Consider the following 128,354-nt stretch of genomic DNA (forward strand, 5'->3'; position numbering starts at 1 on the left):
AATAACCTGTTTCCACACCATTCTAGCAGCTGCAGCTGCCTATGGAGAAATGCTCTGAGATGAAGGACTACTCAGCCTCACTTGCCTTTCTATCCACCAGCAGCAGGGTTTCCAGCTTTGCTTCCATGGATTCACACAGTGGGAAGACAGCCACAAAGCACAGTACAGATTAAGGTCAAATATCTCTAGACAAGAAATATTTTAAAATAAATCTACAAAAAAAATGGACAGTTTAATGCTCAAGGGAGATAAATTTGGGGGATTCTTTTTAAAAATTTTTTAAAAGTATTTATTTATTTATTTATTTTATTTAGCTGTGTTGGGTCTTAGTTGCGGCGCACAGGATCTTCACTGTGGCGTGCGGGCTCCAGGGCGCGCCGGCAGGCTTCTCTCTAGTTGTAGTGCATGGGCTCCAGAGCGCACAGCCTCAGTAGTTGCGGCGCGCAGGCTTAGTTGCCCCGTGGCACGTGGGATATTAGTTCCTCTACCAGGGATCAAACCCACATCCCCTGCATTGGAAGGCATATTCTTAACCACTGGACCACCAGGGAAGTCCCTAGGGGATTCTGAAGAGTAAGTTTGCATGACCTTGTCTGGCACCCAGCTTCATGAGGCAGAGAACTTGAATTCATTCAATTCTTCTGCCAGTGAAGAGACAAAGGAACAGGTGAGATCCAGCACAGGTAAATCACAGGCATCCATGGGAGGCTAAGAGCTCTGAGGGATAAGCAGATGTTAGACAGGAAATAAAAAGAAGGCAAAGTGGGGCAGGCGATGGAGGGGAGGTGAATGCAAAAGCAGAGCCTTGAAAAATGCTCGTGTCTCTGAAAGTCTGCGTGAAGTTCCGTGTGGTAGACCTTGTGAAAAGGCACCCTGACAAATCTTGGAGAGGATTGGAGAAGAGTAAAAGCAGAGGCAGGAAGATCACCTAGAAGACTGTTGAAATGTTTAAGGAGAGAAAAGATGAGGATGTGACTCAAGGCCTGAGCAATGGGGACAGAGAGGAGATGAATTTGAAAGGTATGAGGAGAGAGAACCAGCAGGACTCAATAAGTAATCAGAAGAAGGAAGGTCAAGGATGATGGCCAAATCCTGCCAAACATCTGAGTGCATCCGTAGGAACAACGTTGCCAGACAAGTCTCCAGAAACCAACAAGGACTTGGTATTAGTTTGTATTTTAGATTGAAAACTGTCTGCATCTTTCCCAGGTTACAATCCCATGGGGATCCACGATGTTTATATTTACACTTTATGTTTACCTAGGCTGAGCTCTGTAGTTACATAATCAGAGAAGGAAATCCCACAATCAATTCCAGGACTCTTTAGACATGACCTTTTGTAAATAGCCAGAGCTAGGTTTGCAGTCAAACCCAGAGGCATTTATGAATAAATACTGACCCCCAGTGTCTAGGTGCAGAAATAAAGATTAAAAATAAAGATAAAACACCAAGACTCTTAGGAGAGTACCTGGAATTCCAGCTACAAATAATGCTCCCTGCAATCCAATTCAGAATCCTGGGGTGCTTCAGAAACAAAAATACTGACTAGTATTTTACTATACCGATGGCTAGTGGCTGCCAGGAGAACTCTAGTGAATGTTCTATAGAATAAGTGTCAGAATGGATTTGGTCTCAATCATGGGTGTGTAACTATGTGATGGTCTTGGCCCTCTCTGCTCCAAGGTCCAGGTTTAACTACTCCAAAGAGTCTTCTCACTAAAAGAGTAGATTTTTATGCAATTAATTTGACTGATACAAACTCCAGCTGCGTCTTATTCCCCACCTAGGTCAGCATTACATCAAATGAAGTTTCCTCTCAAGTGGATGCAGGATAGTGTGGTTGGTGGATGTGCCCTTTTCAGTATGTGTGTGGCTAGAGTGAATTCATAAGAAATTCTTGAGTAAACTCTCTGCAGCAAGATAGCTCCTTCTGGACTTCCCTGGTGGCACAGTGGTTAAGAATCTGCCTGCCAATGCAGGGGACACGGGTTTGAGCCCTGGTCCGGGAAGATCCCACATGCTGCGGAGCAACTAAGCCCATGCGCCACAACTACTGAGCCTGCGCTCTAGAGCCCATGACCCACAACTACTGAAGCCCGCACGCCTAGAGCCCGTGCTCTGCAACGAGAAGCCACCGCAATGAGAAGCCTGCATACTGCAACTGAAGTGTAGCCCCGCTCGCCGCAGCTAGAGAAAGCCTGCGCACAGCAACGAAGACCCAACATAGCCAAAAATAAATAAATAAATTTATAAAAAGAAAAAAAAATAGCTCCTTCAGCTGCAGTTGCTGTCAAATGGCATATGTCTTTTGCAGACTGGAAATGGGGCACTGGCTGTTTGGAGTCAAGCTTATGTCACTTTCTGGTCTATGCTGAAGTTTTTAAGAACTTGGCTTTGCAGAGAATTAAATGAAGCTGTCTTGAAAAGGTAGAGTTTCCTTCATGAAAACACGATCGTTTTCGTGAACGTTGTTTTTAAAGTAAGAATAGACTTCAGGCTTAAGTGGTCAACCACAACATAAATAAAAGGCCAATCTTTAGTGCCAACAGAACCTATTTGACTTCTGCTTTGGGCAATGAGAAGCATTCATTACAGGCTATTGACCCTCAGCAGTCTTAGCAGAAGGAAGCATGGAGCAGCAGTAGAAATCATGGCTGCTTTGAGGTCACATGGATTCAAGCTGGGCGATGGCACTGAGCTGAGTGACACAGGGGACATGGGAGGTGGCCGCTGCAGGGAGCTAAAATCGAAGGAAACGGAGGCCCAGAGATTAAGTAGAGTTTAGGAGCCAAACGGTGGCATTAAGAAGGTATGCCATCCTAAAGTACTAAAAGATTAAAGTAGAAGGTTTTGTATCAGGAGAAATTCTATTTGTTCAGCTACAAGGTGATCGCAATCATAATCCTATTTTTGACTTGTATTAGCAGAGAAGCTAATTGTCTGATACATAACTGTAGCACTAGACCTAGTAGAAAAAAATGAGTGTACAACTTGTTTCTTGACAATACAGACTAAAGAAATTTTTCCTTTACTAACAAAAACTGAGATTTCAAGAATAAAATGTATAGAAACCAGGCACCTTTATCCAGTCACTGCATATAGCGAAACATGTTTTAGTGACTGTACTTAATACAAGGTTGTTTTAGTTGCTTCTTTGTCAATATTTATTTATTTGGGGGGGGGTTTATCTTGGAAAATGTCAAACCTACAGAAAAGCTGGAAGAATAGTACATTATTAACTCTTTCCTCATCAATTATAACATTTACTATATTTGCTTTCTGCGTCTCTTTAAATATATAGGAGCAATTGTGTTGGCTCAAACATTTTAATGTGAGCTGCAGACATAATGACACCTCATCCTTAAATTTTTCAGGCCCCCAAAATATCCTCTATAACTTTTAATTAAAGTATCGAATTAAGGTTCAAATGTTAAAACCCTAGTCCCCGGTGTGATGGTATTTGGAGGTGGGGTCTTTGGCAGGTGCGCAGATTTAGATGAGGTCGTGAGGGTGGATCCTTCATGATGAGAACAGTGTCCTTATAAGAGGAAGTGACCAGAGCCCCCTCCCTCTCTACCACGTGAGGACACAGCGAGAAGGAGTCTTTCTGAGCACCAGAAAGAGGGTCCTTATCAGACGCTAAATCTGCCAGTACCTGGATCTTGGACTTCCCAGCCTCCAGAACTGTGAGAAATGTTTGTTACTTAAGCCACCCAGTCTGTGGTTGTTTTGTCACAACAGCCTGAACAGACTGAGACAAATGTTCTATAACCCATTATTGTTATTCTTTTCTTTCATCTCAAACGGTCCCAGATTTGGCATTTGAAGCCAATTTTTGTGTCCCACCAGTCTTTGGGCATTTTTTTCTTTTCTGACTCAAGATGTTCTAAGCTCACCTTATACTTTATCTGCCTCCAACCTGGAATCAACGATTTTCCCAAACATGCCTGGGTCTGTGGAACAGTATTTAGAAAACAAGATCAAGGGAACTACATGTGCTCATTATTACTAGGTCATGGCTTCTAGGCCCTTTCAGAGCACAGAGCCAGAGCTGGGGTTGGGGGGTGGGGGAAAGGTGGGGTGGCGTTGGGAAGAAAGAGAGAGGAAAATGCACACACATTCCTACAGGTATCTCCAGCTCAAAACTAGTAACACGGGGGTCTTCTTTATCTTCCTCCACTTTCTATCTCCCTTCTCCCATTGTGAGTAACCTAATTTACAATAACATCAACAAATTTGCTCAATTTTTTAAATCTATGAGATTCAGAATTACATCCTAAAAACACTCTCCGGAACATTTTCATCTTTAAACACTTGAATTTAACATCAGCGGTACCATATCATCCCAAATTATCCCGCAGAAGTCACACAGAGCAGACTAACAGCTCTTTAAACAGCAACAAGAGATAATGCACCTATATATAGGACTCGAATTGGACAACTTAGCAATGGCTGTTTCTTGAGAGGACCAAAGAGGACAAATTTAGAACAGATTACTGTGGCTTCTGCTTTAATTGGTTGAAGACTATTTGAGGTGTTTTCCTTTTCAAAATTTATCCTGTTTGATGTTTGGCATTTGTTTCAAAGCAATCCAGTGGACAGTGTGAGAAGATACACATACTGATTAATGAGGTGGTAGTGGCTGATTGGTGAGTGTTCTTTGTGTTATTTATACTCTCAGCTCTTGTGGATGTTTAAAATTTTTTATAATAAAAAGATTTTTAAAAATATATTCCTGTCAGAGTAAGCATAAGCTTAAATGGCTAGCCCCAACTCAAATAAACGGCAAATAAGATGTGGCTCTATTATGTGAAAACAGGAAGTACTGATGACAATCTAGCTTATCTTTAAAAAATTGTCTAAGGAACTTTCATTTTTTTTGGACTTAAGTTCCGTGTCTTAAAGCCTAGTCTACGTAGCTAGGTTATCCTCCAATAAATAAAACTTCACCAATTGTGGAAAAAGATTGACTTAAATTCTGCCTATCATTTTGCCAAATAGCTTTGTCACTAGAGGGAGATTGTATGATTAAAATATTCTTATAGTATGGATGTTTCACATTCCCCTTGGGATCAAAGTCCCCTCACAGACCGATGTGGAAACCATCAGGCTACAGCATAACATGGCATCTGCCACAGCCAGATCTTCTGAGAGCCCAGGCATGATTTAATACAACGAATAGTGTTACATAAGTGAGCCCCAAACTTGCAAAATCCAACCATGCAGAAGACAAAAACAGGAGAAACGGTCAGGGTCTGCAATGTTGAGGCAATTTGAACATATGAAAGACTTTCCAGGTAAGAGGAAAGCTGAACTTTGAAAAGAGGCTTGCCACTTTATGTAAAAGCATAAGAATAATTAAAAATGACGCTGGGGATGATGAATCTTCTGTCTAGTAAAGCCGGTTCCCCTACCTCATTTTGTCATAAACACAACGGAGCTAGAAAAATAAAAAACTATAACTACATAGTAGGAATGGGGGGAAATGTACATGACCTCTGACTTCTCTTTCCTGAGACTGTCATCATGATCAGGAGGATTTCTGCTTCTGGCCACCAAGTTGGCCAACTGCTGTCCGATGGGGATTGGCTTTAACCAGCTCACACACTAACCAAAAGCAAGCATTTTCACAACAAACCTATAGAGCCTGGGGAGGCTTCCCAGGCCAGAAGACAAATAACCACTGCCATTAATGCGCACATGGAGGGACTGCATTTGAATAAAAGTGGTCATGACCCAAGATGAGAAATAGTCTGCAAACTTGGAGCAAAAGAATCTGGCTGAGCTTGGAAATAGCCAGATCATGTTAAGAAATTTGCCTCGTACATCTTATCAAGGAAACATACACGACATTATGTACTCTAACCGAAGATGCTTTGTTAATTCAGTGCTCAAATTAGTACTGGATGATGCAAGAACTTCCATTTTCTGAGGCAGAATTTCTGTTCTTTCAGAAAAACAAAGTCTGAGTGTACTGGGATACACTACTCATCTGAGATATTTAAAAATTAAAACTCTAGGAGTAGCATCTTGCTATGGCTCTTTATCTCACCACACTGGACCTGCATGAAACAATCATTACAGCCTGGGCAAAAGACACATGTCTAACTGGCTCCAGGGCAAGGCCAACCTGGCAGCAGGATGGGCTGCCCTCTCCAAGGACCAAATTTCTGGATAAGCTGTCTATCAATTTTTAAATTAAAAAAAATCCCCATTTTTTGGTCCTAGCTTGACGTGGTACAGAAGGATGCCAAGATGAGGATGCAGGTTAGGCAGATTTCAAGATACCTACTTCAAAAATTCTGGATCCCTTGTAAGCCATGCAAAGAAAACAGATTCACTAGGTGGTCTCAAGGTTGAAGTGCTGGAGTCGTTAAAAATAATTTTACATCAAGTTTTCATAAATATCTCTTCATTTATTTCAGCCAAGATCTCAAAAACCAAATTGTACCAGAAAGTGTCAGCAAAAATGATCCCTCTCTTAGGAAGTCTGTAAGATTCCAAAGCGACTGGGTGTGAGCACAGCTCTGTGTGCAGGAGCACATCATGCCGCCGGGCGTCCACTGGAGGTGGATATCTAGATGCAGGACAAGGGAAGAATCCAGCTCTAGGCTCTTGAGCTGTGTTAAGACATGGTCACTTCTTGGGCTGGAAAATTCAGACGCCAATTCCAGAGATGAAGCTGTTCAAAAATGGTCTGAGTTGAAGCTTAGCCATAGGTTTGGAATTCTAGGAAGATCTGGTAGTTGTATTCTTGGCCCTGATCTCTGAATTATAAACAGTGTTATTTGGTTAGGCAACAGAACTGTGAAAAGAAGGACTACGGCAGAAAAGCCAGTAGCTGGTCAGGAACGTCAAGCACCCACATTCCATGTCCTCATGCATCACAGATGCAGCCAGCTGTGAGCAAGCCAGGTTCATTTCTTCTTTTCAGCCATCTTCATCAGCTGACGCTCTAAGTCTTGATTTAAGGATCAGTAGAGACCAAGAGTAGCAAGGGTTTTAGAATTAGTTTCCTTCTAATGACAGTTTTACTATAAAATGGATACAAATAAACCAACCCACCAATGGAAAACCATGAAAAACTGGTGATATCTGTAACAGCTTTTATAGTTGTAAATTGTTTACATGACTTTATCACTGAAATATATGTCACTTGCTCTGAAATAAGGCAGTAGCTTAAAGAAATGATCACTTACCTATCTCCAGCATCTAAAAACATTCTATATCATTAAGATTGATAAGCAGTCAATTCTGTCTGTGGCCTACCCTGAATACTATAGACTACGTACCATAATGTTTTGCCCTCAGCAGATAAAGAACAAATGTATGTGACAAGTGCGAATATACCATTTCCCCTGTTCAAGTGAATAAAATTACACCCACTATATTCTACCTTCCCCTGACCCGACCTTCAATTTTCAGAGAATTAGGCATGTCTATGTATTGAAATAAGTACAACTCTTTGTGTTATAGGAAGATAAGAGCAGAGAATAATTCAGCAGCCTATACTTAATATTTATGAATCATATGGAAATTCTTGGGAGGTACCATTTTCAGTCACAGAACTTATTTTTATATTAATTTTAAAGACCCCAAAATTAAAGTTTAAAAAGCAAAAATAAAACAAAAAGAGAACACGAACAGCTATAGCTGTCTATATGCTGCTAATTCTAGCAGCCAGAGAGGAATTCCACCAAATGTCATGAGGCAAAGGGCCTTGGTGTTTGTTGTTGGCTGTCTTGGAGGAATCCATCCGTGACTCTCCCATTTAATGGGCCTCTAGTCTTAACCTATCAAAGCATCCCTTTCCCTAGAGGAAAAGACTAGTAATAAATACTTAAGTATAGTGTGTTATCTAATGCCCTTTATTATCATCCTAGAAAGTCTCAGTAAATATAAATGTGAACTACTTATTGGAGTAAGTAGTGCCTGTCAGTGGTCACTCTATACTGATTTATTGAATGAGGAATACCTTGAACTTGACCTCCACTTGTTGCTCCCCCATCTCGGAAACTTATGACATTGATTAAGCCCCACTGGTGACTAACTTAGTGACTAATTCAAACGGGGCCGGCAGGGGCTAACGCATAAGGCTTATGACATTAGCACTCAGGCATCCTAAAGCCTTTATCTGGGCCAACATAAGTTACCTAGTTACTTATACAAACTCTACCCCACAGCCTAGATCTGGGAAAATCAGGAAAAATCAGCAGGGGAGAAAAAAAAAAAAAAAGCGAGATCAGCACCCACAACACACCGCATACCACTCCTTCTGCAGCTATCCCTAGCTAGCGCGTGGGAAAGATTTTATTTGTCAGCGCGTTTCACTTTTCCTTGATCCTCTACTTTCTTAATGGCTGCTTGGATAGCCTCTTGGTTGCCCAGGAACTGGTGAGGTCCAACGGCATGCAGGTTCTCGTCCAGTTCCAGGAGAATGGGGACTCCAGTAGGAAGAGTAATGTTGATAATGTCTTCATCTGAGATACCTGGAGATTAAGAGAGGGAGGAGCAAGGCGTTAAAGACAACCCAGGAGGAAGCTGTGTTTACTTATTTAACTACACATTCACTTAGTCCCATATTAACTGCATGTTTGGAACCACACCAGGTACTGTGAGGGATTCCAGCTATAGTTGCTGGAAGCCAAGGGCATCCCAGAAGTTTTATTTATTTATTTACTTATTTATTTGGTTGTGCCAGGTCTTAGTTGCGGCAGGTGGGCTCCTTAGTTGCGGCATGCGAACTCTTAGTTGCAGCATGTGGGATCTAGCTCCCTGACCAGGGATCAAACCCTAGGCCCCCTGCATTGGGAGCGCAGAGTCTTATACACTGCGCCACCAAGGAAGTCCCTCAGAAGTTTTTTTTTTAAAAAAAAAAAGCTAAGACAGAAATTCAAATTACATTAAATCTTGGGACAGTAAATACCTTTTGGGGCAAATTGTTCCTGGTTGTTTCCTATCTAAATCTTAAAGGAATGAAAATTATTCTCTCCATGCTCACATGCGTGTTACTGGTTCTCCACAGAAATCAATCTTGAAAAATCTGAACGTGAACTAGGGGGGTTTTCCGTTGTCCCCAGGCTGGCTAAAATTAACCTCAAAATCTAGTTCAATTGATTAGAAAGTGGCTGGTTTTCCAACACTGAGTGAGCATGGGATGCCCTGGGCTAGACCCAGTCGAGGAGGAGCCCTCCCCTAGGTGCTCAGGAAACACAATCAAGAGGAATCAAAAGAAGGTTGATCGACATGCCTTGTAAACAGGTCTCGTTCCCCTGCTGTCCCTTAACAGCCCAACTGCTCGGACAGCAAGGTGTGTGTAATGGACAAATCACCTTCAATTCTTTTTTTATTTTATTTTTAAAAAATTTTATTTATTTATTTATTTACTTACTTACTTATTTATTTTCGGCGTGCTGCGCGTCCTGCGGGATCTTAGTTCCCTGACCAGGGATTGAACCCACGCCCGAGGCAGTGAAAGCGTGGAGTCCTAACCACTGGACCACCAGGCAATTCCCTCAGTTCTTTTTTTTTTAAACCTTGGGTTTATTTATTTATTTACGGCTGTGTTGGGTCTTCGTTTCTGTGCGAGGGCTTTGCGGAGCGCGGGCATCTCATTATCGCGGCCTCTCTTGTTGCGGAGCACAGGCTTCAGACGCGCAGGCTCAGTAATTGTGGCTCACGGTCCCAGTTGCTCCGCGGCATGTGGGATCCTCCCAGACCAGGGCTCGAACCCGTGTCCCCTGCATTGGCAGGCAGACTCTCAATCACTGCGCCACCAGGGAAGCCCCCCTCAGTTCTTTTTTAAATAGCCTGAATCAGGGAATTCCCTGGTGGTCCAGTGGTTAGGACTCCGCGCTCTCACTGCCAAGGGCCCAGGTTCGATCCCTGGTCAGGGAGCTAAGATCCCACATGCCGTACAGTGTGCTCCCACAAAATTTTTTTTAATAAATAGATAACCTGAATCATAGGTTGTTCAATTTTGACCAGAAGAGCTGGAGTTGTAGCAAGGGTGGTAGCAGCAGTGGTCGTGATAAGTTTCTATCATTATGAGTGTTTTTAAAAAACAATAAACAGCTAACATGTACTGAGTACATTCCACATGCCAGGTACTCTTCTAAGCACTTTATGTGTATTAACTTACTTAATCACCGTTGCAATCCTAGGAAGATATGCACCATTATTTTTCCATGTAACAATTTCTGACACAGAGAGGTTAAGCAAACAACTCAAGGTCACACAGGCAGTAAAACAGCAAAGCCTAGATTTAAACCCAGGTGTCTGTAACTAATACACAATATCTTTCAAGTTTCTCTGAGTTCAAAATGGGCAAAGAGAAGAGAGGAGGCCTAAAGAGATGGAGTTAAGCTAATTAAAAGGTGACTGAAAGTATTCAAATTATCTACTTTAAAAACATACCTTTATTATATAGACTTCTAACTTCTAACCATATGCTTCTATTCTTTATTAATAGAAACGACCCATGGTAGAACAAGTTCTGAGGGGAGTGCAAGGGTCCATCTTGGAAGGTGAGAATGGCAGAATAAGTTAGTAGCAGTTAGTTATCAATGCACTTTGTCATTTTAACTTTGGTCATAACTATGAGCACCAGTCACAGAATCATAGCACTGGATCTCAACTGCTGGGGTGGTTCTTTATTAGAATTTCATTTCTAGGTCCAGAAGAGCTGCCTAAGAACTCTTACGCACAAACTGTATACTCAAACAGCTATGAAACAATGGAGAGGATCACAACTTGGAAGTCGGTCTATTCTAAGTACACATCCCATCTCCTCCTCTGCTAGTCCCCTTCCAAATACTAACTAGCATAATATATAACTTTAGGCGAGTAACCTCTCTGGGCCTCCACTGCCTCTGTCTAATTAAAAAAAGAAACACACACTCTTCTCTACCACTATTACAAACCGTGTGGGGCAGGAGGAATGGACTTAAAAGAGAACATACATGAGAAAGTATAGCCCAACAAGTGTTTCTTCTTTCTCTACTACGAATTCTCTTCTAGGTAGAAGACTTAAAGGGTAGGCTACTAAAACACTACTTTGCCCTGCCAAGCCCCCATCCCCACACTGCAACCCTACACAAGATTACCATCCCAAACTAAAGCTGGCAAGAACAGATAAATTCAGACCAGACAGCCAGCTGTTTAGCTGGGAGATGACTGCCTTGGATTCTAAAAGCCCTCAGGCTCTCTCAGGTCAGATCTGTCAGCTGGACGCATAGCAGCTGCCACCCGCATCCCCTGGAGATAGCCAGAGCGGAATGCAACAGCACGTGGTTTAGAGCCAGGTGACTGCTAAGGATATAGAGAAACTGAAATCCTAATACACTGTAAAATTAAGAGTATAAAATCCTGTGGAATCTTTGGATAACAGTCTGGCAATTCCTCAAACAGGTAAGCACAGAATTACCATGGGACACTGCAATTTCACTCCTAGGTATATATACCCAAGAGAAATGAAAACACATGTCCACACAAAAACCTGTACACGAACCCTCCCAGCAGCATTATTCATAATAGACAGAAGACGGAAACAGTCTAATGTCCATCAACTGATGAATGGGTAAATTAAATGTGGTAGATCCACGCAATGGAATATTATTTGGCAATAAAAAGGAAAGAAGTGCTGATGCATGCTAAACATTGACAACCCTTGAAAACATTATGCTAAGTGAAAGAAGCCAGTCACAGAGTACATATTGTATGAGTCCATTTATATGAAATGTCCAGAATAGGCAAATCTATAGTGACATAAATAGATCTGGGGTTGCTTAGGGCCAGAGGGAACGGGAGGACTGGGCAGTGATAGCTAGGTATGGAGTTTCTTTTGAGGGTAACGAAAATGTTCTGAAATTGACTGTGGTGATAGATGGGTAACTCTGTGAATATACAACTCTGTGAAAATACAGCTCTGTGAAAAGCCACTGAACTGTACACTTTAAATGGGTGAACTGTGTGTCATGTGAATTATACCTCAAGAAAGCTGTTTAAAAAACTACTAAACAGATCCAGAGACGTTAAATAAAACTCTTCGAGTCACCAGACTGTTAAGGTAGTAAAATTAGACCTTTTTTTTAAATTCCCAAATTCCAGGACCTCAACTCTGGTCATCTGACTTGTCTATGGCTATTTCCACCGCAGCCTAAGGAGAGAGGAGAATGTGTTCATGCTCTGCCCTTGTGAAGGGCTGGGTGCTAACTGGACACCAGCACCAAGTGTTCTCATGTTTTCAAGACTAGTAAAGGGATCAACAGATTTGTCTGATCCCCTTGAAATAGCTAACACACTGGGATCATGATGGGCCAGGTTGAGGGTTTGCAGTCTGTGACCTCAGAAAAAAGTTCTGGGTCTTTGGCAGGGGGCGAGGGGCACACATGGAACTCATCTGACCATGGCCTCAGATCTAACCAGATCTAACAAGCCCTTTCTTTAAGAGCACCACTCTCAAGCTCATGCCTATGGCTTAGATAAAAACCCACTTTTGTGTGGGACCAAATGGAAGAGCCAACTAACAAAGGCCACGAGAACTATAATGTTTCACCTATAAAGAAAGGAAGGCTCAACAAAAATAGAAATGTTTCCAATAAATAAAGTTGACATTCCACTTTAATGACTACTCAAGCCATTCACACAGCAGACTAATTACTTCCAAATATTTAAAATACTTAGACTGGTTAATAATCAGTCAATGAGACTTAAGCGACTGGCTTTTTAAAATAGCAAATGAGGAAAAACCACAATGAAGCCATTACTCATTACTCAGTTTTGGCATAAGCCACATTCTTTGTCCTAAGAGAGTTAAGCAAGCAGAACTCCTAAGGCTAGAAAAATGCATCTGCATTGGATTAAGCCAAACTGAATCAATACTATATTATGTAATATCGTATTACAAATTCATTAACTGGAACATCGTATGAAAGTTAAAACGCATGGCCAGATATCACATCCTCTAATAACGGCTTAGATTGTTTTATACAGCATCCAAGAACGTTCTGAAGGGAAACATCTAATCCTGCATCAACCCATCTCTATCACTGCCCCTTCACCAACCCCCAACCATTGTCTTTAATTCTTGAATCTTCCTGTAGGAGCGTCTGGGAGTTAACTGCTATCCATTTAAATGATTGGGATATTTTAAGTAAGAAATAATGAAAGTTTGGTGGTAAGTCAAAGGAGTAGCTCAAAGCCAAAACAGGAAGAAATTCAAACAACTTCATCTTCTGCATACAGGACTAACTTCAGAAAGTCAAATCTGTACCTTCGATGACTCCCCTGAGTCACTGCAGCAGGAACAGGAACCACAGACAGTAACTAAGGTCACTGCACATATATACAGCACTCCCACTCGCCTTCTGTTAGAAGCGGCTGAGCAAATGCTCACTTCTCCCACCGGGATTATAAGGGACCATGTTTTATACATCCTTGTGTCACCCATGCTTTCAGAACAGTGCCTTATATGCTGCAAGACTTTAGTAAATGTTTGTTCTACTGTAAGGAATTCTATCATGTGTTGCTGCTAGGATCCAGAAATGATTTAGCTTTATGATCCAATATTACAACTATATGTATTATATGAATCTGCTTCTTACATACAAATAAAGGCTATTAGGAATAAAATGTTAACTAGAAGCTCTAATGCCTAAAGCCTATACGTGAAAGCACTCTGAGGACTTTCTCGGAGGTACAGTACCGGCTACGTTTCAGAAGGAAATCAAAAGGGAGATGTATGCTCCTCAAAAGTAAGGACTTTGTATGTCCAATTCCAGGTGCTGTATCCCTGTACCAAGAATAGTACAGTACCTGATTTAATGGACCCTTGGCATATAGATGAAATGAATGAATCTGAACTCTCTGAGCTTTCAAATTAAATCTAGTCCTTTACTGTTGAAGCCTTGGTTAAAGATTGTGTTTCCTTTATTACCTTATTAAGAAAAAAAGTCAAATTAAATTTGTCTTCTATATATATTTTCTTTGGTTTTCTCCAAACTGTGTGCTCAAAATCTTTGAATATCAGGAAACAGGAGGAAAGATGTTCAGGGAGACAGATCTATTACAGGACAAGAGGAAACCCCAATTCCATAATGCTTATTTTTGAGGATGACAGAGAGAGAGGAAAACAGCTCCGATCAAATCATTCAGCTGTGAGGTTCCACCCATGCCCCGCTTCCCTTTCCCAATTGAGTTAGTCACAATCCAAATCCCACTGATGGGTGATCTGTGATAAGAGTACTGTATTCTTCTATTGCCAAAATAAGAGCTGACAGAAGAGATTCTGAATTCCATATACGGCTTACCTATTTTTAATTATAATTCTTTTAGGTTTGAATGCTATCCATGTACAACTTAAAGATTGGCTGGACAGCAATCAGAGAAGACAAAGAAATAGAAGGAATCCAAATCGGAAAAGAAGAAGTAAAGCTGTCACTGTTTGCAGATGACATGATACTATACATAGAGAATCCTAAAGATGCTACCAGAAAACTACTAGAGCTAATCAATGAATTTGGTAAAGTAGCAGGATACAAAATTAATGCACACAAATCTCTTGCATTTCTATACACTAATGACGAAAAATCTGAAAGTGAAATTAAGAAAACACTCCCGTTTACCATTGCAACAAAAAGAATAAAATATCTAGGAATATACCTACCTAAGGAGACAAAAGACCTGTATGCAGAAAATTATAAGACACTGATGAAAGAAATTAAAGATGATACAAATAGATGGAGAGATATACCATGTTCCTGGATTGGAAGAATCAACATTGTGAAAATGACTCTACTACCCAAAGCAATCTACAGATTCAATGCAATCCCTATCAAACTACCACTGGCATTTTTCACAGAACTAGAACAAAAAATTTCACAATTTGTATGGAAACACAAAAGACCCCGAATAGCCAAAGCAATCTTGAGAACAAAAAATGGAGCTGGGGGAATCAGGCTCCCTGACTTCAGACTATACTACAAAGCTACAGTAATCAAGACAGTTTGGTACTGGCACAAAAACAGAAATATAGATCAATGGAACAGGATAGAAAGCCCAGAGATAAACCCACGCACATATGGTCACCTTACCTTTGATAAAGGAGGCAAGCATATACAGTGGAGAAAAGACAGCCTCTTCAATAAGTGGTGCTGGGAAAATTGGACAGATACATGTAAAAGTATGAAATTAGAACACTCCCTGACACCATGCACAAAAATAAACTCAAAATGGATTAAAGACCTAAGTGTAAGGCTAGACACTATCAAACTCTTAGAGGAAAACATAGGAAGAACACTCTGACATACATCACAGCAAGATTCTTTTTGACCCAGCTCCCAGAGAAATGGAAATAAGAACACAAATAAACAAATGGGACCTAATGAAACTTAAAAGATTTTGCACAGCAAAAGAAAACATAAACAAGACGAAAAGACAACCCTCAGAATGGGAGAAAATATTTGCAAATTAAGCAACTGACAAAGGATTAATCTCCAAATTTACAAGCAGCTCATGCAACTCAATATCAAAAAAACAAACAACCCAATCCAAAAATGGGCAGAAGACCTAAACAGACATTTCTCCAAAGAAGATATACAGATTGCCTACAGACACATGAAAGAATGCTCAACATCATTAATCATTAGAGAAATGCAAATCAAAACTACAATGAGATATCATCTCACACCGGTCAGAATGGCCATCATCAAAAAATCTAGAAACAATAAATCCTGGAGAGGGTGTGGAGGAAAGGGAACACTCTTGCACTGTTGGTGGGAATGTAAATTGATACAGCCACTATGGAGAACAGTATGGAGGCTCCTTAAAAAACTACAAATAGAACTACCATGCAACCCAGCAATCCCACTTCTGGGCATATACCCTGAGAAAACCATAGTTCAAAAAGAGTCATGTACCAAAATGTTCATTGCAGCTCTATTTACAATAGCCAGGACATGGAAGCAACCTAAATGTCCATCGACAGATGAATGGATAAAGAAGATGTGGCACATATATACAATGGAATATTACTCAGCCATAAAAAGAAATGAAATGGAGGTATTTGTAATGAGGTGGATGGAGTTAGAGTCTGTCATACAGAGTGAAGTAAGTCAGAAAGAGAAAAACAAATACAGTATGCTAACACATATATACGGAATCTAAGGAAAAAAAAAAAAAAAGGCCATGAAGAACCTAGTGGCAAGACGGGAATAAAGACACAGACCTACTAGAGAATGGACTTGAGGATATGGGGAGGGGGTGGGGTGAGATGTGACAGGGTGAGAGAGTGTCATGGACATATATACACTACCAAATGTAAAACAGATAGCTAGTGGGAAGCAGCCGCATAGCACAGGGAGATCAGCTCGGTGCTTTGTGACCACCTAGAGGGGTGGGATGGGGAGGGTGGGAGGGAGGGAGATGCAAGAGGGAAGAGATATGGGAACATATGTATATGTATAACTGATTTACCTTGTTATAAAGCAGAAACTAACACACCATTGTAAAGCAATTATACTTCAATAAAGATGTTTAAATAAATAAATAAATAAATAAATAATAGTCAACCCATCAAAAAAAAAAAAAAGATTGGCTGGGGAACAATTGGAAATGGGTTATTTGAATCATGTAACATGATGACAGTATAACGGCCTCTAATTTAGAATAAGGCAGAGAGAAGAATCCATTCTACATCTAATTTTATAGTTAAGTGGCCTACAACTTTTAAAAATGAAGGTTTCTATAAATCAATTATACTTATAATAAGAGAAAGCTTAGCCACACCACTAGATAAGCATTTGCTTCACAGAAGAGAGGCCTGACTGCTACTTCAGAAAATATCCCACTACAAAATGCCAAAGGTGACTGACTGGTCAGTCCCCATCCCCACAGCAAGTCCCAGCTGACCTTTCCTCCTTGAATCTCTAATTTTACCTCATCACTTCTTTGCCTTGTTATATGTGCAGCTGCACACAGTTCTTCAGGGGTCAAGTCTGTCTTGCATGCCACTCTTACTCCAAACTTGAAACTGCCTATTCCTTTCTTGAACCCAGACTAAACAATCCACTCCTGCTGGCAAGATGCAGACTACATCCAGTGCTTCAGTTCAGTACCTGGCTTCTCCTTCAATGTGGGCCGGCAGGAAACAAACAGGAAGTGACTACGCCAACCGCAGAGAAAGAAACACACGCCTGTCTGGAGCACTAAGGAACACGGTGTTGTTAGACACTAAGCCTGGGTTAGGAGTGTTTGTGGTGGTGCTTGGTGAGAGGTGGGCCCTGCTGTAATCCGGACTTGTTAGGCAATTATTTCTGCTGCCACAAATCAGTAAAGCAGTCCCTTAAGCAGGAATCTTCTCACTATATAATATTTCATATGTCTGTTTTAAGTCTTCTTTCTTCTGAAGGGATTAAGAACTACTGTCAAGTTAAAAGTAAAGCATTCCATGGGACTACACCAAACTAAAAAGCTTTGGCACAGACAAGGAAGCTATCAACAAACCAAAAGGCAGTATTCTGAATGGGAGAAGATATTTGCAAACGATATATCCGATAAGGGGTTCACATCCAAAATATACAAGGAACTAATATACCTCAACATCAAAAAACCAAACAACCTGATTAAAAAATGTGCAGAGGACCTGAATAGATATTTTCCAAGGAGGAAATGCAGATGGCCAACAGACACATAAAAAGATGCTCAACAGTACTAATCATCAGGGAAATGCAAATTAAAACCACAATGATATATCACCTCACACCTGTCAGAACGGCTATCATCAAAAAGACAACAAATAACAACTGTTGGCAAGAATGTGCAGAAAAGGGAACCCTGTGCAATGCTGGTAGGATTGTAAATTGGTGCAGCCATTATAGAAAGCAGTATGGATGTTCTTCAAAAAATTAAAAATAGAACTACCATATTATCTAGCAATTTCACTTCTGGATATTTATCCAAAGAAAACAAAAACACGAATTCAAAAAGATACATGGAATTCTCTGGTGGTCCACTGGTTAGGACTCTGCACTTTCACTGTCAAGGGCGTGGGTTCAGTCCCTGGTCAGGGAACTAAGGTCCCACAAACCATATGGCGCAGCCAAGAAAAAAAATTTTTTTTTCCAAAAGATACACACACACCAATGTTCACTGCAGCATTATTTATAATAGCCAAGATATGGAAGCAACCTAAGTGTTCATTGATGAATGGATAAAGAAGATGTGGTGTATATATACAATAAAATATTACTCAGCCATTAAAAAAAAGAAAGCTTGCCATTTGTGACAACATGGATGGATCTAGAGGGTATTATGCTAAGTGAAATCAGAGAAAGGCAAATACCATATGATCTCACTTATATGTGGAATCTAAAAAACAAAACAAACAAACAAAATAAAATGCAAACAGTCAACAATTGCTCAAATGAAATTTAAAAAACATGACTTAGCTACATTAAATAGCCGAGTAAAACAAAGTATTGAACAAAGTAAAAATACTGAACCATAGCTTTCCAGTGAGTTCAGAGACTTGTTCTAGTTCCTACAAGAAACACGATACATATGTAAAATGCCTAGAACTGCATTTAGCACACAGTGTGCACTCAAAAAAGGGCCACCTGGTATAGCTATACTAGGGAGTGTCATTCACAGACCACAATGTTAGGGTAACAGCAATAATAATGTAAGACTCAATTAGTTGCATGAAATTATGTTTTTATGGTTTATTTGCCAAAGATACTCTTGACTCATCTTCTCACAACATACTATTCCAAACAGAATAGATCAACGGAAGGGCTACTTCTTAGAAAAAATTTAAAACAAAACAGCCCAGGCGGTAATTGTGTGTGGAGACTCAGTGAACTGGGTTTAGGCGGAGTTCATGACTCCAACTACTTATCGTGATCATGGCTAAGCCATCTGAGGTCTGTCTGGGTTTCATTTTCCTTCAACAGCATCTGTCTTCTTTCCCACAAATGGAAGAAGTGTCAGGCAGGACTTGACTGACTATAGGGTAAAATCATAGCACCAAATATTTGAAAAACAAAATAACATCTAAGGAACTAAAAATACTCTCCACTGTTGAGGTACATACAATCTAGAGTAAATGAATAACTCTACTATACTCTTCGTCAAAGGTCTTAAGGCACTTGGAGACTTCAGGGTAGACCAATTTCTTAATTAGCTATGTGACTGGGTCATCATTCTTCCTACTTCAAAGTTACCATAAAGTATTTTTATGATAGGACAGTATGCTGTCATTGATGCTATGAGTTACCACACTCCTCCCCAGCAGAAGGTAAGATGCTTGAAGTCTGTCAAGCATTTTAAGGACAATATGGGGAAAAATTGCCCACTTCCTTGAAAGATCCTGTTTATACGGGAGAATCTTACATAAACATATCTAGAAAACATGACTAGGAATCAGATCAGTCTACAACCACATGCATTTTTACTTTTGTGATCAATGCAAAGAATTTAGCAACTTTCATATTTATAGGGAATATGCAATCTGGTCACACCCATTTCAAAGATTCATTCTTAATACAGATGAAAGCTAACTTCCTTATAACGTGACCATATAATCCTCCAAGCTGGGCACTTTTGAAAGTGAAAGGAGATGCTGTTAATAATTTCAGTGGGATAACAGGTATTAACCAGAAAATAGGGGGGTGTGTAGTCATATAAATTCACTGTTAAAATAAATTGGCAATTAAGATGTTACACTTTATGACTTTTTTAACACAATAAACACATACACACAAATAAATTAGCCAGTAATCTTTCCTATAAAACAAAAATCTATATTTTCCCCTTAAAGTAAGGGAGATTCACTTAATATTTGGAGTCTTGGAAAGTCAGTATCCAAATTCAATAGGATGTTTTCTTTTAGGTTGAAAATTTGTCAAGTACCACAGGAAGCCTTCATACATGAACTCTTGAAAGTTAGACATGCGAGCAGAAGCAAGAAGAACTAAAATCTTCCAGCCTGTGGAACAGAAACCACATTCACAGAGAGATAGACAAGACAAAAAGGCAGAGGGCTATGTTCCAGATGAAGGAACAATATAAAACCCCAGAGAAACAACTAAATGAAATGGAGATAAGCAACCTTCCAGAAAAAGAATTCAGAATAATGATAGTGAGGATGATCCAGAACCCCGGAAAAAGAACGGAGGCAAAGATTGAGAAGATGAAAGAAATGTTTAACAAAGATCTAGAAGAATTAAAGAACAAACAAACAGAGGTGAACAATACAATAACTGAAATGAAAACTACACTAGAAGGAATCAATAGCAGAATAACTGAGGCAGAAGAACGGATAAGTGACCTGGAAGACAGAATGGTGGAATTCACTGCTGTGGAACAGAATAAAGAAAAAAGAATGAAAAGAAATGAAGACAGCCTAAGAGACCTCTGGGAAAACATTAAACGCAACAACATTCGCATTATAGGGGTCCCAGAAGGAGAAGAGAGAGAGAAAGGACCCGAGAAAATATTTGAAGAGATTATAGCCGAAAACTTCCCTAACGTGGGAAAGGAAATAGCAACCTAAGTCGAGGAAGTGCAGAGAGTCCCATACATGATAAACCCAAGGAGAAACACGCTGAGACACATAGTAATCAAATTGGCAAAAATTAAAGACAAAGAAAAATTATTGAAAGCAGCAAGGGAAAAACGACAAATAACATACAAGGGAACTCCCATAAGGTTAACAGCTGATTTCTCAGCAGAAACTCAACAAGCCAGAAGGGAGTGGCATGATATACTTAAAGTGATGAAAGGGAAGAACCTACAACCAAGATTACTGTACCTGGCAAGGATCTCATTCAGATTCGATGGAGAAATCAAAAGCTTTACAGACAAGCAAAAGCTAAGAGAATTTGGCACCACCAAACCAGCTCTACAACAAATGCTAAAGGAACTTCTCTAAGTGGGAAACACAAGAGAAGAAAACGACCTACAAAAACAAACCCAAAACAATTAAGAAAATGCTCATAGGAACATACATATTGATAATTACCTTAAACGTGAATGGATTAAATGCTCCAACCAAAAGACACAGGCTTGCTGAATGGATGCAAAAACAAGACCCATATATATGCTGTCTACAAGAGACCCACTTCAGACCTAGGGACACATACAGACTGAAAGTGAGGGGATGGAAAAAGATATTCCATGCAAATGGAAATCAAAAGAAAGCTGGAGTAGCTATACTCATATCAGATAAAATAGACTTTAAAATAAAGAATGTTACAAGAGACAAGGAAGGACACTACACAATGATCAAGGGATCAATCCAAGAAGAAGATATAACAATTATAAATATGTATGCACCCAATATAGGAGCACCTCAATACATAAGGAAACTGCTAACAGCTATAAAAGAGGAAATCAACAGTAACACAATAATAGTGGGGGACTTTAACACCTCACTTACACCAATGGACAGATCATCCAAAATGAAAAGAAACAAGGAAACAGAAGCTTTAAATGACACAATAGGCCAGACAGATTTAATTGATATTTATAGGACATTCCATCCAAAAACAGCAGATTACACTTCTCAAGTGTGCACGGAACATTCGTCAGGATAGATCACATCTTGGGTCACAAATCAAGCCTCAGTAAATTTAAGAAAACTGAAGTCATATCAAGCGTCTTTTCTGACCACAATGCTATGAGAGTAGAAATCAATTACAGGGGAAAAAAACGGAAAATACACAAACACATGGAGGCTAAACAATACATCACTAAATAACCAAGAGATCACTGAAGAAATCAAAGAGGAAATCAAAAAATACCTAGAGACAAATGACAATGAAAACATGACGATCCAAAACCTCTGGGATGCAGCAAAAGCAGTTCTAAAAGGGAAGTTTATAGCTATACAAGCCTACCTCAAGAAACAAGAAAAATCTCAAATGAACAATCTAACCTTACACCTAAAGGAACTAGAGAAAGAAGAACAAACAAAACCCAAAGTTAGCAGAAGGAAAGAAATCATAAAGATCAGAACAGAAATAAATGAAATAGAAACAAAGAAAACAATAGCAAAGACTAATAAAACTAAAAGCTGGTTCTTTGAGAAGATAAACAAAATTGATAAACCATTAGCCAGACTCATCAAGAAAAAGAGGGAGAGGACTCAAATCAATAAAATTAGAAATAAAAAAGGAGAAGTTACAACAGACACCGCAAAACTACAAAGCATCCTAAGAGACTACTACAAGCAACTCTATGCCAATAAAATGGACAACCTGGAAGAAATGGACAAATTCTTAGAAAGGTATAACCTTCCAAGACTGAACCAGGAAGAAATAGAAAACACGAACAGACCAATAACAAGTAATGAAATTGAAACTGTGATTTAAAATATTCCAACAAACAAAAGTCCAGGGCCAGATGGCTTCACAGGTGAATTCTATCAAACATTTAGAGAAGAGCTAACACCCATCCTTCTCAAACTCTTCCAAAACATTGCAGAGGAAGGAACACTCCCAAACTCATTCTAAGAGGCCACCATCACCCTGATACCAAAACCAGACAAAGATACTACAAAAAAAGAAAATTACAGACCAATATCACTGATGAATATAGATGCAAAAATCCTCAACAAAATACTAGCAAACAGAATCCAACAACACAATAAAAGGATCATACACCGTGATCAAGTGGGATTTATCCCAGAGATGCAAGGATTCTTCAATATATGAAAATCAATCAATGTGATACACCACATTAACAAATTGAAGAATAAAAACCATATGATCATCTCAATAGATGCAGAGAAAGCTTTTGACAAAATTCAACACCCATTTATGATAAAAATTCTCCAGAAAGTGGGCATAGAGGGAACCTACTTCAACATAATAAAGGCCATATACGACAAACCCACAGCAAACATCAAAGCATTTCCTCTAAGATCAGGAACAAGACTAGGATGTCCACTCTCACCACTATTATTCAACATAGTTTTGGAAGTCCTAGCCACGGCCATCAGAGAAGAAAAAGAAATAAAAGGAATACAAATTGGAAAAGAAGAAATAAAACTGTCACTCTTTGCAGATGACAAGATACTATACATAGAGAATCCTAAAGATGCCACCAGAAAACTACTACAGCTCATCAATGAATTTGGTAAAGTTGCAGGATACAAAATTAATGCACAGAAATCTCTTGCATTCCTATACACTAATGATGAAAAATCTGAAAGAGAAATTAAGGAAACACTCCCATTTACCAATGCAACAAAAAGAATAAAATACCTAGGAATAAACCTACCTAGGGAGAAAAAAGATCTGTACGCAGAAAACTATAAGACACTGATGAAAGAAATTAAAGATGATACCAACAGATGGAGAGATATACCATGTTCTTGGATTGGAAGAATCAATATTGTGAAAATGACTATACTACCCAAAGCAACCTACAGATTCAATGCAATCACTATCAAATTACCAATGGCATTTTTTACAGAACTAGGACAAATCATTTTTAAATTTGTATGGAGACACAAAAGACCCCAAATAGCCAAAGCAGTCTTGAGGGAAAAAAACGGAGCTGGAGGAATCAGACTCCCTGACTTCAGACTATACTACAGAGCTACAGTAATCAAGACAATATGGTACTGGCACAAAAACAGAAATATAGATCAATGGAACAGGATAGAAAGCCCAGAGATAAACCCACGCACCTATGGTCAACTAATCTATGACAAAGGAGGCAAGGATATACAATGGAGAAAAGACAGTCTCTTCAATAAGTGGTGCTGGGAAAACTGGACAGCTACATATAAAAGAATGAAATTAGAACACTCCCTGACACCATGCACAAAAATAAACTCAAAATGGATTAGAGACCTAAATGTAAGACTGGGCACTATAAAACTCTTAGAGGAAAACATAGGAAGAACACTCTTTGACATAAATCACAGCAAGAGATTTTTCGATCCACCTCCTAGAGTAATGGAAATAAAAACAAAAATAAACAAATGGGACCTAGTGAAACTTCAAAGCTTTTGCACAGCAAAGGAAACCATAAAGAAGACGAAAAGACAACCCTCAGAATGGGAGAAAATATTTGCAAAGGAATCATCGGACAAAGGATTAATCTCCAAAATATATAAACAGCTCATTCAGCTCAATATTAAAAAAACAAACAACCCAATCCAAAAATGGGCAGAAGACCTAAATAGACATTTCTCTGAAGAAGACATACAGATGGCCAAGAAGCACATGAAAAGCTGCTCAACATCACTAATTATTAGAGAAATGCAAATCAAAACTACAATGAGGTATCATCTCACACCAGTTAGAAAGGGCATCATCAGAAAATCTACAAACAACAAATGCTGGAGAGGGTGTGGAGAAAAGGGAGCCCTCTTGCACTGTTGGTGGGAATGTAAATTGATACAGCCACTATGGAGAACAGTATGGAGGTTCCTTAAAGAACTAAAAATAGAATTACCATATGACCCAGCAATCCCACTACTGGGCATATACCCAGAGAAAACCATAAATCAAAAAGACACTTGCACCCCAATGTTCATTGCAGCACTATTTACAATAGCCAGGTCATGGAAGCAACCTAAATGCCCATCAACAGACGAATGGATAAAGAAGATGTGGTACATATATACAATGGAATATTACTCAGCCATTAAAAGGAACGAAATTGGATCATTTGTTGAGCCGTGGATGGATCTAGAGACTGTCATACAGAGTGAAGTAAGTCAGAAAGAGAGAAACAAATATTGTATATTAACGCATATATGTGGAACCTAGAAAAATGGTACAGATCAACCGGTTTGCAGGGCAGAAATAGAGACACAGATGTAGCGAACAAACGTATGGACACCAAGGGGGGAAAGCGGTGGGGGGTGGCGGTGGTGGTGTGCTGAATTGGGAGATTGGGATTGACATGTATACACTGATGTGTGTAAAATGGATGACTAATAAGAAAAAAAATAAATAAAAAATAAACATTAAAAAAAGAAAAAGACATGCAAGAGAAGAGGACAGATGTTAGTATTCTTATTCCAGTGAGCATATACATCTACAATAAATTTTAAAAGGGCTGAAATCTCACTAAATTAACAGAAATGATGGGAGAAATAACATACACTATTTCTTCTGATCTTTGGGAAAGTGACTTATGCTTAATTCTTAGAGCTGTGACATAGAATAGTTGGATCTTATTTTTCAGTACACACTGCAAGAGAATTCTATTAGTGGAGATTGGCCTTTAAAGGACCCCTAAAACAAAAGATGACAACTAATGTATGATGTGATCCTAAAATCTAGTCCAGTCTATATCAGGCACATGAAGTAATTCTTCCATGTGAGGCATGGAAGTTACTACAGGGAATCTTAGCAACATCAAAGAATTTGATGAATCTTAACAACAGTACCACCAGGGGGTACTATAGGCCAAAAGGGAACAAAGTTGTTCTCCTCCCCAGGATGGCTGAGCTGAGACTACAAACCACTCTTATGTCTTCCTATGGACAAACCGCAATCCTCACTCCACTTCATTTGCTTCCCCAGCTACTGGCTTGTGCCTAGTGGTATATTCTGGCTTTTCTGCCAGTTTTTTTTCCTGAATGTCTGCCATCCTCCCTGGCCACCAGCCCTACCATTTCTATTCCCTGTCTCCCTCCCATTCACTTCCCTTCTCCTCTCCTTCAGGCATCTGCCAGCCTCACACCTTTCTCTACACACACTTCCTACTCTTCATACAATTTACCTCTTCCAGTATGAACACCACTGTTTTAAATCAATTATCCCCCAAATAAAAACATTTTCTATATAGCCTATTTATAGTGATAGGGATAGGAGTTATAATTTAAGGTTGCTTCTATTTCATTAATCTCTGAAAGTTAATTTAGTTCTGTACATCCAAATTAAAAAAAAAAAAAAAAAAAGACCTTCAGAAGAAAAGTTAAATGAAGCCTGAGGACAAATGCCTGCTTATTTCTCAGTAATCCCTGTAAATACATTTCTGCCCCAGTGGTCAAAGCTGTGTTTTAATTCTTTTCTTTATTCTATACTCCACATCCATGCATATCTCCTTTGTTATCTGTCACTTCCACGTATTTGCCCTAAACTATTGCTTTCTAGGCCAATGTCAAATCCTTTCATCTTTAAATCTCATTGGTTAAATTATTTTGCAGCTTTAATGAGATAATTCACATACCATACAATTCACCCACTTAATGTATACAATGGCTTTTAGCATATTCAGAGTTGTACAACCATCACCACAATCAACTTTAGAACATTTTCGCCACCCCAATGAGAAACCCTGCACATATTAGCAGTCACTCTTCAATCCACCCTCTTCCTCTCCACACCAGTCCTAGGAAACAAATCATCTATTTTCTGTCTATATAGATTTGCCTATTCTGGAGATTTTATACAAATATAATCCTACAATACGTGATCCTTTGTGACTGGCTTCTTTCTTTCTTTCTTTTTTTTAAACAGGGCAGACTTTTTTTTTTTCTTTTTTAAATAAATTTATTTACTTATTTATTTTTGGTTGCATTGCGTCCTCGTTGCTGTGCGCGGGGCTTTCTCTAGTTGCAGCGAGCGGGGGCTACTCTTCGTTACAGTGTGCGGGCTTCTCATTGTGGTGGCTTCTCTTGTTGTGGAGCATGGGCTCTAGGTGTGCGGGCTTCAGTAGTTGTGGCTCGTGGGCTCTAGAGCGCAGGCTCAGCAGTTGTGGCGCACAGGCTTAAGTGCTCCACAGCATGTGGGATCTTCCCTGACCAGGGAGCGAACCCGTGTCCCCTGCATTGGCAGGCAGATTCTTAACCACTGCGCTACCAGAGAAGTCCTGGCTTCTTTCACGTAATCATGATTTCAAGATTCATCCATGTTATAGCATGTGTCAGTACTTCATTTTTTTAAAATGCAGAATAATATTTAATTGTATGGACATACCGCATTTAACTTATTTAATCACTTGTTGATGGGCATTTGGGTTGCTTCCACATTGTGGCTATTATAAGTAATACCGCTTTGAAGGTTTGTGTACAAGTTTTTGTGTGGACATATGTTTTCACTTCTCTTAGGTATTGTTATGAGTTGAACTGCATTCCCCCCAAAAAGATATACTGAAGTTAACCTCCAGTACCTCAGAACGTGACCTTTCTTGGAAATAGGTCTTTAGAGAGGTCATCAAGTTAAAATGAGGTCATTGGGGTAGGCCCTAGTCCAATATTATTGGTGTCCTTATAAATGGGAAAATTTGGACAAGAAGAAGAGACACACAGGGAGAACACCAAGTGAAGACGGAGGGTTGCACTGATGCATCTACAAACCAAGGAACGTTACAGATTTCTGGACTTCCCTCGCAGTCCAGTGGTTAAGCACGGTCCAGTGGTTCTACTGCAGGGGGAACAGGTTCGATCGCCAGTCAGGGAACTAAGATCCCACATGCTGCACAGCGCGGCCAAAAAAAAAAAAACCATTTCTAGCAAACACCAGAAACTACAAGAGGCAAGAAAGGATTCTCTCCGAGAGTCATTAGAGCAGGACCCTGCCAATACTTTGATTTAGGACTTCCAGCTCCCAGAACTGTGAGACAATTATTATCTGTTTTTCTAAGCCACCCAGTTTTGGGTACTTTGTTACAGTAGCACTAGGAAATGAATACAGGTATGTACCTAGGAGTGGACCTGCTGGCTCATATGGTACCTCTATGTGTCACCATCAAGAAGCTGCCAGATTGTTTTCCCAAGCAGCTATACCATTTGGTTGTTTTTCAATAAACTATTAATGGTTTCAAAACCTCCCTCAAATATAGACAGTCAGCTTTTCTATGTGTTACCTTGCCCTCGACAGGTAATCTTCCCTGCACCCCTACAATGGTGGCAGTCTTCTTCACCACCATTTGTTAAACCTTCCTATTTTTTTCAAAAATAACAGTAACAAATGGTTAAGTTACCAACACACTAATGGAAGGGGGTATCTAGAATACACTATGGTCGGGGCTGCAGAATAATCTTAGTGCTCTAAACCTGAAGATGGGTAAATGGTGCTAACCAGCAGGAAACTGTCTTTAAAAGGAGGATTTCCTAGCTGAGATGGGAAAGAAAAGAGGATCCTGAAGGAGATGATAGCCTTTTCTTAAGGGAAGGGAATCTGGCCACAAAGAGATCTAAGTCCCATCTCTGGAAAAAAGGAATTGGCATGGAGAGAGAGAATACATCTTCTGGCAGAAACTTTGAAATTCTGAATTTCAGTTTGTTGTTGTCCTAAGAGGAGCTTCAACTCTTCTTCAAACAATAAAGTACTATAATAAATCCAGTAATGATGAAGTTATATATAGATATTTAATCAGATACATGACTATTCTGAACAAGGAAGAATAATACCCTTTATATAGTTGAGTAAATAAGATATATACACATACACAAACAGATCAAGTGCCATGTCTGGCCAATGACGTTTTAAATAGCCAATAAAGCCTGTTAGATTTTAGATCTCTGCACAATGAATGGAGGTCAGGTATATGAGTAATGACTTGGCTCTTGGCCATGTTATAAAAATTAGGGGGGAAAAAAACACATGCTAAAAGGTTTACATTAAAATCTTATAAAGATCAGTTCATTTTGTTAACAATAACCTATTTTCACTTATTTCATGTGCAAGGTCAACTTTTTCATTTTTCACAGCCTCGTATAGAACAGTAAAGCAGGATGAAGAGGGAATGTTGGAGAAATGCATTCTAATGCCAGTGAGCTGACTGTTGACAGTGACGATAGACAGGAAAGCACCAGACAGAGCAGATCACTCAAAATGCACAACCGTCCGCGATTATTTAGTGAAGGGAGAGAGTGGAGGGAGAAACCCCCTGAAGGTGTCACTGTGCAATCACTGGTGCCCAAAACTGGTGAGCTCAAGTCCTCAGAGGAGTTCATTTAGTTCATGTCACTTAAGAGGAAGGTAACAACACAGTGCTTTCTAGAACATAACATCAAGGAGTTAAAATAAAATTAAGGCTACTAATTATCTCCAATAAGCCATCCTTTTATATTCCTTCTCCTGAACTTTCTCCCAGTCGATGACTAAGCCTGGTCTGGAAAGAGAAGACTGGAACAAAACAATTATTCAGGAAACCTAGGCCTGAAAACACAGCAATGATTGTTTAAAGTTGGAAGAACGGGAGCAAAACTGAAGTCTATATGATTTTACTTATCTTGAAAGACTCAAAAGAAAAAAAAATTTACCTTGCATACCATTTCTACAAAAATTTCTTCCCTCCCTAGCCTCCTCTTACCTTGTTACAACAAAAGCCACAGAATCTTTTAGATCAGTGGTTCTCAAGCACTTGGAGAAGCCCAAGCATCAGTATCAGCAGCACCTGAAAATTCCTTAGAAATGCAAATTACTGGGCCACACCCCAGGCCTACAGACTGAGAAACTACAAGGGTGCGGCCAGAAACCAGTGGTGGTCCCAGCGCTCCCTCCCTCCAGGTGATTCTGATGCTTGCTGACGTTAGAGAATCACGGCTTCAGATAACACGAATGTAAAAGGCCCAGGATTTTTTGACTGACAGAACAAAAGGTTCCTGAAAAGACTGAAAGGACAAAAGGTAATAGGGAAGGAAAGTCTATTACGGAAACTGTGCATTATTAGCTTAGAAACCAGTTCCTTTCTAGATTAAGGCCCAGTAGCAACCTTCAGTAAGTAGTAGTATAAAGATGGTACCTTCCAGATGTTTCAGGAGTGCCCGGCTGCTATTTCCATGAGCAGATATCAGAATGGTTTTACCGCTTAATACTTCAGGAGCAATCCTTTCATTCCAATAAGGAAGGAGTCTCTCCAGAACATCCTTTAAGCTCTCGGATCGTGGCAGCTGATCCAAAGGAATGTCGCACACTTTATATCTCCGGTCGTTGTAGATCTCGTGGTAGTAAGGATGGGACTCCTCTATGGGCGGTGGGGTCACACTGTAGCTCCTTCTCCACAGCCTCACTTGCTCCTCGCCGTGATTCAAAGCCATTTGCTCCCTGTTGAGACTGATCAAGGCTCCATAGTGACGCTCATTGAGACGCCAGGAGCTTTCCACGGGAACCCACTCCTGCCCCAGCTCTTCCAGGATCAGCCAGGCTGTGTGGATGGATCGGTTCAGGATGGATGTGAACACAAGATCAAACTCAAAGTTTAGCGCTTTGAGTTGCTTCCCACAGTTCCGAGCTTCTTCCATTCCTTCACTGTTAAGTTTCTGATCCACCCAGCTACAAAAACGGTTCTCTTTATTCCAAGCACCCTCTCCATGTCTTAACATAATCAGTTTGTACTTGGACATACTGATGGCTGAGCTTCTCTAGTGCTTTCTAATGGGCCAGTGTTCAGTGACAGCAATACATCTAGAAAGAGAAGAAACAAAAAATATAAGTTATATTCTTCATTCAACTAACTACCTGGGGGTGGGAGCACAACTTTTCAACAGCCAGTTTCTAAAACACACTGGAATGATTCCTTGAACAGTTTTGACATCAGACATCCGGCAACTCATACATACTATGTATGGCACATACAGGCAGAGTCTACAGATAATTAATTACAGGGAACCTAGTTAGTTGACAAATTTTCTGATGGCTGGGTAGTAAGTTAATTGTATGGCATAAAACAACAGAACACTTCATTCTATTGGCATGCTACATTTCCACCAGATAAAAAGGCAGTTTCTGCTTACAGAAGACATGATTTAATAGAATGAGTTGTAGGTGTCTAAAAGGATGACTTGTAGTTGGGAACTCCCAGGTCTGAGAAGCTGACTCGAGATTGAAGGCACCCTTCTCATTTTGTTTTCCCTCTGGTGGAGAAATAATTTACCATTCTCGTCGTATTATTGAAGTTATTAAACATGTTAATTCAATAAACCACCACATTCATCTGGTATGTAAATCATTGATTGGTGGCAACTAGTTCTTCAATGCCACAGGCTACACCACATACAAGAAAATCTAAGGTTCAACATTTAAACATTAAAATGATTTAAATCAACATTATCACCCAATATGGTACTCACCTAAATAATCTTTCACCTGCCTCAAGATAGAGTTTTTGGCAGGAATAAATCGGATGCAAAACAAGCTATCAAGTTAAGCAGCTGAGAGATGCTGCCTGTAGAAACAGATTACCAGGAGCAGGTCTGTAGGAGTGAGAGGAAGCACACTGATAAGGAGGCCTCCCTCTCCTTCTCCCAACCCTTCAGCTGTCCTACACATGCCAGCCACATCTCAGCAGGTGAAGACTCTAGTAAAGTGGGACAGGCAACCCTAAAGTGTTTCTGAACTTCCTAAGTGAAGCTGCCGGCCCAAAGATCTGCTGGGCCCACTCTGTCCCCTGGAGACTCTTCGGGCTGGCTGCATCAGCCTGCCTCGCTCTCCTTGCAGTGGACAGATCTACACTGACAAACGCTGCTCAGTTTACTTGCCCAGCACTTTCCACCACCAGCCCAGCACTTTCCACACTGGAGAGTAGAGATTATATGAACATCAGGGCCTGGTCTTCTGCCATTCTTGGCAACTTCTATTAACTGGAGATTTTCTGTCCCACTTAAACTGTGATTCACCCACAGTTATATAACAATCAATGACAAAGTTAATTGGAATCTAGATCTAATTTCTTCCTTTCTTTAGTAATTCCTAGAGATTCTCAAGGGGGAAAATGTCTTTAAAACAAAGCTTCCAATTTCAGTGGAGGGCCAACAGAGGACCCAAGGGAGGAAGCAGATTGAGGTGATTTGCAAGTGGTTGAAAGGCCACAATGGCTAGGTTTATGACTTCCCTTTCTCATCAGGCATCAATAAAATTTGATGCTTTATTTAGTGCATGTGGAGTGGGGAAGCATCAGGTCACTGGAAGAACCTGGGCTAAGGACTCAGGTGAAGGTACCTTGCAGAGCTAAGACTTTCCAGAGGGAAAGCAATGTCTCTATTCTCAGCCCAGATGGGCATCGGGTGGCAGAAGAACAGAGAATGGGATGAAAGACAACTGGGCAGTGTTTGGCTAGGTGATTACCGGTGCCCGGAAGAGGAATACTCATGAAACTAATGAAGCTCAAGCTTCAGGGCCCCTCACTTGAACAAACTCCTTCTAAGGCACTGGGAGAGACCAAATAATGAATTCACATGGATGAGAATGTGTGTGTGTGTGTGTGTGTGTGTGTGTGTGTGTGTGTGTGTGTGTGTAATCAGCAAAAGAAAGACACTTTTGTATTGCTTTTTTTTTTTAAAGGGCCCACCCCAATCCACTAAGTACTAGAAGTTTCAGGCCCATCAAAAACTGGATCCACGCCCACGCAACATTTACTGTTTTGTTTTTGGTGGTGGTTGAGGAGGGGGATGGAGAAAAGAGAAGCTATCAATTGTTCTCTACCTCAGCCCTTACTGTGTCTTGTCAAACAAGAAGCTCCTTAGGCTGATGAAGCTACTTTCCCTTCAAATGAAGAAGGTGTGATGGACAAATATTATAGGCAGAGGCACTTCTCCATCATCTTTTGATTATAAACTATATGGAGGGAACAAAAAAAATGTAGCAATAATATCATGAACACTGAGGCAACTATCACCAAGCTCTGCAGTATTTTAATCTGCTCTATTTGCTTACTTTAAAAAATAAAACAATTTCTGCTTCTTCCCCTCAAAATATATATATTGGAGCAGAGAAATAGTGCTACAGCCACAAGAACTCTACAAATACACACCTGCGCCTTACTCCGGTGTACAGAGGACGAATACAGGATAAGGTACCAAACTGGAGCATCTACCTCAGGTCAAGAGAAAGTCCCTTCCCTCTCTCTTCCTTGCTATCAACTGATCTTTGCCATTTAATTAACTACTGAATATTCACAAAGGAGCTGTTGAGGTTTACAGTTTGCATTCTTTACGATTTAATCATTGTGGGAGCCGGTATGTCAAGTGTCAACAAACACAACACTGCAGTCAGTTTCATTTAAAGTTTCAGGCAGATCTGTGAGGAGCAGTGCTTCGGGGCTGCAAGGTGGTAGGAAGAGTGCTGAACTGCAGGGAACACACGCACTTCTCTGATGGACGCAACTCGTGTGCCTGGACAAAGCATTTGTATAATCTGGTCTCGCTGAGCTAAGGGTACCATTCTAGAACTTTTCTGGAAAACAAGGAGAAGCTGGCGCTGCTGAAAACAAAGACTGGAGAGAACGCAAGACTCAGACCAGAGAGAACCTGTGGATTCTGTTTTGTTTTTAGGGTAAATGTCTTTTTTTTTAATGTGATCATTTCAGCTCTTAGAAGCTCAAATGAAAAATGAAGGGAGTAGCTGCTACGTAGCTCCAGCCCATTTCTCTGTGAGGCTGAGGAACTGGGGTCCTCAATCTTCCAATTCTCAAAAGAACTGGAAATGTGAATTTTATGTGATATCCGATACAAATACTAGCAACTAATTTGAATACATTTAAAAAATGTGAGCTAAACAAGACATTTCTGAGGGTAGATTGAGTCTGCTAGTGTATGACTGTTACTTAAAGAGAAACCTCCTCCAGGCCACAGGTGAATGAGGACCACCCCCCCAGCCCCACCCTCCTGCCCCCTGGAGCTAGTCAGACCCCAAGCCTCCAGGCTCTAACCCCAGCCTTCCCCTGTGGTTGTCCAGCACACTCTTTCAAAGGACAGACCCTCTAATCCCTACATGTGCCAGGCTTCCTTGTCCCTGACCCTCTCTTCACCAAAACTTCGCCAGTGCCCTGCAGAGTCCCAGCTCTGTAATCAAACTCCTACTCAACTTTGGACTCTTCTGGAATGTTTCCTCTAGCTCTCAACTTTAACCAAGCTGAAAATGAACTGAACACCAAACTATTCCCAGGTGTCTGCTTCTCTCTTCAGCAGGGGTGTTGGTGCCTCGTATCCTGGGGCAGGGGCTGCTGACGAGCAGGGTCCCGCTCCCGACTTCTCAATAGTACTTCCTGTCCAAATGCCTCCATCCCCACCATCTTTTGGGCAGGTGGGGGGAGCTTTGATTCTGAGCCTTGCAATAGTCAGCTGTAGCTCTCTTGCCCTCACGTATTAGCTACAAACTTCCTGAAAACTGAGTACCCTATTTAAAACCCTCAAATTACTTCCTGTTGATCTTAGGACAAAGCTCAAAATCCTTAATGTGACTTGCAAGGCTTTGGTTTTCTTTTATTTCCTTGAACATGCCATGTTCTTTCTGGCCTCAGGACCTCTGCACACACTGTCTCCTACACAGAACCCTCACCCAACACCCCCTCCCCTCCACCGCCGCTTCAGTCCCTCCCTGCTTTGGGGACCTGCTAGTTATCCTTTCGATCAGCTGTGTCCAATCAAAATGTAATGCAAGCCACATATAATTGGCTTTTTTAAATTGGTAATTTTAAATTTTCTAAAAGCCGTACTAAGCAGCAAAAATAGGTGAAATTCTAATAATACATTTTATTTAACCCTTTAGGTTCAAAAGATTATCATTCTAACATATGATCTATATAAAATTCTCAATGAGGTATTTTACTTTCTTTTTTTCTTAGTAAGTCTTTGAAACCTGATGTGTATTTTATACTTAAAGCACATCTCAATTTGGACTAACCACATTTCAAGGGCTCCACAGCCATACATGACCAGTGGCTACTGTATTGACTAGTGTAGCTTTAGCGCTTAGCTTAAATGTTATTTCCTCTAGGCTAGTCGTCCTCAAACTTTAATGTGCATCAGAATCACCATGAGAACTGGTTCAAACAGGCTGCTGGGCCCCACTTCCAGAGCCTGAATGAGGAGGTCTGGGGTGGGCCTGAGAATCTGTATTTCTAACAAGCTTCCAGGTGATGCTGAGGCTGCTGGTCTGAGGACAATGCTTTTAGAGCCTCTGCAGACTTCTCTGCGCTTCTTTCCCACCCACTGGGAAGCGGTGAGGTGCCTCCACAGCCCCCTGCTTTAGGACACTGGGTGCCGTTGTGATGGGTCACTTGTGACAGATCACTTGTTCCACATCTGTGTGCCCTGTTAGACTGTAAGCTGCATCAAGGTTGGTCTGACTCACTGCCCCATCTCTAGAACCCAGCATGACACCTGACACATACTAGGTACTTAGTAGGTGTGTTGACTGAATCAAAGTTAGGCAAAAAGGATTAGCTTGTGCCAATAAGGCTAAGGCCTGACATTTTTAGGGGTAACTACCAAAGCAAAAACAGTCAGGCCCGAGACGTTAGGAGGCTTTAACTCAAGAATTCCAATGTATTTGATGGCAAAGGCAGAGCCAAGAATAATCATCCATTATATTTTTCTTTTGTTACAGTTTAGTATGTTCATGAACGGCCATAATAATCTCCACAGAGAATAGAGAGACACTGATTGACTTGTCCAAAAACACACAGCCACTAAATGGAATTGGAGCTGCGATCCAGGTCTGTGCCTGACACCCGCACTCTTTCTACCTCACCACGGAAGATTTGTGAGTCTGGGTGTGAGCATCTAGGCTCACTAGGCTTCCCTTCACAGGAGCATCTCCAATCACAGCTTGTCTCCCCAACCCAGGCAGACATTTCATGAAATACTCACAAACAAGGTGAGTATAAAGGAGGGCTCGGCGTATGACTGCTCTTGAGAAGAACCTCAAATCACAAGGTCAAGTCAGGCAATAGTCACCCCCAACTTATAATAAGGTGCCACGCTAAGAATTAAAAACTATCCTTTTTAAAAATCAAGCTTTGTTTTTTTTGTGTTGCTTTTGGTAAAGCTCACCACGCTGGAGTTGGTTCTTAAAGGTCCTCATTTATCCGTTGGCAAGGGTTACTGGCACTTGAATTAAGCACTAATTTTAGTCAATGATTTACTTCATACTCCCAAAGGGCCACACGGGTCACTAAATTACCATACCCCAGGGTTCCTTCCTTTTTAAAGTATGGTGTGGCTCAAAGAAAAAAATTTACCAAACAAACATATCTTTTACATGACTCTGCATCTCATCTTCCTGCTGCTTCCTCTTGGCTGTTTTTCCCTTCCTTCTGGCCATTACTTTTTCAGTCCTCTGACACCTAACTTATACCTTGCCCACTCTACTGAAATGCTCTCTCAAAAGACTGCTGATGAGTTACTTCTTACTAAGTGAAGACCATCTTCACGCAGGACTCACACTGCTTTGACCCCTCTGAAGCTGACTACTTCTATCAAGGGAAGAAAAAATCTTCTAAGATTTTGGTGCTGCATTTCTCCCAGCTCTTCTATTGTTACGTCCCGGTGTTGAATCTATATTTTCGTTTTTTTTTCAATTTAATTTAATTAATTTATTTTTTATACAGCCGGGTTTTTAAAAATTAATTAATTAATTTATTTATTTATTTATTTTTGGCTGCATTGGGTCTTCGTTGCTGCACACGGGCTTTTCTCTAGTTGGGGCGAGCGGGGGCTACTCTTTGTTGTGGTGCACAGGCTTCTCATTGCGATGGCTTCTTCTGTTGTGGAGCACGGGCTCTAGGCGCACGGGCCTCAGTAGTTGTGGCTCACGGGCTCCAGGGCGCAGGCTCAGTAGTTGTGGTGCACGGGCCTAGGTTGCTCCGCGGCATGTGGGATCTTCCCAGACCAGGGCTCAAACCCATGTCTCCTGCATTGGCAGGTGGATTCCCAACCACTGCGCCATCAGGGAAGCCCCAGCAGGCTCTTATTAGTTATCTATTTTATACATATTAGTGTATATATGTCAATCCCAATCTCCCAGTTCATCCCACCAACACCACCACCCCCCCGCCCAGCCCCACCACTTTCCCCACTTGGTGTCCATACGTTTGTTCTCTACATCTGTGTCTCTATTTCTGCCTTGCAAACCGGTTCATCTGTACCATTTTTCTAGATTCCACATATATGCGTTAATATACGATATTTTTTTTCTTTCTTACTGAATCTGTATTTTCTGCCCGCCAGCAACAGTACTATGACAATGAAGACAGCATATGACACCATAACCGCTACCTTTCTCAGAGTGCTCACTGTGTGCTTGGGACTACTTAAATCCTCAACCACCATTCTGCAGAGAAGTTACTATGATTACTCCAGTTTTACAGATGCAGAAACCTAAGAGGTGAGGTTAACTTGCCCAAGATGACAAAGATTGTACTGGCAGAACTGGATTTCAATCTCAGGCAGGCTGGACCCCAAAGCCTATACATGTGCCTTGAACCACTCCGCTCCACTGCCATACTGGCACCCAAGGCTCTGTCCTCAGTCCTTGGAAACCCAACTTTTCTCACTACTTAAATTACGTTAAAATGGATGATTTATACATTGACATTCCCAAATACTCATCACTCTACCATGTCTGGTCAATTAACTCATTCTTCAAACTGTTACAAACTCCATTTGAACATGGCATAATGCTAGGCCTGTGAGGAATATAGAATCCAACATGAATGATGTCTCCAAGCGACTAATGGGGGAAAGGATACGTGTGTGTATCACTAAAGCAGAAAGTAAACCACAACATGAGAAACCAGTTCATGTATAAGGGAGATGGGAAAGGAGAGATTTTTTTTCTTGAATAATGCTTCATGGACATGGCACTATTTAAGTTGGATTTGAAAAGATGTTTAAGATTCAGATTTATAGAAAAAAGAAAAGGAATTCCAGGATGATTAAGATTCAGATTTATAGAAAAAAGAAAAGGAATTCCAGCCTAAGGGAACAGTGAGTAGAGGGCAAGGGAATGGGTGTTTATGGAGAAATGGTGAGCCATTCCAACTGGTTTGCCTAGAACAGTCTTGCTTTAGGCCTGTTTCCCCAACATACTTATTATAGGGCCCCTTTCACACTTGAAGGTCCCATCTGGAAAATTGTATGATCACCTTAAACTAAGTATAGGGTATAACAAGGAAGTAGGAGGAGACTAGTCTAGAAAGATAAGACTGAATAGTGGCCCCAAAAAGGGCCTTGTGCCAAAGAACGCAGGTTCTTCTGTAAGTACTGGGACATCATTAAAGGGTTAATAATGTGTATTTTAGGAGGATCAGGCAGCACCTACAAGTAAGAGAGATGGGAAAACCAGGGATTTGAATACTTGTGAGGCTTTTGCAACCATTCTGGTAACATTTAACGAAGACCTGGACAAGCATAATGGCTGTTGAAAAGGGGTAAAGGCGATGATGTGAAAAACACTCCAGCTTAGCTCAGGTGGGGGCAACTTTTTCTGTAAAAGGCCAAAGAGTAAATTTTTTAGGCTTTGTGGGCTATGTGGTCTGTTACAATTACTCAATTCTGCTGAAAGCAGCCATAAACAATGCACGTATGAACAAATAAGGCTGTGTTCCAATAAACATACTGGAACTCTTTTTGTCTTTTACATATGGACAAAGAAATTAGAATCTCATATAAATTTCATGCATGTGAAATATTGTTATACTTTGATTTATTTCAACCATTAAAAACCATTCATAGTTTGTGGGCTGTACAAAAGCACGTAGTAGGCCAGAAGGCCTTAGTTTGCCAAACCCTGGCCTAGCTAGGATTACTCAGATCTACTAATCACATCAGCATTTGAACCTTTAAGCATCCTGTCATGGGATAATCCCAACATTATTAAATCACCTGCTTTCAGTCTTGACCAGAACTGCAAGTGCCTTGAATAATGGAATCCCATTCATAACTGTTTTTATCCCTCACAGAAGACAGTACTGAGCACATTTAAATCAGTCTGAGTAGTTTATTTTGCTTCATCGAATTATTTAATAATGGGTTCAAGATAGAACAAGAGGGAAAAAATTATTCATCTTGTTAACCAACTTCAAAAATATAATCTGTCATTTTGACATGCATTACTTTTATTAGACATCTTTATAAATGCTTCACACTTCAGGTGAATGTATACCTGCTCAGGAATGGGTGCTATGGAATTGCCTTGGCAAAAGAGAAACAAACAGGCGATTCGAAGAAAACACAATTTGCAGGTGACTCATATTTTCAAAGACCTTTTGAAATATATATACATATATGCATTTTTCCCCACCTAAATTGGCTACAGGGTAAAAAATATCCTTTCCATAAATGTCACCGTAAAATCGAGTTATGTTTCAAGATTAGCATCCTTTTGGCAAGGTAGGGATGGAGAGGGTGGGTAGGTAGGTAGGAGACTGGTACACATCAGGCCCTTGCATTTCCTGAGGTTACTTCTACAATACTTCCAGAATCTCTAGGCAGTATCAACAAATGTAGCTAATAATCTTGCTGCTGCCTCCTACTGCTGCTCCTCATTAAACCATATAATTTCACGTACCTCTCCCTCACCCACCATAACTGAGTCTCGTCCTCTCTCCCAAACCAATGCTCCTAGGACAGTGCTTCCTCCTTCCCTCAGGTGTTTGAAAAGTAATAATGTCTAATACTCCAGTATGGCAACTCATGAACAGGTGGGGAAAATTATAGGATAAAGTCCAGTCTAAACACTTAGTTTGTTTTCTGTTTCCAAAATTGAGTAAGAAACTTGGTCAATGATATAATGTTGAAGTAATATAAAATAAGGCATGCAGAGCCAGAGTTGCTTTGAGCCAAAGCTTACCCTTAAATATTAAATATTCAAATCCTACCCTTGACCACTTGGATGTTTTCCCTGGTCCAAATCCTCACTACATACCTTTGAACAACTCTTAACCTCCACTGCATTAGGGATCTAACTCTATAAAGATAGGCTGGCTAGATTTGAGGATAGGAAAAAGGTTAACCGTGTTTCTGATAGATTAAAAAGGAACAGTTCTTAAGGGAAATGAAATCTGGAGCTCAGTTCCTTAGGGTCTTAAAATATGCCTTTCCCCAAGCCCAGCTCAATACGAAAACATGACTATATCCAAAAGTACCTATTGTTCCATCATCTATTACTTTTCCTAAAGCTTTATGGTAACGTTTCCATTTGTATTTTGCATTATAAGAACAACTCTTTACCAGGAGCAAACGCTATTACTTACAGGTGTTTTCCAGACACTATTACCCTGTCATTCTCCAACTTTATACCTATTAACCACTTGTTACAAAGGTAACAAACCATAGCAGGTAGACTCCTCTTCACAGGAAAGGGACACACATGTGTAATGACATATGTGTGTGCTTGGGGCATGTGGCCTGTTCCAGCCTGCGTGGCATCACCGATGTGCACAACACCCACTCATGACACCTCCTTCCTATCTAATTACTATTCTCAAGGGGCTATGAAGACTAAATGAGATTATGGTGAAGTGGTCTACCAAAGAGTGTGAGGTATTCTGGGTTGAATGGAGCAGACTTTGACTAACACATGAAGACTGACACAGACCTCAGGCCCTTGAGAGTGATCCTGCCTTGCTGATGGTATGAGCAGAAGCAAAAGCTGGGAATAAAGCAAAATGAGGGTGGCGGTAAGGAGAAAAGGTTAAATTAGACAGTGGAGGTAGGAATGCAATCAAATGTTGTGTGTGTGTTTCAGGAAAGAGGCGTTGACAGTAAGATACAGTCCTAGAAGCATACCAAATACTAAGCAATATTCTACAATCCAAATGCTTCAGGGAAGTGGCTAACATTTATTTTACATTTTATAAACTATATTTTATCCATATTTGTGGCCAAGTTTCAGTTAAAGAGTTTTGTTATTAAGTGATACTTTTAGTCCTATTTCCCCATATAAATATCCCTTCACACCAGATTTCATTCCAAGGATGTTCAAGTGACCTAACAGTTCAGACACTGGCGTGTCCTCTGTGCTCTAGGCACCGGACACACAAAGATGAAGGCACAGCTGAATTTAGATGTCATTACTTAAAATGAAATGTGCCACTTAATTTCAACCAACCATAGAAGGCAAAAGAGGAAGAGAGACTGAAAGATCTACCCGGACACCAACAGTGGTTGCCTCTGAGTGATGGAATAAAGGATGACATTTTCTGCCACATTATACTTCTGTACAATGTTCATTCTGGACAGCGGCCAAATTTTCTACAATGATCCACTTGGTTTGGTTTAAATATGGACACAAAAGAACAGGTACTACCCTTGTAGCTGGGAACTTTTATTTGCTAACAGACTGGTTAGGAATTTACTGCAATGAGATTTTGCTGATGTACTTGTGGTGGAAAACGTCTAAGGATCTTTAGTTTAAAACAGACTTTGAACACAGGCATGGACCTTGGAAATAATCCAATGCGACTTCCACTTTTTAAAGATGAGAAAATTAAGAGCCAGAGAACTGAAATGATTTAAGATCACACAAATAGCTTCAAGACTAAAACCCAGGTGTCTTGACTGCCAACTCAGAGCTTCTTCCACGACACCATTTGTTTGAATTATGCTTCTCTCAACCCCACCACAATTGAGTAGCATCTGTGGTGTGCGAGGTGCTACAGGAACACAAAGATGGATCAAACCTAGTCCCCTGGCTTCAGGGAAGACAGTTTTAAAATAAAAGACAAAATGGCATGTGTTCTGCTTTCATTATAGAAAACCCTAGTAGCTACTGGTGAAAGACAGCATTTGATTTTTTTCCCCAAAAGTGTGCATTCAGTCAGTTAACATTCTGGTACCACTCACAAGCTATAAAGCCTCCATAATTTGGAAGGGAGGTGGTAGGGGAATGAGAGTTATAATAAGTTAACTAACAACCAATTATCCTTAAAACGTAACTGTGAACTTCACTTCCATTACACATTTCTATTGTTCTTCTCCAGTAATACGGCCCCCATCCCTTTGAAAGGAGAAGAAATACTTACTTTTTCATTTGTAGTGGTTCGAAGAACCTGTGATTTAGCTCCAGACTAGAACTCTCCATGAAACCATTGCAGATATTCACCTTTCTCCTTTCATGACGTTCAAGTTTTTTCTATCTACTGAGACTTTTAGGGCCAGGTCTGCCATGGCCCTCAGTATAGTGGCACAGCCCTGAAAACACACCGAGCTCCCTTCCAGTAGGAACCCTACTATTGACGGGGCTCTGTCACCCCGTGCCTCAGACGTCCAGGGGAGTTGAGTTCATCACTCCCTTCAACCCCTGTTTATTCTTGCCGTCAAGGTACCTCCACCAAGCGGAATTCTCCTTTCGGCTGTCAGACCAGAGAGGCTTATTCTGACAAAGGGACAGCTGAGCGGGACCTGGGGGATAAGTGAGGGTCGGAGCTTGAGGGGTCGACGCGCGAGTGCCAGACTCCCATCAAAGACTGAACCCGGGGAGGAAAGGAACTGGCCCTCCCGCACGCCAAAATAAACCACCACATCATTGAGAAATGGAAACGTTCGCAACAGCAATATTCCAAAACAAAACCACTCACCTGCAGAAAGACCACCAGCAGCAGCCGCTCCTCGGAACCGCCGAGCAGCCAGTGCCTCCCAAGACTCATCACTGCAGCCGGCATCGACTCTCTTTTCTAGCCCCGGAGCCAGAAGGGGCAGGCCCTATGGCTCTGACTATTGGAGGGTCAAGCTGTCACTCATTCACAGCCCCACCCTACTCCCAGGAACAGGTCGAGGGCTTTTCCGTTTTTCAAATCCCCGGCGTAGAAAGTAAGGCTCTGAATGGCTCGTTGAGGAGACGAGCACACTTCCGGGCCAGTGAGGAGCTAGCTTTGACGCTAGCGGGCGGGCTTCTGCCTAGGGAAGTAGAAAAACAAAGCCGTGAACGTCGCCACGGCAATTGGAAAACTTGAGGAGGTCTTAAGCGGTCGAGGTGCTAGAAAGTGTTTGGCGTCGTGAAGGAAATACCTGCCAATGTAGAGAAGGGTCGACGGGATCTTGGAATTGATGAGGTGATACCTTCCTTTACTCTTGGGAAACTGCAGTCTGCGGATGAAAGTGGGCACTCCTCGCGGAGGAAAGCTCCTGCTTTCCTCTTGGTTTTAAGTCCTAAACGGTGATTAAAGCAAAAGCCTTTAAAGTGCCCGATTTATGGGCAGTAAGTCGTCCTCACTCTCTCCTAGTGTTGATACTTTTATAGGGATTTCCCCCTAGGCAATCCCCTGACATTATTTTGGTTGGGGGAAGAACAGTGAACATGGAAGGCACTAAAAGCTTATAGGACAGACGAAGAGAGGATGGAGTGATATGAGAATGATAAATTGGGGGGCCACAGTTACTGAACAAGAGAAATCTATGAAAATACTCGAAGCTCGGCACAGGGCCTTGTAAGCTTCTTCAAGTAGGATTGAACTACCACACAAGCCTTTGAAGCATAAAGTGTCAGAACCTTTGGGTGGGCGTGAAAATAGTAAGGATTGGTTTGTTTGCCTGACCACATGGGTGGGAAATTCTGCTTCTTGATTTCTAAAAGCTGTCCTACCTAGTGTTTAGTATCCTCTTTTGAGTTTTTCCTATTTCATCCTCATAACAAGTCCAGTAGATACGTGATGGCCAAGCAGGTCCTCAGAATAATTAAACATAAATTTGAAAAGCTAATTTCCACGTTTTAAACCCTGTGACACATTATGTATTGAATTCGTTAAGATGTAAGCATTGGTAGTTAGTTTTGTATCTCCTTTATCCTTCTTAGAGCATAACAATTCCTCCTAGGGTGTCAAAGAACAGATCCTTACTTCTGGGAGAGCACAAATCCAAGGCCGGACAGATCCCAGCAGGTGATAGGTACCATCTAGGGATAGTCAAATTAAACTTGTACGGGATTAACTAGAGGTCAGCAACTGGAGGAGGTGGCTTCCGGGCTTGACTCCCAAGAATGCAGCTTCCAAATCCTATACTCTTACCCACTTCCTCTTCCTTTTCTCTGTACCAGGTGAGGACAGAGTGAGGGGAAACCTTTTCTGCTAGTGTAACATCAAAGCTTCCTACTTAGAGTGCCCACCATCCATACTCTGGAGGATAAAGACAGGATAAAGACAAGTGTCAGTCTTATAGCATTTAGCGATACTTATCTGGACTTAAGGGCTCACTGGATTTTGTTTTACTGTTATGTATACCTGTGGAATGCTGGTTTGTCACATGGAACATTAACAACATCAAACATCACCTGCCTTTTAGAATCTCCTTGTACAGGTGAGGAATCTGAAATTTAAGAAGTTTATTCAGAATTACTTAGCTGGTTGGGGGCAGAGCCTGGGCAAGGATCCAAGGTTGCTAATTCATAATTCTGGGGAAAATGCTTCCTCTCCTGCTGCCTCTTGCTCCCCCCTAGCACACACACACAAAAGCAATATTTTTTTAAATCAAGATTACTAATTTAATAGTAATTTATTAGTAATTTTATGGAAAATTTATTTCCATTAAGACCGGTCATGAAAATTTACTTCTGATGTAGCAAACAGTATAGATAGTATGAAAATAACTCAGGGTCCCAGTTCACTACTTCAAACAGCTTTTGGTGTAGTCCCACTTTCATCCAAATAAGAAATGAAAATGCAGTAAATTATTATAGCCATGTTGTCTTTCTTTCTGTTATGTGAGTGTATCAAAAAGTCAATATTAACACATATAGTACTTTAAGGATTAGTAGCAGATTGTCTTATTCAGGACCTGAATAAAATACAATTTTATGAGAGCCTACATACTGGGCCTAAATTTCACAGCCATTTACACAGGGCCTTTGCAGGTAGGGTTGAGCTGGTCCACCATGCATCAAAACATCATCCAGAGACCTAGGCTATTCTGCCTTGGCTCTCTCCTTCCCTCCAGCAAACTCCAGAAAGTAGTTGATCCTATATTCCCTTTACAGATTGTCTCCTTAACAATCTTATCATCATGATCTGGTTGTTTGCTGCTAGTATCTTGTCTCCCACCATACGCTACCTTCTTTCAGGGTCAGATTAGAATCTGCTCCCCGTAATCTAGTGTAACAGGCCCAAAGTGTTTGGCTCCCACCATTGACCTATTCAGTACACGACCCCTCTACTGAAACCAAAAACTGGAAATGCCCTTTGGGATCAGCCATGTAGAACCTTAGAAGAGACTTTGAAGCCATCTGTCCCTTCATTTTACAAGTTAAAACAGAATGCTCATCTCACAGAGTAGTGCAAAGAATAACTGAGGTCATTTTGAAATAGTTTTGCAATCTCTGAAGCACCTTACGTCTGCTACTTCCTTGCACTGGGAACTTAGGCACGTTGTCTGACCTCAGCCTGTGTCTTTATCTGTGAAATAGGGATAATACCCAAGTGGCCATTGTGAAAATTAAATGAGATAATGCGGATGTACACAAGGAAAGTGTTCAGTAAATGGTAGTTATTCTTAACAGCTACAGTAATGATAAATGTAAAGTGTTTTAACTACTTACACGTACTCTTGTTTTAAGAACTCAGGAAAGTCTGGGCTTTGTGCTTTCCTCCCCTTTCCCTGCTCTCTACTCACATGGAGACCTGGCCTCCTGCAGAGGCTATAGGACAGAAATTTCCTTAGTTATCTTGCTGCCACCCAGAGAGGTGACTGTCAAGATGTGAATGCCAAAGAGAGTACAGATGCACTGCGGGGCTGGGAGCCTCTGGTATTGGGAAGTCTGAACTATATGAAATTTCCCTACTGTACAACGTGGAGCATCATGGGGTGAACGAAGTTGTCATAATTTCTCCCTGTGGAGTTGTTTTTCAAATGCTATATCAGATGTATGTATTATACTTTATATTAAAAATATTATGTTTATTGCATAAGGCTTAGAAAAGAAAAAATTTTAAACACCCACATTCCTACCACTTAGAATTTATTGTTAATTTTTATTTCCTTCTATTTTTTCCCTATAAATCAATTATTTTAAAAAGACGGGAATCCATAGTATATATACTGGTTCATGGCAATATTTACTTAATTCATTATGAACATCTCCTCATGTCATTTAATATTCTTCTTTGATTACAATTCCATCAGGTGACTGTGCCTTTGGGTATTATGTCTCACAATTCAACCAGTTTCCTACTCTTGGGCGTTGAGGTTGTTTCAGTTTCTTTCAAAGATTCAGGGACGTAAATGGGCTGCTGCTTTCCTTAAATGACAGGGTGCTCTGGGAATGTCTGTTGAACCAAAGGTACTGGCTGCTGGCCTTCTCCGCAGAGAGGCTGATAAAGTCGCCAGGCATTCTTTTCTCTGTGCCCTGGAATTGCAGAGCTAAGAAAGCTGAAGCCAGGGAAGCCTGAAAGCTCCTGTAGGGTAGCCCCTTCACCCCTGCTCCCCACAGTTTCCTGCTCTTCAACCTGAAGAAAAGGTATTGAGGTGAAAGAAATTGAGGAAGGGGTTAGAAATCAGGGCTCAATTAATAAAACCTCACAAAACTCCTGGGATATGTGTCTCCAATTTACAGATGAGGAAACTAAGACACAGAGACAATCTGTACAAACCTGCACAGCTAATTAGAGAGTCCGAGTTTGACTTGGTTCTGAAATTTGAACTCTCCCCACCATGCTTCCTACTTCTTCTAAAAACCGATGGCTATAACTTCATTCTTCTTTTTTTTTTTTTCTGTGAGAAATTTGTTGTCAGTCTCCTAAGGTTTATTGGTTATCTGCTCCCTTAAAAAAAAATTCCCTCCTGACTGTCCAAGGATTTCTTCTGCCTGTGGATTTCCCAAGTTGGCTCCCTCTTTGCCAAAATAATATATCCTCATTCTTTGATGAAGAATCAGACAACGTAGCTTTTGTTCCCCCTCCCCCCACATTTGCTAGTTTTCTTACCAAAGTGTCCTCACTGTATGCGTTGGAAGGTCAAACTCATAAAAGGATAGCTGCATAAAATTAACAATGTTACACATAGTTCCTTAGCTTTTGGGATTTATAAAGTATGACTATATATAGAGCAATAAGTCTGTTTTTCTGGTTTGGTTATAACCTGGTTCTAAAGGAAGTTCTAAAAGAGGCTTTACAAAATTGTTTAGAGCCATGCAGCATCATTAAAATGGGTGTGTAACCTACCAATATGACACTTTGAAGGCAGTAACACATATTTGGAAGTGTAATTTCTGGAATGTTTTGTTCAAGGCTCTCTATATAATCTAATCAGAATCAGTTTCAATCAAGAAGATATCTTTTCTCTCTCTCTCTTTTTTTTTTAGTATTTATTTATTTATTTATTTATTTATTTATTTGGCTGTGCTGGGTCTTAGTTGCAGCACATGGGATCTTTGTTGCGGCACGCGGGCTTCTCTCTAGTTGTGGTACGGGGGCTCCAGAGCGTGAAGTCTCAGTAGTTAGTTGTCCCGGGCATGTGGGATCTTAGTTCCCCAACCAGGGATCGAACCCGTGTCCCCTACACTGGAAGGCAGATTCTTAACCACTGGACCACCAGGGAAGTCCCAAGAAGATACCTTTTTTCCATCTTCCCTGCCCCACCCCCCATACTATACCAGCACCCTAGCCCAAACTACCATCACCTCTTGCATGGATTTTCTCAGTAGCTTCCTAACAAATCTTCCTGAATCCACCTGTGCTCTCTTTTAGCCAGGCAGTGTGATCTTTGTGATCATGGTACAGCTAATCCCCTCCTTCCCCCAGCTTGAAACACTGCAATAGCTTCCCACTGCCCCTGGGACTGGCCTTCTTTCCTCTTCCCTATGGCCATTAGACCTTGGCACAAGCATTTTCCCTACCTAGAATGCTCTTCCTTTCCAGGTAGTTAAAGCGCAGAATAAGAACCCAATTTTCCTAATTCCCAGGCTGAATCTCTAAGGTAAGTGTGTTCCTGGGGATTAGTTGTTGTCCAGCAGGGGGAAACATGATTTGGAGGTTCAAAGGAAATTCAGTAACGCAGGGGATAAGACTGTGGGCTTTGGGGCCAGTCCGCCTGGGTTCCAGTCCAGTACTAACCATATGATCTTGGGCAAATTTTTTTTTTTAACACCCTTGCCTTATTTCTTCTGTTGTATAATGGGCCATGGTAAGGTTATCTACCTCATAAAGCTATATTGCTTAAATAAGTTAACACATGGAAAGAGCTCAGTAAATTTTAACTTTAATAGTCTCAACAATAGATTAAGGGTCCAATATAATTTCTTATGTAGAGAGTAAAATCAACCTTGTTAATTTTCTCTTGTTTTCTTCTGGAGAAAAACAGATACAGCAAGCAACTGGGAGGCCCTCCTAGGGCAGCGAAAGGCTGGTCCTAGCAGATAAGGCTTCAGGGGCTGCACTATGTAGGGAAAGACGTATGATTACGTAGTCAAAACAGGTGCCAGGCCACAAATGCTAGTGAGCTGAGATAACATGAAGCCTAAAGGGTTTAAAAAATACACAAGGAAAAATAAATTAAAGAAATCTAAAATAGTATTAAAAAAATCACAACAGCGGACAAAAGATAATCTGTTTACAGATGAAATCATTTTCAGCTTCTAAACTAAGCCCTGTCCTATAAAATATCTTTTCCATGTATAATAAACATTTTGGAGGCTACCTGATGTCCCAGAATTTTTTTACCAGAATGTTCTATGGTAGCTTTGAGATCTGTCATTTCTAGCTACTTCTAGGTACTATTTTGTACCTAGTAGAGAGAAGCTACTTTACCTATACACTGTTACTCCAGCTTGAGTTAGACAAAGTTCTTTATATTCCCCATTTAAATCCTTACAGAATCCTTATTAAATAAATTTAGAAAATAGTTTGACTGCCTTCACTTATTAGTGAGTTTTCAAGTAAAGAATAATGAGAATACAGAATTTGTTACCAGTTTGGTAACCATCAGTGACTTACGGCCACTGGAGTATCGGTCTCTTTATGCCAGTTGAGTCTCCTAACTAGTCTCTGCCATCATCTCTCTGTGAGGTCAGATAAGAGGAACAGGTAAGTCTCCTGTCGGTAGCCACAGGATATAAAAATTAGCAAGAAAGGCTATTCTCACACGTGGTGTTCTGTAGACTATTATTAGACTTACGAGTAATGGCGGAGGCTCTAACACTTGATGGTTCTTGGAGAGATGATGGGCTGAAACTCCAGTTGTTGTGATCCATGATTATTCAGTGACAGCTGAAGCAGAGAACTGCAATGCCAAATGACCTACATTTCTTCACCTTCGAAACTTTAAGCAATTATATAAAGGCCAGGCATCTATAGCTTGCTAAAACTTCCCTACTGTTGAAAATTATTTTTAGGACCATTAGGAAAGAACCTATGTTCTCAGATTCAAAGTCAGTTATATTAGGCAAAATATTAATAACAGAACAACTTTTAACAAAATATTATGGTAAATATTTCATTTTTTATCCAAAACTGGTAACTGTTGCTTCATATATATATATATATATATATATATATATATATATATATATATATATATATATATTCCTCTTTGCCTTAACACATATATTTCTTTATGCTTTGTTGCTTCTCTACCTTCTCTAAAATGGGTGAGAAAGAAGAACAAAAAAAGGAAAAGGAAGAAGGAGAAAATAAGTAAAACCTTCAGAAATGCACAGGTCTGGTCCCAACCAGCAAATCAATCCAAAAAGTAACCAATTATTCATTGAATATTGCCTAATATTTAAGAAATTGTATTAAGAAGTTCTTAAACTTCCTAATTTTGAAATTTTGAAGGAAGAGAATTAACAATATTATTAATGCCTACCATAAGCTCTGCCAGGAGCAAGAGTTATTGAGATAAATGAAACATGATCTTTGTCCTCAAGGAGCATGGCCCAGTAAGAGAGAAACCAACTCATGAACTATGAATCACGGTCCAACAAATACATGTGCAAGTGCAATCAGTGAGGACTCACAGGGTGTTTTGTTTGGATGGGGGAGGGGGAGTTCTTAAGTGTGTGTGGGGAGGGGCTGGGGGTGAGAAGAGTTGGCAGGGATGTGAGAATTATAGATACATAATGGAAGAGGTAAAGTCTGAGCAATGTTAAGAAATGAGTAGACTTCCAGCCAGAATCCAAAACTGGATTGTGGTGATAGTTGCACAATTGTATTAAACTCGTTGAAACTCATTTGGATTATATGCTAAAAATGGGTAAATTTTATGGTATATAAATTATATCTCAAACTGTTGTTTTTTTCTTAAGAACACTGGCTTTAGAAACAGAAACACAGATTCCTGCAATTGGCTTGTTTCAGAGAGAAAGTGCATGAATGATCTTATCTGTAATGCCACTGCCCTTGCCCGATAGACCTCAGGGTCTAGTGCTGCCTGTCTGGATGGATAGTCAGTCTGTCTAGGTCTGGGGATGGTATTAAGAAGCTTATTGTTGCCTCATACTTGACCTACATTATCCAACAACTTTATCAGGCATACAGCTGATATTCTACTTCCTACCTTTATGACACCTATTTCTTTCCATACTTAGTTACCAATTTTACAGCCTTGGACTGGTGAAAAATTTATGTTGAACTAAATTTAGACTGATAGAAAAGTTGCCGGAATAGTACAGAGTTTCATGAATCCTTCACCCAGCTTCCCCTAATGTTAACATCTGACATAAGCATACTACAGTCGTCAGAATCAGGAAATTAACATTGGTACAGTACTACTAGCTAAACTGAAGACCTTATACAAATTTTGCCACTAATCTCCCACTAATGTCCCTTTTCTATTCCAAGATCTTATCTAGGATCTCACATTGCGTTTAGTTGTTAGTTATCCTTGGTGCCCTGAGGTCTGCAATAGCTCCTCAGTCTTTCCTTGTCCTTCATGACCTTGATATTCTTGAAGAGTGTAGATGATTTTGCCAAATGTCTCTCAGTTTGAGTTTGCCTAATGTTTTTTCACGATTGAACTCAGGTTCTGCAGTTTAGGTGAGAATACCATGAAATATTGTGTTCTCTTCACTGCATCGTATCACAGGGTTCATGATTTTGATATGTTTTATTATTGGTGGTATTAACCCTGATCACTTGGTTAACGTGGTTTCTGCCAAGTTTCTCCACCATAAAATTACATCTTTCCCTTTGTAATTAATACGTATGTTGGGGGAGATCTTTTGAAGTCATGAAACTTAGTTTCTCCTCAAACTTTTACCCACTAATTTTATCATCTGTTGATGCAATTTGTCTACAACAGTTATTATTGTGGTATTTCATGGTGATTTTATATTTTTCTCTTTTCTTTTACATTTATTAATTCAAGTTCTACCATAAGGAAGAGTTGTCCCATCTCTACCATTTATTTATTTCATTTATTATTTTTATCAGTGTGGACTCATTTATTTATGGATTATAATCTAATACTATAATTATATGTTTTGCTGCTCAAATTGTTCCAGCTCTGGCACTTAGGAGTTACTTTGCCCCTGTGTTTTGTTTTGTTTTTGGAGCATGTTCTTACTTTCTGGCAAAAGATGTTCAAGGCTCATCTTATATATTACCTGCCTTGGCCCTGGAATCAACTATTTCCCCAAGGAACTCTGGTTCCTTTTATTAGAGAGTGGTGTTTAGAATCCAAGATCTGAGCACAAGGTGTGAAATGGGCTAAGATTTCTCACAATTCCAGGTTGATGAAAATGGGGACTAATGGGAATTCATACGCTTATGGGAATTGGTACAATCAGTTTGGAAAACAATTTGGCATTAGCCACTAAAGCGTAGGTAGGAACATTCCATGAGTCAGTAGTTTCACTGGAAGAACTCTTGCACATGTGCAACTGGAATTGTATGCAGTTTTGTTTAGAATAACACATAACTGAAAACAACCCAAACGCCCATCAGGAGGAGAACAGATGAATAAAGTGCAGTATATTCATACAATGGAATATTCTAAAGCAGTGAAAATGAGCTACAGCTATACACATCAACAGGAATGAATCTCAGATGCATATTAGCCAAAAAGAATACAGACAGTATGATTCCATTTACAGAAAGTTCATCAATATGCAGAATAAAGCAATATAGATATTTGTAGGGATGCATAAGTGATAAGATGATAAAACTGGAAAGAAAAGGTAATGATAACTATAAAATCCAGGATAGTGATTACAGTAGGGGGTGGAATGCATGGGGCTTCAGAAGTATTGGTAGTATCATATTTTTTAAGCTGAATGGTGGGTTAATGGGCATTCATTTTATTTAGATCAGACATATGTATATGTGAAATATTGCATAATGAAGAAAGAGGGGGAGGAGCTGGGGGAAGGGAAAGAAGAGAAAAGAAGAAAAGAAGGGAGGGAAGGAAATAAAAAGGGAAGGACAGAGGAAGGGAAAGAAAGAAACAAAAGAGCATTCCTGTACATGATGTCTTAAGATCTGGGTGGTAGTTCAGATTCTGACACCAAATATCTCTTTGGCTTTGAATGAGTCACTAAACTTTCCAGAGCCTCAATTTTCACACCGGTTAAATAGGTAAAATGTACTTTGTCCTGTGTACTTCACAGTGTTATTTTGAGGAAAAAATGAAATATGTATAGAATAGTACTTCAAAGAAGTAATAACGTATTCTAAAATATAAAAGAAAAAGAGTTAATACCTCAAATTACCTTGCTTCCTAATGCCAGAAACCTAGTGTATCTCGATATTTATATATAATTTTATATTCAATCACTAACGTATATCCTGCCCACTCCTTGCTGAACTAACATATCAGGAGGAAAACATATTTTTCTTATGCCTTTCAAGAAGGTTGGTTAGCTCTTCTGACAAAATTCACGAAGAGTGGCTTAACCCGAGCATTTCTGAGGTCTCAGGCTGCAGAACTTAAGGGCATTTCTCACTTGGGAAGGGCAATGTTGATGTGCTCTCCGGTGGTCAGAGGAGAAAGCACGTGTGATGAAGGGGTTGGCGATTGGCCTCATTTTCAACAAATACAATAATAATCAATATAAGATAAGGGCTACTATGCCTTACTATGGGCCAGACTTTGTTCTAACTTCTTCATTTTCATTATCTCATTTAATTCTCATAACAACCCTGAGAGATATGTCACATTATCTCCACTTTACAGATGGGAATATAGACTCCGAGAGTTGAAGTAAATGACCCAAGGTCACCAAGTGAGTGACGAGGGCAGATTGCCTCCTCAGGGCCACCTGTAGCCAAAGCCCACTCTCGACATCTAACCCAAATGTCTGTTGATAAACTGAGTTCTCCTTAGAGATCTTAACATCTCACGGGTATAATCTCTGCGCTAATATGACTTCTCATCACCAGCCAACTTCACAAAGAAATCTGTGATTTTATTAGATATTACTAATTTTTTTAAAATTCCAGCTGTACTGGTAGCACACCAATGGGAGCCTCATGGGGAATACTAAACAGCTTGAATTATTTGTGCTAGGAAGGATCTTCCTGTTGTAGTTGAAGGACCCCTAAGGGAAAAAGAAAAAACAACAGGAAAGATCACCAAATGTCTAATTTACAGACTCAATCTGTATACTTTAGTTTTCTCACTGTCCCTGCTGTTTGCTTGGAATAACCCTCTTCACCTGTTTTGACTGGACCCCCTGGCTGCTTCTTCAGCCTCTGATTTCTGCTATAATGACTGGTTCCTGACCTTCTGCTTTTTTTAATCTTCTATTCTATTAATAAAATTCATTGGTTGATCACTTTATAGATATTCTAGTATTTAACTATCTTTTAATTTCTGAAGTAAAGCATATTTGGGCGCACTGTGGTTTACAAATATGCCATTAGAATCAGTTGTTATATATTTTATTTATAATTTTTAGTTTATATTTTTTAAGAGGCTGTTCTACAGTTTTGAATGATTCTTGGCAAGATTTTGGTCCCGAGGTTATTCTAACCTTGTAAGATGAATTGGGAAAATGCCTTCTTTTCTGATGCTTTGGAATAATGTGAATATCACAGATATTACTTGCACTCTGAATGTTTTTTCTTTTTAAAAAAAAAAATTAATTTATTTATTTGGCTGTGTCGGGTCTTAGTTGCGGCATGTGGGATCTTTTAGTTAAGGCATGTGGGATCTAGTTCCCCGACCAGGGATAGAACCAGGGCCCCCTGCATTGGAAGTGCAAAGTCTTAGCCACTGGACCACCAGGGAAGTCCCCTGAGTGTTTGATAGCATTCTTTTGATTAATCATTCTAGCTTGGAACTTTTTAGAGGGTAGACATTTTTACATACTTTTTACCCCTTCAATCCCACCTCTCACCCCTGGTGCAACCCAGTCTACTGAGGTTTTCTTTTTCTTCTTAAGTCAATTTTTGTAATTTGTGTTTCCTATGTAATCATCCATTTCTTTCAAGTTTACAGCACCAACATTTTATGTAGTGTTCTCTTAGAACATTCTTTTTGACTGTACTTATAACCCTTTTGTTATTCAAGTTGGTATCATTTCACTTTGGCTGCAGTTACCTCCTGACTAGTCCCCCCATATCCACTCTAACCACACTCTCTCTGTGTGTATCTGCCCCATCTTTTATCATTCCCTGCTATATCCATCAGTGGCCCAATGGGACTATTTAAGTAGTAAAACAGGGGTAGTTTCTTTCTAGATGATCTGTTACAAATCCTGGCTGTGAGCTGTGGGACAGTCTTATCTCTATTCTTGGACATCCAGAGTTGTCATTATGTTACTTACATCTCTAGCTCTCCTCACCTATATATACATACACCTGTCCTTCATGGGTCCTTGCTCAACTCAGCGCAGCTGCATCTATCCTATACATCCTCCCCACCCTGCCTGCATAACTCATTTGTGTTACTGGGGAAGGAAATTAAGATGCCCTGTACATGTTCTCTTGGATTCCTAGTATTGTGTAAAACAACTGAGCACCTAATGGTCAAATGAGAGTTCATAGTGCTAAAAGCAAACCCTCGACCATGTGGCAGCCTTTTACTAAAGAATCGCTAAGGAAACTCCAGTTCAGTTCTACTCAGTCTCACCATGAAGGGAGGTAGAAAATAGACAAAGACAGTGTACACTGAGTCTTCACCTCTTCAAAACTTCCCCCAAATCAGCTAAGCATATCCATCTTTTAGAATTTTAGGTCCCAGCCTGACTGCCTCACACATGTACAGCTCTTTCTTTCCCTCTTCACCTCTTTGCTATTTATGTCTCTGTCTGAGACACCTTGATTCTTATGCACAAATCAGCTCTTTCCTGATCTCTAACTGAAGTTCTATTTCTTGCTTACTCCTGGGCAGTATCCTTAACCACTGAGATCAGGAGTTGAACTATTACCAAAAAATTTTTTTAAAAATTTGGCCTTACGGTGCAAACTATTTTTTTAAAATATACAATAGAGTATTTATATTCATAGAAAATATGTGCTTCTTTCAGCAAACAAGGTTATGTATGAAGTCACCAGTTCTGTAAAAGGAAAAGAAGAAAAACAACTAGTTCAAAGAGAGGATTTTCCCCCTTCTTTTTGGTATGCAGTGCCACACACTTGAACAATTCATATTGACTCAATTCAATGATACAGTGTGGTATAATACACAAGCATGGCCTGGAGTCAGGAGATTTGGGGTCTACCCCCACGATCTGCTATACTAGCTGTGTGACCTCAGGATAAATTGCTTAAAACTGTTATCCAAGTTATTTGTCTGTAAATTTAAGATGTTAAACTACATAACCTTTAAAGATCTTTTTAATATAGCAGTCTTGGATCCCACAGAGTACATAAGTACTTATCCTATGTTGGGGCCCTGCGTAGCATGGGAGAAATATAGTCTTTATTCTCAAGAAGCATATCATTTCATGAAAATGTGACTTATTTTAAGTAGTCAGTTATAAGATGACATTTTTCTTTTTTGCTCTTTAGGGTGAATTTGGTTCAAGCCATTTTAGCCCCATTTATAACTAACTTTTCTCCATCTGTTCTGCTATCTCTCTTTCTAGCCCCCAGAAAAAGACACATGATGCAATCATGGTCCAAGAAACCAAATCCTGTTATTCAGCACATCTACATGGCTTATTATTTGTTTCTCACTTCTTTTTTCTTCCCAAGTTACAACCTTCAACTGATATAGATTAAAATTTTTCTAATGCTTTTCACAGCTGAGATTATGATGGACTAGACAGAATGACTCTCCCACTACTAGATGACTAGAACCTGGATAAGTTTCAAGCATAGTTTTTTTTAAAAGGAACTCCTTTCTTTATTTATTTATTTATTTATTTATTTATTTATTTATTTATTTATTTATTTATTTATTTTTGGGTGTGTTGGGTCTTCGTTTCTGTGCGAGGGCTTTCTCCAGTTGCGGCGAGCAGGGGCCACTCTTCATCGCGGTGCGCGGGCCTCTCACTATCGCGGCCTCTCTTGTTGCGGAGCACAGGCTCCAGACGCGCAGGCTCAGTAGTTGTGGCTCACGGGCCTAGCCGCTCTGCGGCATGTGGGATCTTCCCAGACCAGGGCTCGAACCCGTGTCCCCCGCATTGGCAGGCAGATTCTCAACCACTGCGCCACCAGGGAAGCCCTCAAGCATAGTTTTAATACATCACTGACATACAAGAAATAAGTGGTATCCACATGTGCCAAAAATGGAAAATGAAAACAACTAAATTTGGAATGATGAGCAGTTTAAACAAATGAAAAGGCTAGGATTGCCTTGAGGGAAAAATGTCAATACCAGCACTGGGATTAGAAAATTAAGCCTTGGGATTTCTGCAAAGTGGAGAAATAGAGACACAGATGTAGAGAACAAACGTATGGACACCAACGGGGGAAAGTTGCGGGGGGCGGGGGGGATGGTGGTGGGTTGAATTGAGAGATTGGGATTGACACACATACACTAACATGTATAAAATGGATAACTAATAACCTGCTGTATAAAAAAATAAATTAAATAAAATTCAAAAATGGCAGATTTCAAAAAAATAAATTAGAACCTTTATAAATAAAATATAATTATTGAAATTAATAACTCAGTGGATGAAGTAAACAGCAGAATATATGCAGGTGAAGAGAGAATTAAATCTGAAGGAAATGCTCAGACTATAATGCATAAAGACAAGGCAGTAAATTTGAAAGAGAGGTCAGCTACATGGAAGATATAATGAGAAAATATAACACATCTAATTGGAGTTCCAGAAGGAGAAAATAGGAAAAAAAAGGCAATATTTGAAGACACAAAGGCTGAGAATTTCCCAAAACTGATGAAAGGACATGAATCCACAGATAAGAGTCCAAGACAGAATAGATGCATAAAAAGAAAGTCATACCCAGATATATTTTAGTAAAACCAAAGAATATCAAAGACAGAGAAGATCTTAAAAACAGGCAGAAGAAAAAGGTAGATAATTTACAAAGGACAACAAGTAGATATCAGGTTCTCAATAGCAGCTATGGAATCCACAACACAGTAGAATGATAGCTTCAAAGTTCTGAAGAGAAAATAACCATCAACCTAGATTTGTAGGTTTAGCAAAACTTTTTTTCAAGGACAAGGGAAACAAAGACATAGACTGACATAGATTGAATTTACCTCCAAGAAACCTTCCCTAAAGGAACTTTTAAAAGAATGCACTTTAGAAAGAAGAAAAATGATTCTAAAATCAAGTTCAGGATACCCACATGCAAAAGAATGAAGTTGGACCCTTATCTTACACCACATACAAAAATTAACTCAAAATGGATCAAAGACCTAAATGTGAGAGTTAAAACCATAACACCTTTGGAAGAAAACATAGGGGTAAATCTTCATAATCTTGGAGTTGGCAATGGTTTCTTAGATATGACACCAAGCGCACAAGCAACAAAAGAGAAAATATACTGGACTTCATCAAAATTAAAAAATTTTGTGCATCAAAGGACATTATCAAGAAAGTGAAAAGACAACCACAGAGTGGGAGCTATTATTTGCAAATTATATAAATGATGTGTCTAGTATCCAGAATTTATAAAGAACTTGTACAACTCAACAACAAAAAGACAATCAAAAAGTGAGCAAATGAGTTGAATAGATATTTTTCTAAAGAGGATGTGCAAATGGCCAACAAGCACATGAAAAGATATTCAGCATCATTAGTCATTAGGGAAATGCAAATCAAAACTGCAATGAGATACCACTTCATGCCCAGTAGAATGGCTATGATTATTTTTTAAATAAAAATAAATATCACAGGGACTCCCCTGGTGGCGCAGTGGTTAAGAATCCACCTGCCAATGCAGGAGACACGGGTTTGATCCCTGGTCCAGGAAGATCCTACATGCCGTGGAGCAACTAAGCCCATGCGCCACAGCTACTGAGCCCTCGAGCCCGCGTGCTGCAACTAGTGAGCCTGTGCGCCGCAACTACTGAGCCCATGCACTGCAACTACTGAAGCCCGCACACTCTAGGACCCACGTGCCACAACTACTGAGCCCGCGTGCTGCAACTGCTGAAGTCTGCACACCTAGAGTCCATGCTCTGCAACAAGAGAAGCCACCGTGATTAGAAGCCCGTGCACCACAGAGTAGCCCCTGCTAGCTGCAACTAGAAGAAGCCCGCATGCAGCAACGAAGACCCAAAGCAGCCAAAAGTAAATGAATAAATAAACATCACAGATATAGAAAACAAACTTATGGTTATCAGGGGGAAAGCGGGGAGGGATAAATTGGGAGATTGGGATTGACATATACACACTACTATATATAAAATAGATAATTAATAAGGACCTACTGTATAGTACAGGAAACTCTACTTAATACTCTGTAATGACCTATATGGGAAAAGAATCTTTAAAAGGGTGGATATATGTATATATATATAACTGATTCACTTTGTTGTACACCTGAAACTAACACAACATTGTAAATCAACTAGACTCCAATAAAAATTAAAAAAAAAAAACAAGTATTGGTGAGGATGTGGATACATTGGAACCCTTGTACATTGCTGGTGGAAATTTTAAATGGTGCAGCCACTGTGGAAAAATGGTAGTTCTTCAAAAAGTTAAACGAAGAATTACCATATGACCCAGCAATTCCATTCCTAGGTATGTAACCCCCAAAACTGAAGACAGCTATTCAAACAGATAATTGGACACAAATGTTCATAACAACATTATTCACAATAGCCAAAAGGTAAAAACAACCCAAATGTCCATCAATGGATGATGGATAAATAGATCTGGTATATCCATACAATAAAACATTATTCACAAAAAAGGAATTAAGTACTGATGCTTGCTGCAAAATGGATGAATCTCAAACACATGCTAAGTGAAAGAAGGCAGACACAAAAGGTCACATATTGTATGATTGCATTTGAAATGTCCAGAGTAGGCAAATCCATAGAGACAGCAGGTTACTGGTTGCCAGAGGCTGGGGAGAGGAAGGAATGGAGAGTAACTGCTTAACTGGCATGGATTTTCCTTTTGGGGTAGTGAAAATGTTCTGGAACCAGATAGTGATGATGGTTGCACATCATTGTGAATGTACTAAATGCCACTGAATTGTACACTGTAAAATGGCTAAAACTGTGAATTTTATGTGAGTTTCACTGTAGTAAAAAAAGTTCACAGATGTAATTAGCAAACGTGGGTAAATCCAGACATTGTATATTGTGATAAATGATTATTTGTGTTACTCTAAAAATGAGATAAAAATAGTACCCAACACAACATGTGAGTTGAGAAAGGGGTAATCAGTTAAAGCATTTTAAAGTCCTTATGAGACCCTGTGAGAGCCATTGACTTTCAAGTGCTTTTGACTGTAATCCAGTTAGAAAATTGCCACCCAGTGCACACACATACATATATGACTGAAACAAAAATTTCATAAAATAATGCTTGCTGTGTTATATGCCAATATTTTCTAATCTAATTAATTTCATTTTTTAAAATGCTGATTGTGTCCCACTTAAGTTGATTTCATGACCCACTAAATGGATTATAACCCACCACTTGAAAAAACTAGTGTAAAGAGCATGTGGTGACACCCAAGTAAAGATATGGGTAAGAAGAGAAAATAAAGAGAAGAAAGGGTCTTGAGCAGTTCAGTATTGACTCTAATAACTGTATCCACAAGCATCTGCAAGTGGTGAATTGGCAGTATTTTTCAAAATCTTTTGAAGATATCACCCTGTTCCAGTATTGGAATCTCCATGGGGCAAAATATTTCTACTAGTGCACTGGGAAACTTTTGAACAGTTGTGTATTTGTATAGTATTCCGTGAATTGCCAAGATAAAGTTATCTTGAGTTATTCAGTATGGATGTAGCTAATGGAAAGCATTTCATATCCATGCACATTGCCAAATAGTCTACTTCAATTTCAGGCAATCAGAAGGTCTGAGTGGCGGTCTTACACCTTGTTACCTTGGACAAGTCACTTCATTTCTGCTGGTTTCAGCTCCCTTATCTGTAAATTTTTTCCTAAAAAAGAAATCTGTAATTCACTCTAAGTCTACAGAAACCCCTGACTTCACACACTTACACATATACACACAAATGCATTGCATTGAGATTAAGGAAATTTAATGTAAACTCTATGAACCACCCATGGCATTGGCAGTAATCTGTTTTAAAACAGAAAATGATGAGAAGTGATGATATATTAAGCATATTTTTTTCACATCTTTATTGGAGTATAATTGCTTTACAATGGTGTGTTAGTTTCTGCTTTATAACAAAGTGAATCAGCTATACATATACATATATCCCCATATCTCCTCCCTCTTGCGTCTCCCTCCCACCCTCCCTATCCCACCCCTCTAGGTGGTCACAAAGCACCGAGATGATCTCCCTGTGCTATGTGGCTGCTTCCCACTAGCTATCTATTTTACATTTGGTAGTGTGTATATGTCAATGCTACTCTCTCACTTCGTCCCAGCTTACCCTTACCCATCCCTGTGTCCTCAAGTCCATTCTCTACATCTGCGTCTTTATTCCTGTCCTGCCCCTAGGTTCTTCAGAACCTTTTTTTTTTTTTTTTAGATTCCATATATATGCATTAGCATATGGTATTTGTTTTTATCTTTCTGACTTACTTCACCGTGTATGACAGACTCTAGGTCCATCCACCTCACTACAAATAACTCAATTTCATTTCTTTTTATGTCTGAGTAATATTCCATTGTATATATGGGCCACATCTTCTTTATCCATTCATCTGTCGATGGACACTTAGGTTGCTTCCATGTTCTGGCTATTGTAAATAGAGGTGCAGTGAACATTGTGGTACATGACTCTTTTTGAATAATGGTTTTCTCAGGGTATATGCCCAGTAGTGGGATTGCTGGATCATATGGTAGTTCTATTTTTAGTTTTTTAAGGAACCTCCATACTGTTCTCCATAGTGGCTGTATCAATTTACATTCCCACCAACAGTGCAAGAGGGTTCCCTTTTCTCCACACCCTCTCCAGCATTTACTGTTTGTAGATTTTTTGATGATGGCCATTCTGACTGGTGTGAGGTGATACCTCATTGTAGTTTTGATTTGCATTTCTCTAATGATTAGTGATGTTGAGCATCCTTTCATGTGTTTGTTGGCAATCTGTGTATCTTCTTTGGAGAAATGTCTATTTAGGTCTTCTGCCCATTTTTGGATCGGGTTGTTTGTTTTTTTGATATTGAGTTGCATGAGCTGCTTGTAAATTTGGAGATTAATCCTTTGTCAGTTGCTTCATTTGCAAATATTTTCTCCCATTCTGAGGGTTGTCTTTTCGTCTTGTTTATGTTTTCTTTTGCTGTGCAAAATCTTTTAAGTTTCATTAGGTCCCATTTGTTTATTTTTGTTTTTATTTCCATTTCTCTAAGAGGTGGGTCAAAAAGGATTTTGCTGTGATTTATGTCATAGAGTGTTCTGCCTATGTTTTCCTCTAAGAGTTTTATAGTGTCTGGCCTTACATTTAGGTCTTTAATCCATTTTGAGTTTATTTTTGTGTATGGTGTTAGGGAGTGTTCCAATTTCATTCTTTTACATGTAGCTGTCCAGTTTTCCCAGCACCACTTATTGAAGAGGCTGTCTTTTCTCCACTGTATATGCTTGCCTCCTTTATCAAAGATAAGGTGACCATATGTGCGTGGGTCTATCTCTGGGCTTGCTATGCTGTTCCATTGATCTGTGTTTCTGTTTTTGTGCCAGTACCATACTGTCTTGATTTCTGTAGCTTTGTAGTATAGTCTGAAGTCAAGGAGCCTGATTCCTCCAGCTTGGTGCTTTGTGATGACCTAGAGGGGTGGGATATATATCCCAATATATCCTTTGGGATAGAGAGGGTGGGAGGGAGGCTCAAGAGGGAGGGGATATGGGAATATATGTATGCATATAGCTGATTCACTTTGTTGTACAGCAAAAACTAACACAACATTGTAGAGCAATTATACTCCAATAAAGATGTATAAAAAATTTACAGCATGAGAAAGAAATATTATTTTCTTGGAATATAGGCACGAAGTTCCCATTGACGAGAAAGGCACTGCATTGTGTTGCTGGCTGTGCTCTGTAAAGCTCCTCCTCTGACCTGTTTCCAATGTCTTCTATGAAGACAAGCAGAAATTTTCTCAAGCCTCTCTTAGCCTGACCTTCAGTGACTGCCTGGGGGTTGAGGAGAGGCATGCAAGGATCTGTGTGGGAAGAAAGTAGGGCTGCTATCACAAAGATTACAGTTTATGCTTTCCTTATCTTGCCACCCTTGGTTGCTCTGGCCTTTTGGTTTCCTCCCATTAACAGGAAGCTTAAATAGTGTGTTTATAATCAGTTATGCCTTTGAAGTAGATACTTTTGGCACCACTCACATCCCCTTGGCACTCAGTATTCCTTTACTGTACAGGATACTGATTCCTGTACACTGATAGCTTTCTATTGCCAGTACCTGCATCCCTTAGCCTGAGAGCTTCTCTGACCACACGAGCATGATGGGTGCCAGGCTGACTGGAAGTGCCAGGGAGTTAACATCCTTGGGAACTGCTCCCATGACAGATGGGAGTTAGTAGCTAAATTCTCCATCTTTCTCATCCTTGAGGTGGGATAATTCTCAGGTGTGCTCTCCACCACCTCCCAGGGTTGCACAATAGAAAGGAGCCCCAGTTCCCCATGGTAGTAACATACTTGTGAATGCATCCTCCTCTGGCTACCTTCCCTTCCCTGGCTCACTGCCCCCTCCCCTACCAATGCTTCTGGAGATCATCTTCCAAATAAACTAGCCTCAATCCTAGTCTCAGGGTCTGTTCTGGAGAAACCTATTCTAGGCTAGTTTAATATCAAGCAAACTAATAAAATAATATTAGAATGAACATATTGGGACTTCCCTGGTGACGCAGTGATTAAGAATCTGCCTGCCAATTCAGGAGACACGGGTTCGAGCCCTGGTCCGGGAAGATTCCAAATGCCACGGAGCAACTAAGCCCGTGCGCCACAACTACTGAGCCTGCGCTCTAGAGCCCGCGAGTCATAACTACTGAAGCCCGCGTGCCCTAGAGCCCGTGCTCTGCAGCAAGAGAAGCCACTGCAATGAGAAGCCCACGCACCGCAATGAAAGAGTAGCCCCCGCTCGCCGCAACTAGAGAAAGCCCACGCGCAGCAACGAAGACCCAACACAGCCAAACAAATAAATAAATAATGAACATACTGTTAATAAATCTTCTAACAGTTTAAATGCTTCACTTCACATCCAGCAATCCTAAAGACCTAGAATTCGCTTCGAGTTTACCTGGTGTTATCCCTTCAGTATTATTGTTAGAGAATTCTTTTCAGGTAAAGATCGAGTTTAAGGAATAATCCCCAAACCAAGGAAGTCTGTCCCACATATTTGAGTTCAGATGGATAGTTAGCTACTTGCTTTCTCAAAGCAAATTCGTATAATGTATATTATTTCTCAGCATATTAAGATACTTCTGTGTATAATAAAAGACATTCTTAACGTATTGATGTTTTGGTTTTACTCACCTTTGCCCATTTTTGGAAACAAAAATGGAAAGCGAGGATAACTTTGCTGAAGGAAGAGAGATGGCTGACGCTGGTGCACGTATAGGCATGTATGTATGTGTGGACCAGGAGTCCTCAGCATTCTTTGCCCTCCACGCTCTCTTCCTTCAAAAACATGAACACAACGACAACTAAAATATTCTGGCAAGTTTAGGTTTATGGATGTGCCATGAGTTAAGTTTGGTAAACAGCTCCACTTAATATTTTTATAGGTCAAGAATCGTAAGAGTATCACAAAATTGAGACAACATCAGGGTCCCATAGCCCAAGATGCTAGAAATCTTCTAGCACCAAGATAAATTTTACTCCCCAGCCATTAAAATATTTCTTCTTCAATCCCAATCCCAAATCCAGAGATTCAGGCCTGAAGCTTAGTTCCGTAGCCTGCTTCGAATATTTGTCTTCCAGGTAATTTAATATTAATTTCACTGTTTTTTTTTTTTAACAGTGTAATTGCTACCTGATAAGGACTGAACCTTATTCTAATTTCATGTTTAATTGAATTACATATACTCTATGGTTTATATGAAGAAGAAGAAAAAAACTCCTAGTGCCACAGGTTTGTGTCATAATACTTTCAAAGAAATCCTTGAGTCAACATAGTGCAGTGCAAGGATACCTACTGGTCCAGTCCCAGATTTTCTAATTCTCCATCTCTTTGCTCATCAATTCACAATGAAGGACTTTGTACGCTTTCTGTAACCAGTATCCTTGTAAACATAACACCTTTCTCGTCCTCCCTTCCCCACCCATGTCTTCTTTCCAGAGGAAACTGGGGCAGGCGTTAATAAACATCTATTCTGGTTATTGTTTGAGCCTCCCCAGATCCATTCTCTGTTCTCCTCTGCTCTGTTCTTTGTACTGGGAGGCTGGCCTATGTGAACTGTGTCATCCTCTGACCAGTGGGAGGCACCAACAGTAGACCAGATTGTAGGAGGAGAGAGATGCCAGGGTGTTTATTCCCTCCCACTCACTCACTGCCTCAGTGTGGTTCTATCAGTGGCCTCATCACCAGAACTACAGCTGTGGTTGGGCAGTCCCCTCTTGACTCCAGCTGTCAACCAGGCTCTGGAAATAGGGTTGACTCCCCCTGCTGTTCAGGCCGGGGATTACAACAGCCCCCTCTGTCCCTAGTCTCTGGGGGAGTCTCAACATCCCTCGCTGGCTCCTCTAACTCTGCCTATATCTCTATAAATAGTTCCTTTATTGAAAAGCCTCTACACAGTAAAGTTGGGTATGCTCTCTATTTCTTGCTGAGCCCCTGGCTAACATAGCCTCCGACCTTCAAGTTTTCAGCAGTCCATGACACAGTGACAGATTTAGGGATCGCAATCATTTCTCTGAGCCTGGAATCAAGTAAGTACCTGTGCAAATAGGGACATCACATTTCCCTCTGAGCACTCCCAATGCTCAGAGGGAAACGATGTCAGAAACGTAGAAAAAAAAAAGAAAAATAGACGTGTTTGTCTGCAGCACACTGTGCCATTTGATCTAGAAGCTCATAGAAAAATATACTTGCATCTTTTAGGGTCAAAAATGGTATTTTCTGGGAACTGAAACAGAATTGGGGAAAATCTGGTCATTTATTTAGCTATTGGTATATATATCAGTTAGCTATGGCCCCCCAAATTCTGTGTAACAAACCACCCCAAAGCTCAGTACCTTAGAATAATAATCGTTTAATCTCACAAAGCTGCAGGTCAGCTGGGCAGTGGCTCTTCACCCTCCTTAGATGGATGACTAATTAAGACATGCTCTTCTCATGGTGAAGACAGAGGTACAAGAGGCAAGCCCAACCACTCAAGCACATTTCAAGCCCCTGTTTATGTCACATCTGCCAAAGCAAGTCACATGGCCAAGCCCAGAGTCAAGGGGTGAAAGGGAGAAGGTGTAAATATTTTTGACAATAATCTACCACAGCAGGTAAACTACAGGAAAGTCACTCAAAGGCAGGCTACAATTTGTTCAGTTAAAGTGAGGAGAATTTTGGTTTCAGTTTTCCTCTCATTCATCACGGGTGAACTAGAGTGACTTTTTAAAATAGGCTAAATTTCTTGGCATCTAGAAAGTTTCTTATTACAGAGATGATATTGCCCTAGAAATAGAGGCATTTGGAGGTTTCAAATATTAAGCAAATTTTATTGTTATGGAGGTTCCATTATCTGTTCATGACTAAACTGGGATTGCCAGACTTGAGACCTGAATCTAGCCTTGTCCATTTTTTTTTTCTTGCAAGGTTCAGATCCCAAAAGAATTACTCTCATTCTGAATCCTGGGCTGAGAATCAGCACATCCCACTGAATATCCCTGTTTGTGATTCCACAATCTGGATAATCAAAAAGAGGTCAAAGGATCCAAAATGAATACTTTCTTATCTACACAGGCTTTCCTTAATTAGTGACTAATTTGTACTTTAACTGAGGTTTATTCAATTTGGAAGGGGTTAAAGTTGAAGATTCTAACAGCTCTCACCAGTTTAGTATCCACTAATCTTTCTTAGCCCAAGGAGAGGGGGAAAAGTGCTTCCCTTGCATAGTATTGAAAAGGAGCAAAAAGTCCTTAGTTATCTTGGTCATCTTTGGGAAGGAAAGAATTGTTTAAAATGCTGAGCCCAGCAAAGAAAACAGCTAGAAGATCTGCAAGAAATCTCCGTTATGCTCCCAGCACAGTGTGTGAAGCCAATGAGTGTTTATAAATGATAAGTTAATTTCACAAGAAACATTAGCTTGGGATTCTAGCTGTCGAGAGACAGTATAGAAATTCAGAGTAGAGAGATACCAATATAGTTTGCAGTCATGACAAACCATGTAGTTCAGATGATACTGGGACTGGACTTGAATAAGTTGGTTTGAATAAAGAAAAAGGAAAATGCACTGGGAGACAGTATGAGTAAAGTTTGGAGTTATGAATAAACATGATACATGGGGTAGTCTGTAGGGGGTAGTGAGGAGACCATCTTGATCAAAATGGAGAAGCAGTCATGAATTAAGTGGGTTAGAGATTGTACTGCCAGATCGTGAGGGTCTTAATAGGTGAAGGCCATTTCAATGTTATGTGGTGGATATTAGAAGCTGTTGGATTTCTTGGTGGGGAGATTATTTAGTGCAAACATCTCCAGTTGTCACAACAGGCTGGTTTTCCGTATGATGCTAGGACAGCTTTTGACTTGATAGTAATGATTGTGGTGGATGAAAAAGGAAATGATTCACATGTATTTTAACTTCTTTACAAACTTGTTTTTAGCCTGAATCATAGGAAGAGTCTGTAGCCTTTTCCCATGGTTTTTGTTGGCAGCAGCTGTATGTTCCCATGGGAACACACATACTTACCTATCCAAACCTTCCTCTTTTATTTATGCCCTCAGCTTCTGTTCACTTGGATGTTTTCATCTTTTCTATGGAGCATATTCACATATAAGTTTAGAGCACAGCCCATTTTTCTTTTGCAACTGAGGATTCATTCTGAATATTTTCAAATATATAAAACTCCAGGTAAAACTCCAAACCAAATATGATGGGAGGAGGCATTTGGATAGACCATAGAGTGATAACATCACTTTGAACACCATCTGTGGTAAACATTTTAGCTTTCTTCAGTGACCAGATAAAGGAAAGATGGCTCAGAGTGCTTCTTCGGTGGCTAATTCTGGAAAGCCTTTGCTAAATTTTAATCCAAAATAGGAAGACTCTCCCTCCCTCGTGTTCAAGAAGCTTGCAGTGCTGGGGGTGACATTGCCCTTTTCATCTCCTGGAGAGAAGTTCTCCTCTGACCATAACAGCAAATCAGCAAACACTTACTGAACTCTTTACTCATAGAGGACACACTAATTTCTATGTTACTTTGTTCCTTGCCAAATTCCAATGGCTTGAAATCCAAAATAGATGACGTTAAATAAGAGCAGTTGTATGTTTTCAAGAAACTCTTGAGTTTGGTTACTGTAGGTTTTCTAAGATACTGCTTTCTTTAGTTTATACCAAAAACATCTATTGAGCTAGCTTCTAGACTAAGTGCTGGTGATTCAGACATGAATAATACTTCCTCTGGAGTGTTTCAGGTAAGACAAATACATAATAAGCTATAATAAAATTTAATAAGTCCTTCAACAGAAGTGCACAAGTTCTGTGGGAATGTTGAAGAAAACAATTCTGTGGTTCCAGGGTGGCCTTCACAGAGCAGAATGCATTTGGGCAAGTCTCAAAGGGTGAGCAGGGTCTCCCTAAGTGGAGTAGGAGCACTTAAGGCAGAGAAGAGAATGAATAAAAGCACCAGTACATCAAAGTGCAGTGCTGGCTGTTATTTCTTTTCATTCCAGATGACACAAGTCAGGAATCCAGGGAGAGACAAGTGTCTGGGAGGCTGCCCTCCTCAAGGATGGTCTTCCCAGCTCAGTCCTGCTGCAAGCAGAAATTTCAGGACTGCAGAATCAGGCTGATTAAATCATAAGGGTAAGACTTCCTGAGGAGCAAAATATTTGCAAACACTTTCATGGAAATGGGACAATGGACTCAAAATAACTGCAGGTTTTCCAGACTATCCGGAAACATGATTTCTGGAGGAGGAGCCATACTCTTCTAGAAGGAATCTAAGGGAAATGCCACAAGGTTTTAAGAACTTCAGGTGGTCCCAGCCTCCTTCCATGGTCCCAGGAATGCTTCCTTGTGGTTTTCCTGACCATGTATTCTTCACTTTACTATGAGTTCACTCCCTGTATTGTTTTCCTAGGGCTACCATAACAAGTTACCACAGGCGTGGCTTAAAACAACAGAAATTTATTCTCTCACAGTTCAGGAAGCCAGAAGTCTGAAATCAAGGTGTCAGCAGGATTGGTTCCTTCTGAAGACACTGAGGGAGAATCTGTTCCATGCCTCTCCCCTAGCTTCGGGTAATTACCAGCAATCCTTGGCCCTTATAGATGCAGCACTCCAGCCTCTGCCTCCATCTTCAAAATACCTCCTTCCCTGTGTCTCTGTGTCTTAAAGCTCCCTCTCCCCTCTCTTTATATGGATACTAGTCATTAGATTTGGGGCCCATCCTAAATCCTGGATGATCTCATCCCAAGATTCTTAATTACATCTGCAAAGATCCTATTTTCAAGCAAGGTCATATTCACAGGTTCCAGGAATTAGAACTTGGACATACCTTTTGGGGGAACAGTATTCAACTCACTATGTCCCCCCTTTCATTGCCCACATCCGGTGGCTTCTGAGCACTTGTAGCTGGGCTGTTAGACCTTGTCCAGAAACTGGATACTGGGATGGAAAGACACAGTACCGTAACTCCCATTGGCGAGGAGTAAAACAAAGGTCCAGATTATCCAGAGTTTTCTTACTAGAATCTTTGACCAGAGGCTCATCAAAGATGTGAGCTCTACCTGCAAAAGGACCAGAGTAAAAAATTTTACTAGAGAAAGGTGGGGCTACTTTAAACACACCTTTTTTGCTTTTTACAATCTCTGTGGTTGTCATATGTTCATCCTCTTGTGAATGGGAACAGATTATTTATAATACTAACAGTTAAATGAAATGTTGGCTTCTGATCCCTTAGCTAGTAGGCAGCTGCAGGGTCCACCAGAGCCAAGAGGCTCAGCGAGGAAGGCTAGTTCACAATATTTATTGAGGGTAGAAGGGTTAGCCAATTGCTTCCTGCAAAATCCCAGATCAGTTTTTGTAGAGCAACACTTTCAAAATGGATTGAGTAAAGCTACTTCTACCTTACTTTCCCACAAATCACTTTTCTCTCTTTGCTTATAGCATATTCCCAAGAATCTTGGAATTCAGGATGACTTTGCCAAGAAAGTTTTATTTCTTAGCTAATTACTATATAATTTCCTGGAGCAAAATCACAGGTTGGGGGTCATAAATAAAGCCTGCTCAACCTTGGTCAAATCTAATTTCCCCTACTCCATGCCTGCATGCAACAGCTGAACATGGCTGGAGAAAGACCCAACCTTGCTGACTGCTCTCACTTTAAATTATGATCACTAAGCTCAAGTGGACCTTTGGTGCTACTTGGCCATCTCTCTCCATTTCTCTCATCTATTCCCAATCCTGAATGACTATCCCATACCTTCTTCTCTCTCCTCAATCCTCCAACAACTCTTCCTCCTCAGTTCTCAAATACCAGCTGACTTCGTTGCTTCTGTGAAAAATATTGCAATTCAGAAGAGAATCTCTACACACTCCCCCACTCTCTACGTGGCCATAGCTTCTGCCTTCTCTCTTTTACCCTCGATGAACGTGTGCTCCTAAGGAAGCCCCCTCCAGTTGTGCACTGATCCCATTCCCTCTCATTTACTAAGGATATCACTTCTGTAGTTTTCCCTCTTTTTCCTGCCTCATCAGTTTTTCCCTCTTGACTGGATCAGTCCCATCAACATGCAAATGTGCTGCAACATTTCCCATTTTACACACACACACACACACACACGCAGACTCTCTCTCTCTCTCTCTCACACACACACACACACACACACACACACCCCTCTCTTTGAGCCCCACATCTCCCTCCAGCCACTGTTCAGTTTCTCCACAACAAAACTGTTTGAAAAAGTTGTCTGTACAGGCTGTCGCCGATTTCTCTTCTCTTAGGAACTCACTCCCTATCCTGAAGCACACCTCCAAAATTGATCCTGCCAAGGTCACCGTGGTCTGCAAATTGCTAAATCCAACCATCAGTCCTCAGTCCTCACCTTAGTTGGCCCTTCTGCAGCACGTGACACAGTCACTCTCTTCCTCCTGCTAGGAGCACTTTTTAAACTTGCCTTCCAGGACTCCACTCTCTTTTTCACCAGCCTCTCCTCAGTCTCCTTTGCTGGTTTCTTCTCATTTCCTTGACCTCTAAATGTTGGAATGCTATAGAGCTTTGGACAGCTTTTCTCTCTAACCTCACTCGCTTTTGGGGTGATGCTAGATCATTTCATGCTGTGGCCTCCCCACCTGTATCCCTTCAAGACTCGCCAGTACACACAGAAGGCTGCTTGCTGGCAACCTTTCTTCTGAGTCTCCCTGGGTTAGGGGAGGGGTTAATGGCCCCCGGGGCGAGGGGCTCTCCTGTGAGGAAGCTGGAAGTGCTGGAGAGTTAATGCCCCCAGAGCAGCCCTCAACCCAAGATGGACGGTAGTTTGGTGGATAATTAACCTAGCTTTCCAATCCCTCAGTTAGGATACCTGTCACGGAGCCCAAGCTCGCTCTGCTCGCTGCACAACAGGCCAATAAATTGGGAGACGAATTGTTGGGGCAAGGAATAACGACTTTAGTCAGAAAGCCAAGAAGATGGCAGACTAATGTCTCAAAAATACCGTATTCTCTCAGTCCGAATTCGGGCTCCTTTTATACAGAGGAAGGGGGGCGGGGCCACCGGGATGCCGACCAATGGCTGAGCGGGACTGCTAATGGTCGCTTGCTAACGGTCGCTCGGTAACAGTTGCTCCCTAACGGTCGCTCGTTTGGGAGAGGGGCCCCCTGCGATGCCGACCAATGGCTGAGCGGGACTGCTAACATCGCTCGCTAACAGCCGTGAGCCTGACCCGCCCGTATTACATTCCTTGGAAGCCTGTTCTACACTCTCTCCCAGAATTCCACAATGGGACAAATTTCAGTTGCCAACGGAGGTAACTTCTTTCGTAACGCACATTTTATTGATTCTCTTCCTTTTCCTGTCTCACTTCTCTTCTCTACTGGTAATTCTTGAACTCTCCTCACAAACTACTTGCGCTCAAATTCTTGTCAAGGTCTGCTTCTAGGGGAGCCCAAACTAAGACACGTACTGTTTATATGCCCGTGACCACCACACTTACATCTCCGGTCCAAACATCTCCCAGCTTCCAGAATCACTGTTCAATAGCCTTCCCCCACAGCTGTGTGTGGGTGTCTAATAGCCGTGTCACACTTCATATGTCCCTAAGTGAGCTCCTGGTTTCCCCTCCAAACCTGCACTCCTCAAGCTGAGGTCAGTTTGATGCCAGTCCTTCTTTCACATGCACGTATAACCCAACAACGACGTCTGTAGGCTCCATCTTCAACATAGATGCAAATCTTACCTCTCCTCTACCTGTTGGCCCTCACCCAAGCTACCTTGCCTCGATTATTGAGATAATTTCTAAACCGTTTTTTCTCTTGGTCTCTCGCCCCATTAAAGTTTCTTTTCCTCACAGCAGCCACAAGGATCCTCTTAAACCATAGTCAGATCATGTCACTCCTCTGCTCAAAACTTGCCAATGACTCCATCTCAGAGCAAAAGCCAAAGCCCATCGTATGGCATATAAAGCCCTATGTGGTCTGCTGCCTGTCTTTCCCTCTGATCTCATCTCCTGCCACTCCCGTGCTGTTTCTGTTGTAGGATCATTCGTTGCCTGTGCCCCTAAACATGCTCTTCCTAGGGCCTTTGCACTTTTTCTCCTGCAACCTGGAACATCTTTATTCCAAATATCTGCATGGTTTGCTTCTTTACTTCTTTAAAGTCTCTAGTGAAATATCACCTTATTTAGAAGGGTCTTCTTTGTGTGGTGTGAGGTGCATGTTCTCTGATCACACCCATGCTCAACTCTGCTTTCTCCTGCATGCTGCTTTTCTCAGACTCCTATGTTAGCTGGCTTCTGGTCAGATTCAATCAACTCACAAGCTTGGAGAGTTGGAGGAGGGAAAAGGGAGGGAGGGATATTTTCTCCTGTCTCAGGCTGCATCTCCAGGCAGCAACGAGTCTCTCCTATGGCTCCAGTTCCCTTTGAACTAGCTTCTAGCTTCTTCCAGGACACTCCAGCCTCCAGGATCTGATAGCACAGTATTTTTTGTCCCTCCATCATAGGAATGGTAGTGGCTTCCATGTGTTGCTGATTTCTGGGTTCCTTTACTCTTACTTATTTGGCCTCTCAGGTCTTCCAATATCCATGTAACCAATTCTTTCCATTAAATTTCTCTCTTTTAAAATATTCAGAACTATTTCTATTTTATCCATTGAATCCTGATTGACAGCTTGTATCAGTTTCAGTCCCCAAAGGAAATTTGTAATTTGAGGAGAGTTTAATAAAAAGGACTATTTACATAGGTGTTGGTTTGGTTTTAGAAAAACAGCAAGGGTTCGTACAGTAACTCTTGGCTAGTAACACGATCCAATACACAGTAAACCCTAAAGAATCCACAAAAAAACTACCAGATCTAATAGATGAAGCAAAGTGGCAAGGTACAAGATCAACACTAAAAAATTAGTCATGTTTCTATACACCAGCAATGAACAATTTGTAAAGAAAATTAAGAAAACAATTTCATTTACTATAGCATCAAAAGAATGAAGTACCTAGGAACAAATTAAACCAGAGAAGTTAAAGACTTGCCTACCAAGAACTACAAAACATTGTTGAAAAAATTAAAGAATACCTAAATAAATGAAAAGACATGTTCTGTGTTCATTGATAAATGACTTAATATTGTTAAGATGGCAGAATTACCCAAAGCATTCTACAGATTCAATGCAATCTGTATCAAAATTTTAATGACCATTTTTGCAAAAATAGAAAATCCACTTCTTAAATTTATATGGAATTTAAAGGGTCCCAAATAGCCAAAGTAGTACTGAAAGAGAAGAATAGAGTTGGAGGACTCACATTTCCCAATTTCAAGACTTATTACAAAGCTACAGTAATCAAAGCTGTGTTATTGGCATAAATATAGACAGATAGGCCAATGGAATAGAATTGAGGGTCCTTACTAAAACCCATACATCTATGGCCAATTAATTTTAGACAGCGGTACCAAGATCATTCAGTGGGGAAAGAATAAAAATCTCTTCAACAAATGGTACTGAAGCAATTTGATATCCACATGCAAAAAGATTGAAGTTGGACCTCTACCTCACACCATGTACAAAAAAATAAAATAGATCAACAATCTAAGTACAAGAGTTAAATCCATAAAACTGTTAGAAGAAAACATGGGTATAAATCTTCATGACCTTAGATTTGGCTACAGATTTGGGGTATGACACCAAAAGCATAAGAAATAAAAGAAAAAATAGATAAATTGGATCTCATCAAATTTAAAAAACTTCGTGCATCAAAGGACATTATTGAAAAAGTGAAAAAACAATAAAGAGAATGGGATAATTTATTTGCTAATCATATAAATAATGAGTCTAGTATCCAGAATATACAAAGAACTTTTAAAACTCAACAACCCAATTTAAAAACAGGCAAAGGACTTGAATAGACATTTCTCCAAAAACGTATACAAACGGGGCTTCCCTGGTGGCACAGTGGTTAAGAATCCGCCTGCCAATGCAGGGGACAAGGGTTCGAGCCCTGGTCCGGGAAGATCCCACATGCCGTGGAGCAACTAAGCCCATGCGCTGCAACTACTGAGCCTGCGCTCTAGAGCCTGTGAGCCACAACTACTGAGACCACATGCCACAACTACTGAAGCCCACGTGCCTAGAGCCCGCTCTCTGCAACAAGAGAAGCCACCGCAATGAGAAGCCCACGCACCGCAACAACTAGAGAAAGCCCGCGCGCAGCAACGAGGACCCAACGCAGCCAAAAATAAATAAATAAATAAATTTATAAAAAAGATATACAAATGGACAACAAGCAAATGAAAAGATGCTCAGTATCATTAGTCATTAGGGAAATGCACATCAAAACTGCAGTGAGATACGACTTCACACCCACTAGGATGGCTATAATTTTAAAATGTAAAATAATTAGTGTTGGCAAGGATGTGGAGAAATTGGAACCCTCTTACAATGCTGGTGGGAATTTAAAATGGTGCAGCGGCTGTGGAAAACAGTTTGGTGGCTCCTCAAAAAACTAAACATAGAATTACCATATGAACCAGCAATTCCACTGCTAGGTACATACCCAAAAGAATTGAAAACATGTACTCAAATACATGTGCATGCATGTTCATAGCAACACTATTTACAAGAGCTAAAAGGTGGGACAATCCAGTTTCCATCAGTGAATGATAAATTGTGGATAAACAAATTGTGGCATATTCATATAATGGAATAATATTCAGCCATAAAAATAATGAAATTGATACACGTTACAACATGAATTGTAACAAAAACATTATGCTAAGTAAAAGAAGCCAGGCACAAAATGTCACACATTGTATGATTCCATTTATATGAAATATCCAGGACAGATGCATCCACAGAGACAGAACACAGACTGATGATTGCCCAAGCCTGGGAGGAGGGGGGATGGGGAGAAACTGCTTAATAGTATGGAGTTTCCTTCTGGGGTGAGGAAAATGTTCTGGAACTAGATAGAGGTGATGATTGCACAGCATCGTGAATGTACTAAATGCCACTGAATTAAAAGTGGTGAATTTTATGTTATGTGAATTTTACCTCAATCTAAAAAAGTCAAGTATAAAATGCTCAGGAACTTAAAAGTTACCCCATTTTTTTTAATGGATTTTTTTCTAGTAAGAAGAAAAGTAGTAAAAAGTATTAAATTATTAATTTAATTATTTAGTACTAATTAAGGTATTAAAATGATTTGGAAGAGGAACGTATATGTGTGTTAATGTAAGATGGGGAGAGGGAACGGGGAGGGACAATATGGGGTAGGAGAAAAAAGGGTTATTATGGGATTATATGAAATCATCTGTGTGAAGCTTTTGAAAATTATCAAACACTATAGGGACTTCCCTGGTGGTCCACTGGCTGGGACTCCACACTCGCAACGCCGGGAGCCCGGGTTCGATCCCTGATCAGGAATTAGATCCCACATGCCACAGCTAAAGATCCCGTGTGCTGTAACAAGACCCGAAGCAGCCAAATAAATAAATACTTTTAAAAAAGAAAATTATGAAGCACTATAGAATTTTTAAAATCTTTCATTCAAAAAAAAGTAAATAAATAAAAATATATAAATACTGGACTGTAATAAGAAATCATATGTTCTGGAGATTTAATATATTCTCCTGAAAAAAAGTTTTGAGTCTAGCATGTTGGGAAGTTAACAGAGACTAACACTGGTGAGTTATATGGCTCGTGGGTCATTTTTGTTAAGAAAACTACAGCGTATGTCTTTTCTATGGTGTTTTGTTGTTGCTATACTCTGCTGCTAGAGGGGTTTCCGTGATTTGATGTTTTGGGCCTTAGTCTGACGTCTGTATGCCAATGCACTGCATTTAATTTTTCACTTACGTAACAAGAATTTTTATATTGTGATAGGCTAGAATGGAGAAAATTAATCTAACAAGATGGAATTTAACAGACATGAGAAGTCCTTTACTCAGATCTAGAACAACAAACAGCTGTCCAAGATCTGGGTGGGGGAGAGATGGTTTAACAGTATCACATGGGAAAAAAAAAAGGCTCAGGGGTTTCCGTTGGGTAGAAGCTGAATATGAGTCAATGGCAAGTTGTGGCTTCTTAACAAAACATAGCAAAACAAAACCCTAAAGAAATCTTAGCTTGGAAAAACAGAATTGTAGTATCTAGGCCAAGATGAAGAAACCTTTTTGTTTCTCCTTCACTAATCAGCCCATACCTGGGGAACTGAGTACTGCTTCAGGCACTGCATCATAGAGGAACAGCATCAAGCCACAGGGGTCCAGAAGAAGGGGAAGGGAAGGTACAAGGCTCAAACCATCCACCTGCGTGTCCGCAGGAATGGCGAATATAGTGAGGGGTATATCTGCGCTGGGCAGGGAGGTTCAAGGAGGGAGTGTGTAAGAGATCAATTACTTACTCTGTGCCACTCCCTTCTATAGAAAAATGATAGAAAGGGAACTTAATATTGAGTGTCTACTCTGTGCCAGGAAGTGATAACCACTTTACACGTGCTGTCACATTACTTCCCTGCACCAACTCTCTAAGACAATTATCGATATGTTTTCAACACCTTAGCAGCATCCTAATAACTCTCTTCCATGTGAAGATCAAGTATATGCTTGCTAATGTAAGCATAGTCTTTTGATACTGGGCTCCAGTGTTCAACGTGAAGGTTAAGCAGTCAACTTCAGAAGAAGGCCCTTTGCTCCCAGGATCTGACACAGTGGTGTACCATTCACTTTCTGTACTCAGACCAGGAGCAGGCTGGGGCAGGGCCGGAGGTGGACTTCAAGGAAAGAGGGATTTACTGGAGGATGCCAAATCCAGAAGCAGTGCCTGAGTAAGAGGCGCCCGCCTCCTTCCACCTCAGCTGTTGCTGGCTGGTGGACAGAGACTGATCTTTAGGGCTCTCTCTGTTTGCCAGGTCTTTCCCATCTGAGCGGCATGGTACAGCCACTCACCCCCCACCACCCCCCCTTCACTGCTCTGCTTCAGCAATTACCTGCCCACTGGCTCCTTAGCAGATTCTTACTCCCACTTGCTCTGTCTTGAGACTCGGTTTAAAAACAACTTGAAAATCATATTCAGGAAATTCTTTGAAAAATACTAGGGCAAGTATTTGAATTTCAATCAATCACTCCTATGCCTCCATGTGAAATATAAATCCTGCTCCCTGCTGTCCAGGACTCTCCAGGTACAAGTCAAATATGTTTTTTTCAGGCATAGTTTTCCATGACATCCCTACGTGGATGTAATGTAATGTTTGCCATTACAGTCCTTGTTTCATCTAAACTGAATTTCTCATCCCTAGTAACACACTACTGTGCCTTTTCCTGTCGTTCTACTTGGAAAGACTTCTTTTTACATACCTTTCAAAATCATACTCAGCATTTCAAGTCCTTTTAAATATCATCTGCTTCATGAAAGCTTCTTTGACCAGCACCCCTCATATCATGGTTGAGGTTTTCCCTTCATTGAGCTCCAGACCTCATGGCTAAGACCTTTGTATGGCCCTTATGTCACTACTTCTCAACTTCTAAGACCGGTTCACATATTGTGGTATGCAGATTTAATATATTTTGTTCCCTGTGTTTATAAAAACAGAATGCTTAGTGGTTTCACTTGCATAATGGCTCATTGTAGCCCATTTCCTAAATGGAAAAACCAACTCAAAGAATTAGAAGGTAGCAACACAATTTTGCACTTCAACACTTTTGCAACTGGTAGTTTGAACCATTTATAATTGATAATGTACAATGAGGGAACCGCTCTATTTTTCTTTTACCTTTGCCTTCAAAAACACTGTTGGCTCTCCCTTCCCTCTTCCTCAGAGATACCATGGGCAGATCCAATGGCTCCCTGTTCACTTTCTATTCACTGTTGGGTATTAAGTAGTCTGATTTTTCAGGTATTAAAAGGTACTCTCCAGCCAGAAACTTCAAATTGTCATCCATTTCAAAGTGTTTCCCCTCCCTCAGCTTAGAACTGATTTTGGGTTTGAGGATTTACCAGTGGGAAAAACTATGTGGTCTGTTCTTTCACTCTCCTTGCTCTCTGCTTTCTCCTCCCCCAGCTTGTCCTGGCAAGGGCACCTGGAGCCACTCCTAATAAACTCCTGGAATATCTCCTCAAAGTTTGGGAAAAAATGATGCCTACAGTAAATGAGGTGGAGATGATGGAAATTCCTCGTCAGAGGAAGGGATCAAAGGCTCAGAAAGGCAGGCCTGTTAGAACTGACTTATTTGTGCAACACCAAAGAATCACCAGATGACTATGTTTCTCAGGAAGGTGAGTGAACTCTCTTTTCACTAAAGTAAGAAGTGATGCTTCATGAGGGAGACACTAGAACCTTAACAAACTCAGTGTTTTCTGTCCTCTGTAGGCCATGGTTGTAGGCCAAGTAGGAAATACTGCTGGGAAAACTGGGCTCCCTGATGTCAAGGGGGATGATAGAATTCTGGAGTAGAAGAAGCAAGTTGAGAGCATATAATTGTCAGAGCGAAGGTAGGATTGGTGGAATTAATTTGCTGTGTTAATTGCTACAATAAGTCTAAAGGAAGACAGGTTGGTGTGATTATCCTAATGGATAACAAGGTCAGAGTGATGACCAAGGGGCCTTGAACCACAGGAATCTGTGCCAAAGACTAACAAACCATGGTATCCTAGGAACAAGCTATAAAGGCAGGCAATTGCTTGATTTATATATCCAAGAAAGATCTTGAGTCAGTCAGCACCACAATGGAAAATCATGGTCTCTTGTCTAGTTTCAAGAGTTGAGGCAATTTTCAGACTCAGAATCCATTGATTGAAGAGCCATGTCCCCTCGAAGAAAGTCCCTGAAACACCATAGCAAGTAGTTATCATAGCTATGAACAATCCTTCCTCAAAAGGGCCTGCAGACATTTACCAGATTAACTACACACTGGGGAAAGTGAATATTCAGGTATTTTGAAGGCTGAGGATAAGTCAACATGAATACCAAGCAACCCAAAATAGCATCAGCCTCCTTATTAGAGTGGGGATGATTAGAGGACAATTGATAAATGGAGTCCTACCCCAAGTCAGGGGGCTGTGGAATATTTAGCAACTGGAAGAACCCTCACATTGGTTCTCTGTGGAGTGAATCTTTATGGCAGGAAAGGCTAAGTGGAAACCCCTAAAAGTCCTCTCCTGATCTAAAAGATAGTAAATTGAAAGGACATCCTGCAGTGATTCATGTCACCCTCAACCACTTAAAGGATGCAGGAGTGATGCTCTCCATAGTACCCCATTCAGTTCACCAGTTTGATCATCACTTAAAGTATATAGATCATGGGTGATAATGATGGACCTTGATTGCCTGGACATTCTGGTCACTGGTCCACTATATTGATGACACCATGCCAGTTGGACCCGGTAACAGAAAGTGGCAAGAGCTTTGAATACCTAATTAAGAAATGTGCACCTCAGGTGATAGGAAATAAACCCTACAAAGATTCAGGAACCTGAAAGATCTGTGGAACTTTTAGAGGTAAAATGGTCTAGACCAGTGGTTGGCAAACTATGGCCTGTGGGCCAAATCTGTCTATTTGGTATGGTCCACAAGCTAAGAACGGTTTTATATTTTTAAATGGTTTTTAAAAATCAAAAGAAGAATATTTTGTGATGTGAAAAATATTTGAAATTAAGGGTTAGTATATGTAAATGAAGTTCTGTTGTAACACAGTCACACTCATTCACTTATGTATTATCTATGGATACATTTGAGTTTCAACAGCAGAGTTGAAAAGTTGCAACAGAGACCATATGTGGAACTCTCATCACTTCATGCTTATCACTCAATGAGTCATAACTCACTCAAAACAGTGTTACAAATGCTAAGCATTTTGTTATACCATTTTATTTTATTTTATTTTGTTCTATATTATGTTACCAGGACATATCCTTCATGTCTAAACAAGAAAAGTGGACTTCAAATGTTGCACTTTTAAATCACTGGTAGAGGGTGGTTTGTTTGTTATTGAATTATATTTATTAGGCAATGACACTATAACTGTGCTAAAATAACAGAAGATATGTCAACATTTCCAGGTTAAGCACTCATCACAATATCCCAAACTCACAGGAAAGCAACAGTCAGAAAAATTAGGAAATTTAAAATGGAATACCTCATTATAGCAGAATTTCTTCACAAGAATTAAAAATGTAAATGAGGCTGCAAACAAAGTGAGTTTCTGAGTGGCTCACTTGTTAGCAAGCAAGGAAAGCCATTTACCAATGGCAAGTTAATTAAATTGTGTTTGATAATAGAAGCTGAATAAATGTGTCCGGAGAAAATAAACCTGTTTAAGATGATCAGCCTTTTGATATGAACAGTTGTTCGGAGTTGAGGACCTTGGTAGCAACATCAATAGTTAGTTTTAAAAAAAAAATGTTAATGGTTCTGAGTATTCTTCCTTGTATCTTCATGAATTGACAAGATGGTACTGATGCTGGTCAGCTGTTGTATACTTGGACGTGTCAATGCCAAGTTCGAAGTGACTGAAGAACTGGCTTCTATGAATAGTCTGTGTTGAGCTACAAGCAAGAATATTTTCAAAGAAGTTGAGAAAATTTCGAATTTAGTACAACCTGCTAAGATGTATACAACTCCTGGTGATAAAAATTGGTGTGGAGCAGGAAAAGGCTTAGTTGGACAAACTTACAAAGCTTGTGGAAAAGAAGGATATTAAAGATTGTGATTATTCTTTGTGTGATTCATCAGCAGATACTTCAAAGGCAATATTTGAATCTATCATGAGTTATTGAACCAATACTGTAAAAAAAAATTAACTTTATTCACTCTTGTGGACTTACACAACTTCAGTTCTATTAATTTTTGTCAGCAATAGAAACTGAATATCCTGACTTGCTCAACTAAACAGCAGTTTGATAGCTTAGCAATGGTAAAGTTTAATTGTGGTTTTTTTTTTCAGCTTGAAATTTTTCTGAACAAGAAAAACTACCCTCATCCACTATTTAACCCTGAATGACTCTGGGAATTTTTTGCTAATTTTTAGGTGGGAAGTGGTATTAAGAATTCTTATCTTTTAGAGATATATACTGATATATTTCCAGATGAGAGGATATGATGTTTCAGATTTGCTTTACAGTCTATTTTTTATGTTTATTTATATTTAAAATTTATTTTCTTTATTTTTTTGGCTGCATCAGGTCTTAGTTGGAGTACACGGGGTCTTCGTTGTGGCGCACAGGCGTCTCTCTAGTTGTGGTGTGTGGGTTTTCTCTCTCTAGTTGTGGCACGTGGGCTCCAGAGTGCATGGGGTTCGTAGTTTGCAGCACACGAGCTCTCTCATTGAGGCGCACGAGCTCAGTAGTTGTGGCGCGCGGGCTTAGTTGCCCCGCGGTATGTGGGATCTTAGTTCCTCGACCAGGGATCAAACCCGCATCCCCTGCATTGGAAGGTGGATTCTTTACTACTGGACCACCAGGGAAGTCCCTCGGGTTTGCTTTAAAATAATCAGGGTGAGGAATGGAAAGCAAGGGGGTACAGATGAAATCATATTGGCCATAAAATGATAACTAAAGTTCAGTGATCTGTACATTACATTCAGTATACTATTTTCTATAATTTTGTATATGTTTGAAACTTTCCATGATAGAAAGTTAGAAAAAATAAACAATATCCATGATCGTATCTGACAAAGAGAGAAGTCATCTGATAGATAGGTTGGCCTGTAAAGATGTCTCAAGAATCAAGAGGCAACCAGAGTAGTCATCAAAGTGTTCACGGTAGCAGTCACCCTTCAGGCAACTAGGAGTCTGGAGAGCCACTGCAAACTTTGGCTATTGAGCTAATGAGCCACAGGGAAATTAAATCAGAGGGTCAGCAAGAATGAGTCAAGCAGATGATTTGGGGCAAGCTCTCAGCAGAAATGTAGAATCCACTACGTAAGGAATTAAAATTCTCTAGAAATCCTCTACCCTTCAGGGAATAGAGAAGGGAATCCTTCTGGTTCGGCCAACGACCCAACTGACTGAGAACAGTATGGTCAAGAGCAGAGCCACCCAGGAAGCAGAGGTACAGGAATTCCAAACTTCCCAGAAGTATGGGAAAGTAGAGTAATTAACTTCCAAAAACTTTTACAAACTCAGAAAGGAGGAAAGAGGTGATGGAGTTTGAAGGGTACAGAAACTTGCCTGAGATCAAAGGAAGTCAAATTGCCTAAAGCCAGGGCCCTTCTTTCATAGGCCACACATTCCTTTAAGAATTATTACTGTTTTTTAATGAGAGAAAGTAAACAAGTATTCACAAGCATAGAATTTTGCATTTGATTTCAGGGCCTCCCCAAAGCCTGGGATCCATGACCACTATGCTAAGAACTCCTGGATGAAAATCTTCCTTACAGAAAGTTCACAGTGGAAAATAAATGGCAGGGAAGGTAAAAAGGGCAATTCTGAGTGTGGTTTGCCCATTTCAGGCAATGAGCGCGTAGCAACATCGTGGATGGATGCTTTCTCGCCCTAGGAGGATATACATGAAACTGTAAAGTACCACGTAAGGGGAGACTTTCCCAATGGCCATGTGTTGGAGCAGTCACTGAAAGGCTGAAAGCAGCTACTTAACTTGAGAAAGCCAAGTATTTGAAATTAGCTCAGCCAGATCCCAGTTGTCATCTCCACTCCACCCCCTGCAATCACCATTAGTGATTTTTCAACATTCAAACCAATTCAACCAACATTTTGTAGACAATGTGTTGGGAAGTGTGGGAGATGAAAAATATTATTGAAACATGGACTCTAACACAGGGACGTTCATCTCCAAGTGGAGAATGTGAATGTTGCTTGCGACAACCTGGCCCTGGATTCTTTGACCTGAAGAAGACTTTATTGTCTTTCTTCAGGACATTTTTAGAAGCACACAACCACAGCTACTCCTTTGGTATTGATACTTAATACTCCTCTGTCATCAAGATTTCAAACTCTGAAATTCTGTTAGGCCACAAACTCTTATTTTTCTGTCTTTCTCATACCTACTTATTTTTTCTTTACCCTCATCATGAACTCCAGACCCCTTGAATGCTCATACCCGAGTATTCAGCTCTGTCTTGGTTTCACTTGCCTCTTCCTAGCTTGGATACCGTGGACATCTGAAGTGACCAAGGACCACCAGGTGGCAGCAGAGTCTCAACTAAACTGTCCACCAACTTGGGCACCAAGTCAGGTATGGTAATTGTTATTTATAATGGGAGCCTCAAGTTTGAAGGGGAAGTGGAATTAAACAAAGGATAGAGCATACAGGGAGATCAGCCAGCAGGGGAAAAGAAGATCTTGATCCTCATATAAGTATAAACCAGAGAAGTGGCTAGACCCAAGCAATGGGGGAGACGGCAGGGTTCTCCCAGGTTCATTGTCTGTAACCATTTCATACCTATACACGTGGGTAGTCTCCTCCTGCTTTGAAACATCCCTTGCCCAACTGCTCTGCAGCTCTTTCTAGTTAAGGGTTAGTTACTTAATGTCAACAAGCCTCCTGGAATCCTTTGCTCTTAACTGCCTTGCCAATCCCCAGTGCTAGATGGAATCGACCCTCTTGTCTCTCTCCTTCCAGGCGGCCAGGTGCTCCTGTAGAAAATTACAAAAGTCTACACATTGGATCAACTCTAAATCCATAATATGTAACCTCAGTGGTAACCTCAAGGCTGCTTAAGTTTCCTCTTTTCATCCTTAGTTAATTCCTTGGGGCATTGCTCATAGAAGCAATTCTAAGCCTTCTCCACTCCCTGAAGTCCCTTTCTGCATTTCAGCTCCTCGACCACAGCAGGTGACCTCACATCCTCCTTTGTCTGGAAGACTGGGACCATCCATCCAGTCCTCCTCTGCAGGCCCTCTCCGCTGTAGACAGAGCACAAGACCTACAGAGTCCTCCATGGTACATTTCTTGAGCTGAATGGGAAAGACATCAGAAATTTCATCCTTTTCAAGGCAAAGTAAGAAAACAGATAGCCTACATCTCATCTCAGAATCAACTTACTACTCTGAATGATATGTTACTCTCTTAGTCAGCTCGGGCTGACAAAATAACACAGCCTGGGTGGCTTAATCAATAGACATTTATCCTCACGGTTCTGGAGGCCAGGAAGTCCAAGGTCAAGGTGCCAGCCAATTCGGTTGCTGGTGAACATCTTCTTCCTGGTTTGCAGACAGCCACCTTCTCCTTATGTTCTTATGTGGTTTTTCCTTGGGTGCATACAGAGCGAGAAAGAGGTCTCTCTCTCTCCTCTTCTTATAAGGCCACCAATCCCATCATGAGGGCTTCACCTTCATGATCTAATCTAACTCCTATGGCCTCATCTACAAATACCATTACATTGGGGATTAGGGTCTCGGCATATGAATTTGGGGGACACAAATATTTAGTCCAGAACAGTTACAAATGTTGATGGCTGGAGTGTTTCCTAACTTAGTACTGGGGTGGCAGCTCTTACAAATCTCATCTGCAAAGACAGTGCTTTCAAACTTTTCATTGAAAAATTCACAAACTAACATAAAATCTATTCTGTCCAATTTTAATTGACCTTGTTCTTCCTGTGCAATGATTTCTGATTCATTTATTCAGTCATTCAATTAGTGAATACTTAACTGACTTGAGCCAAGACTCCTAACTACTATGTACTGCCAAGTACAGACATGTGATGATGAAGCACATTTGTGGCAGATAAAGAATATTTGACAAGAAGAATCATTCATCCAGAATTTGTCAGACTCCCCCTTCAGCACTATGGAAAGAGAATCAAATCACTGGCCCACAGGCATAGGCCAGTGTGCTCAGCTGGGTGCTTAGTCAAGAGGTAAGTGCCTCAGGCTAAAGTTTTTTATAATCTTAATAACTATAAAGTTATTATAATTGCTCCCGATATTCAAGTAGTTTTCAAAGGCTTTCTATCTAATGAAAAGATAATGTGTGACTAGCAGATACATGTATGTTCTAGACTGCATGATGGGTACCTCTCTCAGAGCAGTCACTTAGAATCCTGCCCCATTTATCTGTTTGTTATGAACTAGATTATTATGGATTATCCCAACTCAGATCACTCCTGAGTAAACTAACAAAGATGAACTTTTAAATATGCAACACTGTAGACTAGACCTTGGCTTCAAAATGACCTCACCATTGCGCTGGCTGGCATCCTCGAAGGTTCAGCTTGATCCTTCTTGTCTCTTAAAGCTATCAGTACTAAATTAAAGACACGTCCAATTTAAACTGTATTAATTGAATTTAATTAATTAATTTACTCTTTTGATTTAATATTAAAAACTTATGAGATAATTGTATTAATAAATTAAATTATTAAAATGAATTCATTAGTTTAATTTCTTTTTTATTTTTTGAATTTTTGAATTTTATTTTATTTATTTTTTTATACAGCAGGTTCTTATTAGTTATCCATTAGTTATCCATTAGTTATCTTATTAGTTATTAGTTTTATACGTATTAGTGTATATATATCAATCCTAATCTCCCAGTTCATCCCACCACCACCACCCCCCCACCACTTCCCCCCTTGGTGTCCATACGTTTGTTCTCTATATCTGTGTCTCAATTTCTGCCCTGCAAACCAGTTCATCTGTACCATTTTTCTAGGTTCCACATATATGCATTAATATACGATATTTGTTTTTCTCTTTCTGACTTACTTCACTCTGTATGACAGTCTCTAGATCTATCCACATCTCTACAAATGACCCAATTTCATTCCTTTTTATGGCTGAGTAATATTCCATTGTATATATGTACCACATCTTCTTTATCCATTCATCTGTATCAATTAATTGGTGATATTTACCCAAAACAACTGGGTATAACATAGGACTATAACAGCTATATCAAATATTTGTAGGGCTTTCACAGCATTACCAAGTCCAAATTCATACTGCTCGCTGCATGACAGGCCAATAAATTGAGAGACAAATGGCTGGAGCAAGGAAATAGCGACTTTATTCAGAAAGCCAGTAGACTGAGAAGATGGTGGACTAGTGTCCCAAAGAACTGTCTTGCCCAGGTTTGGATGCTAGTTTCTTTTATAGAACAAAGAGGGGGAGGTGAAGAGGTAAAGTAAAAAAAGGCAATAAGTTGTTGCAAATATTTCCTGGTTCTAGCCAGACTCCAGAGGGGTTATGTTAATTTCTTCTTTCCTGCAGCCATTCACAGGTGGGCCTGGTCAGGATGTTTCCCGTGAGCTAAACAAAGGTATTTTAGCTTAATGCTCATTGCATGGGAGGCAGGATTCCCAGAGATAGGCCATTATGTATATTTTAGGCTATAGGCAACATCCCTTTAGTGATTAACTTGTAGCAAAAGCAATAGAATACAAAGGTTAAAATAAAAGAAACAGATCCAATATGGAGTCAGATTTGTTCTTCCTTATTACACAAGGATCAGGATGCTGTGTGGTCACAGCATACAGAATTGAGATCTATAGGTGGAAGATATAGGAAGGCACATTTTACCTCAGCGTAAGAAAGACCTCTCTCAACACAAGATTTTTCTGAATACTAGTTGGCAGAAGTGAATTCCCAGCCACTAGAGAAGGCTGGGCATTAGCCAGACTGTGATGTTTGAAGACCTGGAAGACCTTCAGTGCCTCTAAGGCCCCACCAGCATTGATAGCCTGTGAGTCTAGCCTGGCTGGTGCCAGGTGAATCTCTTAAATCAGCCCTATCATTTCTGCCACAGCCCAAAGTGCACAGCTGCACTTTAGCCTTGGGGCTCCCTCAGCTGCTGGCTCTGACCTACCTCATACACAGAAGCAGGGCATAACTCCAGAGAGACAAACCTATTTGTTCAGCAGAGCTTGTAGAGGATACAGCTGTGAATGTGCCACTTATCCACTGGTAGATTTGCAAGCAGAAGAAGAGCAAAGAGTGTTTCGCTCACCATCCAATTCTACGAATATTAACCCACTGCAGTGGCTGACCAACAGTGCATCCCTTACTTCAGACAGAAGAGACTAAGGCGATAACAGGGTGAAGAACTCTGTGCTCCAGAGAGAGGAAATGAAGATGGTAACAGGATGCCCTGTGCTTCTGACGAGCAGGCCCCTTAGATAGTTAGATGTATATCTCAGGAAGAACTTTAATGAATCCAGCTTCTTGCATTTTCCCATACATAGTAAAGCACTAAAATCATTGACTTGAGTTACCTGTTCTTTATGACTAGCAGCAATCTTTTACCAAGATGCATACTTGACTGTGCATATTCCCCAGCGACCGCCCCCCCAAAAAAAATCATATATGAACTAGCCTTCCCCCCTACCTCTTCAGAGTACTTTCTCAGAGCTACCAAGAGGCCATAGTCTCCTGGGCTATAGTCCTCAGTAAGAACATGAATATAACTTAACTGACAACCCTCACATTGTGCAGTTTTCTTTCAGTTCACAGATTCATAGTGGATGATGTTACACGGTTGATAGTTAGGATGAAGCAAATATTTAAATCCTTGTCTGGGTGCTTGGCTTCCAGCTTATAGGTAGAAATGAAATAAGTTATGGAACATTAGCACACAACAGTTACAGCAGTATTTTCTGCTTTTGAATATCACCTGTTGGTTTAGAAATAAACCAAGCAAATCTGAAAGAAGCTGCACATTTGAAGTTCTGAAATCAGAGAAGAAAGAAGTAGAGGGATGTATTTTCCTGAGATCATTCTTTTTCCTCTGAAATCTCAAGCAGAAATAAAGGAATTAGTTCAGGAGTTCAAGGGCCCTTAGGACTAGCTGGTTTCAAATTTTTGCCAGGAAGTGGGAAGTGTGGGGTCCAGGAAGAGCTACATCATCTGAGAGGCAGGCAGAAGAGAGGGAGCTTTATTTTGGCACATGTACAATTATTAATACTTTCAGAAGAGTTGTAGGTTCTAACTTCAATCTACTAACCTGTTTCTGGACTTATAAGAAAATACTTGGTATTTGATTTACTCTGAAGAATATATTTGGGTGATGTGTGTGTTGCTTTATTACAATAACTAACATCAGGAAAAAGAGGTTGTGAAAAGAAAGAATGAGCTGGGGCTTGTGGATAATTTGATTTTCAGAGGCCTGCTGCCTCTGACTCCACTGCCCTTGGCTTGCTGGGAGAGAGAGTGACAGCCTTGGATCAGAAGGCCAAAGCCCCAGATCCAAAGACAGGGTGAGGAGGATGCAAAGTCATGGTGTGGGGAACTTGGCCAACCATGTAACAATTGATAAGATTGTATTGATATTTGGACATGGTAGTGCAAAGTGCAGAGAAACAATACACATAGAAGGCAGTGGGGCTGCTCAAAAAGTGGAACCTCATGACCTTGTTTCTGGTCATGTCTAGAGACTAAGGTCACCAAGACAATAAAAAAAAGCAGGGTGATTTTTTTTAAAAACAGAAACTAAAAAGTAGTCCTATGTATTTATTGCATGCTGAATTCTAGGAGAAATATGTAAAAAAAATCAGTAAATATTAATTCCTTTTAAAATTTAAAAAAACTATTTAAAACCCTGCTTATTGCTATATAAAGGAGTGGCCTGGGACCTTGACAAAACCCTTGGCATTTCTGTGTACTTTGAAAAACATTAATTACATTCTTAATATGCTGTAGAAAGGAATACTCTATTTTTCCATCCCTTTGAGCTTCAGCTTTGCCATTTTGATACATGACCACTGATTTTGTCGAACAGCTCTCCTGATGAGATTGTTTGATGTTTCCTCATGTTTATATTCAGGTTATACAACTTTGGCAGGGATATCAGAGATGTGATTCTAGCTTCTTCTCATCGCATCCTAGCAGGTGATACATAATTTCAATTTGTCCTATTACTGATAATGTTAAACTGGTCACTTGATTAAGGTGGGGTGGTAGGCAGAATTTTAGGATGGCCCTATGACCTTGGCCCGTGGTGTTGCTGCCATGATTTTGCTTAGTTATATGGCAAAAGGAAGATTATCTGGGTGGGCCTAGTCTAATCACATCAGCCCTTAAAAAGCCGAGTTTTCTCTGGCAAAAGGGGAAGTCAGAGAAATGCAAAGTGTGACAGGGATTCAACTCCAGGGAGGTCTACCTTGTTGAGTTGGAGAAAACCCATGGCAAATAACTGTGATTGGCCTCCAGGATCTGAGAGCAGCCCCCAGCTGACAGCCACAGGGAAATGGGGACCTCAGTCCTACAGCTACAAGGAACAGAACTCTGCCAACAACCTGAATGAGTTGGAAGGAAAATTCTTCCCCAAAGCCTCCTGATGAAATTCCAGCCTGGCCAACACCTTGATTTCAGTCTTGGGAGACCCTGAGCGCAGAACCCAGTTGGATCTGACAGAGCTGTGAGATCGTAAGTGGATGTTGTTTCAAGCCATTTGTGATGATTTGTTACACAGCAGTAGAAAACTAATACCAGAGGTATCTGCCACCTTTCTCTGCCGTAAACTAACTCTTTCCCCTTAGTAACTGTTTTAGACAGCTTGGGCTGCTATAACAAGTTACCATGGGCTAGAGGCGGCTTAAACAACAGGAATGTATTTCTCATAGTTCTGGAGGCTGCAAAGTCCAAGATCAAGGTGCCAGCAGATCTGGCACTTTCTGATTTGCAGATGGCCATCTTCTCATTGTATCTTCATATGGCAGAGAGCAGAGAGAGAGAGAAAGAGAGAGAGAGAGATAGAGAGAGAGGGAGGGAGATCTCCTGTGTCTTCTTATAAGGGCACTAATCCCATTCATGAGAGTTCTACCCTCATGACCTAATCCCCTCCCAAAAATCATACCTCCTAATACCGTCACATTAGGAGTTAGAATTTCAACATATGAATTCCATAACAAACATTTAATCTATAACAGTAATTAATACAATTTATGATTAGTTGTAGAGTCCTTCATAGAATCACTTCAGCGTAGGTAGGTAGGTAGGCACCATGGGTTGTAACAATTAAGAGACCTGGTTTCAGTTTTGTCATCTGAAACATCAGAATAAAAATAAAATAAAAATAAACAGACAAAAATTCCTGCTCTCATAGAGCTTACATTTTATTAGGTAGAAACAGAACAAGCAAGCAAGCAAACAACAAATAAATAAAATACATAATATGTTAGGTAAATAAATGCTATGGAAAAAAGGAAAACAGAGAGGAGAAAGAGGGAGCACCAGAGAAGATGGATTAATTTTAAATAGGGTGGGGAAAGAAGGGCTTCCTGAGAAGATGATGAATGAGCGAAGACCTGAAGACTATGAGGCAGAGAATCACTCACACTATCTGAGGGTAGATAAAGCATCCCAGGCATTGAGAATAACCAGGGCAAAGGCCCTAGGCCACAAACACAGTGGTAACCTCAAACCACCTATCGTGCGTAACTTTTAAACAATGGTCAAAGTCTTCTCCTTGGTCTTTCCATCTCTCCCTAACTGACGTGGGGCCTGACCATTTTGAACCAACAAAAGTGGTCAAACGCAGCACTTCCCTGGAGTTGCTGGGAAAACATTTACCCTACTGACAACAAATGAGAAAAAAACAAACTGGATAGAATTTTAAATACAATGTAATCAAATTCCACCGTGTAGTACACTCAGGGTGTTTGTTTACTAAAGTTGAAAGACCAACTGAATGAAAATAACTTCAAGTAAAAATGTTTCTTTGATTTGACTTTCCCCATAGGTGTGTGAAATAACTGATTGAGTTGGATCCTTGTTATTTTCTTTTAATGCTTAAAAAATGTTTAATGTTTACATCTCTGATTGTAAACATGAATTTCCTATTTTAGAAAATATGAAAATTATGTAAGAGAATAACAAACATGAAATTCACTGGTTACCACATAGAAAAAAAAACCTGCTTACATATTTATTTTGCTAGATAGATTTTTCTTTTATTTTAAGCTTTATTGATTTGATAGTATAGATAGCTTGTTATAATTTGCATTTTTGGTTACTAGTATGAATAACTTTTCATGTTGTTTATTGGCCAATTTTCATTCACCAACTTTTCTTTTGACATCTTAGATTTTTCTTACTGATTTGAATAAGCTTTTTTGATTGTAAGAAAATTACTCATCTGTTTTCTGTCACATTAATGGCAAATGGTTTTTTCCAAGATTCTTTACAGCCTATTATTTTTGCATGGTTTTTACGTTCAGTTTTATGTTTCACTCTTATACTCATGTGTACTCAATATTAAAGCAAAAAAAAATGCTTATTTCTAACAATGTTCACTGATGAGGGTCCTTTCAAATTTTACTGGAAATTATTTTCTACAGGAGCCTCTCTCTAATCTGTACCCCTTTTACCTCTATAATGTATAGCAAAATCTCACCATAATGCAATAAGTAGGGTACAAAATTCTAGTCATGTAAAATGCAATTATTGCAAGTTAATGAATGACTAAAGCAGGCCTGAGAGTTTGGACATTATGGGGTCTTATTGAGAAAGTCAAATCCCTCCAGGTCCCAGTTGGAGTTTGGCACCATCTGGCTGGCATTTACCAGATCTGACTTATTCTTTTAAAATCTTCATATCCTCAAGATGGCAGAGTCCCCGTGATCAGATCAGAGATACAGCTGTGCTCAGACCTGACAGGACCTCACCGGCTGCTCCCCCAGCCCATCCTTGGTCATTCATCTCAGCTCTGAGGTCAGCTCCCTGGCCTGAGAGATGGCAAGGTGCTGGGAAGGGGGAAAAGCCCACAGAAAACACAGGGACAGCATGAGAGGCCTGGTGAGGGAATCTCTCCCGTCCCCTCCTTCACTGAGAAAACCAGGACCAACCAGCTGGAATCTTACCTGAAAGTTCTCAGCGATGCGTGCTGGCATCACAGACTTGGGAATTACGACCACGTTCCTCCTGATATGGAACCGGATCAGAACCCGTGCAGAAGGGGACGTGGTGTTTCCACTTATCTACAAGGACTGCTCCCTCTGCATTTTCAGAAAAATAAAACATCTCTGCCATTCACTGTATCTTTAGTACAGCAGCTAGTGTTGACTGAGCGCTTTATAACTACCAGACGCTTGCCAGTCCTCTGCCAGCTATCTCCCTTAATCCTCACAACAACTCCATAATCTTCCTTTTTTAAAAATAAAGAAAGTGGCTTGGGACAGTGTTTGGGGTCATGAGGCTGATAAGTAGTGGAGCTGGGATCTGAACCCAAATCTTTCGGCTGCGTAGCCATGCTCTTCTTCCTGGACAACAGGACTCAACAGAAGCCGTTAGATGCCATCCTTGTTTCAGTGATAACCATGGGATTTCCTGGAGTTCCAAACAAACAGGCTTTCAAGGAAGGGCCTTAATGGGCTTCCTGTCCTGTTTTTTTCACCTTCAAGGAGTTAAATGAAGACAACACAAGGAATAAAACACAAGACTGATCTGCTGGACGGAAAAGAAACTATGTACCTTGTACCTGGGCTGTGGATTTTTTGTGCTTTGCAGCAATCTCCTTAATCTTGGGATCCTCCAGTAGGGAAGAGTCCTAGATTAAGGACCCTTGGCCCTAGAGGGAGAAAGATGGCTGGTGTGAATAATCACCATGGCTACCATATGTAGATGAATATTACTCCAGCGATGGTCCCAAGGCTGATCATCAGTCTTCTCCATGTGGGAGACAAGGCAGCAGGATTTGAAAGCTTCATGTCTTACCCATGGGCTTTGAAGCGTCAGTATTTTTGCAAAGGTTGATCCAGTGCTGGGTGGCTGAACCGGAGTAATTCCAGAGGGTCAGGCATGTTGCTGTTTTTTTTAAAGTTACCATATTTTCCCCACTGTTTGAGTATGCCAGGCACATTGCATTACACGCATTTTTCTTTCTGATGGCTTTTTAAAAAATATATATCTTTATTGGAGTATAATTTTTTGGAGTATTATTTTTTCCAATAATCTTTATTGGAGTATAATTGGAGTATAATGTTATACTCTTTATTGGAGTATAGTGTTGTGTTAGTCTCTGCTGTACAACAAAGTGAATCAGCTATATGTACACATATATCCCCATATCCCCTCCCTTTTGAGCCTCCCTCCCACCCTCCCTATCCCACCCCTCTAGGTCGTCACAAAGCACCGAGCTGATCTCCCTGTGCTATGCGACAGCTTCCCACTAGCCATCTGATGGCTTTTCTTAAAGAATGTCAAGAGGAAGATCAGATGCCTCGCCCAGGTCTATCTGGAGAGCCCAGAGGGCTGTAAGCCATGACAGTGATGCCCTTGGACTGGCAGTACTGGATCAGTTTCTCCTGCCTGAGGAATGGGTGACACTCAGTCTGTAAAAGCGAACAATCCTCATCACTAGGAAAGTCCACCTGCTTTTTGAGCTGCTCACAGGGAGTTCTACACACAAAAAAAGACTGTCAAGCAAAAGCCAAACACTGCCCACTGCTAGCCTGGCTAAACCAGACCCCAAGAGCTGTCTCACATGACCAACAAAGTACCTGATGACTGACCTTCAAATGAGACTCGGTGCAAAGCACTGAACTTGCCTCCAAATGTTTAAGAAGTAATAGCGCAGGACCCTTACCCTTTACTAAACAGAATTTACCTGGTAAGCACTGGTTTGTATGTCAGTCTAGGTTTGTTCAAGAGCCTTTCGATCTGGAAGTGGTTGAAGTTGGAGATCCCAATGTTTTTCACCAGCCCCTCGTCCACCAGTTCCTCCATGGCCTGTCATAGAAAGGGAAACCTTTGGGCAGTGCTAGAGGGACCCCAGGGATCCTGGCTTGGCTTAGTCCTCTCTGGGACAGGAGTACCTGGTACAGGATCCACCGTCGTAAGGATTAACCAAAGCGTGAAGAGGAATTTTCCATTCAGCCCATGGATAGAGAGGAAAGCAGGAGGAAAGGCTTTGAGGTGGGGATAAGCATGAGGTGTTCAGGGGACACTTCAGCCAGTGGTTCTCAAATGTGGCTGCAATTTGGAATCACCTGACAGCTTTAAAATATACTGATGCCTGGGCTTCCCTGGTGGCGCAGTGGTTGAGAATCTGCCTGCTAATGCAGGGGACACGGGTTCGAGCCCTGGTCTGGGAAGATCCCACATGCCGCGGAGCAACTAGGCCCGTGAGCCACAACTACTGAGCCTGCGCGTCTGGAGCCTGTGCTCCGCAACAAGAGAGGCCGCGACAGTGAGAGGCCTGCGCACCGCGATGAAGAGTGGCCCCCGCTCGCTGCAACTGGAGAAAGCCGTCGCACAGAAACGAAGACCCAATACAGCCATAAATAAATAAATAAATAAATAAATAAATAAATAAATAAATAAATAAATAAATAAATAAACCCAAAGTTAAAAAAAAAAAAAAAAGACTAAAAAAAAAAAAAATATATATATATATACTGATGCCCAGATCCTACCCCCAGAGTTTCTTACCAAACTGGTGTAGGATGTGGCCTCAGTGTTGGGATCTTTAAAACTCCCCAGGTGATTTTAATGCATAGAGGGCCACTAGGGGTAGATGATGTTGGTCTTCGAACTGGGCAAAAATGTTTACAATTGATGAGATCACAAGGTCCCCGAAACAACTGAGTTGGGCAATGACACAATGTAACAGTTTCTGTGTACCATAGAGAAGGTATAGGTGGGTGTATGATACATCTTGACATCATTACACTTTTTTTCTCCCGTCTGCTTCAGGGTGTTCAAGAAGGTTTCTATTGAACTGGTTGTGGGTCCACATAAACATCAGTTGCTTCAGTCCTGCCTTTTCATCTTAGATCCTCTGACCTTGGTCATCAAAATCTTTTCACACCCTCAAAATCTTTCATTTAGCAGTCATTCTCAAATCCATTCTAAGGATACAGCACTGTGAAAATCAGGGTACTTTTTACAGAGAACAATGACATAGTTGCCACAATGAATACTATTGTTACGAATGAGGGCAAAAACTCTTGTGGAACCAACACTAGAGGTGTGTTAGTCTACATATTCCACAAAGAATAATTCCTAAGATATTTCAGAGGTCATGTTTTACCAGGGTAATATATATGACAGAGCCTTCTCATCAAATTTAGTGCAAAATCTGAGTCTACTGAAACCTTAGGCTATGTTGTAGGTTTTGCCACAATTTTCATTCTCAGGAATAAAACATTCATTGAGTTGAGTCCATATAATGCACATAAACCATTATATCATTCATTAAGTCATCATCGTGAAATATTTCTCTTACAGGAGGTTGTTTGTGGTAGGAAAATAAATATGTTGCCTTTTTTTAAAATATAGTTAAGCACCAGAATTTGCATTTCTTTTTATGGCTACAATTTTGTCACTAGCAAAAAGAAAGTAATATATTTTCTTGAAGATCCAGGCTTAATATATTTATTTTAGTGAATATATCAAACAAGTATTTAAGACTATGTACTTGGATAATGACTTGTGTGGTCATTAAGGTAAAAATGAATATGTAAAAATAAGAAAAAACAGCATTTTTCAACTTGTAGTTTGAACCCACTTTTGAGTATGTGGGCTCAAACAGCTCACGCCTTTTACAGCAGTGATGTTCTGTCACATTTACCATGGATTTATATTTAACTATATGCTCAAGATAGCAGAATGTATGACAAATAGATGTCTTCATAAGATTTTCCCAAGACTATTTGATTTACTTCCACGTATAGTCTCTTGCTCATGAGATATGATATTGCCAATAGGTTATTATTTAGTATGGCTCTTAATTACATAAATCATTGCTTTTTTTTTTTTTTTTTTTTTTTTAAATTTTTTGGTCGCACCACATGGCACACGGGATCTTTAGTTCCCTGACCAGGGATTGAACCCTTACTCCCTGCAGTGGAAGCACGGAATCTTAACCACTGGACTGCCAGGGAAGTCCCTGCTCTTTTATTATTGCTAATTTTGACTTACAGAACCTAACTGCAAATGATAAATTCTTGTCGAGGAAATCAAATGGTAATTCTGAAGATCTTTATCATATGGCTCTTGATCCGGCTGGTAGTTTATGTTTCCTTTTTTGTTTTCCTTTTACATACAACCTAGAGAGGTTCATAACAGTCTTAAAAATTCACACATAGAAATCCAGGGAGTTTTCTCCATACTTCCTTTTAACAGCCTTTCTGCTGCTAGAAGGCATATTTAATGATTTACTTGCCAAAGACAATTCCCTTCAAATACATTTACAGGATTGCTCACCTTGCCATCATGAAATGATGGCTTCTCTGCCTCATAACCCTTTCCCTCCATCATCAAGTCAATTTTGCTACCTAAATTTTCTTACTGTTACTTGTTAAAATTCAAAGCCACAAGAATGCTGTGCTTACAAATAAATACCTTTGAACAAACAACCCACAGAAAAGTTATATTTCATTTAATTATAACAATTCTAAGATTTTCAGAGAGGTTAGGCTTAATACAGGTTTAACCTGTAAAACACAACACAAACTCATAATTACATGTGCCCCCAAACTGAAAGCTGGCAAAACGACACAATGAGCTCTTGGAGTTTTTGTCACTATTTATCTGCAGTTTGCTCATTCACTTTGTTCTCTCCTAGCATTGGCAAGAGATAACAACGGTTTCCGAAAGAAATGATCAGAGAAAGACTTCCATTCCTTAATTCAGTTTTGAGTACGAATTAGGTGGAATAGGTCATTATGTGATCTGAGAAGCAGGACACTTCTCTCCCCTGATGTGTGAATGTGTATATTTACTGTGTGCTGAGCACCACGTTAAGGGTTTCAGTGGCTGTATTTTTGAGACAGAGACACTGCTCTCACACCATACGTGACCTGAAAAAGTCACCAATCTCTACGTCTCAATGTCCTCATTTGAAAATGAGGATGATGCCAGTAATTAAATAAGCTATGACTTCCTGCACTCCATATGTGTCAGCTATCTTAATATTTAAATTACCATATCCTAAAATATATATATTATTAGTATCTATTAGAAGATTTTTTTTTAAGAGGCAGGAGAAACTGAGGCTTGGAGGAGTTACATAACCTATACTAGGTTACTTAGCTAATCAACACATGCAAACCCAGGTGAGAGAGCTGGGAATTCATGTCCCTCAGCCTCTCGGGCACAGGCAGGTGCAGAGCCCCAGGCAATGAGCTCTGTTTCTTCACTGAGGCCTGGCTACCATACTTGGGCACGACCATACTTGGGCTCTTCTCCAAAATGGCATTCCCAGTGCTTTGGTTAATGAGAAGGTTGAGTCCTGAAAAATTATTATGTAAGAGCTGCCCTGGGAGGGGAACTCTCAGCATGGAATCAGGACCAAGGTGACATGGCAGTTACGGTTTGCCTGGGCTGCCAGAAGTCATAGTTCTCTCAGACATAACAGAGAAAACCAAGGCACGTGGTCACCTCCACAGCAGTACATGGACTTGGTCTCCCTTTCAGGCCAGTGCTGTTCTGCTCCACTGTCTCATCCTGACAACCTTCCCATGAAGTCCTGAAGTGCAAGACCTCCTGCTTCGGCTCCCCCTGGTCTCCAGCCCCCAGCTCCCTGGCCCCCAGCCCTAGCAAAGGTGCTATTTTCCAGCACCTGCTTGGGAACTAGAGATTGGGACATGGAGTAGCTTCAGCCTGTAATCCCTGTGGCCAGTGAATAAGATAGAGCTCCAAATAGTCCAGTTTCAAATCCTTGAGGGTCTTCTGACAGGCTTCCCTCACTAGATGCTTCTCCAAGAAGGTGGGCCACAACTGCAGAGAGCACAGCATTGAGGTGTCAGCACTGGACAAAGAAGGGGCCATATCATACTCGCTCTCCCTGCTTTTTGACCTTCACCCTGATCTAACCCAGGGGCACGCTGTTTATAGCACAGTTGGTTAAGATGCACAATCCAGGGATCCAAGGTCACCAGGTCGCTCAGGACGTCAATGACCTCTCTTAAGTGTCGAGGGCAAGTTATCTTTTCAACTATCCTGGTGTTCTATGTATCTCTTACATTGCATAGCATATTGGGGCATGGATTCAGTGTTTGTTTACATGTACCTTTCTCTTCCTCAGCTGTAGGCTTTCTGAAGTCAGGAATTGCAACCAGCTTTTAAGTTCTTAAGCCTTTGGGAGCAGGTGGTCCTCTCTCTGCTCTCCCATGTGTCCAAGCCCACGGGCTCCAAGTGATGACTCAGTAAGGAGTTTATCCAGACTCAACCACTGCATACAGTGGAGTCTATTTGTCCCCCTATAGATACATGCACTTTCCAAGTACCTGTAACTGGTGCCTTTTAGCAAGTTGGATATAATACAGATTCAGTGATTCTCAACCCTCTCTCACTCAATCCCCCCACCTTTTAAATAACATTTTGTAACTTGCCTTTTACTAGACTGAACTAAAATGAAATTCATATATGACAATAAAAAACGCTCCCACCATTTTCCAAAATACCTGCTCGCTGAGAACGTCTGGGCCACAACCACTGAGACCGCAGTGCTGAAAGGTGGAGCTTCAGGATCCATTTCTGACTGCAGCCTTAGCTTTTAACTGCCACGGGGCAGCTGGAGCCCACTGATGGGGAACGGGGACGCTAAGGGCACTGCCATGGCTCAGTGGAGCCACCCCCACAGAGGGAAAACCCAGTCGAGATGGGTAGGGTAGCAGCAGCGTCTCTGCACACCAATACTGGGCTAGAGTGTGGATGTTTGTATCCAGGGATGTTATAAAGGCAGCGGGGGGAATGAAGACGGCTGGGGGAAATGACCAGAGTACTTAGAGCAAAGGCTGGCAGAGTTCTGGGTGCTGACCAAACCTAATACTTCCGCCTGCCTTGAAGTGCAGTCCTCCCACCTCCTGCTTCACAACCTTCTCTCGGATCTTCTCTTGGATGGCTTCCCCCACCTCATGCTCGTTCTCGTAGGCATAAACACAGTCCAAGTGGTGACATCCTACGTCAGTGGCCACCTTCACAGCCTCTCTGACTTTGCCTGGGGTAGACCAGAAGGAAAAAGAAAAGACCATCATAGACTCTTATCCCCAGACCACCTTCAACAGGCTCTCCTATACAGCCCAGCTTCTCCAAACCAAGGTTACCCTGGGGTCCCCTTTTCCAGGGGACACCTGGGAAGAAAACGTGCTTTGGAAAACTTTTAAAGGAAAGTGAATTAACTTTATGATTATAGCCTCCTGTTGTATCCTAGCTCAAGCCCACTCCCTTCTAATCCAGGTTCACCCTCCAGCCAGGAAATGTCTCCAGGTATGTGGAAGAGACTGCAAACTCCTAATGACCAGGCTGAAGACTGGATTTTGAAGTAACTCAAAGGAATATTCAGAGAGAGAAAATGGTCATTACTGCATAAATCCAGGCTCATCGCATACTAGGTGTGTGGCCTGAGCAGATTACTTAACTTCTCTAAACCTAGTCTACAAAATGGGAATAATAACAATAGCACTTGCCTCATGAGGTCATTGTGTTAAGGGCCACAATGAATGTCGTTTGCAGCATAGCACTGGGCACACACCTAAGGGTCAATGGATGCAAGGCATTATATAACTGTTGTTTCAGAAAAAGGAGAAATAGAAAACCTTGTGAGAATGGGGTTTATTCCTCCCCCCCCACCCCCACAAGGCAAGAAAGACAGAAAGAAAAAGAAAGAAAGAAAGGAAAGAAAGAAAGAAAGAAGGAAAGAGAAAGAAAGAAAGGAAGAGAAAGGAAGGAAGAAAGAAAGAAAGGAAGAAAGAGAAAGAAAGGAAGAAAGAGAGAAAGGGAGAAAGGAAGAAAGAGGAAGAGAAAGGGAGAAAGAAAAGAAAGGAAGAAAGAAAGAAAGAGAAAGGAGGGAGGGAAGGAAGGAAGGACGGGAGGGCATTAAAAATACCACATTCTGTCTAATCTAGCAAAGCCAAACAATGAAAAAAAAGTACTTAATACTGATCTTTCACAAAATCTTTTTCAAACCTCTTCTATCATCATGAAATAATAAACACATTCAGAAGCATCCCTGGGGACTTCCCTGGTGGTCCAGTGGTTAAGAATCCACCTACCAATGCAGGGGATGTGTGTTCCATCCTTGGTTGGGGAACTAAGATCCCACATGCTGTGGGGCAAGTAAGCCCGAGCGCTCTAGAGCCCGCGCTCCGGAACCAAGAGCCCGCGCACCGCAACCTGCATGCCCCAACTAAGACCCAAAGCAGCCAAATAAATAAGTAAAAATAAAAGAAAGAAGCATCCCTGGATGCCCCTCCCAATCACTACACCCTACTTTACCTTCACTGGGAAACATAAGCCATAAAAAGTACATCATCCCTACACCTTGAAAATGTTTCCCTTCATAATCCTTACATCTAATTCTGAAATTCTGAAAATAATTTTTTGGGTAAACTTTTTATTTATTTATTCCAGTGAAAAATCACTTATTAGAGTAGATCCAGTATTGCTTTGTAGGGCTAGAAGAAGAAATATTGACGAAGCATAGTTGAACTTAGTAATCCAACTTTTAAGCTGTCTTTTCAAAAGTAATTATTGTACAAAAATAAAGACCAAAAGTATATGGTATCTTTGATAAATACTTGGTATCAAATACTTGGCATCACATTAATTATATCTTTATACAATACTGCTTTGAGTGCTATATTCTTTTTTTTTCGAATTTTTGAATTTTATTTATTTTTTTATACAGCAGGTTCTTATTAGTTATCCATTTTATACATATTAGTGTATATATGTCAATCCCAATCTCCCAATTCATCTAGCTTTATTTTTTTTCAGATTAGTGGGGTTTTTAAAATAAATTTATTTATTTATCTATTTTTGGCTGCGTTGGGTCTTCCTCACTGTGCGCCGGCTTTCTCTAGTTGCCGCATGCTGAAGCTACTCTTGATTGTGGTGGGTGGGCTTCTCATTGCGGTGGTTTCTCTTGTTGCGGAGCACGGGCTCTAGAGCGCAGGCTCAGTAGTTGTGGCACACGGGCTTAGTTACTCTGTGGCATGTGGGATCTTCCAGGACCAGGGCTCAAACCCGTGTCCCCTGCATTGGCAGGCGGATTCTTAACCACTGCGTCACCAGGGAAGTCCCCTTTTTGGGTAAATTTATACGAGGTGAACAGATTCACTGGAGATCTGGAAGCAATTATTTGTCACATCTGTGTCAAAGTCAAAGCTCTGATTTGGAGAAAAGCAGCCCTGTTCAAGCAAGAGAAGCTGGGATGAATCAAGCTGGAATTAATCTACTCACCCAGATTATCCGAGAGAGCTTCCTGAGAATGACCCAGTCCCGGGACTAGGAGGGAGCCTACCTGCAAACCCAAGAGAGGAGATGAGAAAACCAGGTGCAGAGAAGGACAGAGTCAGAGGAGAAAGACTCAACAGAGGGACAAGAGAGAAGAAGGTAAGTAGAGAACTGGAACTAGTTAGTTTGGCGCCATCACGGACGGAAGTGAGAGCGAAGGCAGTTAGAAAGTGATGGGAAGACATTTTAAACTTATCCTAAGAGAGGCTCGGGAATCTGCCTCCCTGAGCACTGGGAGTGCCTTTCTGGGTTTTGCCAGCTCACTCTAGCAACACCTGGGGAACCCGAGCTCCCTGACTCCCAGCCCAGGCGCCCCTCTCTCTGGGACCACCCTCCCTGTGGTCGCAGCCTTCTCAGACTCTACGATGCTCTGGAGATTGTTAAAGAACAGGTTCCAACTCAGTAGCCTGGGGTGGGGCCTCAGCTTCTGATTCTCAGCACTCTCCCCGGGAGTGCTGATGCTGCCCGGGCAGGTTCCACCCTAGGCAGCGTGAAGTGCCAGAGCCTCCCGAGCCCTCCCAGCCCCTCCTCCCAACCCCCCAGGCCACAGCAGCCAACCCAGGGCCCTCTAAGTGTCCCAGAGCCAGGGGGAGTGGAGAGGGAAAGGCTGCTGAGAGAGAAAGTGCCCAGGAAAGCAAGTGTGTTTTTTAGTCCCCAAACTGCTTAAAACTTGATACTTGCTAGCAAAGCTCTCACCGCTGCTGGAAAAAGCCGGTCTTGGAGCTTTGCAGCCTGAATCAGCCCTGAGAAAGCAAAGCAACCTCGGTCCTGCCTCCAGGGCCCAACATTTACCTCTCCAAACCCTTGCCTCTGAGCTTTCCCTACTGACAGGAGAAAATGCCCAAAGCCCTTCGAGGGAAGTAGGTGTCCAAATCCTTGCATACATTCCTTCCAGGTGCCCAGGCCCAAGATGGGCATCTTGGCCTTAGTACTGAGCTCCGCAAAGGTTGCCATGGTGAGTGCAAAATAGTCGTGAGTGAGCAGATTAATTGTCTTCTGTCCCGCTTAATGGTGCTGACTCTGGCTGCAGAGGGAGGAGCTAGAGGCTGGGTGTGGGCAGACACTTCCAACCCTGGAAGGAACAGGAAAGTCCTTTCAGCCTTTTGTAATACTGATTCATGTGAATGAACTTCAAATATTGCAACCTTGTGTCCAGTTCTCCCTGATTCAAAATGCATGGATTATTTTATGAGAGTGACACTTAGAGATTTTATCCATTTTTATTTTCTTTTGCTACTTTAATAAATGGAAAATAAAAAAGGTGCATGTATTTTAATTTGTTCCTATCTAACTGCTCAACAGTTGTAAATTTTTTCGCCTCAGAACATGGAAATTACAGAAGTATAAGAATATGTTTATCTGTTAACCACCTGGACAGGATGCTAATACTCTTCGTATATTTATTTAGTGATTCTTGTCACTTCCTTAAAGAAAAAAAACTTTGTGATAACAAAATGATATATGCTCATTATAGTAAAACTAGAAAATGTAGATTATAAGTAAGGAAATATTAATCATCCATATTCTCACCACTCATGATACCATTACAAGAGTGCTGTTTCTGTGCATATATATACAGGGAAAAGAGGAAGGGGCTACGTGCTGAGGAGAGGCTTGTGGGGTGTGTGATCAGCTCATGGACATTCTTCTGATAGGTTGGTGGTGAGGAAATCGGGAGTCAACATCATCAACCTTATTGGTTCCAGCTGGTCTAGGGTCTCCGTGCTTGTGGGCGGCATACAATTAACTTCTTACACTTGATGGGGGTTTCAGTATCTGGAAAAGAGCTTGAAGGACCTGGCTCAGAACGTTATCTATAGCCCTTGAGGAGGAACTAAAGGTCCTTGACTTTGTTAAATGGTTAAACTATTATTATTGTTTCTTGCTTGACTATTTTCCTTTCTGCATCTTCTCACTTCTCTGATTAAATTTATTCTTTGGCTAAAGTTCTTCTACTGACAAGGGGCAGGCAGAGGACATGGGGGGAGGTCAGTTCCAAGAAGGCCCCATAGGGTCGTGCTCAGTTACACATATAGTTTTAAACTTAGGACCACAAAATAAACTTTTCTATACGTTCATAAATACTCTTCTTAAAATTGTTTTTACATCAAACATTTTTAGTTGTTGTAAAAAATTCTGTTTTATGGTTATAATGTACTCAATCATTCCCCCTATTCTTAGACATTTAGTTTATTTCTAGTTTGTTTCTATTATAAATAATATTTCAAGGAATAGCATTGTGAGTAAAGCATTGGACACATTTTGATTAATTTTAGGCTTGCTCTCCAGAAGCAGGATTATGTGGTCAAAGGAAATTTGTTTTAGTTTGTCATGCGAAATGTGGTTCAAAATTGAGGGTTTTTTTTTTTTTTTGCATTACCATTTATAGAATAACACACCCTACTGTTTGTGATGTTACAGTAATTATTGACAACTTTCATTTTTTAATATTATGTTCTTTGTAAAATATAAAAAGAAAAATCAGTAGAGAATGCAGAATAGATTAAGTAAGAAAATAAAACCCATCCATAGTCCCACATGTAGAGGTGATTATTGTTAATATCTTCAGGCATCTGTGGATACCCTGTTGAGTTGGGACGTCCCAAAGCAGAGGAGAAATGTGCCTCGTTTCCCGGCGTGAGGCTGTGGAGAAGACACCAAGTATAGGATGGAATCTCCTGGTTCCCAAAACCTGGTTCCCTGTTTCTCGTGGATCGCCACGCCCACAGGAGGTGTCCAGGTGAGTGGGCCTGAGGTAGTCTCAGGGTGTCCCATGAACCCCAGCCCAGTGCTGGGAGAGCCAGCCGGGTTACTGACGTCCACGGGCAAAGTTGGCTGAAAGGAAGTGTAACCGAGCAAGTGGGGCTGTTGCCCTGTGTAACAGCAAGACCAAAAGAGGCAAAGGTCTTTTGCAGAAAGAGAAAAGCTTTATTGCAGGGCAGCCAAGTGAGGAGACAGGAGGCATAGCTCAGCTCTGTCTCCCCGATGAGCTTTTGAGTGGGGTATTTATCGTGGAAGTAGGGAGCAAGACAGGGAGGGGGCTCGGAAACGATTGGTGGAAAGTAAGAGGAAGTTTCAGGAGTCCTCTGTGCAGGTGTGACTGTCCTTCATGTCGCTTCATGAGTGGCATGTGCAATATCGGGAGAGTTCCACATGTTACGCTTGGTAGATTTTCGGCATATGATGTCCAAATTTCATGATCAATCATTCTAGTCCCTCAATGTGCCTGTGTGATGCTCAGTGGAAGGGGCTGTTAGTGCTTCCATACCTGGTTTCCCTGGTACTCTGCAACACAAGCTTGGGGGTCTCTGTTAAATATTTTGTTTCTACCTTATAGGCCTAGAGTGTGTAAGTTACAGGGTAAGGTTTCAGAAGGAGCGTGAGCCCCTGAACATCTCAAGGCTGAGACTGTGAAAGTTGTGATGTGTACAAGTTCATCCTGCACATTATATTCAGGGGAGCTGGATGGAGGTTATAGAGTGGGCTGTATGACTAGGGATTTGATGGGGATAAGGACATCTTGGATGACTGCACAAAGGGATGGATGATCACCCCTAAGCACCAGATATATGAGTCACATCTCAGGGGAAGCCAATGTATAGATGGTGATCCACACCAGGTACCATTCCCACTCTGTGGGATTTTGCAAGTCTCCCCTAAACCCTGCTGATACCTACAGGGAAGGAATCCTAAATGTAGTAGATTTTAATCCTGAAATACAAGGAAATCAAAGTAAAGACTTTGACCTAAAGGAGAAAGCCAGTGTAAGCTGGAGGTGTAACACAGAAAATTTTCAGAAGTGGATATAATCAGCCAGAAGCAGTTGCTTGCAGCCCACTTTTTAGTTCATGCCATCAGAAATTAATTTCAAACTAATTTATTAAAAAAAAAGTAAGTTTTAGTTCCGTGGTGAACCGAGGAATATCTGCTTCAGAATTTATCTCACAGGAAGAATGACCCAGGCACAAGTCTTACCTAGCTTAAAACAAACAAGCAAAAAAAAGCCTTCATTGTCAGGTGAGGAGAGAGGTGATTCTGATTATGGTTTGCTATTATTGTTATTACTGTTAACAGGCCTGTGCTACGTAATATTACATGTATTTGCTTATTTACTCTTCCAGTAGCCTCATGAGGTAGATACGTTTATTATCCCCATTTCATAGATAAGGAACTGACACATCGAGATGTTAAGTAATTTGTTCAAGGTAAATGGTGGAGCTGGGATTTGAATACAGATTATTGGGCTCTAGAGCCATTTATTTGTTTGTTTATAGTTAGGTGCTGTGCTAAGTGCCATACACATTCTCCAATTCAATTGTCACCGTGCTATAAGGTAGATATGATTATTAATCCCATTTTATACCAAGGAGAAAACTGAGAATTAAAGAGGTACAAGGTCAACTGGAAAAGCCAAGATGCAAACAGGCCTTCAGAGTCCAGAGGCTCCACGACTAACTCTTGTGCTATTCTGCTACCCTCACGCCCCAACCCCTGTATTCCACTTATTGCTACCCCTATGAACAAACACCAAAGAAGGAGAGAGACTGTAGCATCTGGTGGGGGATGGCACTGGGGATTCTTGGGGACACGATAACTAGTGGAGGTGGCTGACATGCCCAGAAGTGGTGCCAACACGTGCAGATTTTACACACTCATTGGACGGAGTGGTGGTTCCTGGCAGACGGCAGATGATGGTCAACAGGATGTGTCCACGAGCATGAGAAGGGTATTCTCTGCTGTATTAGTTATCTGCTGCTGCACGATAAATTATCCCCAAACCTAATGGTTTAAAGCAACAAACATCTATTTTCTCATGGTTTGTGCGGGTTGATGACTTACAGTGATCCATGACCAGCAACCCAGACGTCCAAACTGATCAAGCACGTATTCAACTTTGTAATTAAGGAGAAATGAGTCATCTAGAGCATAAGAGAAAATATATTTGGGGAAAAGATTGCCAGAACAGGAGAAAGCTCTCAAGGTTCATTTCTGCTTCCCAGAAAACCATGTTCTCATGAGAAGGGGTCCTCAGGTATGGGGGTCCCGATAGTGTAGGAGGAAATCAACTGTATTGGATTCCTGAGCTTTTGTCTTTGTTTCCATAAAAAATACACATTTCTAAATATCAGTGTATGTTTTCTCATTCATGTGTTTCTGTGGGGTCAGGTGCATGAACCATGGAATATGAACACCATTGTTTGATGAACATCATTGTTTCATACAAAGCCCTCTTTGTCTGTTGGATTTACATATTTATCCTGTTTTATTTCTATTGCTCATGCTCAGGCCATCATGCTAACATATTTGGTCAATGCTTTCATAACGCTTATTGGTATGGAGTGTGCCTGTGTTTGGAGTTTATGTAAACAGTGTTGTGTTATGCACATTTAGTCCACACGGTTCTCCACCCCGTGCATTCACCACGTTATGCCTGCAAACTCCATCTTTATCCACGTAAGGACACCCTTTCTTCTCAAGAAGGAAGACAACCCAAATGGTAGACGATCCCCTGAGAAAGTCTGTCAGGCAAGGGAGAAATCAGATAGAAGAGGAACCACCCTGGAGGAGAGAAGGAGAGGAGGGATGCGGTCAGCATGATGCCGAGTGCTTTTGTGCAATTTTCCCATTTAACATCCAAAGTAACTTTACTGAGTAGACATGATTATCAACCTCCTATGATAGAGGAGGGGGCTCAGAGAGGTTAGGTAAACTGTTCAGGTCAGTCAGTTTATCTGAGGGGACAGTTTGTCACCTTAAAAGTCACACAATTAATAAGTAAAAGATCTTTGCTATAGACCCAGATTAGGCTTTTTCTAGAGCAGTGTTTCTTGACCTTAGCTGTACAATAGCATCACCTGGAAACTTCTAACTGCAGACGCCTATGACCTCCCACCTACACGCGCCCACACTCACACAAGACATTCAGATTTAACTGGACTCGGGTAGAGCCCAGACACTGACTTTTTTTTTTTTTTTTTAGCCTTAAGTATTAATAGATATTTGGTTCAAGTTTAACATACCCTTCAAGACCAGTGCTCAGAACCTGGGCATAGGCTGATGAATTTCACACAGTGAACACTCCCACGTAACCACACCCATAGCAAGCAACTGAACATTACAGACACAGAAGCCCCCTCACGCCACCTCCCCAGACCCTCAAGGACAGCCATTCTCCGGACTTCTAACACCATAGAGCAGTTATGCCTCGTTTTGAACTTTACTTACATGTTTTAATGGAACTGTATGTTGTACATTCTTGTGTGTCTGGCCCCTTTCACCGAAAAGTATGCTTGTAAGATTCATCCATGTTGCTGGATGAAGTTGTAGTTTGTTTATTCCTATTGTTGTGTAGTATTCCACTCTATGACATCTTGTTCCACGATTGATAAGCATTAGGATTTTTCCAGTTTGGGGATATTATGAAGTAGTGATGCTTTAAACAGTCTTGTATGTGTCTTTTGGTGAATATTTCTGGTGGATATTTACATGGGAGTGGAATTGCTAGTCTGAGGGTAAAACACTAGCATTGTAAAAAGCTCTCTGGGGGATCCTAAGGTGCCCTAAAGGTGGAGAAACCCTTCTCTCCACTAGAGATTATACCTTGAGCACCATGAAGATACAGTAAATTCCTTACATACGAACCTTCAAGTTGTGAACTTTCAAAGATGCAAACGTGGAGCTTATTAATGAAGACCTGATGGAACTGGAGGCCCAGAGAAAGGATGAAGAGAGACAAGAGAAAGAAGTAACTGAAGAACCGAAGAGATTCACAATGCAGGAAATGGCAAGGGGACTTTCTTTATTTGAGGAGGCACTGTTAGTTTTTGAGGCACAGCACCCGAACGTAGACAGTACACGAAGGTTGCAGCAGCTGTTTAGAATGCAATCCAGTGCTACCGTGTTGTCCGTGGCAAGAAAAAAAGAGCTACTACCCAGACATCACTGGATCATTTTTTCAAGAGGGTAGATAGAATTGAATCCAGCAAGGAACCAGAACCTGTGCCATCAACATCAGGCATGAATGAAATTGCAGCTTGCCCTCCGTCTCCTATTGCTGACGATCCTTCAGCTCTGCCATCTCCCACCTCCTCTCCCTCCTCCAGTCAGTAACTCTTCTTGCCTGTTCACTCGATGCCAGCCCCTGTACGCCAGCTGTTGTACTGTACTACTGTACTACTCAAGGTACTGTACTGTAAGATTAACAATGTTTTCTTTATTTTTTGTGTTTGTTTTTATGTATTATTTGGGTGAAAAGTATTATAAACCTATTACAGTACAGTACTGTATAGCCGATTGTATTAGTTGGGTGCCTAGGCTAACTTAGACTTATGAACAAATTGGACTTATGAACGCGCTCTCTGAATGGAACTTGTTAGTATGTTGGGGACCTACTGTATTTCTTACAATACGATCTACCAGTCACTGGCACCTAAACCAACTCAAATTCTTGTTTAAAATGAAGATTCCTGCATCCACTGAACCAAAATGGGGAGGGGGGAGGTGGTCCTTGGGAATCTACCTTTTTAACAACCCCCCCAGGTGATTCTTACACACATCTAAGTTGGAGAACCACTGTATTATATCATATTGCAAAGAAGTCAGATCAGACCCAGTAGTATTTCTCGACCCAAGATCTTTTGAAACCGATGAAAATGCAACAACTAAATGGAATGATGGTTTTAATTGCCTTCAATGAGGATTTATGGGTAAGACCTACTCCTCTCAGGCATTGTTAATTTTGAAAGTTTGCTACAAGAATGGAGATAAAGACGTTTATAAGCTTTTGTAACTCATGAAAGTACTCTTTGGTTGGATTGCTTATCTCTGGGGCTGATAAAATATGCTTCATTTACTCACATAAAATGAGAGGCATGAGATGGATCTAAGTCAAGGCTGTAGCATTCTTATCTGTGATGGACGAAGAACACACACAGGCTTTCTGCCAGGAATGATTTTCTGTTTTTGTGTGTGTGTGTGTGTGTGTGTGTGTGTGTGTGTGAAACACAAACAACCACCAGAAGTGCTTTCCAGGCCTGTTCAGTCTCGACCCAGCCAGAGAGGAGTCTTTCCCTCTGGCATCCCCACACCCTGAGAACAGGACTCTTCTGTCTCAGCTGGTCTCTGCTTCCAGGAATCCAGCTCCCGCCTGGACGTTCCTATGTAATTGGTACTTAATGCCTTAGTTCCTCTGAGCCCAGCTTCTTATCCTACACAGAAAATACTCTAGCTTCCCACCCTCTGCCCCCAACCAGCCCCATTCTACTCCCACTCATGCAGTTCCTAATTTGCTTTTTACTTTTTTTCCAGTAGGCTGTTTGCCCAGGCTTCTTCAAGAACAACCCCAGGCCCCTTCTTTTCTTAACATCCCGGCTCTGTGTGAAGCTCTTAGCTCATTTCCAGCTGAGCCCCAGCCATGGAGCAGGCCCACACCCAAATTCACTGGGTATTATGTTTCACGCCCACACAGCAAGGACCTTAGTATAACATTTGTGGGCCCTGGACACTTGTGCCTTTATAAGCCCCTTCTCCCATCATATATTTTAAAGTATATTTTATGACTGAGGTGATATAAAGCCTGGATTTATGATTATATTGGGCTGGCCAAAAAGTTCGTTCGGGTTTCTCTCTAACATCTTAAGGGAAGATGTTACAGAAAAACCCAGCCCAATATATGTATTATTATATTCATGTTTTCCTCCTGAGTTTTAAAGAAATTAAAATTAAAACATCTTTGTGGGTCCCTAAGAAACATCATGGGCCCTAGACCCTGTGCCTGCTGGGCCTCATGGGTATGTGGGCCCTGCACGTAGCCCGTTCCAAGACGGGACAGCCTCTTCCTTTTCTTATGACATTTTTTTTTTCATTAATAGGGTTCATTTTGGGGGGAAGTTTTAGGTTTACAGAAATTATCCATACATTATTATTAACTAAAGTCCATAGTTTATATTAAGGTTCACTCTTTACGTTGTACGTTCTGTGGGTTTTGACAAATATATAACGACACATATCCATCATTAAAATACCATACAAAGTATTTTCACTGCCCTAAAATTCCTCTGTGCTCTGCCCATTCATCCCTACCCCTTTCCCCTTCAACCCCTGACAATCACTGATCTCTTTACTATCTCCATAGTTTTACCTCTTCCAGAATGTCATATAGTAGGAATCATACAGTGTGCAGCCTTTTCAGGTTGGCTACTTTCACTTAGAAATACTCATTTAAGTTTCCTCCATGTCTTTTCATGGCTTGATAGCTCATTTCTTTCTTCGCCAGTATCCATCGTATGGGTATATCACAGTTTGCTTACCCATTCACCTATTGAAGGACATCTTGGTTGCTTCCAAGTTTTGGCAATTCTGAGTAAAGCTGCTGTAAACATTCATGTGCAGGTTTTTGTGTGGACATAAGTTTTCAGCTCATTTGGGTAAATACCAAGGAGCAAAATTGCTGGGTCATATGGAAACAGTATGCTCGGTTTTATTCTTATGATATTTATTTTTCCTGAAACCTTGTGTTTACTTTTTACACACCCAGCGCACCTGTCCAAGGTATCAAAACACCCGCTGTGATTTTCTCTGAAAAGTGTGTGCTTGCTCCCACAATAAGAAGCCTTTCCCCTCAGCCCCAGCATTCCTTTTTGACTCCATCCTGCTGACAAGTCCATGGGACTTCTAACTACATGGCCTCTTTATTGCTGTCTGGGGGATGCTATTTCACTGATGAAAACAGGGGAGAAACAAGATCTAAAGGGCCCGTTTCTGTTCAGTCAGGTTTTTGCTAACAGACCTGAATTAAGTTTCAGAGCCCTAGATCACATGTGCAATAGAAGTTTCTATTTGTTCATGGTAAGGCAACAAAGTCAGTACAACTGGAAGTTGGAAAGGTGGACTTCTTTTGTGTAAAAGGATCTCAGCTAGAGGAGAGAGAGAGAAAGGGAGGGAGGGAGAAAGGAAGGGAGGGAAGGAAGGAAGGAAGGAAGGAGGGGAGAAAGGGACTCTTCTTGCTTTGTGATTGTTTCCACTGTGAAATGGAGTCTAGAAGAGGAGAGAGGAATAGCAGTGCCATCAGTGCTGAAGGCTGCAATTCCAGGCTTAGTTGCGAGATGGCTAAATCCTGATCTAAGTCAGCTGTGACTAGTTGGGTAGTCAGCAATACAGAGGACATGACAGAGACTCATGGCATGGCACAGCATAGATTTCAGCCTGCGGGTAGGGAGGTCTTCTGTCTTTGTGTTCTCACTTGTTTGTGAGTTGGCTTTGATTGACTCTTGAAGTGAACATTAACCTCTAGACTGTGGATTATGACATAGCTCGTTGGAGTCAATTGGCATGATATTTGCACCTATGAACGGAAAATCTTCAGACTCCATTAATGTTTGTTAAATTATCTACTTCAATATCAGGTAACATATGCATGTCTCATAACTGTGGCCACTGGGTTTTAGTAAAATCTCATGAATCCACATAGGGGCATCTTACTGTCCCAGCACATAATGATGATATGGCAATGCAAGAATTATTGAATTAGTAAATTCTTTGTGACTCACAGAATACAGAAAGGTGTGTGATCCCTCCTGATATTTCTTCTAGAACCACTTAAACTATGAGCCAGTGAGAAGGGAGATCTTTATTGGATAACTGGGATTAGGAAGCTGTATCAGCTGTTTCTTCGTAAAATATGAGCTCTTTATAACAACAACCATTTATTTGCTCATGATTTTGTGGGTTGGCCACTTGGGCTGAAATCCGTCAGTAATCCTGTCTCTGCTCCACGTGGTTCAGCTGGGCTCACTCATGCGTTCAGCTTCATTTGGCTGCCGGCTGCCAGCGATGACGGCTGAGACGCCTCTCCACACATCCGTCATCCTCCAGGAGGCTAACTTGGACTTGTTCACGAGACAGCAGCATTTTAGGACCTATTCTTAGAACATCTGCAGTGTTAATTCTGCCACATTCTATTAGTCAAAGCAGGTCACGGGGCCAACCCAGATTCAAGATGTGGGAAAACAAACTCCACTTCTTGTTGAGAGTTGTTACAAAGAATTTGTGGCTACTTTTGATCAATGCCAGGAGGTTTAGTAAGAGCTTTGATTAGGTACTTTCCAGCTTCATGGTTTTATACTTTTGAGAAACTGAACTCCTCTTTTATTTGGTCTGAGGAATATGTATTTATAATAAGTTTTACTTTGTGTAAAATAAATACAAGTTAAGAGAAAATTATTTTATAGAAGAATGAGTGAGGGGCAGTGACCATTTTTCACCCTCTGTAATATTCCCACATCATTGTATCCAAGAGGGAGAGGAAGCAGCAACTCATGTGTCTGTTAGAAACAAGGAGGAAAGGAACAGTTCCAAGAATGGTGAGACACAGAACTTTCTGGGCAGAGGAATAGTATAAGCCAAGGTCCTGCGGTGAGAGACACTGAAATTCATTGGAGGAAGCCAGTGTGTGGACGCTCCAAGAGCAGAGCTAAGGATGAAGCCAGAGAAGTATAAAGAAACCAGATGGTCCAGAGCCACGAAGTCATGTTCACAGAGGTAGATTTATGATGAAACTTAAGTTTCAGTTGCTCTTATCTTTTTTCTCAATAGACATTTTTATTTATTATTTTTTCAGATTTATTGAGGTATAATTGACAAGCACAGTTATAAGATATTTAAACTGTACAACATGACAGTTTGACATACGTATACATTGTGAAAAGAGTCTGCTCATTGAGTTAGTTAACATATCCATCATTTCACATATTTACACTTTGTGTGTATGTGTGTGTGTGTGTGAGAGAGAGAGAGAACATTTAAGTTCTATTGTCTTAGCAAATTTCAATTATACAACACAGTGTTATCAACTATAGTCACCACGTTATACATTAGATCATCAGACCCTGTTCATCTTTTTTTTCACTCAATAAATGTTTATTGTTATTTTTAAGTAAGCTAAAAATGCTTGTGATAAATGCTAAATTGGAAATGCACAGGTTTCTGGGGTAGACAATTCTGGGGCAAGGAGCTGTTACATATCACGTAAACCTACAGATATTTTTAATTGGAGGAATTTTTTAAAAATTACTATCAATTCAAAAGAGAGCAAGAAAGACCAAAGAGAAAAAGTGGAACTAATAGAAAACAAAAAATAAGATGATGAAAATAAAACCAAAATAGCATTATTAAAATAATCATGACTGGTCTAAAAAACTCAGATATATCATGTTTAAAAGTGCCAACCCTGGAACATAAGACTGTATATACAAAGGTTCTAAATAAAATTATAGGAAAATATATATCAGAACAAAGCATACAAAGGAATGAGCTAAAGTCTTTCACAAGGATGCAATAATCAAAATCCAGAATATGGGGAGGTGTATAGGAAAAACAAGACAGTTTTCAATAAATAAAATCCATGGAAAAAAAGAGAGAAGTTGGGAGCAGACATCTTAGATTAAAAGAGACATGAGAGATATATTAAGCTATTGCAGTAAAAGGATCTTGTTTGGAGGATTTGAGTTCAAACTAAGCATTTTAAAAGATGAGACAATAAGTGATATTTGAACAATGATGGATATTTGATGATGTTAAAAAATTCAGACCTTATTCATCTTATAACTGAAAATTTGTACCCTTTTAATAACTTCTTCCTAATTCCCCTATCCCCCAGTGCCTGGCAACCACCATTCTATTCTGTTTCTATGAGTTTGGCTTTTCTCATAGATTCCGTATATAAGCGATACCATGCAGTATTTGTCTTTCTCTGTCTTATTTCACTTAGCATAATGCCCTCAAGATCCACCCTTGTTGTTGCAAATGGCAGGATTTCCTTCTTTTTAAAGCTGAATGGTGTTCCATTTCATGTATGTACCACATCTTTATCCACTCATCTGTTGACATACACTTAGGTTGTTTCCATACATTGGCTATTGTGAATAGTGCTGCAATCAACATGGGAGTACAGATATATTTTTGAGATCCTGTTTCCATTTTCTTTGGATATATACCTAGAAGTGAGATTGCTGGATCATATGATAGTTCTATTTTTAATTTTTGAGGCGCCTCCATTTCCTTTTCTATTTGGCTGAACCTATTTACATTCCCACCGACAGTGTACAAGGGTTCCCTTTCCTCCACATGCTCACCTTGTGTCCTGTCTTCTTGATAATAGCCATGGTCTCTTTATCTTTGATTTTTGATAGGTTAATTATAATATGTCTTAGAGAAGGTCATTTTGCATTGAGATAAGGGGTGATTTATTAGCTTCCTGAACTTGGATGTTCATGTTTCTCCTCAGGGTGGGGAAGTTCTCAGCTATTATTTCTTGAAATAAACTTTCTGCTTTCTTCTCCCTCTCTTCTCCTTCTGGAAACCTGATTATTCTGATATTTGTATGTTTCATTGAGTCCCATAGATCATGTAGGATTTCTTCGCTCTTTTTCATTCACCCTTCTTTGTTTCTCTCTGGGTTATTTCAAAGTTCCTGTTCTCTAGGTAACTTATTCTGTCTTCCTTTTGATCTACTCTATTGCATTTTTCATTTCACTCATTGAACTCTTCAGCTCCAGAATTTCTGTTTGGTTCTTCTTTTATGATTTATATCTCTTAGTTAAATTTCTCACTTTGTTCATGTATTTTTTTCCTGACATCATTGAATTGTCTTTCTGTGTCTTGTAGCTCATTTACTTTGTCAGAACAGCTATTTTAAATTCTTTAGCAGCTAGATCACAAGATTTTGTGCCTTTGAGCTCGGTTATTGGAGGATTATTGTTATTTTTTGGTGCAACATTTCCTTGATTAACCGTGTTCCTTATAGCTTTGCATTGCTGCTTTTGCACTTGAAGTAGCAGGCTTCTCCTCAAAGCTTTACTAGTTGCCTTCAGATGGGGTGTATTTTTCATTGGGGCTATTACATCTGGGGTTTTCTGTCTGCCTTGATATGGATCTACCTGCTCCACACATCTTGCTTTCTTTTGTGGCAGGATTCTTAAGCTTTTCTGTCTTCTCTGGTTCTTAAAACTCACCTGGCTGGCTGCTGAAACCTCTTTTGTTTTCCAGAAGGTGGCGCTATAGCTCAAGTTTGTGGCTTCTCCCTTGCCCACAGATCCTGGTCTGTTTTTCTGATAGCACTGCTTTTACCAGACTCTCGCCACCGCACTCAGAGCCAAGCCAGCAACAGAGTGAGGGGAGGTGTGTGTTTAGTCTTGGGGCCTGGGGGTGCCTGTGGCTGGTGGAGAGATCCTCAGGGGACGTGCTCCCAGTGGCTTGTGGGCGAGCTTCCTGCTGGAGTCCTGAGCTCGGTCAGCAGCAATTGCATCCCTTAAATGGCCTTTGATGTTTTCATCTGCCTCTTTCCTGATCTCCTCCCTCCCACCCACCATGGAGGTCCTGCCTCTGTGCACTGGGCGCTTCTGGAGAGAAATGGGTTTCTCCAGCTGTGTCTCAACCTCCTTGCCATTGAAACTGTACCACCATGTCCATGTTCACCTGGATCCCTGAAATAGCTCCTAACTGGTCTCCATGGACCTATTCTTGGCTCTCTCAGAGCAGCAGTTCTCAGCAGAGCGGGCCCAGCCCAGTATCGGCATCACCTAGTATCTTAGTCAGGTTGCCATAACAAAGTACCACAGACTGGGTGGCTTAAACAACAGAAGTTTATTTCTCACAATTCAAGAGCCTAGAAGCCCAAGATCAAGGTACCAGCATGGTTGGGCTCTGATAAGGGCTTGCTTCCTGACTTGTAGACAGCTGCCTTCTCACTGTGTCCTTACATGGCACAGAAAGTGAAAGAGATATCTCTTCTTATAAGGGCATTAATCCCCTCATGGGGACCCCACCTTCATGACCTCACTGAAACCTAATTACCTCCCAAAGGCCCCATGTCCTAATGCCACCACACTGTGGGTTAGGGCTTCAACATACAAATTTGTGAGGGACACAATTCAGTCCGTAGCACCTAGAACTTGTTAGAAATGCAAATTCTCAGGCCTCGCCCCAAACCTACTGATTCAGAAACACTGGAGTTGGGGCCCAGCAATCTGTGTTTTCCCTAGGTGGTTCTGATTCATGCTAAAGCTTGAGAACCACTATTACAAACCATTCTCTTCACTATACCTTTTTAACAATGAAAATGGATTTTTACCCCCTGCTTAAAAATGCATCGAGGAGTTCCCACTGCACTCACAGTGAAATACAGACTTCCACTAGAGCCTTCAAGGCCTCTGCACTTTGTCCCTTTACTGCCTTTCCTCCCTCATCTTGTGACTCTCTCCCTTGGCTTATCATGTGTCCCACTTGCAGGCTTCTTCGCTGTTCCTCAAAGATTCCAAGTTCTTTCCTGTCCTAGGGGTAAAGAAAAAAATGTTGCCTGCCATTCCAGTACTACAAAGATCAAACCATTAGCCCCTTCAGTCGCCTTCAGGGGAATTCAGGATGGAGAAAAACAGGAAGCATTCTGTGCTTTGAATATACCGGCCCCTAGATAGTTAAGATACATATCTAAGGAAAAATGACCCCAGAGTCTTACATTTCCCCATACATAGAAAAGCACTAAAATCATTAACTTGAGATGTCTGTTCTCTATGATTAGCAGTCATCTTTTGATGCCGGACTACTTTTTTTTTCCAAGCAAAAAAGAGTTCAGAGACATCCTGGCTCCTCTCTTACCTCTTTGGAGCAGTTCCTCGGAGCTCTCTGAGTGGTTGTCTCCCAAGCTATAGTCCTCAGTAAGCTCCGTGAATAAAATTTAACTCACAACTTTTACACTGTGTGTTTTTCGTTTAGTCAACACAGGGCACAGGCAGTTGCTTTTCCCTCTGCCTGAAATCTTCTTGGCTGGCTCTTAGCAGAGCTGACTGCTCTCTGCCCATCTCAGCAAAATTGTCTCCTCAACTGATGCTTCCTTCCTTGACCAACCCACATAAAGTGGCATGATTACCCACTCCCCCCAACTACTCTCTACCATCAGGTTTATTTCTCACATCATCTCATTACAACCTGAATTAGTGTGTTTATTTGTTGTTTCTCCCATCACAAGAATGTAAACTCCACCTTCAAGAAATCTTATCTGTCTTGTTCACCACCGTCACTGCCTGGGAGAGTACCCGGTACATAGCAGGTATTCAGTACATACTTCGTGTATGAATGAATGAATAAATGATTGTGGCTGGTGAATGTCTTGGTCTTCAAGGGAGTGGGCTACACAGCCTGCTATATTGCTTCAAAGTTTTGAGTCAGTGCAATTTTTTAAAAAATAGCCAACAACTCTGTCTTCCTGCTGCTTTACTCTGTATCTGTTATTTATCATTTTTTTCCATGATCAGAGGGAACTATTTACCCTCTGAAGCGGGTACTCCCATTTCTTCTCTGTATGCAGCTGCCACCACCCAGCATGGCTGATAGTGGAAAGTTCCCAGAAGATAAATTTGGTATAAAAGGTGAAGGAAGGAGTATCCAAGAAAGAGCAAATAAAAACTGAATGAATGAATGGATTGTAGAACATCCAAACCAATAGAAAGAGAAACCATCAGGATTAAAGGAAACTTTTTTAATAGGGAAAAAGTCAGCAAAGCATGACAAAAATAAAGTAAGGTTAGATAAAAGAAATTTGAAAAGTCATTACAATAATATGAATATGTTTAATTTACCTATTAAAAATCAAAGAAAACTGTCATCTTTATATGGGCAGGGACACTGTCTTATTCACAATTTATTATTACATAGAATAACCCTTGTTGAGCACTTACAGTTCTTCTGGAATTGTGCTAATGCTTGTAAAACAATTAATCTTTACAATAATCCTCTGGTATCTTTTAAGGATTATGCATGATAAATATTTATTGAATTAATATGATTAATTCAGTACATGATCAAAGCCTATCAAACTGGGTTAGAAAGCTAAATCTATACAACATGTTTTTAAGAGATAAATAAGGATGAGTTACAATAGCAAAAGAGCAACACCTCCCACTAGATTAATGAGGAAAACAACAAGGAAGTCACAAATACTTATCCCCAAAAATAAAAATGGAAAAATCACCACAGATACAGTGGAAATTTTAAATTTTTTTGAAATTATTTTACATAATTCCATACAAATAAATTTTAAATTGTGAAATATTTGTATGTATAAGTTGCTAAGGTATACTAAAAAAGTAGAAAACCTAAACCTATAACTAACTATGGAGAAGATGAGAAATTTGTCAAAGAGCAGTATCTCTTTCCCTCCTACCCCCTGAAAAATTACAGGTCCAAATGGGTTTAGAGGTCAATTTTCTTCTAACCTTTAACAAACGAATAATTCCTCTATGTTTTGATTTTACCAGAGAAAGAAGAGAAGCTTCACAGTTTCTCTTATGAATTCATCATGACACTGTTACCAAAACTTCACAAAGATAGTTCACCAAAAGAAAACTACAGGCTCTGTGGCAACATGGATGGACCTTGAGGGTTTGACGCTTCGTGAAGTAAGTCAGAGAAAGACTAATACTGTATGATCTCACTTATATGTGCACTCTAAAAAAAACCCAAAAAACAAAACTCATAGAAAAAGAGATCAGATTTTTGGTTGCTAGAGGCAGAGGGTGGGTGTCGGGGGAACTGGTAAAGGGGGTCAAAAGGTACAGACTTCCAGTTATCAGATAAATAAATCCTGGGGATGTAATGTACAGCACCGTAACTATAGCTAACATTGCTATATGGTATATTTGAAAGTTGCTAAGAGAGTAGATCCTAAAAGGTCTCATCACCAGGAACAAATTTTTTTTAGTAACTATGCGAGGTGATGGATGTTAAGTAAACTCATTGCAGTAATCATTCCACAAGATATGCATATGTCCAGCTATCATGCTGTACACCTTAAACTTTGCATTGTATGTCAGTTATATCTCAGTAAAACTGGAAGGAAAAAAAAAAAAAAACTACAAGCCAATACACGTATGGGTATTGGTGTAAAAATATAGAATTTTAATGATGTTAAAATATAGAATCTAACAACACTTTTTCAAAAATCTACCTTATGATCAAAAGGAGTCCCATTCTTAGATCATGTTTTAATAGGTTAAAGGAGAGAAAAACAGTATGATCTGGTGGCTGGGAGTGGAGGGGCCAGGAAGAGTGACAGGGTACCAGCACAAGGCTCCCACGGCTCTCAGAGGACACTGAAGGATTAAGTAGGGAGGAGACCAAACCCTCTCTCAAACTGGCTGCAGCCTGAAGAATTAGGGAACAACTCCAGCCCAGGAGAAGCAAGATAACTCCATGCCCCGGTGCTGGGGGCCCATGGCTTTTAGTATATTCCATAAAAGCCCTGCCACCCTGATAGTGTTAACACAGGAGCTGGGGCAAGATGGTCAGAGGTCAGAGGGTGCCTCGATAGCTGTAGTGTGATGGCTGGAGAAGACCCAGGTGGGAGAAATGGAGCAGGCAGAGAAACAGGATGTTACTATCAGACTGTTCCCCCTCCCCCAACACTTTTGGTAATGATCAAACATTTCCTTTGCTGAGTATCTGAGTTCAATTAAGGAAAGTCTCCTCTTAAATAAATTAAGTAGAGCACTTGACACAAAGGCCACCCCTTCCAAGATGTCAGTCCTCTTGCCCCCTTTACAAATAATTATCGCCTTGTAATAGTGCAGAACTACAGATGTCTGGGTGTTAGAGCTTTCTGTAACAATCACTGGTCTCGTGGTTCAGGCATTCCTTCTGCGCCTGCCCTCATCTCTTCCTGCCAGCCTTCAGATGATCTGATTTCATGATAAACTCCCACTGAATCTGGCTCCACTGTTTTGACTTCAGAAGAAAGGTCGCTTAATCAAAACTATGAGCAATCTACAAGGCCAACAGCAAGCATGCATGTTCCTTCGTACTCCCCACTGCCCCTGGCCCCTCTCCCTCAGTCTCTCACTTCCTGTCCTTTTCTGCTCACCTAGCGAAAGAGGGAACAGGCACACAGGGGATGGTGCTGCCACTCTCATCAACTCACTTTTTGCCTGACATTTATTAAGCCACCAAGTGTCCACCATGGGCCAGCCACTCAATGCCAGGCTGCAGTCCCAGCCCTCCAGAAGGTCGTGGTTCCCCACACAGGTAGCGGAGGGGGATGAAGGGCTCGGGCCCATCCCTCCCCACAGGCCACAGCATGGCTTTGGCCCCTCAAGGGCTGGGGGCCACCAAGAGCAGAGCTGTGGCGTCAGGACAGTGTTCTCCCAGAACAAGGCAGCCTGGACAGGACAGGGAGGCCAGGGCAGGAGGCCGAGGGTCCCCAGGTGCCTGAGCAGGCCCGGGCTCAGGCTGGTGAGCCTTGAAGTTTAGCCTACGTGACTTAGTGCAATCTAAGAGAAAGCATGACTTTAAGCTGTTATTTTGTTCAGAATCTCAAAAACAGGTATTCTTTATAAATGGTTCAGGGACAATCTTAAGGTCAGAAGAAAATAAGTGAAAAGGCTGTATTTAGGGAAGATTAGACGGCTCCACGGGACCGGGATCAGCCGTGGGGTTTTGATGGTGATGGTCCTGAGGGCAGGAGTGGGGCCTGGACCCGAGGAGGAGCAGCTGATAAGGACATTTCCAAGGGCCTTCCCCACGTGCTCGCCATATCTCCAGCTCTTCTCACTCGCCAGGATCAAAGACGGCCAAGTGCACTTTTCTGTGTTCGTTTTTTTGCTCTCACAGTTTCGTCCTTCCCTCATTCCTCCACTTTGCTCAGAGTTTCTGGCCCACTTGACATATAAGGCTGAAGTCCAATAATCAAAGAATCTTCCCTCCTTTCCAACATTCTGCTCAGAAACAAAGTACAAACAGCAGCGGATGCAAAGCCCTCTTACAACATTTTCCACAAACACCAACCCTGACCTTGGCTCAGGCCACAGTACATGAGCACACTGAAGGGAAATTTGTTGGCTGTCCCATTCTGTAATAACAAGGAATAACTGAAAACTATGAACCAAGGCAGAGTGTGCTTGCTGAAAGGTTTCTTGAAGACCTCATCAGCAGAGCCGATGAGCTTTGCCCTCTCTCCTGTGAGAAGAGAACGAAGGTGGGTTCATCCAGCAATAAATTCACACTGATCTACTAGAGTTTTTGCTCAGCTCCCTCTCTGCCCTTCCCTGACCAGCAAGAACACAGGCAGCAGCCTCATCAGATCTGGCAGCAGGCACTTAGTCTGCGCCCCAGATGGACTGGTCCAGCCTCTGCCGCCACAATCTTCTCCCCTTCAGTTGTCCCCATTCACTCCGATACGCAAATGTGTAGAATGGTCATGTTCTATCTCCCTGCCTCCTTCCTCACGTTCACATATAGTTCTAGCATTATTGATTCTTTCTTTCAAGTGTTTCCTATCTCAATCCATACCTTTCTGTTCCACAGAAACAGAACCATATAGAATCACCCAAAACCACTGTCATTGCTCTTTGCTTCTCTCTGGCCCTCTCTTCCTCCCGCTGCCATTAGATTATTAGAGAGTTGCCAAAAGCGTGTCCCAGGGAATAGATGTTATGTGGAAAAAAAAAAAAATGGATGTATTCAAAAATTTTTTGAAAATTCAGGGTTAAACAAATGTAAACAGGTCACTTTTGCACAGGACTTGTCAGAGCCTTTAATACACTAATCATGTGCATTGTGAATCTTGAAGTGGAGGTATAGATGTGGTTTTTCTAAACCTTTTTGATCCTGGAACACCATCCTCCCATTTCTACGTACTTTTGTTAGGAGAGCGTCCTTGACACGAGTGAACTGCAGAGCACACGATGAGAAACAATACTAAAGAAAACTTATTCCTCAAAAGTTATGCTCTATAGTCCAGGGTGCTCTTACTACCTCCTTAGAATTTTGTGTTGTATGGAAATAGAAAGTATTCTTTGATACTTTATAATACATAAAAATGCATACCACATTTCGTACCTACAAAAGAATAAACATAATATACGAATAAGCTATAAAGACTAGATAACCAACTAAGACCTACGGTATAGCACAGGGAACTATGCTCAATATTTTATAATAACCTATAATATATGTATAAAAATATGAAAAAGAATATATGTATATAGAATAACGTATATAGAGAGAACTGAATCACTGTGCTGTACACGTGAAACTAACATGACGTAAATCAACTAGACTTCAATTTTTAAAAGAATTTTTTAAAAATTATAAAATAAAGGATGCTTGTGCCTGCTGCCTCACCTCCACACCCCTAGGTTGGTGAACTAAACCAGGGGGCAGAAAACTTTTTCTGTAAAAAGCCAAAACTTATCCAATGAGCAAATTAGTTTGGCCCATGTGGTGTCCACATATTCAACTCTGCTGTGTAGCATGAGAGCAGCTATGGACCATACGTAAATGAATTGGTATGTTGCAAGAAAATGTTAGTTACAAAACAGGTGACAGGGACTTCCCTGGTGGTCCAGTGGTAAAGAATCCGCCTTCCAATGCACGGGACGCGGGTTCCATCCCTGCTCAGGGAACTAAGATCCCACAGGCTGCGGGGCACCTAAGCCTGCGCGCCTCCACTAGAGCCCACACGCCGCAAACCACAGAGCCCACGCGTCCCGGAGCCTGCGTGCCACAACTTGAGAGAAGCCCACGTGCCGCAGCGAAGATCCCGTGTGCCGCAACTAAGACCTGATGCAGCCAAAAATAAATAAAATAAATAATAAATAAATAAATCTTAAAAAAATCAAACAAGAAACAGGTGACAGGCTAAACTTGGGCCATGGGCTGTAGCGTGCCAACCACTGCACTAGACCAGTTCTGGAGCTCCTGGGTACACCAGCCCTTTGGCATATTTTGCTCATGCCAAGGGTCAATCCTCTTAATGGACATTTGGTTTGTTACACTTAAAAAAAATTTTTTTTTTGGCTATTTTGAAAATGCTACTGTGAAAAATTTTGACAGTTCTTCTAATACACCTAAGTAAATTTCTTTAGGGCAACGCCTTCCAATTTTTCACACTTTTCCAAAGAGGATTTGGAAAAAAATATGAACCTTCTCACACTCTTTATGTTGAAATCTAATGTTTTTGTCCAAAGAAATGTTGCAAAATATATAATTTTTGAAAGAGTTGCAAAGGACATAATCCCAGTTGATTATCAATATTGACATTTTAAAACAAAAACATCACTCCTAAATGTAAGATTTTCTTTAACATTTAGAAACTTTTCATCTTTAAAGGAGCAAAAGGAGTCTTTTGCTCCTTTACTTCATAATTCCAGGCTTCCACCCTCACGGAATTTTATCCTAATGTAGTACCGTTTTATGCTCGAAGCATTTTTCTTGTTCACTAGATCATGTTTCTCTCCAACAAAAATAGAGATTTAAATTTTTAATATGTTTTATTTCCTGTGACCATGAAATTTGAAAGATTAGGAAGTTTTTCTTCTGAATTGAGTTATCATTAGCATTAATATTAGCACAAAAATGATTTTTTTAAAGAAATATAAATATAATTTAAATTTTTTATAAATCATTAAAATCTGTAAAATTTCACTGGAAATTCATCTCTAAAAAAGATAAATGGAGATTATTTAAAAAGCAGTTTATGTATCCATGTGTGCTGTGAGAGTTAACTCCATAGGCCTGAATGACATAAAATAATAAATGTGGCTACGTGGCGAGTGGCTATGTGTCGCTGGGCATGAAAATAATGATTTAATAGTGTTGCTTTGTAACCTTGGGTCTGAGGACTTTCAAGACAGTTTATACCAGTTTGTCAGCATTGTTTGCTGACAACAATGAAATCGATGATTTTACACCTCAGTGTAAATTTTCCTTTACTGCCAGTTATGTAAGCAAGAAAATGCTGATTAAGCCAGTAAGGTATAAGAAGCATTGTCTGAGATCCCATTTGGACCCCCTCATTCCAAGGGATTCTGTACATTAGTTGGTGGTTCTTGATTCAGGGGACAAAGTATGTCCTGGCAACAGCCCTGATAGTGGGAGAAAAATGGGAGCTCAGGAGTCTCTGCAGACCTTCTGCTGTGAGGCAGGCTTTGGCTGGGATGGATATTCTTACTTTGATGCTGTTCTATACCATATCCTTTTCCTACAATAACCTGTAGATTTGTGCATTGCCATTTTGGATCCTGTGAGTCTAATTTAGCATTTGAACCCCATCTGGCCATGTAAACCCAAGGCCTTTTACAAACATGAGGGTAAAATAGCCTGGGAGTGGACAAGAAACTCTTTCAAGTCTATTAGATGCAAGGGCAAGCTATACATTTCTGCCTGAGCCTCAAAATGAGCTATATGGGGAGATAGAATTAATTTAGGGAGACATGGGGGGGTGTTAATGTGGACCATTAATTGAGATAATGAAGGTTTAAGAAAGGTATTGGCATATAATGGTAGAAGGCTATCCACTGCCTGTCTCATCTGCCAGAATGCTGTTTATAAAAATAGCTGTTGTGGGTAAAGAAATCCATGCAGAGGTAGAGGTACAATTAGTGTACTTGGATCACTGACAAAGGAAAACAATTAGGTATAACTTGATGGGCTCACATGCCTCAGGATGAAAAGACAAAATTTCAGTATCGTTGGCTATGAGGAGCTCTGCAGTACACACAAACCAAAATTCACTTAGGGGTCATTGCTACTCATATGATCTTAGCCTGAGGAACTCAATCTTTCGGGGTCTTCACTTTATTTCCTAACTGTATTAAAACAGTTAGTACTCACCAGCAACAACTTGTCTGGAGGATCAAACAGCATTCAGCCCACTCAAAATAAGAGACCTTAAGAGAATTAGCAGCTGGGCTAAGAGAAATGGGCCAGGCAGAATTCATTTTTCATGAGGAAAGACATATTGCAGAAAAAGACCTTATAACATAAATAGGGCACCTGGAAGGCATCCTATTCCAGGGAGGAGGACAAACATAGCAAGTCACCTGGGATGATAACACAGCACTGATAAAATGGGCCCTGTAATTAGGGCAGATATTAAGACAACATGCCCAAACCCGGCAATGAAAACAAGCTGGCAGGTCCACACAAGCTGGGTTATTAGATGTCTTCATGCGAATGGAGTCTGAGGTATCCCAGGCACCATGGCCAGGGGTGCTCAGAGCAGAAGCCCAAGTGAATGCTTGTGGGGGACTTATAGGCCCCCATTCCATGAAAATGTTTAATTGGGGAATGCAGCCTATTGAGACCCTCTTTCCCAGAGTCAGCACCATGACTGAGTGCTAACAATTCTTTCCCCCATAGTGCAACTCATGGTAATTGGACACATTTTATTTACTTCTTTATTTATTTTTGGATAATATCATGCACTTTTTTGAAAACTTTTTTGCTGAACAATATCTTGGACATGTGAACATAATAGTACATGTAATATAACAAGGTGTGTACTGGAAAAGTAGTTAGAATTTTGGGTCTAAATTCATATGAGATTAGCCAATAGTTTTCTGTTCTTGCCCTACACTTTTTTTAACAGCATGTTGTTTATGGAATTTAAAAACACAGGCATCAAAACCCATTTTAAAACGTTGCAAATATACTAGAGTGCTGGCCCGTGACAAGGTCTGGGAAGGCGACACAGTGCTGGCAGTAGGGTTGAAGGGCAAAGGGAAAAAAATGAAAGTGAGAACAGATGACAAATTGAGGAGCCTTGCATGAGCCAGTGGGAATGTGCTGTGCACTGAATAATAGTTATTTGTTATTGGGTTTTCTAGTCTGATAAAACAATTGGCTGGCTTCTTTCAATATCTCTTTTTTCTTCCCTATATTTTGGAACAACTTATATGACATGACAATGATCTGTTCCTTGAAAGTTTCTAAAACTCATCCTTAACATTGTCTGGACCTGGTGCCCTTTTTATAGGTAGTTGTTTTATTACTCTTTCCACTGGACACATTTTAAACAGACAAGAATGTTTCCCATGGATCCTGTTGTGGACCTTTCTCATTGGGCAGGAGTATTTATTTAAGCCATATACCCAGAGGAAAGGAATTTGGCTGTGTACTCAAGACTTTTTATTTTTTTACTCAGACATTTTGAATCCTGGAATAACAAAGACATGGCCTCAAGTTCCTACTCTGTTGAGAAATAATACATAAGGAATGGTAGGCGAAATAATGAAACCCCCAAAGGTATTCACGCCTTAATCCCTGGAACCTGTGAATATGTTAGGTTACACGGCACACGGGAATTAAGGTTGCAGATGAAATTAAGTTTGCTAATATGCTGACTTTGAGATGGGGAGACTACCCTCGATTATTCAGGTGGGCCCAATGTCATGACATGGGTCCTTATAAGTGGACGAGCTTAGGAAGAGAGATGAGAAGAGAATCCAAGAGACGGCAGCACAAGAAGGGCTCAGCCGAACATTGCTGGCTTTTGAAAATGGAGGAAGGAGGCCACGAGCCAAGGATGCAGTCAGCCTCTAGAAGCTAGAAAAGGCAAGGAAACAGAATCTCCCCTAGAGCTGCCAGACAAGAAAGCAGCCCTGCCAACACCTTGCTCTTAGCCCAGTGAGAACCATGTCAGACTTCTGACCTATAGAAGTGTAAGATAACAAATTTGCCTTGCTGTAAGCCATTAAGTTTGTAGTCATTTATTACAGCAGCTTTAGGAAAGTAATTCATATACCATATGCAAAGATAGATTTTGTTGAGAGGGAAAAAAATAATTATAATGTGCTTATATCTGATTCAGATTGTAACCTTATATCCAGAGTACTACTTGCTATAATTCAGGAAGCATAGATAAAATTAATGTCATTGAAGCTAATGATACTTATGATAATACTGATGTTGATAATCACATTTACTGGGAAATTGAATTAAAGCCCCTGAAGGACGTTATCTCTATGGAGGAGAATTGGTCTGAAGACTTAGATTTAATTAATGATTGATTACAGTTCTTAAGCATTCAACAGATGTATAGCATAAAGTGCATATAGCTAAAGATCAGGGAGGTAAAAGATTTGTAAAGTTACTACAAAAATATGAGATAGTTTGTGCTAGAATCCCTGAATGCTTCACCTATTTGTTTAAATCTAAAAAGAACCCCTCACCGGCTATTGAAAATGTTTGGAATCTGTATGTACTGTTTGATGTCTATCTGATTAGGCAATGTTACAAGGCAAATAAGTACTGTCAAACTAAGAGTGTTTGTTTTACCATAAAAAGGCCTTTGACTGCAGATTGGGGGTGGACTGTGCTGTTAGGGTTAATTCCACCAGGCCTGGAATTAGCCTGAACAGTCTTACGAAATAAGAAATGCAACTCCGTGATGATATGCATGATTTGCCCCTGGTATTGGTGAGGCCCCCAGAGGAGTATGGCACGGGGGCTGGTTACGTAGCAAGAATGTCTGCATGACCTGCTTAGGCAATGCTGGGGCTCCATGAGAATCTGGGCACTGATTCCCCTAAACTATTCTTGTTTTCTCACCCCTTAGAAAGTCCTCATTAGGACCCCAGTCATGTCTCCTTTTGCAACCGGAAGGAAGCTTCTCTTGGGCGTAGGACAGCAGAGGGGGGAGGTGGTGGACATGACCGTAGGGAGAAGGAGGTGGTGCTTGTCCATTTTCTCCATGTATCAGTGTGTCTAAACATGCATGGAGATCATCCACTAAATTTGAAAGGAAAAGTGTTGGTGATTTTAGGAGACAGGAGAAGGCATTAAAACAGTTTTGAAGGAGGGTAAGCAGTAAAAGACAGACAGCAGAATTGGCCTCTTGGATTTTTTTTTTTTCCACCAATCAATTTTCTTTTGCCTCGTCTCTCTTTGGCTGCTGGAAGCCGTACTGTCTTGTGCTTTTCTTTTTGGCCCTTTTCCCCACAATCCGTCAACAGGTCCCTTGTGGCCTGCTGGTGGTGAATCTCTATTCACTGGGTTATGTGCACAAAGCTTAAGATCACAGCTGAAGTTGCCCTTCATCGTAAGATGGAAATTGAAGGATCTTGTTTTTATTATTTACAAGAAGAGGGGTTTCTCATGATCCCTTCCACCCCTGTCTCTCATGGTAATCTTTAAAGGAAAGTCCTGGGGCTTAAATTCCCAGTTCTAGGGTTTCTCAGTGGTCATTACTGGCACTGTCCTTGACAAGGGAAGCCTGGAGACAGCCACAGCTGAGCTGCTGCATTAAAAATAATTAGGAGAGGCTGCCCCGCTGCCCGTTCCTCCCTCCTTCTGACCAAACAGATTTATTGGGCAGGAGGGGTTGGTGTATCTCTGAAGGGGAGCTCCATCCTAGTCTTGAAGGGGACTGACCAGCTCCTCACACAGAGCCATGACCTGGGCTCAAATGTGAGGGGGCAGATGGCATGACAGGTTCTAGCGCCAGCTTT

At 40.8% G+C, this 128,354-nt stretch overlaps 2 protein-coding genes and 1 long non-coding RNA gene across 3 annotated transcripts; 1 reads left to right on the forward strand and 2 right to left on the reverse strand.

The window, feature by feature from the left end:
• Nucleotides 1-6,395: 6,395 nt before the first annotated feature.
• Nucleotides 6,396-42,385, reverse strand: BPGM (bisphosphoglycerate mutase). Its single transcript, XM_059933344.1, has 3 exons — nt 42,271-42,385; nt 29,716-30,377; nt 6,396-8,489 (listed from the first exon to the last, which is right to left on the reverse strand). The coding sequence occupies exons 2-3, from the start codon at nt 30,314-30,316 to the stop codon at nt 8,311-8,313; spliced, it is 780 nt and encodes a 259-aa protein (XP_059789327.1). The 5' UTR covers nt 30,317-30,377; nt 42,271-42,385; the 3' UTR covers nt 6,396-8,310.
• A 24,461-nt stretch (nt 42,386-66,846) lies between these two features.
• Nucleotides 66,847-90,542, forward strand: LOC132371787 (uncharacterized). Its single transcript, XR_009504970.1, has 8 exons — nt 66,847-68,102; nt 68,441-68,539; nt 78,008-78,222; nt 83,046-83,137; nt 83,721-83,903; nt 84,533-84,764; nt 88,664-88,728; nt 89,050-90,542. It is a non-coding gene; the product is annotated as an uncharacterized LOC132371787 (long non-coding RNA).
• A 993-nt stretch (nt 90,543-91,535) lies between these two features.
• On the reverse strand, nt 91,536-102,033 carry LOC132372241 (aldo-keto reductase family 1 member B10-like). Its single transcript, XM_059934396.1, has 10 exons — nt 101,964-102,033; nt 101,059-101,070; nt 98,625-98,782; nt 97,438-97,560; nt 93,446-93,567; nt 93,064-93,195; nt 92,663-92,675; nt 92,319-92,386; nt 91,701-91,785; nt 91,536-91,583 (listed from the first exon to the last, which is right to left on the reverse strand). The coding sequence occupies exons 1-10, from the start codon at nt 102,031-102,033 to the stop codon at nt 91,536-91,538; spliced, it is 831 nt and encodes a 276-aa protein (XP_059790379.1).
• Between the last annotated feature and the right edge of the window lie 26,321 nt (nt 102,034-128,354).

This window comes from Balaenoptera ricei, chromosome 9, assembly GCF_028023285.1.
Source record: "Balaenoptera ricei isolate mBalRic1 chromosome 9, mBalRic1.hap2, whole genome shotgun sequence".
NCBI lineage: Eukaryota > Metazoa > Chordata > Mammalia > Artiodactyla > Balaenopteridae > Balaenoptera > Balaenoptera ricei.

Excerpts from the sequence above, each read along its gene's own strand:
- BPGM (XM_059933344.1), bottom strand. The coding sequence starts at position 30,316 with ATGTCCAAGTACAAACTGATTATGTTAAGACATGGAGAGGGTGCTTGG. Across the intron at positions 8,490-29,715 it reads ACTCCTGAAACATCTGGAAG|GTATCTCAGATGAAGACATT; the intron begins GTACCATCTTTA and ends CTTAATCTCCAG.
- LOC132372241 (XM_059934396.1), bottom strand. The coding sequence starts at position 102,033 with ATGGCAACCTTTGCGGAGCTCAGTACTAAGGCCAAGATGCCCATCTTG. Across the intron at positions 97,561-98,624 it reads TGGGAGGACTGCACTTCAAG|TTGTGGCCCACCTTCTTGGA; the intron begins GCAGGCGGAAGT and ends TGCTCTCTGCAG. Across the intron at positions 91,786-92,318 it reads CACAAAAAATCCACAGCCCA|GGTTCTGATCCGGTTCCATA; the intron begins GGTACAAGGTAC and ends CCCTTCTGCACG.